Source organism: Balaenoptera musculus, chromosome 2 (assembly GCF_009873245.2).
Source record: "Balaenoptera musculus isolate JJ_BM4_2016_0621 chromosome 2, mBalMus1.pri.v3, whole genome shotgun sequence".
In the NCBI taxonomy this organism is placed as follows: Eukaryota; Metazoa; Chordata; class Mammalia; order Artiodactyla; family Balaenopteridae; genus Balaenoptera; species Balaenoptera musculus.
Window position 1 is genome coordinate 18,346,552 of NC_045786.1, and position 127,921 is coordinate 18,474,472.

General features: G+C 38.4%; 1 protein-coding gene across 6 annotated transcripts; it reads right to left on the reverse strand.

Moving 5' to 3' along the window:
- Window positions 1-13,542: 13,542 nt before the first annotated feature.
- Window positions 13,543-96,083, reverse strand: CUL2 (cullin 2). Of its 6 annotated transcripts, none has more exons than XM_036843708.1 (22): window positions 95,958-96,066; window positions 83,146-83,213; window positions 78,813-78,953; window positions 71,139-71,241; window positions 63,417-63,511; window positions 57,226-57,331; window positions 52,899-52,981; window positions 42,108-42,204; window positions 41,901-42,011; window positions 38,953-39,115; window positions 34,363-34,487; window positions 32,330-32,437; window positions 31,541-31,600; window positions 30,349-30,477; window positions 30,161-30,247; window positions 29,010-29,162; window positions 28,649-28,726; window positions 23,750-23,816; window positions 19,691-19,893; window positions 17,292-17,393; window positions 14,896-15,012; window positions 13,543-14,128 (listed from the first exon to the last, which is right to left on the reverse strand). In XM_036843708.1, exons 3-22 carry the CDS (start codon window positions 78,929-78,931, stop codon window positions 13,997-13,999), a joined length of 2,238 nt encoding a protein of 745 aa, XP_036699603.1. In that variant the 5' UTR covers window positions 78,932-78,953; window positions 83,146-83,213; window positions 95,958-96,066; the 3' UTR covers window positions 13,543-13,996. The 6 variants fall into 6 exon arrangements, with proteins under 6 accessions (XP_036699603.1, XP_036699600.1, XP_036699601.1 ...); XM_036843705.1 differs by lacking the exon at window positions 95,958-96,066 and adding an exon at window positions 95,742-95,880; XM_036843706.1 differs by lacking the exon at window positions 95,958-96,066 and adding an exon at window positions 95,687-95,732.
- Window positions 96,084-127,921: the final 31,838 nt, after the last annotated feature.

The window sequence follows — 127,921 nt, forward strand, 5'->3', positions numbered from 1 at the left end:
AGTGCTTAGTTAAGATGGAAAAGGCATTAAATTTGTACAGTAAGGCATTTTGAGAATGAGGGACCACATTTACGTAACTTTTATTATAGTATATTGTTATAATTTTTCTATTTCACTACTGGTTATTGTTATTAATCTCTTACTGTGTCTAATTTATAAATTAAACTTTATCATAGGTATGTATGTATGTATAGGAGAAAACATAGCATATATAGGGTTTGGCACTGTCCGTGGTTTCAGGCATCCACTGGGAGTCTTGGAATGTATCCCTCACAGATAAAGGGGGACTAGTGTATTTCTTGAATGCAAAGTTCTCTGTATATAAAACTGCATATCTATTAAACTGTATTCTTTGATTATCTTGTTCAATTTCTCCGTTTTTACATGCCTTTTATCTAATAGGTTGGCCATTCTGAGATTGATACATTAAAATCTCCTATCATAATTGGCACCATGTTGATAATTTTTGAAGCTGGGTGATGAAAACACAGGAGTCATAACACTTTTATAACATAGTGTAATTCTTTCCTCTTCTATGTATGTTTGGAAATTTCCTTTAAAAGAAGTTTATTTCTTAAATCTTCAACTACAATCACACTTTTACGACATTCTCTTTGCATTCCTAATCATTTTTGCTTTATACATTTAGCTGCTATGTTGTTTGGTGAATACAGATTTATACAGATTATATTCTTTTCATAAAGTCTGCCTTTATTATAAGGCCTCTTTCTATTTTGTTTTGTATTAGTAATCTTAAACACTACTTTGTCTAGGGTTAATATTGCCACTTCTGGGTTTTCTCCTCCCTGTATTTGCCTGGATCACTTTGCCTATGCCTTCATTTTCATCCTATCTTGATTGGTTTAAGTGTGCTTCTTATAAACAACATATAGATTATGATTTCTGTCTTTTAGGGAATTCAGCCTATGCACACTTAGTGTAACAAAGATTATAGATTTTAAACCTTACATACTACTTTGCTTACTATTTACTTTATACTGTTGTTTCTTCTCTTTTCCTTGAGTTTGCCGATGTGATCACATTCTCCTTCCCGTCTCCCTTTTCCTTCTTGTTAGTTAGGAGATTTACAGGCAAGCTGCTTTCCTACTGGAAAGATGGATGCCGAGGGGCCACTCAGGGTGCCTACACACTGACTCTGACTCCCACTCCAGCTCCAGAGACGAGGCCTTGATGGCTCTGAATTGGGCTCAAGAACCAGCAGATCTGCATGTTTGTGTTCACTCCTGAAATGGAAGTATTAGGGTTGTTTGTATAAATTCTCCCTGAACAGAATTGCAAGTCCTAAAAATATAGGACTGTGAAGCAAAGCAGAATTAAGCCTCTCAGATCCAGGATTCCAGCTACACCAAAACACACTTTTCTGCTTCTGTGTGGTCTCTTCAAGTTTCTGTATCCTTAGCCAAGGAAATGGAGACCTTCCAGGATGTGGGGCTGGGGAGTGGGGATGAGGCAAGGAGCAGGTGTGGATTTCTGTCAGTCCTTAGCTGACTTGGGAAATGCAAAGTTCTACCATAATTTTCCATTTTCCTAGTGGATACCATCCTACACCTGGCACATAGGGACAAATATTTCTCTACCACTGTATGTAAAAACAAAACACAGAGCAAACGATGTCTCTCCACTATGGCACTCCATTACCTCATTAATAAGAAGGAAGCTTGAGAACGTTACAACTACCCTGCGGGTTCCTGGACCCAGATGGAACACACAGGCCACTGCACAATCAGGTAGTTCAGTGCTTTTAGTTCCCGGCTATTATTACAGTTTTGCTTGTAGAATCGTTTCTATTCCAAGATCCTTATCTAGCACTTATGTTACACATTCCTGACCACGCTATCATTTTACATATATCACAACACACACACTGCAAAGCTCATTGCCCATCACTCCAATCTTCAGGTCTTTTTTTCTGCTTTATTTGTTGTTTGATTAGAGTCCTCAAGTATAATATTTTCATCAAATGGAAGTAGATTATGATTTATTCTCTGAATCTTTGCATAATGTTGAATATTTGTCTTTTACCCTAATAGTTGTACAGTAATCTTGGCTGCTTTTCTCTCAGTAGTTTTAAATGTTATTCCACCATTTCTAGCTTTCAGTGTTCTAGAAGACAAATCCAGTGCCACACTGATTCTTTTCCTTTTAGTCCAGAGTATGAAAGATTTTTCTCTTTTCTCTTGGAATTCAGAAATTTTATTAGGATATTCCTTAAGTGGCTGTTTTATTAATCAAGCCTGGGATCTGGTAAATTTATTCACTTTGAGCACTCAAGTCTTTTTTTAGCACACAGGAGTTTTTTATTATTATTATTATTATTATTTTAATTATTGTTTCTCCTCTACCTGGTTCTTTTACCTTTCTGGGAATTTTACTATCTACACATAAGGTCTTCTGGATCTAACTTTCAAGTATGTTATCTGTTCCTTTAATATTTCCATCTGTTTGTAATTTTGTTCTACATTTTTTTGGCTGTGTTGGGTCTTTGTTGCTGCGCGTGGGCTTTCCCTAGTTGCGGCGAGCGGGGGCTACTCTTAGTTGCAGTGCGCAGGCTTCTCACTGCGGTGGCTTCTCTTGTTGCAGAGCACGGGCTCTAGGCGTGCGGGCTTCAGTAGTTTTGGCTCGCGGGCTCTAGAGCGCAGGCTCAGTAGTTGTGGTGCACAAGCTTAGTTGCTCCGAGTCATGTAGGATCTTCCCAGACCAGGGCTCGAAACCCGTGTCCCCTGCATTGGCAGGTAGATTCTTAACCACTGTGCCACCAGGGAAGGCCTGTTCTACATTTTGAGACTTTTCTTTTCACTCAATCTTCTGGGCCACTAATTCAGATCTCAACCATCCTCTACTTTAATTCATCAATTGAAATTTTAAATGCAAGAGTCATGTTTCTTGTTTCCACAAAGTATTTTTATGCCATAATTCTCTTCAATTTTACTTTTTATTACTTTTGGTTCAAGTGGTGGAATGTCTCTGCTGATTCTTGCTTTTCCACAGGCCAGATCCCTTCTGGTGGGCTGTTCCTTTCCTTTGCTCACTCATGACTCTATATACTCTTGGGGTCCAGACCCACTCAGGGGACACTTTTGCAATCCCAACAGTAGTGTAAGGTCCACCGTTGGCTGCCCTGTGGCAGGTGCTACGGCAGCCGCAGGCTGACAGGGAACAGGGCACTCTGCTCTCTGGGCTCCCCCGCTGCAGAATGAACCCTCCGCAGACTCAGGGCTGGCGGACCACTGCCTGGGAGACAGGTTAAGCGAACGGGTCTTCCCCAGCTCCTCTCTCTCTCCAGATGCGGAGCTCTGGTCATGGCCAAGGGCTCCCTCCTGCTGGTCCCACTCCCCTTCTGCCCAGGAAAGGAAGCTGGGGCAAAGCAGGAGGCCTGCCAGCTTCGCCTGCCTGCTGGCCTCAGCTCCTGCTGCATCTGAAAGGGAGTTGGTGGCTGAAAGGGGTTAGGAAAGAAAGCCTGCCATGAGCTCGCTGTTGTCATCCAGGGGCAAGCAGCCATGATGACGCCCATGAAAGAACTTATTCTTTGGCTGCAGAAAGAAGAGAGAAACATTTAGAGTACTGGTTCTTACTGGTGCTGGTGGCAGGCACATAGTATTTATCAAACACTTAAAATAATGTCAGGCCCAGTGAATGGCACTCAGAGAAGCTGTCTCATTTCATCCTCACAACAATGCTCCAGTTATTTTTCAGCAAGAGATCCTACGTAACCTGGTCAGGGTCATTTCAGGCAGCTAGCAAAATTATTATTTTTTTAGATGTCTGCAGTTCAGCTTGGGCTGGAGGCAGAGCAGCCTCCTGACAAGTGAGGGCCCAGAGCTTCAGCTCCTGCAGCCTGCGGTGCACGTGCAGGCATGCACACACACACACGTGCACACACATACACATGCACAACACCCACGTACACACGCACACGCACAATACACATACGCACGTACGTGTGCAGGAACACGTGTGTACACATGCAGACATGCACACGTCTATACGCGTGTATGCACTCATACACACGTACATACATATACACATGCACACACGTGTGCACACGCACCAGTTGTCACAACATGACAAAGTGTTGCCATCCATGTTACTTCCTAGGAAACCCTCTATCTGCCAGGACTCACACCACCAGAGGGGGAGAGAGATCTCCAGGAAGGCACAGTGGGAAACATTTGTTTTCCAAATCCCACTTCCTCCCCGTGGCGCTGCCTTTCCCAGTCTCCTGGGCTGATCCTCCCACTTCCAGGGCCCTTCCGACTGTCTCCTTCCAACCAGAGCTCGAGACCTGTGACCCAACCCCTTTGCACAGAAAGGCCTCTTGCTGGTGTGTCTGGTGGAAAAGCAGAGGCGTTCGAAACCTGTGAGCCCGCCCAGAACACCAGTTTGCACAACCAAACCCAAAGGAGCCCCAAATAGAGGAATTTTAGCCACTGAGGTCAGGGTCATGTTTGGAAGGAGGTTTGGCCTGAGATGTTCGCAGACCTCTCAGCGCACAGAAGCACAGCGGCCTGTAGGCAGCTTGCCTTCGCAGAGCACATTTTTGTTGCCCCAGCAACTGCAGCCTAGGGTCGGGGAAGATGCCCTCAGTACTCTTCCTTCCAGAAAAAGAGCAGGTAGCCTTTCTTGTCCCTCCAGAGAGCCTGGAGGATCCCCTCACTTGGTCCATGGGAGCACCTAGAACATGGACTCGAGCTGAGAATCGAGGGGCCTCCCTGGGTATTGCCACTGAGCGTGAAGGAATTTCATTTACACCAAAAACATAACTAGGGACTGGACTCAAAAGCAAACCTTTGTCTTACATAGACTCCTCCTTTGCCCAGAGTCCTTAGAGGCAGGTCGTGAGCCTCAGCTCTGAGCACTTGAACACTTAGTCTGGTCCCCACGGGTGGTGCCTCCCAGCAAAGTGCACGCCATCGTGGAGCTCGGTATGGAAACCAGCATAAGTGAGGGTGCTCAGCTTGCAGGAGGGAAGTTGTGAAGAGTTCCCGCGCAGCAGGGGATTACTTGTGTCCTCTGCTGCTCCAGAGAACCAAGCTGGAACCAAGAGGGGGGAACTTGGGCACGAGGCACAAAGAAGCAAGCTCGATAGGGGAGAAGCCTGTGGAGAGTGGTGAGCCAGGGAACAGAAAACTGACACGGCAAAGGCTTCCAGGGACCCCAAGCCCAGGGCGAGAGAACGCAGGGGACTCGGCATCCTCCGGGCAGTCCCAGGACCAGGCGCTACGGCCCGGCGGGAGAGGCCCCACAGCCAGGGGTGCGAGACAGCATCTCGAAGGTCCTTCCTCCAAGGACTGTACCAGCTCTTGGGGTGGGAGTGGGGGGCAGCAGGGCCGCATTAGCACCCAGGTTCTGGACGAGGCCCAGTCTTAGGAGCAGCTCAGGGGAGGGGAGCAGACCCACCCTTGGTTAAAGCCCAGCCCGAAGGCCTTGGCCAGTGGAATGAGATGCGAGGGTAGAAAGGAGAAGCAAAAGGAGCCATGGTCTGAGGCTGCTCCGTGGGGCCCATGGCCAGCTGGCCCCGGGAGGGTCTGGCAGCGCGTGCGGCCTGGGGATGGAGTGCAGTGTGTGCAGTTGGGGAGACTTGGGAAGCCGGGGAGACAGGAAAGCAGGGGCTGATGGGAGAGGCCACCTGAGGACATGGTGATGCCGTTCACGCTTACAGGGTGAGAAGTTTACCCACTTGACCCTTAGAGCCTAATCCAACTCCAACCGTGGATCCTACTGAGGCCCCTAAGACACAAGGCCTGGAAGCTGCTGTCCCTGGCCCTCACCATGCACACTGTCTGGCCTCCTTGCTGGAATCGAATGTTTCAGAAACGGGCCCCCATGGCAACCTCTTCCTCCACCCGCTCTCTCAAAGTCTCTCCAAACCGGGGCCTCTTGACCTCCTTTGCAGGCGCAGCCTCATTCCAGCCTCCAGAGCAGCCCCTGCGGTAGTAGAAGAGGGATCTGGTCCATACTGCTGGCTCGGGCCTGTCTGGTGTCCACGTCTGCTGCGTGAACGTCCTCCTGTTTCTGAGACTCCTGGGTTAAGGAAGGAAGTTGTAAAGAATTACCTCTCGGCAGGGGGTGACATGGGTTCTCCGCCTGCCCCGTGCTCAGATCCCTGTTACGGAAACCCTGTCCTCGGCTTGCACGGTCCAGGCTCGGTGGCCGGGCCCTGATGTCCACCGACTCCTTTCCTGAGGGCAGCGTTTGCTCACCCTCAGCCTGCAGCCATCTCGGGGTGCGGACTGCAGCTACTGCCTGCTGCGTCTCTGCCGCATCCCGTCCTTGTCTCAGGCAACCCGCCTGCCAGACTCTGAATAGGTTCTGAAAGCAGAGCCAACATATGGGCTGTGAAAGAAGAGGTGAGTAAAGAAACCTCCAAGGTTTTGGCCTGAGAAACTGGAAGGAAGGAGTTGCCATCAACTAAGCCAGGCGAGGTTGTAAGTAGCACACGTGCGGGGCAGCTGGAGGAGGCCTGGGAATCCAGCTGTGGAAGTGCTCAGTCAGAGACGCCCAGTGGCCATCCAGGTATGGAGACTGAGCTGGCCATTGGAGTGTGGGAGAGAGGTCTGGACTCGATGTTATGATTCTGGATGCTGTTGGCATTTAAGCCATTGCACTGGATGAGATCACCAGCGTTGACAGAGAAAAGAAAGTCTGAGACACCTGTACATTAAGAGATTGGGGAGAAGAGGAAGAACAGCAAGAAGACTGTTTACTGGAAAACTGCTTGCTTTTCTCAGCAGATAACTAGTAATCTGCTGATCCAGATGCTGGGATCTGACCAGAGCTTTTCTTCTTTGTGAGTTTCCTTATCATGCGTTTCGTACTTTACATGCAGACAAGGCGCTACATACTCACCATTTGCACAGGTCTTCTTGAATAGTTCTGACCGCAGACTTGGGTTGCTCCGAGCCTTCCCCATGTTCTCCTGGTACGTGCGGGATTGGTGGTGAGCACTTGCAGGAAGATGCAGCAGAAATAGAAGCAAAAGCTCTGTCCAGGGAGCAGAGCAGTTTCTGGTGGATTGAATAAGATTTAAGGACAATCGTCTCTCTCCAAATACGCTAACCAATCATACATGCAAGGTGGGCATTTGACTTTTTTGTTCGTGTATATATTCTTCATCTGGTAAACGGTGATTCTTTGGGAGCTATTTCTCAATGTCTTTTTAAGGAAAAATCAGAAAAATTTATATTTAGTTGATTTTTATACCAAAGTGTAATCTCCTAATTAAAGTATAAAATACTTAAAATATAAAACCCCACGAAGAAATTGAAGCACACCCATTTTAAAAACGTATAAAGGGAACTGTATACGTTTTCTAGGACTGCCATAACAAAGTACCATAAACCTGGAGGCTTAAAATAGCAAAATTTATTCTCTCACAGTTCTGGAGGCTAATAGCCCAAAACCAAGGTGTCGGCAGGGTTGGCCTCTCTCTGAAGGCTCCAGAGGACCCTTTCTTGCCTCTTCCCAGTCTCTACTGGTTATTTCTGATGCTTGTGGCGACATCACTCCAATCTCTGCCTCCATCTTCACGTGGCTGTCTCTCCTGTGTGTCTGTGTCCAAATCTCCCTTTTCTTATAAGGACCCCATCATTGTATCAGGGCCCACACTAACCCAGTGTGACCTCACCTTAACTTGATTACAACTGCAAAGACCCTATTTCCCAATAAGGTCACATTCACAGGTTCTGGGCGGACATGCAGTTTCGGGGGAACACTATCCAACCTGGGGCAGTAATTGAGAGCAAACCACAATCAATATGTAACTAAATACAGGCTCTTAGACGAGTCTCATTAAAATGAACATACACACCCACTGCGAAACGGTAAAGGAAGTAAGCCCTTCAGGCAGAAGAGGACTGACCCTAATCCTGTGAGTTCACATCACACCTCGCGTCTCTCAGAAACCACAGCACAGTGCTTCACTGAGCCCCCTAAGCTCCCTGAGTTTGCCCCATCCTTGCCCCTTTATGAGTCACCCCTGGGGGGACTGATGGTCTGGCAGGGGCAAAGATGCATTAGCTAGCTGCCTGGTCCTTTAGCTCTGCTTCCCGGAGAATCCCAGATTGGTCACTTCTGGGAACTCCAACTGGTGCCAGAGCTTTTGGATTGAGTCAGCTGGGATTCAAATGACTGGGTCAGGGGCTTCTCTGGTGGCGCAGTGGTTGAGAATCTGCCTGCCAATGCAGAGGACACGGGTTCGAGCCCTGGTCTGGGAAGATCCCACATGCTGCGGAGCCACTAGGCCCGTGAGCCACAACTACTGAGCCTGCGCACCTGGAGCCTGTGCTCCGCAACAAGAGAGGCCGCGACAGTGAAAGGCCCGCGCACCGTGATGAAGAGTGGCCCCCGCTTGCCGCAACTGGAGAAAACCCTCGCACAGAAACGAAGACCCAACACAGCCACAAAAAAACCCCAAAAAACCTTCAATGTTTAAAATAAGTAAATAAATAAATAAATAAAAATAAATGACTGGGTCAGCAGTGAGCCTGATTGACTTTTCCAGATCAAGGCTGGCCTCATGAAGGAATGCAAACCGGCTCTCTCTGTTTGGACACAGGCCGATGCCAGCGTGGAAGAGGGCAGAGGCGGCGGGGTCAGGCTGTGGACACCTCTTCCTCAGCCTGAGTGCCTCTGGCCCTGCTTCGTGGAGCAGGGCTGGGGTGGCCCCAACCCAGGCGGAGCAGGTGGTGTACAAGCAGAGACGGCATCCCCCCTCCTTCCCCGCCCCCCTTCCCCGTCCCTTCCTACACCATGCATTTCCAGTTTACCGTTTCTCCAGGTGGCTGGAGAGCCACATCTTCCTTGGCTGCCAACCTCGAGAGGTAGTTATTTTTAAACGTACTGTCTAAACAAGGCGTCTCAGAAATTTCCTCCATGCACGGCACTGATTTGAATTTAGTCACCTCAGCAGTGTATGACTAAAATGCTAAAACAGCTTTTTTTTTTTTTTTCTATTCAGCATTCAGCTTTTCCTTTGTCAGAGTACTTCCGTTGCATCAGCGACCTCCTTGAGCCACATGTTAGGTACAGTTTATGTTCAACCAGCTTATTTCTGCCAAAAGTAGATCTTTGCTTCTCGGTGTCTATCCTTTCTTCCCCAGAAGACAAACTAATGAAACCCACCCACTCTGAGAAGGTCAGGCTCTCAGCACAGGATGAAGTGCTGTGCTGGGGCAGTACCGCCCTGTAATGATACCTAAACAGGGCGGTTATAAAAGTCACAGAACATTTCCATCGTTTTCCTGCAACACCAAAGTTCTTCCAAGGAAAATACTGATCTGGCCACAGAGGATAAAATTAGCAACCCACTCACCTTACCCCTCTCCCCAGGGCTGTGAACCTCAACACAGGCTGCAATTCTTCAATTATTGTAACTATAAATAGTAAACAATGGAGAAAAAGAAAACAATAAACGAAAACTAAAAAAACCCTGCCTTTCTTATTCAAGTTCTTTTCCACAAGCCGGTTCTCAAAGGTTTCTTCCTTTTGCTGAAAAACAGTACCGTTAAAGTTGTCGGAAGAACGCAAAACACGGGTATATTCCTAACACAAACAAAGATTGTGAACATAAGAAATAATCATATGGCACTTTGACTTACGGCTCAATGTTGCTACTGCTACAAACGTGTCCTCGCCTCCAAGCAGGGTGACAAAGACCACCGTCTGAAGTTCTAGGAAGACAAACCCTAGAATGTGTATAAACAACTAGATATTCTCATCCCTGTTCATCCTTGTTTTCATGATTTAAGACGTATGTACTATATTCGTGTGGCAGTAAATGTGTTACTCTCTAGTTGCATTTATCCTGGACGTTAATTCAAGGGCTAAAGAGTCAGGGGAGTGAGAATGCATTAAGAAGCCTCTAGGATTGGATTCTGAGGTTCAGGATCAGAGCATCTACAAGGTGGAGCACCAGGCCCGTATGAACAACCGCCAGCTCCACTGGGTTACCTCACAGGCACGACAGGCACGTCACGTGCGAGGTGTCTGCAACCAAGCTCATCCCGCTCCTTCTCCACCCTGACCCCGTCCAGGTCCCCCATCTCACTGGATGGCATCGCCGTGACAGCCAAGAGTCTGGGGTCACCTCACTCACCCCTCTCCTCACTCACCCAATTCACTGGGAAGTGGTGTCAACTTTATCCACTGCCCCCTCTAGAGGGCGCCACTGCTCCTCTCCAGGCCTCCTGCGTTCACACGACTTCTGCCCTCTCCAGGGTCCATTCTGCACACGAAAGCAGCGTAGCCATTTCCCACTGAACTTTGCAAATACTCTGAAATAGTTCACGAACACCAAAAATAGAAATATATACACTGCACACCATAATTAAAGGAATATTCATGCACCCACCACCTAAGAAAACATGACCATCATCTTTTTTCTTTTCACGCAAATGGAGTTCACCCATGTAAACACCAGCCGCTCAGGCACACAGGTATTCTGGATCCGCTCGGGATCCATGCTGTTGCCCCTGCAACTCTCCTGCCTTTTTCTGCCTTTCAACTTCTCTTACAAGACCTCCTCCGAGAGCCAGGAGTTCCCTTCGCGAGCACTTACACTTGGAATGGCATGTTCACGTCCGACTGTCACAAGTCTAAACGCTCCACGTGGGCACAGACCATATCTTGGCTGCTGATGGTCGCAGCAATGGTACCCACACAAAAGCCGGCCCCAGGGCATGGCTGGTAGGTGACAAAGGAAGGGGGACTGCCTGAACACTGGATGAAAGCTGGGGAGGAAAACCTTTTATTTCCCAGGGGGCACAGTCACAGCAGATGAAAATCATTCCTGCCCATCAGTGAAGTCCACCTTTAACGAACTCCAACCAATGGGGCTTACGTCTCACCTAGGATTGCCTGATTTAATTGCTTCAGCCTAAAGTATGCTACATGAACATACCAATCCTCAACCAGTGAGCCTTTCCGTATTAATTTCCACTCATTTAGCTACGGCGCATTTACAACTGCCCTTAGGACTAGTATTTTAAAAGCTCACATCTTTACTCTGACCTTGCTCAACCAAGAATCTGTCCTAGGGACCAAAAATTAAGAGCTCAATAAATTACCCATTGCTACCATAGAGCTCAAAAACTTCTAATTGAAAACAGGCTTGCATTTAATATATGCACTTGAAATAAATGTTCTATACTTGTGCATGTGAATGTAAAATATTACATTCACAAATACTCTCTGCCATGAATCAGTTTTGAGCCAAGTCACTTAACCATGTATATTTACAGCTTAAATAAGTACCTTAAGAAACTAAAATAGAAAGTGTTTATTAAATCACAAATTAACTAGACACAAACTTTTATTCTGAAAAGTCAGGAAAAACTATTCTTCATGTACAACATGAAGTTATTTCTATCTAATTCACAGGCTACTCTATATAAATAGACTGTATTTATTAGGTCCACAGTCTTGCCTGGGTTTTAAATTCAGGTTCTGCAGTTTCTGGCAATGATTCCTGGAAAACACTCTACATTTAGTTTCCTCACCTGTGAAAAGAGAGGAACGCTGCCTATTTAACAGGATTGTCTGAAGATCGAACAAATAAGATGTGGAAGCACCAGCCATAGTCTGCCTTCAATAAAGATTTAAAAACAATTAACAGGAATGTTATAGCATTGTAGCATACACAGGTTATAAAATCCTATCAAGATCGTAAGTTATAAAGTAAAACACAAACCCCAGAGTGTCTATTCTTCTGTTTATATTAAAGCAATTGTCGTAAAGTATTGGAGCAAACCCTAGAATAAACCTGCACCTCCAGCAGCAAAGTATCTGGTTTCGAAGGGAAAGAGCAAAGTGTTGGCAAGAGCTGCACACTGTTTGGTTGTAAAATACATCCCTGGCTCACATGTTAACCACCTCAGTATTCAGGATTTCTTTTTTAGCTCCTGAAAGTTGTGATCATATTCCTTTCGTTTTCTAAGGTACAGCGTTGAGAGCCGTTCCTCTCCTCCCTCGCCTTGCCCTTCTGTCGCTCCGACCCCTCCTGCCCACAGCACTGGGCACCATGCACAGAGCTGTGTGCCAAGGTCTGGTGCCATGACGTCCACTGCCTGACGCCACCCGACAGCCTCAGCTCTTCCCCAAGCTCCTGCTCCTCCGCAGAAAGTGCGCTAAACCCATTCTACTCACCGCCCCGTCTCGGGAGGGGACTCGGTTAAGGGCATGACAAGCGTGTCTCCAATATGTTTCCTTTCAGGTGAAATGGGGAAAAGGGTGGGACAACAACTCCTGTCAGTCATTTCCGTCGACCTCAGCACAAGTATTTTGTCCATTTTTCAATATATTTTCTTGACAATTAGATATTAGGATAAGACTTAATTTAACATTTATAAATATTTAAGAAAAAAAGGAATCAATGTGGAAAACTTTATCAACAAGTTATCAAAACAAAGATTTGTTTTTTGACAGTGGATGTACAATATTATATGGTTTGCCGTTATTTTCTCTCTGGGGGAAAAAAGGGAAAATGAGAAACACAGTATAGAAGTCATTAAAAGCTCAGTAGATTTTTTAAACACTTAAGAGACATGAGTTAGAAAAAGTGAAATCAAACTAACTGAAAAAGCCATTTTTGCAACAATAAGAGAAATATGAATATGGACCATATATTAAATGATATGAAGTTATTGTTTATTTGTTAAGTGTAATAAAGTAACTGTGGTTGTGTTTTTTTTTTTAAAGGCCTTTTCTGTTAGAGATATAAACTGAAGTATTGTAAATGAAATGATTCATGTAGGATATGCTTTAAAATATCTCCGCTTAAAAAAATTGTATGTGTGTTGTGGTGGGGGAAGGGTAGATAGATAATAAATATGAAAATAGACCAGAGCATTCTAATGGTGCTGTTGATATATATAATACACAAAATAATGGACTTTCATGTCTATGCAAGTGGCAGCTGGTGTAACGCATCACACAGATTAAAAAACAAAAAAAAAGAAAGGTATTTAGATATGCACTGCTAAGAACACCTGTGACGTTGGAGAGTGACCCTAGTGTGAACGTGGTAGGGCGTGGAAGGGTAACAGGCAGGCAGGAGTATGGGAGGAATACACCGGGGCCACAAGATCACCTACAACCCAGAGGAAGGGAGAAGGGAAAGCAGCAGAGGTGGGGCATTAGTCTACATTAGAAATGACATACTGTGGAAACAAAAGTAAGACAACCTTTGAATGACAGCTCTTTCTGAGCCAGATGTGAGGTCACACACATTCCCCTCACTTTTGGTTCTGAGCTGCAGCAGGACACCACCAGAAACTCTTGATGGAATTAAATCCTCACTATTCAAAACGCTCAAATCCAATGTAGTTCTAATCCATAAAAATAAAACATTCTTTATGCTGAATGCATCTTTATGCATTCAAAAACAACAATCTAGACGTTTTTCATGTAGGAGTATAAGTGAATTACACTGTTCAGATACAAATGCAACTAAAGCTGCATGAGCTGCTTTGAAAACTCACAGACATTTATATGTATTATTTTGTGATACTCCATCCACATAAAAAAGGCATTCTATTTCTTTATTTTTTTATTTGACAAGCAGCAATATCATGTTTGTCATTTTAATGTAGATACAATTATTAGGTTATCTGTCATATTACAATATTTAAGTTTTTTATCTTATGTCCTTTAAGATACATTTAAAAAAAAAAAAAAAACATCAACTGCAAACGTGAAGGGGAGAAAAAGCATGGTACCCAGCCAAATTTCCACATTTCAGCAATACTTCACTCATTCTTTTTTAATAAAGTTTTAAGAAATGTCATAATGACATGAGCTTGAAATATCTCTAGGCATTTTCTCTGACGCTCATGACGTGGCACTGGTGATGTTGTAAACAGCAGAGAAACAGGGGCTGCCAAATGGCCAAATTATGGAGGCACAGGCCTGCTTTCTCCCACAGGACACACCGGATGGCGACGGCAATGACCTTCTCACATCCACACTGGGGGAGCGCGCGTCACGCTACGTAGCTGTACTCATCTGCTGACGCCTGGCTGCGTTCGATGTACTGTTTGTCTATCAGAACTTCAATACACTTCTTAATCATGCTGATACTAGGGTTAAACCGAGCTCTTGACTGGCTAATCACCTGTGGGAGAGACATGGATGTTAAAGTGCTCTTGTCACCAGGAGGGCACTGGAGCAAATAACTTTTTATGCAAACGAAGGAAAAAGCCCAACCTTTATGTTGTGAAGGGATAAAAACTGTGAAGAACACGGATACAGCAAAATCTAATACTAGTCATATATAACTAAATTAAACCATAAACTAATTCATCTATCTAACTACTCATATACACCCCTCAAGCTTCCACTTAACCTCTACTCAACTTTCAGCTCTTAGCTGAAGTAACACCTGCTCAGGAAAGCTTTCAGCCACATCCCCAAGTCAAGACCTTTATACACATTCTCATGCTACTGTATACCTTTTCTTTGTTGCCTGTGAGTGTAATTTTATATTTACTCCCATATTATTTCAATAACGTGTTTCTTCCCTACTAGACTGAACTCCAAAACAGCAGGAGCCACCTCCTGAGCTGCTCTGCACCCCATGGTGACCAGCACAGGGCTCCACACATGGTAGATGCTCGTGTGTTCATGGAATGAGTGAGTGTGTGATGTGGTCCACGTCCTTCAATAACTGGACACAAGACTGAATCGGTGAGGCTTAGACCTCTAAATTCAAACACGAATTTAATACTGAAATTTTAAGTGAGTACTGTTCTCTTTAAGTAATGAAGCATTTTTTTATGTTATTTGGGAGTCGTATTATTTCTGTAACATCTTCACAAAGAAACATTCCTAATCCTAATACCCTCTGCCCCAAGAAGTCTTGAGGACTTTTCCCCCTTTTACCTCCTGAATAAGGGCATTATGCCGAAGTACTTTCCGTGCTTTCATGATACGAACTATAGCAGCTTGGAGGTACATTTTTCGATCTTCATCTACAGCACTTCTCGTCTGCTCCATTTCCTGTTTTACAAGGACAAAAAAAGCCAATGAGACATGAAGTCACTGCACTTGTTTTTAACTCATTTTATTTGTGAGCTTAAATAAATCTCCAATCAATACTGAGAATCAAATTATACGATTATGTGCCCAATATAACATAACCATTACCAAAAGAATATTTACAGTGAGTTATGTATAATTTCTTAACTTAAAGTTGGAAGGTTATTTTTTAAAAAATGAACACTACTGTACATTGTACTCAGTGTAAGTAGTCAATAAAGGAGAACTTCAGTGACACAGAGTAATAGTTTTCAAGACTGCTGTCCTATCAATGAGTAAAAACTTATACCACAAAGCTTGTAGACTTTAGTAACTGGCTCCAAGGGCACACTGGAGCAGGCTTCAAGGGCAAGAGCTGTGAAGGGCTCCATTTGACTCCAGCAGAGAAGCCAGCAAGGATGGGCCACAAGGGCCTCTCTGCATGGAGCTCAAGGAAAGACAGTGGAGGAGAGGCACAAGCAGGCAATGCCACATCAGTAGGGATCTCATAACAGCTTTTAAAAGAGAAAATACAATCCATATTACAAATTATTATCATTAGCCTGCAGGAAAATGAGATCTTGAACATTTTAGGGTTCAAATTTAACAGCAATTGATTAACATTTGTCTCCCATGGGGGAGTAAGTCCCTGGAGCGGCCTGGCATCTCTGATACCTTCACATCCTGCCCCGAGCCCAAGGTCAGGGTGGCACATAGGAGGCAATCAGGAAACTTCAGTGATATGAATAGGCTTCCCCAGAACAACAACTGCTGCTGAGGTGAAACAAGCAACAGCAGATGTTCACTGTGCAAACTGGCTCACCCGGGGTCGGACCCCACTCCAGACCAACAAGCTCACAATTTGAATTTTAACACCATCCCCACGTGGTTCATTTGCACAGGAAAGTTTGAGAAGCATTTTCCACAACTTTTCTTTGAAAAATGTGTTGTAAAACCTTCCATTATTTTACAAATGAAAAATATGAGATTATATTACTATTCAAGGTAGAAATTTTTGGAAAGAATACAAAACAAATCCATATATTTTAATACAGTTTAAGAGCAAATATGACTATGTTCATTGTGGCATTATTTACAATGGCAAAGATATGGAAGCAACCTAAGGCCCATCAATAGATGAATGGATAAAGAAGACGTGATATATATACACAATGGTATATTATTCAGCCATAAAAAAAGAATGAAATCTTGCCATTTGCGACAACATAGATGGGCCTGGAGGGTATTATGCTAAGTGAAATAAGTCACACAAAGACATATACTGTATGATTTCACATATATGTGAAATCTAAAAAACAAAACAAATGAACGAACACAGCAAAACAGAAACAGAATTACAGATACAGAGAATAAACAGGTGGTTGCCAGAAGGAAGGGAGATGAGGGGAAGAGAAAAATAGGTGAGGGAGATTAAGAGGTATAATCTTCCAGTGGCAAAATAAATGAGTCATGGGTATGAAATGTACAGTGTGGGGTAATTTATGTAATATCTTTGTATGGTGACACATTGTAACTAGACCAGTCATGGCGATCATTTTGAAATGTACAGAAATATTGAATCACTATGTTGTGTAACAGGAACTAACACAGTGTCAATTATACTTCAAAAACAAACAAACTCACAGAAAAAGAGATCAGATTTGTGGTTACCAGAGGCAGGGGGTGGGGGTGGGGAGAGGGAAAATTGGATGAAGGGGGTCAGAAGGTACAAACTCCCAATTATAAGATAAATGATGATTAGAGATAGAATGTAAACATGATAAATACAATTAACGCTGCTCTGTGTTACCTATGAAAGCTGTTAAGAGAGGAAATCCTACAAGTTCTCATCACAAGGAAAAGTTTTTTTTCCTATTTATTTAATTTTGCATCTCTATGAGATGATGGTCGCTCACTAAACTTACTGTGATCATCATTTCATGATGTAGGTAAGTCAAATCATTATGCTGTACTGCTTAAACTTATACTGTGCTGTGTGGCAATTATTAAAACTGGGAGAAAAAAACAAAAACAAAAGAGCAAATATGACTAAACTATGACAGCTTTTTCCTAAGATACTCATTATACTACTGTTTTTAAAATCTAAAATACTGTTTATAAGGTTAGTCAATGCAAAAAATAAACCAGAGAAGATGTATCATAATTTTGATATGAAAAGTTTTGCATTGGTCTCAATGTTACCACTTGTAAAGTCCAATGCTTAAATATTTCCAAAAGAAATGACATTAGAAAGCACTTACCTGTGGTGTGTCTTTCTGCATTGATGTAGTAATTTTAAATTTTGTTCTTTTACTGCTAAAGTTCATATTTAATGAAAATGAAGATTCTGCATCAATGTCTTCCTACAATTAAAAATAATTCATTTACATTTATAAAAATAAAATCACTAAATAACAATTGCTGCAAATAATACGCCATGAAATTAAATAATGACCAAGGAAAAAAGACTCAACTCTCATAATCTTTTACATTATAAATATTATTTAAGAGAAAAATAATTGTCTTCTGTCAAATAATGAAGGAAAAAACAATTCTTTCCTAATTTTATGCTTGATAGAATTTTAATCAGCTTAGATTTAGAATAAAGCTATTTTCTGGCCCAACTGTTTAATACATTACCACCAGATAAATCTGACGAGAGTCAAGCTCAGTGGCTTAAACAGAATTTTAACATTTTAATTTTTATGAAATAGCGAGGCTCATAATTTTTCCATCAAATTTTGAAAAACCAAACAACCAAATTTTTTTTTTTTTGAATGCTGCAGTAACAAAATACCAATTAAAAATAACCTAACTAGAGAAGCCAGCTGGTTCCAATGGCACACAAGCATCACTTCCTCAGGACCCCGGTGTGATTCTGACATCACCCCTCAACGCCCGTTTTATTCACTCTGCCAGAAGCGAGTGGACTTTTCTCAAGTGGAAGTTGTTAAGCCAATTTTTAGCTCTTAAACTCTATTGGGCTTAAGAAACCCACTCATGTCATATGGTGGAATCTGTCCGCCAGCAGGACCACGAAGCACTTGGCAGATGGCACTTTCTCAATAATAACCAAAGAAACTCTATTAAAGAATGCCAGCTTCATAATTAAAATTTAATGTGCAAACAACCTATCAATATTTATTTTGTACATTTCTGGGCAGTAAAAATAACATGCTTTAGAAAAATACTTAACTTTTTAGGCACTTAAGCTTAAAAATTTAAACTTAAAATTTTAAACTTAAAACCTTTTACTTATAATTAATTGCCTTAATTAAAACCTTAATATTAAGAACTTAATATTTTAAGTTTCTGAAGTCAGAAAAATTAATCATTTCTCAAAATTAAGAAAAGCTTGATTTGAATTTTAGCATATATGCCATTTAGAGCTGTTCAATTATAGGCTACAAAAGTCATCATTAGCAAAATGAACTCATGAGAGAAATAAGTCGTAGGCCATGAACCAAAATTAAAACAAGCATCATTTACCAGACTTTTTTCTTATGGGCACAATAATCTGAAGCAGGAGATTTAACCCATATCTGTTGCTTTTTTAACCATTTAAATATCCAAGACATACTTTAAAAACAAAAACATGTTACTAGAAAAAAAAAGTTATAAAGAAAAAAGGAATGTACTATCAGCTTGCTAATTCTCATGACAGATATTAAAAACATATGGGGGAAAAAAAAAAAAAAAACATATGGGGGTTGGACTTCCCTGGTGGTGCAGTGGTTAAGAATCCGCCTGCCAATGCAGGGGACACGCGTTCGAGCCCTGGTCCGGGAAGATCCCACATGCCGCAGAGCAACTAAGCCCGTGCACCACAACTACTGAGCCTGTGCCCTAGAGCCCGTGAGCCACAACTACTGAGCCCGCGTGCCACGACTATTGAAGCCCGCACACCTAGAGCCCATGCTCCGCAACAAAAGAAGCCACCGCAATGAGAGGCCCCCCGCACCTCAATGAAGAGTAGCCCCTGCTCACCACAACTACAGAAAGCCCACACGCAGCAATGAAGACCCAATGCAGCCAAAAATAAACACATTAATTAAAAATATATATATACACATATATATACATATATATGTATATATATGTGTGTGTGTATATATATATATATATATATATATATATATATATGTGTGTGTGTGTGTGTGTATATATAGGGGTTAGTTGAGTCCTGAAATTCAGGGACATGAGAGTGACAGCACCTGAAATGGAGTTACACATACTAAATATGTGTATAAATAGACATCAACAGGCTGTCATTTCCTATCACAGAACCATGTAATTAAATATTAACTAAACATATGGGGGAAAAAACCCCAGCAAGATTTAGGACAGACTACAGTTTTAAAACCTCAATTAACCAGAATCCTTCTGCTGTCAACTCTTTAATAATTTTTCAGTAAACTGTCACAGTATAGGACAAATAAAATCAATCTATAAAGGGCACACGAGTACCAACTTAGACAGCCTTCTCTGTGACGCCTCAAGTTCTTGGCCGTAAGGAGCCTGAAGTAATGTAGCTGATTCGAGTGCTTCTCAAAGAACAAAGGGCATTAACAATTATAACCTTACTTTTAAAACTGCAAACATCCCATGAAAAAGCTTTAATATTTATAATGCTTAAATTCCTTGAACTATTACCCCATACCTTTTCTGAATCATGGTTAATCATTTTCACATCGAGTAATGATTTGATTGTTTTTGTCAGTTCCTTTTCGTTCATCTGAGTGCTGTCTTGAAGTTCTTTATAGCTGACGGTTTCACTGTTGTTAAAGGCAAGAAGAACCGCCATTTGGTATGTTGTGACCATAGCTACGTATGGTTTGCCCAAATAGTTCATTTTAACTTCACCTACAATTAAAACAAAATTGTGACAATAAACTCATCATTCAAAGAAGCATTCCAAAATTACCTCAGTAATAACTGTTTATTTCAGATATTTTCTACTGAAAGAGTGAACCAAGAACTCTTGGTTAAACTGTTGCAAAGCTATTCCTGCTAGCAATGTAATCATCTGTTTGCGGGGGGGGGGGGGGGGGGGATGGAGGGGACAGCTCTTAGTTTTGAGTATGTAGTATAAATCATGGTTAAGCTATCATAACATTACCAGTAAGCTCAAACAATGTCTTTAAATAGTAATAGGAAGGCTAAGACTTGGGCAGAAAAAAAGTAAGAGGAGGTGGAGGTAGGAGGAGAAACAGACAGACAAAGGGAGAGCATGAAAGCCTGCTACCAGCAACGGCCTCCTATGTGTGCATCTGGTCTACCCCAGGGAAGGTTCAAGCATACAGGAGGACACCTGTACTAAAGTGTCTAAACCATAATTTCTGCCGAAATATAACAATGCTATTTTGTTTCATAAATAATGTTTTTCTCCCCAGTAATTTTCTAGGAACAAACACAAATGGGAGGAGAGACAAACAGGCAGATGCATTATTTTGTTGAAATAGTTGATGGAATAACAATGTTCTGGACCCTACACTACCCTGAGAGCTAGAAAGATACATCAGGCTTAGGCCAACTACAGTTCTACCCATCCCAGGGGGCGGCACACTGAAGAGCTTGTTAACAAACAGTGTGTCGAACAGTTATGCACTTGTAACATGTAAAAACAGTTAATGCAAGTCAAAAAACTGCTTCCTAAAGAATAAAGTTGTGGTTTAGTGATTGTATTTCTCTTTCTCTCTCTTACACAAGCACACACACACATCCTGCATTATTTGACTGTTAATGAATTATAAACTATATCAGCATGAGGTTTGGTTTTAGGGCTCTATATTTTAACTCAAGGAAGCTGTATTTTACATGAACTTACCCCAGAGGCTGCATTCTCCCTGTTAGTGGTAATTAGCAACTCTGATCAAGATTGTGTGCTTCTTTTATTATTTAATAATATATATTTAATTCATTATGTAATTAAAGACTTTAAAGGATATAAGTCAATTCTCCAGCTTACTATGACCACACAGATGCTTATTCTAACTTGCACTATGCCTCGACTTATTTTTTTAAAAACTGATATTCAGAAATATTTTTCAAAATTATTTGGATAGGAACACCTAAAGAAAAAATTCCTAATCTCTGAATTTTCATGAAAGGAAGTTTAGTTAATTGGAATATCCAATTCATGTAGAGTTTAAGTAGACTACAGTCATTAGGACTGTCCTACTAACAATTAGTATAAAGAGCACTTTAAGAGCCTCATCTCAACATTAAAGTTTAGGAAACGTGGTGAGAGGCAAAAAAAAAAAAAAATCATGTAAACTGCATTACACCATTTGTGCAACGACTGCTTAATCATATCCCAGAAACAAGTATAAAATAATGCCTCAAGCACCTAGATGATTAAGCTAGGACCATCACCTAGCTGTCACAGATGTTGCAATGTACTACCATGGGTTTGGAAACAGAATGAGTCTTTTGCCACAAGAACCCAAAGAGCATTAGGAGACAATGCAAGTAAGGGGTCTAAGTATCATTTACTGATATCAAATCCACTCTGCAACCCTTAAAAACAGGAAAACTTGTTAGTTTTGTTTTATGACTTTTTCTTGCTATTTTTCAATAAATTATTGGTGTCAGGGTACATGGACCTCTTTCCACTTTTTTTCAGCACCATTCTCTTATTACTCAGCTCATGGCTGGAAAGACTGGGGAAAGGGTGGAGGAACATGTGGGGCAAGGAAGGAAATCCCAAATCTGGATGATTCACTTAATTACTGCTGTGTAAACAGAAAAGGAAAATGACAAAGAGGTCATTTAACCTTCAGAATAGGTTGACAAACTTTAAGAAACTCCAAACTAGAATAAAACATTCTAATACATACATTGAAAAATCAGACCACCATAATTGAAGTGGTAATTAACAATTACCAGAAATAAAGAGTAGGCAGAACTCTCACACTACTTTCATCCAAGTTACTCCTCTACTACCTATCAGCAACCGAGTCTCTAAGGGAAAGTTGTTCTTACAGAAGAATGCCAGCTACTAAATGCTGAGTGCATGACAGAGTATCACTGATCTGCAACCAGGAAGAAGATAACTGATTCAAGCAGTGATCACCAGTGGATGCTACAACCATCAGATACAGTTGTTCCTGGAAGACGGTATTCATTTGGGCCCTAAGTGTCACCCCTCAGATCACCTGCTAATTGAAAAGGGGAAACAGTCTCCTCACAACGGAAATATCACCTCAACCAAGTGGCCACTTTACTGTCTCTCACAGTGGGACAGTCTGACACCACGTGCCTTCTGATGTAACGCAACACGAGCACACAGGACCACCGAAGAAGCATTCTCACCAATAATATCTTAATCTGAATATATAACTAGTTGCCAAACACCAAAATAGTAAATCCCTCATTAAAACTACTTTAGGAGACAGACTAATTATTGCTGAGGTAATGCAAAGGAGTTTAAACTCCCCAAGATAGATATTTAGGGGAAGTAAAAGTAAACTTAATCCACATACATTAAAACACTGGTCCAGCAATGTTTTTTTCCTTAAAATCAATTATATTTACTAAATGAGAATATAAAAAATTCACAATAGATGTAAAATTAAAGGCCACCTACTAAGTGACCACTTACTAAGAATATCAATGAACATCTCTTTATTTCACAAACTACTGAAAAAATTAAAATGCCCAATTTGTTCAATAAAGATAAACTTGTAAAGATATGTATTACTATGTACTAATTATTATGTACTAATATGTATTACTAACAAAATGAGACATCATATTCCAAATATAAAGTAGTCAAATAAATGGTACTTACGAGAAACTACTTAGATGAAATTTCTCTTAGGTGAGTGAATTTCCTAAATAAAGGTATGGCAACTAATCAGATTTTCTTGTACCATTTCTAAGAGACATTAACATACATGGCCATCCTTTCCCTCTTATACAAAGAGAAAGTTGATTCAATGTACTTTTCAAAGCATAGCTTTAGCAAAAGTAGAGAAATTCTGAGTGTTTGCTTTGGCTAACATCTTCAGGCAGCTTAGAGAAACTGAATACAGGCTCCAATCACTCAAAGTATTAATCCTACTTTCCAATTAGTAGACCCCACTGCTCCAGGAAGAAGCTAAGGAAATGATTAGATTTTGATTAAACTTTTCTAAGACTGGAAAGTACTGGAAGTTAATTGGGACATTCTGGAAAAAGCGTTTACTACTGCCGTTCACTACAGTACTACAAATAAAAATCATATGTTTAGGTCTCCTTGTGATGCTATAATAGTTAATGAAATTTTTGAGGATATCTGCCATATCTAGAGAGAAGAGGTTTTTAAGATATCTGTTTCATCAAGTCTGGGTTTCTAAATAAAATTCCTAATATCTATAAAAAGTGGTCTGTTACAGAAATGTAGGAAACCATTATAAAATTCAGAAACTCTTTATAAGTAGCATAATTATAAAACACTATTAAAAATGCTGCACTTACTTTAACCATATAAAAACGTGCTCAACTTTACTCATAATAAAAGGAATGCAAATTAAAAAAAAAAAAGTGCTTCACTTGAACTTCATTATTAGTTGCTTTAATGGTAACCAGAAAGGTAGATGAAGAAGAAAACGTTAAAAACTAAAATTAGGAAAAAAACAACAACTATAATTAGGGCCTATGAAATCGCTTTCCAAATTTTTAACATAATTATATCAGGTAAATTTCATTAAACTAGATATAATTGAATGCATTTTACCTGTACAAAGATAATGTAACCATGTAAGTTTCCTTCCACTGAAATGCTGGCTGTAAAATAATTCAAACTGTAAAAAAGAAAAAGGGAATCAAATTATTTTCAGCTACTACAACCTAACTTACTTGGCTATCACTACACTAAAAAAGTAAAAAAATTCATGTTAGAGAAGACATTAGAGCCCATCTGGTATATTTACTCGTTTTACAGATGAGAAAACACATCTATGCAAGTTCCTGACAAAGATCATATAAGTATCAGGCCAGCTCTTCTCACTTAAAACCCTGTCTGTGGTTCTTTCCACCAAACCACAGCCCTGCAAATTTAACTTTTTGTATAAATTCAGAAATTATCATTTTGAATGATATCAATTTGGACTTTATAAATAAAATCCCTGACCAAAACCACTACCATATACATTTCAACATGAAAATATAAATCAAAACTTCATTTCTAGTCTCCTATTTGCCAACATATACCCTTGCTGAACGGACGGGTTGAATAATATCAGTGGTCACTCCAAAAGTGACATTCCACGATTTAACTTCCACATGCAGTCAAACACTAATACAAGCAAAGCTTCAGAGGCCTGTCTTTGTATCTTTTGTTGACATTATTGTGAAAAATTAAATTTAACATTCTATTAACGTAGCTTTAAAATTTTTTAAATTCCTCCCTCAGATTGAATGTAGGACATCAGTCCAAAAAATAGAGAGTTCATATCTTCTAAAGAGCTAGTACATAATCTACAGCGAGAAAATGATACTGGAATGTAAAAAAGGTAAAAACTCAACTTCCATATAAAACTGAAAAATAAATATATTCATCACATCACAATTCAGAATTGTGGACATACTTTTAGCATGACGAGCCATATGTAACATACCTAAAGCTTTTATCTGTACTTCAAACTTTACTTTCTGTACTTTCAAAATGAAGTTTAAATAAAGCAGTCAGCAACACTTGACCTGTAAGCTGCACTATGCCCACTCCTTACAACAAAAGTTCACAGCTGCCAGCCAGGAGAATTAGTGAATTCTTTTAGCAATTTATTCCAAGATAGTCCTGGGAAGCTGAAACTTGAGCATTTTTTCCCTCCAATGGTGCAGCATTCTCCTCTATGAGCAAATTCACCAGCCCCTTGGCAGGATAAGTAGGAAATGACTGGCACCTGGAATACTTATGATTTTCTGCCTGGTCCTAATCTAGACAAAGAAAAAATCAAAGTATGTCATAAAAGGATCCCAGAGGTATGCTCTGACTAATAATCTCCCTGGGTATCAATAAAATTCAATTACTACTATACAATTTGTAATTATGAAACATTTATAAGGAATCTATGGACAAAAGCAAAATAAAACATTTTTGAAACTGAGAAAACCAAACTTTAAAATGCTCTTTATAAAATATGTAAGTGCAAAACTAGCTTTAGGATGTATATTCCAAGCTCTGAAAGCACATGCTTTACCTCTTTATAGCCCTAGCAACTAGTACTATCATTAAAGTTTTACTGACGATGATATCAATATGCCAAAGAAAGCATTCCTTTATCCTTAAATTTAAAATCTGATTATAAAGATTCTCATATCCATAGCTAGTCAAGAGCAAAAAGATTCAGTTCCAAATGAGACTAGTATCAATTCATCTGGTATTAAAAGACAAAAGTTATAACATCTTGCTTAATGATATCATTAAATAACTGTGTTATCCAAGTTTATTAGTAATAAATATACCTTGACTAAACTTCTCATTTTAAAGTCAGGCTTAATAGTTATAATAGTCAGGCTAACAGAGAGCATCTTTCAAATACCATTTGAGGGCATTAATTGAAACTCAAGGGGCCTTAAAAATGAACGTTTCATATTTGATGAGCTTATTCACTTCAAACAGAGAGCTGCACTAATATACACTACCTTATGTTTCTTTAGTTATTATTCAGGTTTGTGGACCAGGTACAAAAGTAGATTTAAGATACACTGGTCTAATGTGCAAAATAAATTACTTTTTTTAAGATTTTCTGATGTGGACCATTTTTAAAGTCTTTACTGAACTTGTTACACTATTGCTTCTGTTTTATGTTCTGGTTTTTTTGCCCCAAGGCATGTGGGATCCTAGCTCCCCACCCAGGGATCGACCCGCGTCCCCAGCTGCCCCGACTGGAAGGCAAAGTCTCAACCACTGGACCGCCAGGGAAGTCCCCAAAATAAATTGCTTTTAATTAAAGCTTAATTTCCATAGTTTTAAGATACCTGTAAAATGGATGTGATTTCTGATAAACAGCTATATTTAAGGGAAAGATGGGAAATATATAGATGATCATTAAAGCAAGAGGAATTAATTTACATGTGAAAAAATGTACACTATTAAATACACAGATGGATTTTCATTCTTATGTGACTGAAAACTTGGATTTACTAGGAGAAATGTAAGGACAAACTCCCTCTACTGGTAATTAGAGAAAGTCCAAACTGAGAGAATGATATGCTTGGAATCATAATTTATAGTCAGAAAGGAACCCACTTCCTGTTTGTAAATGAGGACACTGGAACCTGGGGGAAGGTCATATGTTAATAAATGAAGTTTAAGGGGTTGATTCCAGTATTCCAATAATTACTGGAAAATAATTATTTCAAGGAGAAAGAGAAGAATAACAAACTTAAAGGAGATTTTAGTTCTGCCAGCCCCCACCCTGTCCCTTAATTTCGATTGGAAAAGCAGGCTCTTAAGAAGAAATAAGGTTTAAGACTGTCAAAGGTGAGGGGTCAGTTTTCTTTCTCTTGCCTGGTCACAAATACATCAAAGTGCTTTACACCTGGTTACCCCATCCCCTGCCCTGGGATCATATTCTGCCCATCCAAACAAATGCTCTTCTTCATGAAGTTTCTAAGATGGTTTGCACTATCATGCCTTTTCAAGGACGCAGAAAGTCCTAAATCAGACTCCTATTCGGAAAGTCCACCTTATGTATGGTATCTTGAAATCTACCTGGCTACTCTGCTATTACCACTACTATCACTATTAACTATTACTTCTACTTTCAGCATTTACTGAGTACTTCTTATATACCAGACTAAGCGCTTTACATATTTCATCTTCATATTAACACTCTGAGTAGCAGTATTATCAGTTAACAAAAAATTCGGAAGTTATTTGCCCAAAGTCACAGAGCACAGTAAACGGAAGAACAGACATTTAAAATCAGGAGTTATGATTCCGGAGCTTACACTGTGTTACTTGATTTATAATCCTTATTTTGAAAGAAGCAAAAATAACATACATAGATAATGTGATGATTCAAACTACACACTGTGAACATCTCTAGTAAATAGTGTAATGAAATACCATTTTCATTTTAAACTTCATAAACATATGCATAACTCACTGAGTTCACAACCTCAAGTTACTGCCCAAGTAAAAGACTATTAAAAGATAAGCCTCCTTTGGTGAGATAATCAAAAAGGGTCAGTTTCAAGAGAAACGAAAACATGTTCATCCACTCAGAAACTTGTACATGATGTTCATAGCAGCATTACTTACACACCCAAAAGTCAAAACAGCCCAAACGTCCAACAGCTGATGAGTGGATAAATAAAATGTGGTGTCTCCATACAATGGAATATTATTTGGCAATAAAAAGGAATGAACTACTGGCACAGACTCAAACATGGATGGACCTTGACATTCTTCTGCAAAGTGAATGAAGGCCGTCACAAAAGACCACGTGTGACACAGCTCTACATGAGATGTCCAGAACAGGCAAATCTACAGAGAAAGAAAGCAGACTGCCTAGGGCTAGGGAGAGGGGAGGGAATTGGGGAAGGTGAGGAGTGACTACTGATGCGTAGGGGGTTTCTTTTAGGGTAATTAAAATGTTCTAAAATGGTGCTGGTGGTTGCAAAGCTCTGTGAATATACTGAAAACCACTGAAAGTGTACACTTTGAGTGAACTGTATAGTGCTGTGACCTGAATGTTTGTGTCTCCCGTAATTCATGTTGAAATCCTGACGCCCAATGTGATGGTTTTAGAAGGTGGGGCCTTTGGGAAGTGCTTAGATCATGAAGATGGAGCCCTCATCTATGGCATTAGTGCTCTTATAAAAGAGACCCCACAGAGCTCCCTAGCCCCTTCCACCATGTGAGGACACAGCAAGAAGTCTGTCACCTTAGGCCCTCATCCCACCGTGCTGGCACCCTGGCCTCAGACTTCCAGCCTCCAGAACCATAAGAAATCAATCTCTGTCATTCATAAGCCATCCAGGCTGTGGTGTTTGGTTACGGCAGCCTGATACAATGACTACAGGACTACATGACTAAGCCGTATGGTACAAGTTACATCTCAACAGCTGTTAAAGATGTAGTCTCCCCAGTCTCTTTAAAAGCTTTGGGTAAGAAGTCTATGGTTTCTATTCAGTCACACTTTAAAGCCATTTTTACTTGAATTTTCCAGCTTCAATCTATTTTTTCTAAAATATTTCACATTCTACATATATTTACCTAAATTACAGCCCAGAATAAAAATAACTATTATAAGGGATAAATGAATTATAAAGATGGCTCAATATTCAAATGAAAAATTAGAAAATGATTGTTTTAAGTACTGGATTCTAAACTTTCTTATAATATCAAAATTTTTGTAATTTAGAACTACTTAAGACAGATAACAGGTTTACTAAGAATAAGAGACATGCTCTGACAAAGAACTGACACCCTTAGCATTTTAGTTTTAATATTAGAAACTACAATAATTTACAGTCTTCCTACAAGGCAGAATAACCATAATTTGTGAATATATTTTTATATCACGTGAGCCCTCAAGACTTTGGAGAAATATTTGAAGCGATATAACGTGAAGATAATTATGAAAATTCCTTAGGTCTTCCAATATATTTTCTGCCAACTTGCCATCTGTACACTTTTTTCCAATTCCTGGGGAATCGCAAATGTAGATGAAGGAGCCTGAGTAAGAGGCCATGCACCAGCCTAGAAGGAGAAAAGTCAAATAGTTAAACATCTCACTTGAAAGTAAATGTTTATAAAATGATTTAAGCAACTAAAGCACCTTTTTCTCCTTCCTCAAAATGTTGATAAAACCCACCAGCATTACTATCAAGGCACGGTTCATTCCAGATCAATATAACATATAACTTTAGAAGCTATAATATTCTGATTGAAAGAAAGGTAATCAGGCATCAATCTATTAATCCTTCGTATCAGACTATTTGAAATGATTAGTAAATGCTCATAATGAAACACATATTCATACCTGTAGAACATATATTTGAAAACTAATTCCCAAATCTATTACTGTGTCTTGATTTTTGATAAAATTGTTGAACTTATTGTTGAGATCCGCACTGACACTCATATCTGTGTACATCCGATGTAGCTTGCTGGTAAATTCATAACCACAGGCTTGCTGTAAAAGAAAGTTTTAAAAAACATATGACTTAAAAACAAAAATAATAAACCATACTGATTATTAAGAATGTTTTGCTACTGCTAGGTCTATGGTCAAAGGTCCTGCTTGTACACTTACACCAAAGGCCTGTATTATTCATGACCCAAAGCAGCTATTCAAAACCTTTCAAAAATTCCTTTTTTTTTTAAATGCAGATTAAATAAGTGAATGAAAACAAATACTTATGAAACAAATTTCCCTTTAAATCAAGAACTTTTCTATAAATCTGTATATCATTTCAACACTACAAAATGCTCCATTACTAAATGTAAGATACCTTATAAGGTTCACAGATAGTATCAAATATACATGAAAGATAACTGGGAATATTTGTTAAAAAGGAGGGTACTGAGGCAGATTTTTAACACCATCAACTGAGTAATAAAGAAATCTATTTCTTTGAAATTATTCAAAACTCTGTCATCACCAGGTCAGAAAATTTGGATCTCTAATCTTGGGATATAAAAAGCTTTGTTAACATTACCTCTAAAAATTAAAGGGTAAGTTATTTTTGGTATATTTAAAAAGGACAACATATTCAATGTATACCATACAGGAAAATTATCAACTACTGAATAACCCAGGATAAAAAAAATTAGCAACTGCTTATCTCATCAGTGTGTAAGCTAAAATGACATAAAAGTGAACTGAAATTCAAATGCACTCCACAAAACTTGTATTTAACGGAATATTTTAGGTGTGTTCATTTATAAGTAATACAAGTCTTTTGTAAAGTTAACACTTTATCTTGTGGATGATTCTATATCAACATATAGAGAGACTTTGTCCTTTAATACAGCATTTGCATATCCCACCATGAGACTACACCACTTTACATTTAACCAGTCAACTGTTGATGAATTATTTCCTGTTATTACTCATATTGCTACAATGAACATCTTTGTGTGCTAGTGGAATAATTTCTAGGACATTATCATATCAAAGGCCTACAGTACCTTTAATTTATTGATCATGGCTTCTTCAGAATCCATAGACATGGATAACCCATGAATTAAACGTTTCGCCAGCATTCTTGCGTAGAACTACATTAAAAAATATTTTAAAAGATTACTTCCTTTCTGATGATTTAAAGTTCAAAAATAAATCAAAGCTGACACATAAAACCTCTCGATTCACAACTTACCTTTTGAAAAACATCCTTATCGTCGATATATTTGAAGACAGTAATAAAGCTCGTGAGCTTGTCCTCTACTTCATTCTCTGTCATCCCCTTGGCTGATTTCTTCAGCAAGTTGTCACAGTACTTAGCGAGCTCAAATAGAAATTGACAGTAACGCTTACAGAGGGCCCTTCTCAAAGGAGGCACAGTGGCAACAACACAAAATAAGATCACAGTCTTTGCCATCCTCAAACTTATGTTTTAAATATCATGGACATGCACTAAAGAACTTGAAATATATGTCATCAGGGAAATTTTTAAAAAACCATAAACAGTAAAAAATCTAGGACTTCCCTGGTGGCGCAGTGGTTAAGAATCCGTCTGCCAATGCAGGGCACATGGGTTTGAGCCCTGGTCCGGGAAGATCCCACATGCGGCTGAGCAACTAAGCCTGTGCGCCACAACTACTGAGCCTGCGCTCTAGAGCCCGCGAGCCACAACTAATGAGCCCATGTGCCACAACTACTGAAGCCCGTGTGCCTAGAGCCTGTGCTCTGCAACAAGTGAAACCACTGCAACGAGAAGCCCGCGCACCACAACAAAGAGTAGCCCCCACTCGCCACAACTGGAGAAAGCCCATGCACAGCAACAAAGACCCAACGCAGCCAAAAATAAATAAATAAATAATAAAATAAATTTATAAAAAAAAAAATCTAATCAACGCTGAATGATCAATACAGCAATGATATAAGTAATTAAGTTTAGATGGAACACCTAGGTGAGTTTTGAGCAGTTCTGTCATTTCTGACATTACATAAGTACTTTTTAAAAATCTCACAACAACCTTTTAAGCAAGTTTCCTTTAAAGGTTATCAAACATTTTTCATCAAATTCCCTTTAGATCTCAGATAAAATAAAATCTCCATGAAAAGTAATGCAAATTATTTTAAGCAGTCATACTTTCAAACCCAAACATTGTAAAATGGAATATTTTCTCCTTCAATTATTTAAGAAAAGGCTACAGAGATGACCTATTGCATTCCTTAAATAAAAGCCAAATGATATACAGTGTTGACACGTTTTTATTTTTAATAATTAATTTCAACTACTTTTTAAAAAAATGCTACAAAAACAAATTAATTTGACATTCACCTCAGTTTGCATTTTCTAATGCTGACTTTTCATATGTTTACATTTATGCAACCATCAAACTTACCAACTCAGGTGCTTTGCAAACAGACTTGGGTTCTCTGTAATTTACAACTGATGTAAGGGCCTATATAGAAGACAGACCAGGAATTAGCCACCATTAATAGGGTAAAAACACAGCTGGCTCAATATATGCTATAATCTGTACGTCCAAAAATTACTACCCTACATAAAACATGGCATTTTGGGGGTAGTTTGTTAATACTGTTGTCATATCTAACAAAGGGTAAACTCCTCTCGCTGTGTCCCTCATGGTAATTATATAATGATTATATATAATCCTGTTCCTACTGAAAGATACTCTTTATAACTCATTACTGATATTTGAACACACATAAAATAAGGCTATATTTTTAAAAATCTTACGACAACCATGTAGGCAAATTTAAATTCAAAAATTTGTAAAATATAATATTTACTTTTCTTTCAAATATTATTCATTATAGCCTAAGTATTATATTCAAAGGAAAAATGAGCACTAAAGAATATTAAAATTATACATGTATTTTTCAGAACATACTAGTGTATTAACAAGTCTCCTTTTATAGCATAATCATGGGAAATTCAATTCCCATATAATTCAAGCATTCAATTCAATCATTCAATTACTCACTTAAAAGTTATGTTACACACTTCTATTTTGACTTTCACTATGAAATTGGTTGGTTAAGGTCAATCTCCATCTCCAGATTAGAAATCTCACAATTAGAAGCCCTAATTCTGAAACTACCTTAAAGAATAATGATTAAATGAAGAAAATTATATATAGATAAGGATATATGTATTAAAAAGTTACCTTATCCAACGCACTCATAAAGTGCTGATCACCATTCAAAACAGTGTTGATAAGCTGAACAAATTTACCATGTACTTCCAGAACTGACTCCACAAATAGTGTTGGCATCTAAAAATATGAAATACAAAGTACAAAACCACATTTTAAGAAGTTCAAGGGTATAATTTGGCTTAGTGAAGAGTCGTTTAAGAGTAAAGCTTTCCCTAAGCAAATAATGTTACACACGACACACACCCTCAAAAAATGTTTTTAGCTAAGACGGTCTTAAAAATCTACAACTTTGATGTTGAAATTAGCTGTCATTCAACACTGGAAATGCAGGACTGTAGTTCCTCTGCCAGAAGAACGCATGGAAAAAACATTTCTCTCTGGTGCTGGAATTCTGTATCTTAAGTGTAACAAGATACAATCTCAGAACTACCAGGCCTATCACTTTCATAGAGGATTATGTAAATAAAAACGGCCTTCAAAGCCACTGAAGGCTGAGAGAGAGAGGAGAAGTTAAAAAGCCATTATCTGTGAAAACTGAGACCCCTAGAGTTGGGCAGTACAGTTCCCCACATCTCAGAGAGAAGAAATACCTAGTAGTGCAAAAGTTAGTTTTCATTCTTAATGGAGATAACTATGAAGTTAGACCTAAGACTTCTAAGTCAGCTAAAATTATCTGAGTCTCCTACAAACGCATTCTCTTGTATTTGCATCTCCTAGGCCTTGACACCAAACTCTATGCCTCTATGCCCAATGTCATTCCACACCCTGAATCTGTAAAACTAATATAAACTAAGAAACCTAATAAATAATACAGGCTATTAGATCTAAGCAACATAAATTAATAGTTTTACAAAAAATGGGAAAGTTTATGCATTACTGTGGCAGGACATAACATCTAAGAATTATCTGCCAAAGACAGACAAATCTACAACTAAGGAGATCAGCATTTAATAAATGCTCCTGAACAATGAGGTCTATACACAGATCACTGCATTACAGGAGGAGCAAACAGCTCTACATAGGAAAGAGAAGTGACATGTGATGTCATGTCTATCTTATTTGTCAACCATCACTAGTATAAACAAAGAAGGTGGTCCAACAAAATTTGACAATAGGAGCGCACTTTGATAGGAGACACCTTATTGAAAACAGTAATTTAAATGGCAGGGAACTCTTGAGAAAGATGGGGATTAGGGATATGAAGGTCACTGCTGGGTATTTTGGGTAGGAAGCATATATTTAGGGAAGATAGTTTTAATCCAAATTTGCTTCCCGGGCTATCAAATCCAGGGCATGTAAAAGGAAATCAAATTGTAAGTTGTCAATATTATCACTGATTAATACCATTACCACTACAACTAACTAAACATTAATGCCAGTTACACAGAAACAAGACTATTTAGAAACAGCAAACAGGGACTTCCATGGCGGCACAGTGGTTAAGAATCTGCCTGCTAATGCAGGGGACATGGGTTTGAGCCCTGGTCCAGGAAGATCCCACATGCCGCGGAGCAACTAAGCCCGTGGGCCACAACTACTGAGCCTGCGCTCTAGAGCCCGCGAGCCACAACTACTGAGCCCATGCGCTGCAACTACTGAAGCCTGTACGCCTAGAGCCCGTGTTCTGCAACAAGAGAAGCCACTGCAATGAGAAGCTGGCGCACCACAACGAAGAGTAGCCCCCGCTCACCGCAACTAGAGAAAGCCCGCGCGCAGCAATGAAGACCCAACACAGCCAAAAATTAATTATTAATTAAAAAAAAAAGAAACAGCAAACATACTTTTCTGTGAGAAATTAATTAACAATTGCTAAATGAACACGACAGTGTGTAGGAAGAAGTTTATCTTATTCATTGATTTTCTAATAATTGATAATTCCAAAATGTGTCCGACAACTTCTAGGTTTGAACATTTTAATAAAGACGTTTCATTTATTGGCATGGTAGGACTTTTCTTTCATGCTTTTAAACAGTAAAGTCAAAAGAAAAACTCCATGATAATCTGATTAAGAGAAAAATTTCCCAGTTCCTTATGTAACTCACATTTTCCTGAGTAAGATTACTGGTTGCTCTAAGGCCCTCATCATGGATATGATTTTGCAGCTCCTGAATCATATGAGGTAAACCAGTGGACACAGCACGGAGTAAGACATACATATTTGCCATGTCTGAGGGGAAAAAGAAATTTATTATTAAATTTCCAAATAGTTTAAAAATGTTTTTAATATAATAGGTAATATATGGTTCCAAATGCAGAATTACAGAAGAGTTTGCAGAGCCAGATCCCCACACCTTTCTCCCAATCACCCCATCCTCTTCCCCTGGGAAAGCAATGTTGTGGTTGTTTAGTATCTTCTCAAAGCTGTTTCCTACCCATTCAAGCAAATACACTATTCTTCCCTCTGCCCCTTTTTATACAAATAGTGTAGCGTATTTCATGTACTATAAACAACATCTTGACTTAGAGATCTTTTTACATCAGTACACAAAGCATTTCCTCATATTTTACAACTGCTTAGCACTCCATTTTATGGCTACATTACAACAATTACTTAACAGTTGATGGGAATTTGGTTGTTTCCAATCTCTTGATATTACAATGTTACAATTAATAATCCTGCATATGGGCAAGAATATCTGCAGTATAAATCCCTAGAAGTGGGACTGCCATGCAAAGCTTAGTCTTGTAGAAGGACCTTCTAGACAGAGCTCCCAGTGGCCAGGAGCTCCCTTGCCAACAAATGTTTTGATCTTTGCACTGAGAGGTGGAAAATGATATCTCAGTGTAGTGGTTTTTATTTTAAACTTTTTACTGAAGTATAACACACATACAGAAAAATGTACAAACCATAAGTGTATATCTCAATGAATTATCATGAGTGAACCCCCCTCCCAAAGTTATCACCACCCACAGTAAGAAACAGACATGACCTCCACTCAGAAGTCCCCTTCATACCTCTTCCCAATCACTACCCCTCCTGTTCTTCTGCAACGGTAATCACTGTCGTGACAGATTAGTTACTTACTAAACTAAACCAAACCACAGGTTCAGTTTGCCTGTTTTGAACCATTTATACAAATGAAATCATACAATTCTTTCATGTTTGGTTTCTTTGGTTCAACATGTTCATAAGGTTCACCTGTGTTGTATGCAGCTATAACGTGTTCCTTTTCACTCTCCTATAATATTTCATTGTGTGAATATGCAGTACTTTAATTCATTCTGCTGTTACTGGACATTTGAGCTGTTTCCAGTTTGGAGCTATTACAAACAATGCTGCTGTGAGCATGCTTGTGCATGTCTTTTTGTGCATGTGTGCATGCATTTTGGGTGGGGGGGTTGAACACCTATGAGAGCAACAGCTGGACCGTAAGAGATGTGTTTGTTCAGCATTAGCAGTCACTCACTGGCAGTGTTTCAAGGTGGTTGCGTTGATTTATACTCTAGGTCCAACGTATAACAGGTTCCTGTTACTCTACACATTTGCACACACTTATTATTTTCAGTCTTTTTCATTTTATATCAAAATGTGATTAAGTACTGATACCTTAGTTTGGTTTTAATTTGCATTCCTCTGTTTTAGTGAGATTGAGAGCCTTTTTATATGTTTATTGGCCATTTGGATATCCTCCATTCTGCAGTGCCTGTTCAAACTTCTTGACTATTTTATATTTTGGACATAAACCTTTTTCAGGGATTGCAAATATATAACCCTATGACTGCCTTTTTTTTTTCTTTTTGAGGTATAATTGACATATATTAGTTTCAGGTTTATAACATAATGATATTGGTATATATTGCAGACTGATCACCACAATCAGTCAAGTTAACATCTGTCACCATACATATTTACAACTTTTTTCTTGTGATGAGAATTTTTTAATTTTTATTCTATTTTTTTATTAATTTTTATTGGAGTATGGTTGCTTTACAATGTTGTGTTAGCTTCCACTGCACAAGAAAATGAATCAGCCACACACATACAGATATCCCCTCCCTTTTGGACTTCCCTCCCATTTAGGTTACCACAGTGCATTAGGTAGAGTTCCCTGTGCTATACAGTATGTTCTCATTAGTTGTCTATTTTATACATAGTATCAATAATGTATATGTGTCAATCCCAGTCTCCCAGTTCCTCCCACCACACCCCTTTCTCCCTTGGTATCCATACCTCTGTGCCTCTATTTCTGCTTTGTAAATAAAATCATCTATACCATTCTTCTAGATTACACATGTAAGTGTCATTATACGATATCTGCGAGAACTTTTAAAATCTACTCTTAGCAACTTTCAAATATGCAACATGGTATTATTACCTATAGTCATCATGCTATACATTATTACATCCCCATGACTTATTTTTTTAATAACTAGAAGTTATTAAACCTTTTGACTCCCTTCACCCATCCCCCCTGACTTTGGCAACCACCAAGCTCTTCTCCGTATCCATGAGTTCGTGTGTTTTGTTTTTTAGATTCCATGTATAAGTGAGATCACATGATATTTGTCTTTCTCTGTCTGACTTATTTCACTTAGCACAATGCTCTCGAGGTCGGTCCATGTTGTTGCAAAATAGCAGATTTCATTTTTTTTTTAATGGCTGATATTTCTCTGTGTGTGTTTATTTTCATCCATTCACCTATCAATGGACACTTAGGTTGTTTCCTTATCTTGGTTATTGTAAATAATGCTGCAATGAACATATATGAACAGGGTTCATGTATTTTTTGGGGTTAGTGTTTTTGTTTTCTTTGGATAAATGCCCGGAAGTAGAATTGCGAGATCACATGATAGTTTTATTTTTAATTTTTATCCCACCAACTGTACACGATGGTTCCCTTTTCTTCACATCCTCGTCAACATTTGTTATTTCTAGTCTTTTTGATAACAGCCATGCTAACAGGTGTGAGGTGGTATCTCACCGGGGTTTGGATTTGCATTTCCCTGATGATTAATAATGTTGAGCACCTTTTCATGTACCTGCTGGTCATCTGAAAGTCTTCTTTAGAAAAATGTCTGTTCAGATCTTCTCATTTTTTAATCAGTCTTTTTGCTATTGAGTTGTATGAGTCTTTTATATATTTTGGATATTAACCCCTCATCAGATAAATGATTTGCAAATATTTTCTCCCATTCAGTAGGTCACCTTTTCATTTTGCTGATGGTTTCTTTTGCTGTGCAGAAGCTTTTTAGTTTGATGGAGTCCCACTTGTTTATTTTTGCTTTTGTTGCCTTTGCTTTTGGTGTCAGGTTCAAAAAATCCTCACCAAGACGGATGTCAAGGAGTTTATCGCCTTTTTTTCTAGGAGTTTTATGGCTTCAGGTCTTAGGTTCAGGTGTTCAATTCATTTTGAGTTAATTTTTATGTATGATGTAAGACAGTGGTCCAGTTTCATTCTTTTGCATGTGGCTGTCCAGTTTTTTCAAAAACATTCATTAACATGATTCATTAATCATTGTCCTTTCCCCATTGTGTATTCTTGGCTCCTTTGTCCTATGACTGTCATTGTGATGCTATTTTGATGATCCAATGGTCTTAATGGTTTTTTAATGATCCAAAGTTTTTAATGATAAAGTAGTCAACTTGATCAATCTTTCCTTGTGGTTAGTGCTTTCTGTGTCTTATTTAAAATATTCTTCTCTACCTCCAAGGTCATGAAGTTATTCTCCTATATTATCTTCTGGAAGTGTTACTGCTTTACATTGAGATCAAAAGCCCAAAATGAATTGATTGAATTTGTATATGGTGTTTGAGGTAGAGATCAAATTTCGTTTTTTTCCCACATGTATATCCAACGGACCTGGCGCTGTGTGTTCAAAACACTATCCTTCACCCACTGCTCTGCAGGACTGCCTTAGTCTTAAATGAAGTATCTACATATGCATAGGTTATTTCTCGGCTTTTTATTTTATTCCATTGGTCTCTTTGCTTATCCTTGCACCAATGCCTCATATTCCTAATTACTGTGGTTTTTACAAGTCATGTTATCCCGCAAAGTTTTCGCATCATGCTCTTCAAAATTGTCTTGAAGAGTAAGTATAACTTTCAGAGTTTAAAAAAAAATCTTGGGTTTTGAGAAGATTGCCCTGGATCTATAAATCAATGTTGCTTTCAACAATGTTTAGTTTTCTGTGTAGGTCTGACACATATCTTGTTACATTTATTCCCTGCTATTTAAAAATCCTTATTGCTTTTTTCTAAAAAATTCCATTTTATTCACTGCTTATTGTTAACATTTCATTGTATTTTCATTTTGTATTTCCCCTATTTTGAGTGAGACTGAGCATCTTCATATATTTAAAATCTATTTATATTTCCTTTTCATGTTCTTTGTCTTTTCTCCTCTTATTTACTAGAAACTCTTAATGTATTCAGGAAATTAGCGCCTGTGATTTTTAAAAATGTGGAAACACATTTTCCCAGTTTTTCTTTTGACTTTAGAATACAGTTTGAAAATATACTTTTCCAAAACAATCTTTTAAAATAGATTATTAATATCTGTAAAAAGGCATATCGAATATTTTAGAGACTATTACTTAAATATGTTTGAAGTCTAAGGTAGCTGGAAGATGATGTAAAAAGTGGGTTTATAATTTAATTTCTATTCACATTGATGTTTGGTATCACTTACCATTTTTTTTCTCTTGTCGGATGATATTATGACATTCTGCATGTAAGAACTGTAAGTGGTCTGCTACCATTCGTTGCTGACATTCATGAATTACTTTAGTATATGAACTTGGATGTAAGTATTTTCGACATCGAATTTCTTCATCTTTTAATCTACCTAGAACCTTTAGAAATATATTCTTACAGTCAGAAACTACTATGAGAAAACACCTGTAATATCAATAAGTAACTTACAGGGCAAAGTAACTTACAAATAAGAATTATATGACTAATTTAAACTCACATTCCATAAGTCATTTCAAAATTTTATTAAGCTACTAGATGTCACATACATTTCAGCACTGTCTTATGAACAGCACGGTCTTATGAAAAGTTAAATGGTCTGCATTTTGTCCTCATTTATTGACCCCAATCATCCTACATATAGACAACCTATATGCAATAGGAAACATGGGTAAAGATCATTAAAAAACAGAATAGGTGGTCACTTCATGAACATTTAACTCTCAAACTAAAAAGTAATTTACATCAACTGCATCATGTAGATTAAGCTAATTACTTTATGTTGATTCATCTTACAAACATAAACAGTATGTACATGATAGTAAACTATCACATTAAAGATTCCATTACATTTTTTTAAAGTAAAAAAAATTTAGTCATAGTCAAATATTTCAATCAAGACCTTTATTAAAGCTTATCCTATAAAAAAGCACTGAGGTACAAACAATACACTGGTTAACATCAACAAGAACCAGATAATAAAGATAATAGCCAGAGAATCTGGCTAATTTCTACCTCAGAAGAAAAACAGACCTAGCCATGTTTAGTATATAAACATGACTTTAACCTGCTTATGGATTAACTAAATAAAAAACGAAAACGAATTAGAATGTGGGTCTGAGGGAGGCAAGGGAGGATGAGAAAAGGAAAAAAATAAAATAATGAAAACGGGGGGCAGTGTGCATATCAATAAAAAGTAGATTAAGTTTGGAGTGCCTCAATGCAGGGCTTCAAATAAACCACCTGTAGCTGGCAGAAAAAGCCAGAACAAGAGGAAAGATACAGAAAGGGAAGTAGGAAGGCCACATGAATTGTCTGTTAATTAAATGACCTATTCTTATAAATGTTATTTTCCAAACATAATCTCCAGTGGCCTTCCTTTTAATAGTTTGAGATCTAGTTTACATATCATATGATTCACCCATTTAAAGTATACAATTCAGTGGTTTTTGGTATATTACATTATTAGTTTTTTAAAATTGTGGTAAAATATATGTAACATAAAATTTGTCATTTTAACCATTTCTAAGTGTGCAATTCAGTAGCATTAATTACATTCACAATGTTGTGCAACTGTCTATTTCCAAAACTTTTTCATTACACCAAACAGAAACTGTGTAACCACTAAGCTATAACTCCCTATCCTCCCCTCCCAATAACTTCTAATCTATAATACTTTCTGTCTCTATGACTTTGTCTATTCTAGATATTTTATATAAGTGGACCCATACGATGTTTGTCCTTTTGTGTCTGGCTTATTTCACTCAACATAATATTCTCAAAGTTAATCCATGTTGTAGCGTGTGTCAGAACTTTATTCCTTTTTAAGGCTGAATGACATTCCATTGTATGTATACATATTTTGCCTGTCTTTTCAACTCCTGAAAGGCATTTGGGTTGTTTCCATTGTTTGCCAACAGCCTGTTTTTGAGAGCCAGATATAACGATGAGAGTATGTACCCCTGATATTCTGTGTGCACTTCTCAGGATTGGATCTAGAATCTTTAACAAGAGTCTAAGATGTAAAAAGGGCTAAGTGCTAAGACCCACTGACTTAGTGTAGCCTGCACTTAACGGAGGAAAATATCCTAGATAACTTCCTCAAGATCCCAGAGCTAAAGAGTGACAAAGCATGAAAAGAATTAAACAACTCAGACTTCTGGACCTGGGCTCTGTGGAATATGCACCATTGTATCATATCAGTAAGTACTGATATTTCCTGACCTATGGCCTATGGAAGCCTCACTACAGCTATTCCACTTGAAACATTTTACCTTTCTTTCTTTTTAATATTTATTTATTTATTTAATTTATTTATTTGGTTGCACTGGGTCGTAGTCGCGGCAGGTGGGCTCCTTAGTTGTGGCATGCGAACTCTTAGTTGCAGCATGCATGTGGGATCTAGTTCCCCGACCAGGGATCGAACCCAGGCCCCCTACATTGGGAGTGTGGAGTCTTAACCACTGCGCCACCAGGGAAGTCCCCATTTTACCTTTCTTAAAGGTAAACAAACTAACAAAAATCATCTGATAATAAAATGCTTGAAATCCAACACTGCCGATGAAAAAACCTAGTTAAAATTTCTAACATATCTTATCTGATGACTGAATTTATAATCTCACTATTCTTTCACTGAGAAAATATACATGGAATTATAAATATGGTTATCAATGTGTTGGTTTAATGAGTAAAATTTCTCGTGGGGGTTTTTCTCAGCCTTCCACAAACTTAACAGACCAAAAAGACCCAGTATCTAGAATTATTATATATTTACTATTTTTTTCCTTCCATTTTAGAGGAAGATAAAAACCCCAACCCCTAGCTTTTGTACTTATCCTATTCCCTTATCTACTAAGCACAAAATATAGTTTATTTTGCCAAGAATATGAATATATATTAATTTTAAAGACAAGCAAATCCAGCAATCAGGATTTATCAGAAATCATCAACCACAATGAAAACTGGAATAGCACCTTTTCTATGGAAAATGCCATAGCAGGAACAATGATTTATCAATAGGTGTTGTACATTAACTATAACTCAGTGTAATGATCAAAAAAACAGAACTTTTTCCACCAAAAAAATATATTAACTAAGATAACTAATATTAAATAAAACCAGGCCTGATATATACTAGATGATGTAGTTAACATAATGTTTTCTTACCTTTTCCATATACTGTGAGCAGTTTGATTCTTGTAATAAATTTGAAGCTTCTTGTTTGTAATACTCTCCTGTTTCAGTCAGGAAGGGAGACTCAAAGATTTCCTGATAAAACTAAATAAATCAATTAAATCATATTTAAAAAATTAGAACAGGCAACTTAAGAAATTAAAGGTCTAATTATTTATGTTTTTAAAGGAAGCTTTTTACCTTTAAGGGGAATTTTTTCTTATACTGTTCAACATGAACAAAGGAGTTAATAACCCCATGGATTACTTTCTGGTTTGGGTCTTCTCCACCACGATCACTAAAACAAGGTATAACACAAAACATTCTTGAGAATACAAATATCTATGGAAATATACCAAAGTATGCCACAATATGGCTGCTTATTCTATTGGTCTAATCACATTATGTATAAAGCATTTTAAAGGTCAATGCACATGATGCTTAAAAATGATTTTTCATATTGCAGCTGAATTAATATTTATGATAGTTTATGTACACATTAGATGTCATTTCAATAAACAACAGAAAAGCTTAATTGTAAAATTAAAGATACTATGTTGACACTAAGATGATACTTCTTCAATTTTAATAGAGTAGCTATGAGCCCATCAATTCAAGACTTTAAATACCAGTGGTTAAGAATATTTGAATTTCACTCACCACGAACTCTACTACTAGAGGATGTGGTCTGAGAATGCAGTCTTTGAACCATCACAAGTACGCCTACAGTAATCTGATGAGACTCATTCCTCAAAGGTACACTCTAATACAATATATCGCTCATTGAAATGACTAATAACTGTTGTTCTCTCTCTAAGAGGTCTGCTAGAGCCACTGAGTTGCTTTCATTTAAGCACAAAGGTATTTCTCTACTTAGAAATTTAGTGAGATATGTTTTAATATTTCTATATTCTATTACAGTTACAAAGGGATCTAAAATCATCTCAATTATTCATGTGACATTTTGATAAGTTCCTACTTAGTCAAGGGTACTACTGTGATGCAAGTTTTAATCACAATAAGAAATATAGGTGAATTTTGGCTTTTATAATTACAGAAATAGGAAAATGAAATAGGAAAAAAATAAGAGTGGGCCTAAAGTCACAGTAAAACGGTCTGGCTCTATGTTGGAAGTTTCTGACTCCAGTACTAATGCTCAAATCAAACCATTATACAGTCAAAGGTTTACCTTTCCATGGTAATCTTCCACCTCACTTTAAAAGATTTTTTCTTTGAAGTAATAATTATTTTACAAAGAAAGCAACAGAAAAATATATTATCATCATTTCCTAGTAAAATCTTCTGGTTTTCATACTGGGATATAAAGATTTTCTAACATTTAAGAAAAGTATTGTGGCAATTACCTTTATATATCAGTGTCCTTCCCTGCCTCTGCCTCCCTCTAACCCTCTTTCTGTCTCCCATTAATTATCTGGAAATTCTGGGAGAAGTTTGTTGTGCTTGAATTAATATGGCTACAGTCCTTCTGACAGTCACAGAAATGTAGTTACAAAGTCTACATTTTGATATAAGAACTAATAAGAACGATGAGTTCATACAAGGTGACACATGGTGAGCTCCTTTCCTCTGCTGACCTTCCCTCTTAAGCCCAAATTAAATCTGCTGAAATAATGATATAACCTATTCCATTGATTTGGAGCACATCACTTTTTGCCTTTTAACTTTGTCTGGGACCAAATGAAAATCAGTCAAAAGTGAGAAATATCTAAATATTTGGAAAATCAGGTTACCTAAAATTATTTTCATGACCAAATCCTACTGTCCCTGCTCAGCACCAGGAAAACGTCCACTGCTGCTATTCTCAGCACTCCTGCCATTTGTTTCTGACCCCAAAAGGCCCAGAGAAGCTGGAATCAGGTAAGGTAGTGCCTAGAAAGAACATCGACATTCCTACTGCTTAATAACTAAATTGTCCTCTCCTGTAAGAAGAACATCTGAACTCAGAAACTCTTAGGCATAATTATTCAATTCACCATACACTTTGATAACTGCACAAAAGGTACTATAGAAAATCAGTGTAATTTATTTCTATTAGGCTGACAGATAATGAAAATAAACTGAAATGATGCTAAGTTAGTACTATATAAAAGCAATGACTAAGCTGGTTATCTGAATAAGCTCTGGTCTCACCTAAGAACAGTGATCCCAAGAGACGAGCTTTGAGAAAAGAATATGAAGAATTTTTAGAATATGGCTCATTATTTGATCTTGACAGAACTAAGTGGAAAATGCCTACAACAATCATAATGAAATCACTCAGCTGGGAGGATGGGAACGAATAGGAAGAGTTTATTGTAGCCCCTAAGACCAGGATTTTGGAGTCAGACTACCTAGGTTCAAGTTCTGGCTGCAGAATATGTCACCTTGTGCAGGTGCTTATTAACCTTTAGTACTCAGAGATGTCCCCTTCTGTAAAGTGGGGGTAAGAAATGTACCTACTCTCACGAGGATATGGTAAAGATTATGCATAATCCAAGAAAGTATGTAGCACACTGCCTGGTACATGAGTAAACCATCAATAAGCTAGTATTTTAAGTACAGATAGGCGCAAAATGGAAGCATTTTCAATAAATTAGAGAGGAGAAGAAAGCTAAGAGACCAAAAAAAGCACTAACTGTGATTTTAAAACCAAGGCATTTTAGAGGGCAGACCAGGTTTGTGATGGTCATTAAAAGTTAGGCTGGAACTCTCAAAAGTCCTGATTCTGATATGTGACAATGGGCAAATTAATCTCTTGGTGAAACTCCCATTCACCCCCTATGATTAAAAGGAGAATATGGTTCCAACAAATTAAACACAGCCTCCTGCTCTCACTCCAAATCTGAGAAGTGACAGGAAGGATACTTTTTAACGCTCCATTGTTGGCTGTAGCCCTTGGACCTGTAGAAATTGAAAAAACAGAATGAAGACTAGATAGCACAGAAAAACAAAATTACGGACCAAAATGCACAAGAGAAAGAACCGCTAAAAGGAGGGGGTGGAAGATAGTGAAGGAGGACAGGCAAGAAGTGGTGTTACTGAAAGCGGGTTAGCACAAAACCAGCGAGGTCATCAGCAGACTAGCTGCTCTGCGTATCCCTGCAGGAGCAGTGAGTGTGGTGCTACGAGGAAGGGAAGCGCCTGCGCCCAGACTGCGCCCAGACTGCGCCAGACTGCGCCAGACTGCGCCCAGACTGCAGCCAGACTGCACCCTGACTGCTTCCAGACTGCGCCAGACTGCACCCAGACTGCACCCAGACTGCGCCAGACAGCTCCTGACTGCGCCAAACTGCCCCCAGACTGCGCCAGACTGCACCCTGACTGCTTCCAGACTGCGCCAGACTGCACCCAGACTGCACCCAGACTGCGCCAGACAGCTCCTGACTGCGCCAAACTGCCCCCAGACTGCGCCAGACTGCACCCTGACTGCTTCCAGACTGCGCCAGACTGCACCCAGACTGCACCCAGACTGCGCCAGACAGCTCCTGACTGCGCCAAACTGCCCCCAGACTGCGCCAGACTGCACCCTGACTGCTTCCAGACTGCGCCAGACTGCACCCAGACTGCACCCAGACTGCGCCAGACAGCTCCTGACTGCGCCAAACTGCCCCCAGACTGCGCCAGACTGCACCCTGACTGCTTCCAGACTGCGCCAGACTGCACCCAGACTGCGCCAGACAGCTCCTGACTGCGCCAAACTGCCCCCAGACTGCGCCAGATTGCTCCAGACTGCGCCAGACTGCTGCAGACTGTGCCCAGACTGCGCCAGACTGCTCCAGACTGCGCCAGACTGCACCCTGACTGCTCCCAGACTGCCCCCAGGCTGTGCCAGACTGCTCCAGACTGCCCCCAGACTGCGCCCAGACTGAGCCCAGACTGCTCCAGACTGCGCCCAAACTGCACCAAACTGCCCCCAGACTGCGCCCAACTGCCCCCAGACTGCTCCAGACTGCGCCCAGACTGCGCCCAGACTGCGCCCAGACTGCTCCCAGACTGCGCCCAAACTGCACCAAACTGCCCCCAGATTGCGCCCAACTGCCCCCAGACTGCTCCAGACTGCGCCCAGACTGCGCCCAGACTGCACCCAGACTGCGCCAAACTGCCCCCAAACTGCGCCAGACTGCTCCAGACTGCACCCAGGCTGCACCCAGACTGCACCCAGACTGCGCCAGACTGTGCCCAGATTGCTTGGCCCCAACCCCAGAGCACCTCAGGAGGCACTGGGAAATCAAGGAAACAGTTCACCTTCAGACTGGCAAGACTTGATGAGTAGTAGAGAAACGGGTTCCCGTACTCTGCCTTTGGAAGAACAGGTACTTTACAGAGGGCAACATTAATTCTAAATGCACATACTCTATGGCTCCAAACATCTGCACCTGTGCATGACAGAACCAAGAGTTGTAGTAATGGAAAAACTGGAAACAACCTAATAGACATTACTAGGAGAAGAGTTTAAAAATTGAGGTAGAGCCATACCAAATATTCTATAGAGTTTAGGAAGAATGAGGAAGATCTCTATGTACAAACATAGAAAAATTATCAAGATATAAAATTGAATTTTAAAAGAAGTACGTCATAAATGATTTTCAGAAGTTAGAAAAAAAGAAAAATTTCTATACTTAAAAAAAGAAAAAACAATATTCTGTATTGTATTCTGTATCATATTTATTTCTCTACATAGATATAAAAATTCACAGGAAAAGGTGTGAAAAGACAGCTAACCAGATGATCACAGGGATTACCTCTGTGGAGAGGAAGATTGAGGAAAGGATCTGGAACACTCAAAGTTTTTCAAGAATGCATTTACATATCATTTGTGTATTTGGAACTAAGTTTTTCACTGAGTAGCTGGTACCAGGTCTGGGGAAGAAAATGTACAAGATAAGCCTGGAATATCCTGACATACTACTAGATAGCAAGAAAGTTATCAATGATGACTAGGGTCACCTCAAAAAGACTCTGGCACCAACTAACCAAAGAGGCTATTTAAACTTTAATAAAGTTAGACAATGAATAGGAACAAATCAAATATATTTAAGTCTATAAGTTTCATCACGGTATGTTGAAAAAAAAAAAGCTAATTGGCCACTTTTTGAACATGACAGCAAACCAACTCATTATCCTGACAACTGGGTAAAGAAAAGAAAAGAAACAAGAAGTTATTTCGCCTTTCCTATATGATAACCAAATAGTTTAGATAAGGGTAAGAATATTTTTGTAAAATGTTTCAAGTTAAAAAATGAAAACCGAATGACAGAATTAAAGTGGTATCGTTTTACAAACCCCAATATACTAAAAGATGTCAGCATTTAGCATCAGTGGCTGCTTACATCAAAAAAAGAGTGAAAAATCAGACATTACCAAAGAATAAAATATCTGTGGTTTTGCCTGCAAGAACCAACCTGAGTCTGAGTAAAACACTGAACTGCCAATTTACAGGAAACAGAGGACAAAGAAACACGTATAAATGGGCCTCATGCATGCAATCAGCAAAATCCAGACGGTGGTAAAGTCTAAAGATCAAATGGCCAGGATTCATGAACAAATAAGTTACAAGTTAAAAAAAAAAAAAAAGGATGGAGGAGAAACCTATTGATTAAAAGATTTAAAAGATGTATGAAGGTTTTTTTTAGGATAGACAAGACTAAACTACAGAGTCTAGGAATGCACACATGGGTGAAAAAACCATAAGGAAATAGAAGAAAGTGATTGCCTCAAAAGTTGGGTAGTGGTTACTATGGGAGAAAGGGAGGGGATGGGACACACACAAGGGTCTCAGGGGAGGCTGGCCTGGTTCTAGTCCTTAACCTGTGCAGCAGTAACAAGCACATTCACCTTATAATAATTCATTAAGCTGTACATTTGTGTTGTATGGCCTCCTGTATCTATATTTAATTTTACACGCACACAGCAAAATACCTAAAAGTCCAAAAGAAAACTGTTATAACAATATTAATATGTGACAGAATATGGAAAAAGAGCACAAGATAAAGTTACTACATAACAATAAAAACAATTAACCATGAACAGAATAATCCTGATATTTATTTAACTAACAACAGAGCCTCAAAATTCATAAAACAAAAACTAACAACTAAACGGATGAAAATCCATAAATCTAAAATGAGCTGGGATGGGCTTCCCTGGTGGCGCAGTGGTTGAGAATCTGCCTGCCAATGCAGGGGACACGGGTTCGAGTCCTGGTCTGGGAGGATCCCACATGCCGCGGAGCAACTGGGCCCGTGCGCCACAACTACTGAGCCTGCGCGTGGGGAGCCTGTGCTCCCAACAAGAGAGGCCACGACAGTGAGAGGCCCGCACACCGCGATGAGGAGTGGCCCCCACTTGCCACAACTAGAGAAAGCCCTCGCACATAAACGAAGACCCAACACAGCCAAAAATAAATATAAAAAAATTTTAAAATAAATAAATAAATAAATAAAAATGCAATAAAATTTAAAAAAAATAAAATAAAATAAAATGAGCTGGGAAATTTAAAACATCTCTCAGAAACTGAGATACAAAAGAATAAAAACTACTACATTAAATTTTATTTTTATCCAAGATATTTTTCCTCAATGAAATCTATAATTTCTTAACAGTTGAGAAATAGAATAACAAACATATGAACATGCCAGAGAAAACACAAATCAGCCATAGCAGCCTATGTTATAAATTTTCCTAATTCAAAGGGGAAGAAAGAATTTTATTTAAAGTTTTAAAGTTTTTTTTTTTAAACATCTTTATTGAAGTATAATTGCTTTACAATGGTGTGTTAGTTTCTGCTTTATAACAAAGTGAATCAGTTATACATATCCATATGTTCCCATATCTCTTCCCTCTTGCTAAAGTTTTTATTTTGGGGTTTCCCTGGTGGCGCAATGGTTGAGAATCCACCTGCCAATGCAGGGGACATGGGTTCCAGCCCTGGTCGGGGAAAATCCCTCAGGCCGTGGAGCAGCTAAGCCCGTGCGCCACAACTACTGAGCCCACGCACCACAACTACTGAAGCCCGCACGCCTAGAGCCTGTGCTCCGCAATAAGAGAAGCCACTGCAATGAGAAGCTCGCCCACCGTAACGAAGAGTAGACCCCATTCGCTGCAACTAGAGAGAAAGCCCGCGCACAGCAACTAAGATCCAACACAGCCAAAAATAAATAAATAACATATATATTTTTAAAAATTTCAAAAATTAAAAAATTAAAGTTTCTATTTTTGTTCAAAGACTACTTGACACTAGAAAGTTAACTGCAGAGCTACTGGAAAAAAGGAAAGCAATTCTGAATCCATTTAGCATTAAAAAGTCTGTGTTTTTAACAGTATCTTTAAGCATCTAATCAATTCCTTTTACCTGCATTTAAAAATGTATCTACTTTCTTCTCTCTAATTTCATATTTACACTGTAACATTTAGATCCACAAAGTTACAGCATTTTATTTATTAAAATTAAAAACAATGTTAGGTTGTTACTATGCTGAAAGTCCCAATTGGCAATTCTATTTTATTATAAAAGACAAGTTATTATATGAATAGAATTACTTTTATCTTTCCTTAGTGAAGCAGACACTGTGAAAACATGCAAATACACAACCTATGATTACATCACTTGTTTCTTTCTTCCTAATATAGGAGGAGCACTTTTACTTTTGGATTATCAATTAAATTTTATGTGTACAGATTTCATGATACCATGAAAAAAAAATTAAACTAACAATTGTTTCATTGACTCTCTTAAGCAAACAAAAAAATTCTGCAACCTACATTCCACTTTTAAATCTAGTACTTCACTGAAACAGTTTCTCTAAAATGCACGAAGCTGGGATTATTCCTGTAGCGTTTATATACCTCAAAAGAAGCCACCTTTATAGGATACAATTAATCAAAAAAAGAGCCTGGACCTAGTCTGTACCTTAAAAGCAGAGGATACATGGTTGTTTAGCCTTTTACGTCACTTTATATTGCTGTCTTGTTTTCCTGCCTGTGACCTTTTTAGACCGTCTTTTTTGATCTACAGAAACCCCACTCCACCCAATTACAACTTTCTTCAAAAGTCATGAAATTGTATTACAGTTTACTGAGCATTTCAGCATTCATGCCTAGTAAGAATTTTCACTTAGCAGAACATTTTGATTTCACAAGAAAAAATCCTCCATTAGCTTGACAGATAACTTTACCTCTTTCAAGGCTGAGATGGCCCTCAACCTTCTGAAATCTTCCAAGAAGATCAACACACTACCTGTGAGTTGGGGAATTTTTATGATCTGTATATTTCTCTTACAATAAGAAAATGAAGGACAGTTCTGTGTGTGAGTCTATACAAAAACTCCTAGAGATGCAGGTGATGGTGCAGCATAAAATATACCTCTGCACAACCAAAGTTACATTAGGAAGTACTCTTTTCCTAAAGGTGCTAACCAAATTAATTCATCTACTGATGAAGCTAAAAGCACACAGCGAAAAGATGGAGAAAGTATATCACTTGGGTAAAATAAAGAACAATTAACTGAGGTAGGGATTATCTAACCCAAGTTGTAGGAAAAGAGCTGTTATCCTTAGTATCAGATAAGCACCTGAGTGGTGGAAGCAAGCATTTTAGCTAAAGGACAAGTGCTTAAGAATCACAGGGCTAAACAAACTGTAAAACCCTGGGAACAGTTTTAAAGCAGCAGTATCTAATAAATGTTGATGTCCAAGTGTAAACAGTGTACCAAGTACTAAATGTATTTAAGAACTAGGAAAGACACATGTCTTTTCTTTTAGCAACTCTTGGCTATTATGATAAAAAAATAACCTCTCAGACTACATTAAATAATGTTAGCACTAAGGGAGACCTATCTAGGCAGGAATAAAACCAGGTCTATCTATCAGGGATTGCCGGCATGTCATTTGTCCTTGCTCTGAAATCTTTTCACTGTATAATCCTCTCCACTTCATCTCACCTTTTTCAATCTACTTTTCCCAGTGCTCTGGGCAATTTACCACTCTCTCACCATGCTTTATTGTCACCCTATCTGTCCATGATATCTCACATGACAATGGGTAAATAGATGTTAAAGCAATGTAGCAGAAAGACCCAAACTGGAAGCTTAAAGACATGGAGTCTCTTTCCTACCTACATCAAGTTCAATAAGTCATTTTTCCTTATTGAAGTTCAATCTGCTTACTTATAAATAAAACCTGCCTGGCCTCCTTGAGATCAAATAAAGAAAATATGTGTGAAAACACTAGAATACTCAAAGCATTATAAAACCAAAATATATTCATCATTAAGCTAAAGTACTGGAGCTAGGAGTGGAAGAAACATTCTGTGGATTGAAATGACAGGCATAATGGATTTAGAGTTAAAAATTCCAGATTTGAATCTCTGGAATTAAGAAGATGGGAGCTGAATAGAGCAACACAACTGTAAAATGGTAAACTGTACCAATCACCTAGGGTGAAGATTAAATGGGATTCACACGTAAAGTTTTTAGATCACTGCTTGGTACACCGTTTCCATATTTTATTATTATTATTAAGCCTTAGTACCCTTAGCTGTAAAATGTAAGATAATACCTACCTAATAGAGTAGACATAAAAAATAAATGAGATATTAGTAAAGCATGTTGAATAATACTTTAATGGAAACTGATTTTAACAACAAAACCAAAACAAGTTGCCCTAATGTCTCTAAACATATAGTCTCTATGTCTTTTCCAGAATTAGTATCCTACTGTTGTATTATTTTTCTCACAGTTATATTTTCTTTAATTTTTCATAAAATTCATTTTTAACAAGCTAACAATCACACTTAAGGAAAATTTACTAGGTTGGATCAAAATTATATTAAAGAGACATTTCATTAAAAGTGCATTTAGAAAATTATAACAATATTTTCATTATACTTTTAATGTAAAATAGCTGAATTCCAAGTCAAGAAGAAAGCTAACATTTCTTAGCAAAGGAAATTATCCTAGAGCCTGTAGCCTGTAACTCTTGTTGGAAGTGTTCTTTTAGTCAGTCATAGTTCAGTGGAGAAAGAGGAAGGAAGAAAACTGTTCCACCCTACTGCTTCACTACTGCCTTTCCTCTCTCTCATCACCTTTGGAAACACTGGAATCATGAAAAGCGTGAGTGACAATTTTTAAAAACCAAGTTACTAACTCCTACCACATATTTTCTATTTGGTGTTAACATTAAATATTAAAATAGTCTCTCCTTTTGTGGCTTTTTTTCTTAACCTCTTATTTCTTATTAGGAGCCCCATAGTAAGAACAATGCTCTGCTTTTTTCCTCACATAAAAAACTCCATATTTGGGTCTTCTTAATGAAAGCAGTTTCAGAGGGAGTGGCCATTATCACACAGCAATTCATTGGTCTACAGAATTCCTTTCACAGTAGTTCCAGTCACCTAAAATTTATCTGTGTGAGCGATTTCAGTTTCTGATTCCCCAGAGCTGAGGTCTAGTAAGAATCTTCTAGGCCAGAGCTGACCAAGAATGTTCTACTCTGGACTCCACAGGATAACTTACTTGGTGCCAAACCTTATTCACACAGCAGTTAGGTAAAGAGTCAACCATTCTGGGCCATGAGGACAGTGGGAAGCCCTTTTCTAATAAATTTACCTCACAAGTTAACTGATTATTAAGGTGACCAACAACTGGAAGAATCTGTTTTCCTGAGTAGGTTATTGTCATCAGGGTTTCAGCTGAGAATACGTTCAAACAACTCAGCACTGCCTACAAGATCCACGACGTTTCAGGATTACAAAACAAGTCACTTCCTTCAGGGACTTATTTATTTACTAAGCATATTAGGTCACAGTGAAATCTGCCCCCCAAAACCAAAAGATCATAAAACGATTTTAAAATATTGGCATTAGAATGGAAAATGAGGCTTGTTACAGTAAAATGAGGCCTACGTGCAGTTGACAGCCATGCAACTGTTCACTATTTTAGACCATTTCAAACAGCAAATTAGAACTGACTCAAGAAGATCAATGTCAGTACTCACTTTTTGATTTCTCGGAGCAGCATTCGGATGAGGATGGTCTGAAGTGGTTCAACCATCAATTTCCTCCACATATCCAATGCTAGCTGCCAGGAAAAATGAAAATCATCAAGGCTGAATTACTTAGTATTTGATTTAAACATTTGTTCAAGACTTCTTTTAAAAGTAAAAACACCCATCAAATGAAGTATTTATAACTATACTTCAAAATTCAAATAAAAATTGAATATAAGGAAAATAAATTTCTAATTTAAAATGACAATGACTATCATATCAGACTTGTACAAAGAACAGAATTAAGCTTTTATCATTAATTGAAAATCTTACAGAAATAACTGATTTTTATAAAACCTTAATTTATTGATTGTTAAATGCCCAATATTAGGAAAGGGCTATAGACGCCAAAACTATAATGGAAACAAAGGAGTTATGTTAAATAAAATAATGTGATTTGGCTGTTGGCTGGTTTTTGAAATTATAACACCTCTCATACAAACATAAAAGAATAAGTCAATTTAAAGAATAATAAAATAAACATCCTTGTATTCAACACCCAATTTAAGAAATATGACTTCACCATTACTGTTGCCCCAAATGTCCTCCTCCTTTCTTTCCCCTCAGAGATTATCACTATCCTGCGTTTTGTGTTAAATCATTCCCTTCCTTACAGCTCTACCAAGTGTGTAACCATCCCATATGATATTTTTGAAGTTGACTATTTCTTTTTTTTTTGGCCACACCACGTGGCATGTGGGATCTTAGTTCCCCGACCAAGTATCAAACCCTTGCCCCCTGCAATGGAAGCGCGGAGTCCTAACCACTGGACCGCCAGGGAAGTCCTGAAGTTGACTGTTTCTGACCTTGATAACAAAATCACATTGTATGCTCTTCCATGTATGATTTTTGTTTTGGTTTGTTTTGTTTGTTGTTATTTTTTAATTTTATTTATTTTTTTTGTTATTTTTTAATCTTATTTCTTATGTATAATCTTTTAACCGTAACTTTGTTACTGAAATCCAACCAAATTGATAAAGAGTTTATAGTTCAATCGTTGGCATTGCTATATAGTATCCTCTTGTATGAAGACACTATGATCAACTTTTACTTTCTACTGCTGATGACACTGTTTGTGATCCCAGCTTTTGCCACTGAGAACACTGCGGCTGTTCCTGCATTCACCTTCTGGTGGTCATAGGCAAGTGGTTCCCTGACACACACCTACGAGTGGAGACGCTGGCCGACAGGAGCAGGCATGCGTGCAGCTTTACTAAATAAAGCCAAGTGGTTTTCCACTTTACACTTGAAGCCAACATCCTGACAACAACTGCTACTGCCAGGCTCCGGTCAGACTTTGCCAATGTGATGAACATAAAGTGGACCTCCTTCAGGTTTTAACTGGCAATTTCCTGAATAAGGCTGGGCATCTTTTTATGATTTTTGTGCATTTCACTTTTCTTTTTTCTCTGTAAACTGTCCATTCATCTCTTTTGCCCATTATTCCATTAATGTTTGTCTTGTTCTCAATGCGACCTAGTAGTTCTTTATATATCGTGGAAATTAATCCCTTGACAGTTTTACATATCGCACTTTGTCATAGTTTGTGACTTGACTTTTGAATTTCTTTACAGCATTTTTTTAAGTAAAAATATATTCTATTTTAATGTGCTCAAATTTATCAATCTTTTCCTTTATTGTTTGCATTCTTGTGTCTTTTAAGAACTCTTTCGCTCCCTAAGGTCAACCTTAAGGAGATATGTGTGCTCCTATGCTGCCTTCCAAAGTTTTCAAGTTTTGCCTTCACATGAAAGCCTTTAAACTCCAATATGTTTTTCTCATACAGAGTACAAGTTATTCCAGTATCAAAAACTGATTGCTCCTAAAAAAAAAAAAATTGATTTCTCCTGTTTCCAACGTAGCTGCATCCACACAGGTATGATTCTGTTTTTAGCCTCTCTACTGTTTCCCTAGGATAACTTTATTCTGATCCACTGGTAATTTTATAAAAATAAGTAAAAGCATCTGTTTTCCCACAAGGAACATTCTTCAGGTTTTGCCTTCTTTTTCTTTTTAATTAGCACAAAGAAGATAATACATAAGAAAATGGGATTTTATAGCTGTAGTAGGAGGGCAAACTGGTAAAGCCTTTGAAAGGCAAGGTGGCAGGGCTATCAAAGTTCAGGCTGTGCTTTGACCCAGAAAATCCACTTCCCGGTACTCACTCCATGAAAATTTCTGCTCATGTACAAGCAGATATATACACAAATGTAACTCCATGATTGTAAGATTTCTGTTTACTTTACTCATTACCATATTCCCAGCATATAGTACAGTGTCTAGCACACAGAGGGATTCAAAAATATTTAATAAGTGAACAAATGAACAATGATGTTCACACAGTATTGTTTGTGACAACAAAAAAATGAAAACTAAGGGGAATAGTTTAATAAATAATTAATAATTATTTGATATCCCTACTTTTTAAACAAAAGGCAAGAAATACAAGTTGCAGAATTTTATGTATGCTCTGATGTCAAAACTATTATGTGTGTATATATATATTTATATGTAAATGCGCAGGTAAAATTCAGAAAAGACATAAATCTAATTGTTTATAGTGATTTCCTCTGGGAAGAGGAGTGGGCATGATGGTGTTAGTGATAAGGAACAATTATAAAATAAAACATTCACTTATCACCCTACAAACTAAAGCAACTGCTATTAAGATTCTGGTATTTCCCACTGATCTGTTTCTCTACATCCTTTCCCCTCTACAGCTTTATTCCTATTAAACATATAATGTTGTGTCCAAATGTTTTCAAAAACCATCTTCCCCTTTATTAATGTTTCTATGAACTGTTTTCTACTAATTTATCCCTTTGCCTACTTTTAAAACAAAATCATATTGTATATAGTCTTCTATGTGTGATTTTTATTGGATATTGGAAATTTAGACTGTTAGCCCATTAGTCACCCTTATTAATGACTGCAAGGAATACTTTTAAACATGTAAACCTTTTTTTCCATATTAGTTTTGCAGTACAAATTACCAGACGTGGGATTACCTGGTCAACAGGTATTGAACATTTTAAAGTCTACTGAAAGACACGGATAAATTTCTTTCTAAAAGGGTTATTCTAATTTAAATTTCTACTAATGCTGCATCTTAGTTGTTTATTTCCTTCACTGACACCCATCAAAATTTAACATTAATTTCTTTACTTAGTTGGCATCTGCTTCCCCATGAGGAGAGCAGACCTTCTGTCTGTTCACCATTGTATCCCGAATGTCCAGCTACTCGATAAATATGTACGACATGAATAAAAAAACACTGCACTAGGGCTTCCCTGGTGGCGCAGTGGTTGAGAATCTACCTGCTAATGCAGGGGACACGGGTTTGAGCCTTGGTCTGGGAAGATCCCACATGCCGCGGAGCAACTAGGCCCGTCAGCCACAACTACTGAGCCTGCGCGTCTGGAGCCTGTGTTCCGCAACAAGAGAGGCCACGGTAGTGAGAGGCCCGTGCACCGCGATGAAGAGTGGCCCCCGCTTGCCGCAATTAGAGAGAGCCCTCGCACAGAAACGAAGACCCAACACAGCCGTAAATTAATTAATTAATTAATTAATAATAATTTTAAAAACCACTGCACTAGAGTATTTCTTGCATAGTCAGTATATGTTTTATATATTATTATAATTTTCCACATTTAAATCTGAACTGTACCTCAAAAATTTGAGTGAATTGGTTGAACTGCACACTTTATTGTTTTACGCTGAATTTCTTTAATTACATTTTAAAGTTAAAATAAATTTGTTGCATCCACAAATTTGTATTTCCTCTCTTTTAGGTTCTCTTTTTAAGTCCATGTCCTTCACACTTTTCAACCATAAGAGTCTCAACATTTTCTAAATACTTTTTATGAGATTTTTCATACAGCAGAACTATTAACCTTCTGTCATTCATCCATCATTAATTTAACTATTAAAATAATACTCATCACATCTTTTCTGTTCTTCTCATCTATCTGAAGATTCTTAGGAAATCATGACACTATTTCATTTACTTAACATTCAGGATTCTTTTTTTTTCCCCCTTTAGCCACGCAGCTTTCAGGAACTTAGTTCCCTGACAAGGGATCGAACCTGCATCCCCTGCATTGGAAGCACAGAGTCTTAACCACTGGACCACCAGGGAATTATTCCCTAGGATGTTTTAAATCTTGAAAATTTTAAGATAGTCCACTCAGTGTCCTTAAGAAAAGGACAGTGAATCAAATTTCCTCAGTATATAAAAACACTCTTATGTTTGCCAGTCATTTAAAGAATGTCCTACCTCTCCTATTTCCATAAGTGGTTCATTCATATCTACACCACCATAACCATACTGAAGGTCAGCTTCTGTCAATTTATTCTTTTTAATAAACTGGGTGTTGAGATACCTGAAAAACAAATGTAATATCAATAGACACTATGTCAAAATCAGTAGGAAAACAAGTAACGTGCAACTTTAGAGCAATAATTTTAGGGTTATAATCAACTGCAGAATAGTTCAGTAATACATCCAAAAGAAACTAATTATATATAAATTAGAAATATAATTTTTAAAAAAGATAAAAATTACCAGCCCAACTCCCTTTGCTAGGCCCGAAGAGACAAAGAGTAAGACCTCCAGAGTAGCAAAAAAAAACCTATTACCACAGTCTCACTTAAAAAAACTCAGGGGTATTGTTCTAAAACTTTCCAATACTCTTATAGCCCAACAGCTCCTATCCAAGGGTCAACCCTCTACAGTCTAATTTGCTCATTCCCGGATTCTTCTTGTTAAATAAGCGAAGTTCACTTTGCAAAGAATTTAACAGAAAATGGTTAAAAGATCAAAGTCAAGAAAGTTCTCTATATTTTATCACCATTAAATACGTAACTTTTCACTTTTAAACAAACAAAAAAATCACAATCAGTAGGTGAGAAAACGCAATCGATTGTTACAGACAGTAAGAAGTATGGGCAAAACTGACAGATTCAAGATCACTTTGTCTACCAGGGGTAAACAGCTTTATAAAGAAAGACTAATAACTGTGATGAACTCTAAGAACTACTAAGATGAATAAAGAGTTCTAAGATTAAATAAAATGTGTACAAAGCCGTGTAATATTCAAGCATCACTTTTCATCATCCCAGATTTCACCACAAGGCCTTTAATGCTCAACACCTAAAACTATTCGTTTGACGGCTTCTGCCAAGGTGAAAATAGCTATTGACAATACAAGTATTTAGGCAACAACCACAAAATCTCTGTATTAAAACACACACTTTCCCACGTTCACTGAATCAAAATGAAAGGTCTGCTGAATGTTCAGACAACTGAAACTGCTAGCAAAGAAAACAAAAATTTCAACTGCATAACTCCACTGACAATCCTAGCAGACGATGAAAAATAATAAAGCGCTACGGCTACCACCACTTACACAAGTTCCCTCCCACATTCACTCACTTCAAGCTCTGGACTCCAGGGCTTACAACCTTGGTGCTCCATGTGACATTTTAGTCTCTTCTGTCCACTGGTTACAAAGTCGTTTCCTTCAAAATACCATTTAGCTTTCCCTTCCATTCTCACTGTAACCCTCATAATTTCCTGCTGTGCTTCCACCACGCCTTCCAACTGAGAAAAGGGGAACAGGATTGGGAGACGGAAGCAAGAGCTGGAGAGAAACGGCTGCTTCACCTGAAACAGACTCCCTGGGGTAGGGCGTTTCACCTCTGGCCTCTGTCACTCTGGTCTCAGCTCAAACACACCTCTCTCAGGCCTGACCTGACCCCAAACCAAACTAACCTTCACTTTCCACTCCCAATGAAGTAACTATCTAATACATAACTGTTTTCTTCACAGCACTTGCTACTATGTAAAATAATCCTGTTCTTTTCTTTGTCTACTGGTTTTGTACATCCACCTCCTCTCTAGAATGTGAGGTCTGGCAGACAGTGTCCAGAACAGTGGCAGGCAGATAGGCAGTCCTCGAAAAATACTTCTCCAAATTACGAAATGAATAAATGGGTAACGTTCCAGCAGCACGGATGGCAAAAGCTAACATTAGAACACAAACTTGGAAAAGCAGCCTGGAGCCAGATCATAAAAGCATGAATGTCAGGAAATAAAAGTAATCACTGACACTTATGCAGCACCTATCGTGTGTCAGAGACAGGCATAAACACTGCAGCTGGCTGAATACTAGGAGGTAGATATATGTGGTACTATTAGGATCCTCATTTTACGTGTAAGAAAATTGCAGCTTAGACAGCTTAAAGAACTCGGCAAAGGTCCATCAGCTACTAAGTGGCAGAGCTGGGCCAGAAAACTCACGAGGTCTCCCACTCTCATTCAGCAAGTACTGACCAAGTGCGTACTGCATGCCAGGTACAACAAGGCACTGAGGATAGAAAAACGAAAAACAAAAATGTAGTCTCTGCCCAGAGAGCTTACCCATCTGGTAGGACATAAAAACACAAACAAATGTAACATTTCAACAGTGAAAAGTGCTGAGTAGGGGGAACTTAGTCATATCTGCACCATTACATGTGCCTTTCTATAAGACCCTTTGCTCCAAACCATTCCTTTTCTGGTCACTGTACCATGGCCATCCCAGTAATCCTACCTAAAACATTAGCATCACTTATCTCATCCTTCCGTTTACCTCCTTTAATCAGCTGGTCCTCCTGTCCTCCTACACTATTCCTCACCTCCTCCCATTATTTTCCTTTTCACTTTCAATGCCATTCGTTGACTCTCTGCTTGGATCATGTGCAACACTCTCATGACTGATCTCTATTTCCCATTTCTGGCATATCCAATTTACCTAAAAATTCTGCTTTCAGGATATCAACTCCCTATTCAGAAGCCTACAGCAGCCCCCCTTATTCCCAGTAAGTGTAAACTTCTCAGCGTAGGAGTTTGCTGACTCTGAAGAGTAGCTGCTAGATCTGCAGAAGTCTGGATTCACTAGAGATCTGTGTGTATATTCCGCAGCCAGTACGCTGTTTTAGTGGAGCTTTATACGTTTTATATCTGATAGGACAAGTCACTATTCTCTTTCCCGCATGGAATAAATTTTAAACTAACTTTCATTATCTATATTCTTCTCATTACAGATTTCTACTCTTGACAGTTTAAGCTTGATAGAGAAGCTTTTAAAATAATTTATAGATATAATTTAAAATGTAAGTAGCATAATTTTTCATTTTGATTCAGACACCATTCTTAATTTCTAAGTCACTGTAGTATTTTACAATCAGATTTATTAACCAAACATTTGTTTTTAAATCAAGATATATATTCTAGGAAATCGTAAAGTAAAATAGCTTTCAATAATTTCTTTAAATAGTCGATACTCTACCACACAGTCAATACCTGACTGTTCTGCTCAGGTCTAACTCATGCAGTAGTACATGTTTTTATAATTTATTCTGGCCACAAAGTGATTGATAAGTATCCTTTGCTTTTCTGGAGTATTAGCAGTAACACAACAGTATTAACTAACAAGAACTAATAGCCTAAGGTAACTGTGAAGTCTCTAAGAAATCAGGCATTTCAATCTATCTTTAAAAAAATCCATTATAAGAACTGTTCCCATGCTAATACCTACTGGATTTCAAGAGTCGTTAGTCCTCAAGCTAATACTTTAAGTACCCCACTTCAAGGGCCCACAGGGCCTAAACAGATATGTAGGGGCAGGAAAGGTGGGGTAGGAGCACCATTATTTTTCTTTAAAATTGGAACCCTTAAGTCACCTATGCGAATGCATATCCATCTTATAAATCAATCAGAGTAAAGAAAAGGCTAGAAATTACTTCAAAACAATAATACTGAAAAATGCTTTTGAAATAAAACTGATTTTTTTCCTTTACATTTCTTCACACAGATTTCCTTATAGACTAAGATTAATAACAAGAGATAGCTTGGATAAGCTACTACCCAACCAGTAAAGACTATCAAGCAGTTTTTTTCTAATTACTAACAAATGTGCCCTCTATGAGAAGGATCCCACCACCCAGTCTACCAACATAATTAAATAAATCAGTCACATGAAGCCAACCCCACAGAGGTCAAACAAAACACTCTGTAAGTGAATCCCATGAGCCATTGGTTCTAAGTCTTTACTACAGACAGTGGAAAGTTACTAAATGATTTCAGACGGTGATCAAATTTGCACTTGAGAAGTTTACTAAATAGAATAAATTAGAAATCAAAGGCTGGGAGACTGGTTACAGGGATGTTATCAATAATAGTCCAGGTCAGAAACAATAAAAAGCTTGAACTACAATACTATAATAGCACTGCAAAGGAAATAATAAATTTAAGAGACATTTGGAGGATTTGACCAAGAGGGGTCAGGTAGAGAGGATAACCCTAGGTGAAGGATAACTGAGACTTCCGGCATATACATCTGGATGTCCAGGACTACCATTAACCAAAATGAGTATTACTGGGGCAGCGTGTGTGTAAAAGATAACAAGCTCAGTTGTGAACATCTGCAGTAGTAGGATGTACCCACAGAACATCCTGGAGGTACAGGCAGCTAGGTAAGAATATTCCTCTGAAACTTAGACCACCTGCAATAAACATTTATTTTGGTGGTTATCAATATATAGGTTGTAGCTAAAACCAGGAGTAATAGAGATCATCCTAGAAAGAATGCAGAGCGTAGCTAAAGGATGAGAATAGAACCTACGTAAGTGACTACAATGACTCTCTAGAATGAGGCTAGGTAGAATGAAGAAGTTAAATGGATTTATTCAGACTGATCTGGGTTTAAATTCTGCCCTTGTAATTTTTCCAGCTCAGGGACCTTGACCTCTCTGACCCTTAGTTTTCCTCCATTGTAAAAAACCAACTACCTGTTATGGCTTTATATGTATGCACACATATGTGTATATATCATATATATTGCAAAATCTAATAAAAGCTCATCAACAGTACCAATTTAATAGTACTACTTTCAATAATACCAAACTGATTTTGGTAAAGAGAGGTGCAGGAGAACCAAGAGAACGGTGCCCCAGAAAACTAAGGAAGAATAGAAAAACAACTTGAATCTTTACTGAAGTATCTCAGCTAACGAGGGATCCCACTGCATGGCACACAGTCGAAGCACTCTGTTTTGTCATCCATATACCAGTGGCCCCAGCTTCTCAGCAGTGACAAAGACACGCGTGTGCTCTCACTCTGATCCTTAAAACTCCCCCCGCTCTCCCCCACGGTTTAGCTAAGGAATTCTTAAGTTCTATTTATGATTAGGCCACTTTGGTGGATGGAGGGGGGAAATCAAATGTCAGGATGTTTAATGGATGGCAAACATGTTCTGTAAAAGCCAAAGCCACAGTAAACCTTGCCCTTGTTAGCAATTGCTGGTTTCTGGTTTTATTATATTTTGCTCTTCTAAGAGGAAACAGAGGTACCGGCCATTTAGAAGTGAGTTCCAGTTTCTAACCTAGGCAGCTTACATCTAGTGAAGTCCAGTGTTGTTATAAAAACCAAAGGGAATACGAACCAGTAAAGCAAAGAAGGACAGACACACCAAGGTGACCATACCTTGGCCCCATGTACCTGTGCAGGAAACGCTTTGAGACCTAGCTCTACTTCTCTTCTCCAGCAAGAAACTGAGGCAGGGGTTCATCTGTGGCCCAAGCCACAATGCACAGGGCAAAATTATCACTGCAACCATCACAGGCCAAAAGGCCCAGGTGCTTAACAGCACTATTCCCTATTTATCCAGTGTCCTTCAACAAATGGGTCTCTGCCTGTGTACCTAGGTACTGTACTTATTTCCACTGTCTACGTGAATGAGTTAGAGAGGACCAGCCCAGGGTGCCACAGGAACATGCATGAGTGGCAGTTAACACCAAAGATCTAGGCAGGAGACTGAGGCAAGGAGAGGGGAGTTCAGAGCGGGGAATGGGAACTAGTCATTCAGGGAAAGGAAGAAAAGCAATCCAGACAGACAGAATAGCACAAGGAAAGGCGGGATGATATGAGACCACAAGGTATCACAACACTGCCGGTAATTCAGTACGTCTAGAGGAGAGGGCGGGAGAACGTCAAGTGAAAACTGCCAGGTACTTCCATGAAACATAAAATGCTGAATCCTAGAGTCAAACAAGAGCATGCTGGAGGGGGGCACGAGCTTAGATTCACTAGAAGTTTCATCCAAGCTGAAGTTTCACTTCGGATCTGTCAAGATTTAATGTGTGTTACACAGTCCCAGACAACTGAAGAAACAGAGCTATGCCATCAAATACAGTTTTAGTTTTCACAGAATAAGTTTCCATACACTGCCTGGCTCCCAAATACCCACGTGACCCACACTACAGACCTTTCCCCATAGCAGAGAAAAGTCCGTACATCAGGTGATGCTTTAGTTCTGCTCATTTTCATGGGTAGTAGGTAGTAAAAACAAACCAACCAAAAACTCCTGCAATTACCAAATGCAGGCAATACTGTTTAGACCGTCCAGAGTCTAAACGTGTACTTACCTATACAAGCAGTCCATATAGTCTGCACCCTTGCTGTATTCCTCCCAGTACCTATGATACATAACAAGTACTTGCTCTTCAGATTCCAGAACTCTCTAGAAAAAGAAGAAAAATATTTTTTACTCAGAAAGCACTAATCATTTTCATTTGTAAGCTATGAAATTTATCAAAAACTAATGTTCTTAAATAAGTGACATAATTCAAGCACTATATATTACATTTACAAATTACATTCTTATTTTTAACTACCTTTAGTAACAATGAAAGAGCTAGAAAAAAAATGTGAATCTTAGATATGAAAGTGCAGCATCCATACTAGAGAGTAAATGTTTCATTCTCAAAGATAAAAAAACAAAATGTAATGGTTTGATGCTGTTCTTTGGGCTAGAATATTAGATCAGATTAAAACAGAATGTAATTCTATTGTATTTCCTCACGTCCATCACTTTTGATCAGCCTGTAGTTATGTCATCACCTCATATTATTCACTTTTGTGAATAAGACTACTTATGAAAATTGGCACATTTTCCATATTCCCCAAATAAGTTATTTTATATTTATTTAATAAAAACCTACTATTTTTTGAAAAATGACAATCAAACTGAAATCTGAGGGCTGATGTTTAAAAAGTTAATTTTAATGGAAATCTAGTCTAACAATAAAAATCCACTGGACAGGACAGACATTCCCGAGGCCACCGCTGCTCTTACTTCGGCTCTTCCATCAGCCGTCCGTGTGACCTTAGGCAAGACATGACCTCAACACTCATCCAATTAACTCTTGAGAAAGCTATGCTTTTAAACTTGTAATTTTACCAATTAAGTCTCAGGATGATAGGAATAGCCTATAAATAGTATTTTTTTGCCTATCATATGGTAAATAAATTAAAAATCGCAACCACTATTAATAATGCTGGGGAATAGGGCCCACTTAGGAACTACTGCTGCTGGTTGGATAGAATATAAATCTAGGAACAATTTCTTACTACGGTTGTTCCTCAACATCAGTGGGGATTGTTTCCAGGACCCCACCATGGATACCAAAATCCGCAGATGCTCAAGTCCCTACAGCCGGGCCTCCATATCCACCAATTCGGAACACACAGATATGGAGGGAAATGTTCATGACTTATGACCCAGTAATTCCACGTCTAGGGACTTATCCTATAAAAAAAACTTGGTAACACAAGAATAACTTAGCTACAAGGATGTTCATGGAAGTATTGTTTATAATCACAACTTTATGAACTGGAAATAATCTATATGCCCAGCAATACAGGAATATTTAAACAAATCACAGTATCTCCACAAAATGAAAAATTTTACAATCATTGCCAGAATTACAAAAGTCTATTTAATGACAAAGAAAGAGACCTACAATATTATTAAAAGCAAAAAGCAGGGCTTCCCTGGTGGCGCAGTGGTTGAGAATCTGCCTGCCAATGCAGGGGACACGGGTTCGAGCCCTGGTCTGGGAAGATCCCACATGCTGCGGAGCGACTAGGCCCGTGAGCCACAGTTGCTGAGCCTGCGCGTCTGGAGCCTGTGCTCCGCAACGAGAGAGGCCAATAGTGAAAGGCCCGCGCACCGCGATGAAGAGTGGCCCCCACTTGCCACAACTAGAGAAGGCCCTCGCACAGAAACGAAGACCCAACACAGCCATAAATAAATAAATAAATAAAATTTAAAAAAAAAAAAAAAAGCAAAAAGCACATTATAAAGTATACAACATAACTTCATTTTCTAATAAAAATGGAAGTCTACACAAAACAAAAATATGCAAAAGACATGTATCAAATTATATTTTTAATATGTATCAAAAAAAGATATATTTAAAAATAGATATATCAAAAATATTAACAGTGGTTAATTCTGGAGGTATGTTATGGGTTATGTTTATTTTCTTTTTGCTCATCAGTGTGTTCTAAATTATCTACAACATAATGCAATAACTTTAGTAATTTAAAAAGTTCTCAGGTGAAACTGTTTCAGTTCTGTTGGCTATATTAACAATTTACTTTGTCATCTACATATTAGCCAACTTCTTTTTTTGTCACTGGACTTGAGAGAAAATATGGTATACAATTATATAAGTATTCTAAATTTTCATAAAACTGCTTCACAATTGTAAGTTTTCAATCACACAATTATACCAATGTTAATTTTTTGGTTTTAATAATTGTACCACTGTTATGCAAGATGTTAATATTAAGAAGCTGGGTAAAAAGTATTTGAGAAGTCTTTGTATTATTTTTGCAACTTTCCTATAAGCTTAAAATTATTTCAAAATAAAAAGTTTTTAAAAATCACACTTTCAACCTATGCTAAAATATAAAATTGCAAAATTTATAAATGCCTCACACAGTTATGTACTATATTATAACCAAAGCTAACCAGCTCACAACAGCAGAACTTTAACTTCAAAACTAACATATGAAAAATGTTAAGACTAAGTTAAATTACTTGTCATTAAAACCACTTTCATAAGCTGATAAATGCACATACTAGAACGCTAAAATGTATCTGCCATATATAATAAAAAGTAGAGCATTTCCTGCAAATCAAAACCAGAATGAGCTATAACCTCACACCTGTCAGAATGGCTACCATCAAAAGTCAAGAAATAGGACTTCCCTGGTGGCGCAGTGGTTAAGAATCCGCCTGACAATGCAGGGGACACATGTTCGAGTCCTGGTCCGGGAAGATCCCACTTGCCGTGGAGCAACTAAACCCGTGTGCCACAACTACTGAGCCCACGTGCCACAAATACTGAAGCCCATGCGCCTAGAGCCCGTGCTCCGCAACAAGAGAAGCCACCACAATGAGAAGCCCGCGCACCGCAACGAAGAGTAGCCCCTGCTCGCCACAACTAGAGAAAGCCCGTGTGCAGCAACGAAGACCCAACGCAGCCATAAATAAATAAATAAATAAATAAAGTCAAGAAATAGCAAGTGCTGGCAAGGATCTATAGAAAAGGGAACCCTCACGCACTACTGATGGGACTGTAAACTGGTGCAGCCACTATGGAAAACAGGGTGTTCCTCAAAAAATTAAAAACAAAACTACCATATAAGCCAGCAATTCCACTCCTGGGTATTTACCTGAAGAAAAAGAAAACACTAATTCAAAAAGATACATGCACCCCAATGTTCATAGCAGTTCATAGCAGCATTACTTACAATAGCCAAGATACATAAGCAACCTAAGTGTCCAACAATAGACAAATGGATAAAGAAGATGTGGTATATATATACACAATGGGATATTACTCAGCCATATAAAGAATGAAATCTCGCCATTTGCAACAACATGGATGAACCCAGAGGGCATCATGCTAAGTGAAATAAGTCACACAGAGAAAGATAAATACCGCATGATTTCACTCGTATGTGTAATCTGAAAAACAAATGAACTAGCAAAACAAAACAGAAACAGACTCAGAGATACAGAGAACAAACAGGTGGCTGCCAGAGGGGAGAACGCTGGAGTAGGGGGCCAAAAAGGTGAAAGGGATTAAGAGGTACAAACTTCCAGTTAGAAAATAAATAAGTCATGGGGATGTAACATAGAGCGCAAGGAATATGGTCAATAATATTGTAATAACTTTGTATAAGGACAGATGGTTACTAGACTTAATTTGGTGATCATTTCATAATGTATGTAAATGTTGAATCACTATGTAGTTCACCTGAAACTAACAAAATATTGTATGTCAACTATATTTCAATGAAAATAAAATAAACAGATAAAATCGGCTCTGAAAAACTGAGCTTACAAAATATTGTATGTCAACTATATTTCAATGAAAACAAAATAAAATAAAATAGATAGATAAAATAGGCTTTGAAGAACTGAGCTTTTCTTCAAATGTTATAAGGGAAATATCACAGGATCAATTGTGCTCTACTTATGGGTTATTACCATTTGAAAAAGATTTACTCCTAGTCATGTACAGGGTTAGACATATTATTACACAGACTGTGTTACTTTATCTCCATTTTACAGATAAAGGAACAAGAAGTTCAATCTACAAGGTAGGTTAGGTGAGTTGCCCAGGGTCACAGGGCTAACAAAAGGTAGTCAAGTTTCCACAGACTTAGAGAAAGAACTTATGGTTACCAGGGGGGAAGGACTGGAGGAAGGGATAGTTAGGGAGTATGGGATAGACATGTACACACTGATATAATTAAAATGGATAACCTTTGGCTATTCGGGTTCTTTTGTGTTTCCATACAAATTGTAAAATTCTTTGTTCTAATTCTGTGAAGAATGTCATTGGTAGTTTGACAGGGATTGCATTGAATCTGTAGATTGCTTTGGGTCATTTTCACAATACTGATTCTTCCAATCCAAGAATATGGTATACTTTTCCATCTGTTTATGTCATCTTTGATTTCTTTCATCAGTGTTTTATAGTTTTCTGAGTACAAGTCTTTTGCCTCCTTAAGTAGGTTTATTCCTAGGTATTTTATTCTTTTTGTTGCAATGGTAAATGGGATTGTTTCCTTAATTTATCTTTCTGATTTTTTGTTGTTAGTATATAGGAATGCCAGAGATTTCTGTGCATTCATTTTGTATCCTGCAACCTTACCAAATTCACTGATTAGTTCTAGTAGTTTTCTGGTGGCATCTTTAGGATTTTTTATGTATAGCATCATGTCATCTGCAAACAGTGACAGTTTTTTACTTCTTCTTTTCCAATTTGTATTCCTTTTCTTTTTCTTCTCTGAGTGCCGTGGCTAGGACTTCCAAAACTATGTTGAATAAGAGTGGCAAGAGTGGACATCCTTGTCTTGTTCCTGATCTTAGTGGAAATGCTTTCAGTTTTTCACCATTGAGCATGATGTTTACTGTGGGTTTGCCATATATGGCCTTTATTATGTTGAGGTAGCTTCCCTCTATGCCCATTTTCTGGAGAGTTTTTATCATAAATGGGTATTGAATTTTGTCAAAAGCTTTTCCTGCATCTATTGAGATGATCGTATGGTTTTTATTCCTTAATTTGTTAATATGGTGTATCATATTGATTGATTTGCATAAACTGAAGAATCCTTGCACTCCTGGGATAAATTCCACTTGATCATGGTGTATGATCCTTTTAATATGTTGTTGGATTCTGTTTGCTAGCATTTTGTTCAGGATTTTTGCATCTATGTTCATCAGTGATATTGGTCTATAATTTTCTTTTTTTGTGATATCTTTTTCTGGTTTTGGTATCAGGGTGATGGTGGCTTCGTATAGCCAAAGCAATCTTGAGAAAGAAAAATGGAGCTGGAAGAATCAGGCTCCCCGACTTCAAACTATACTACAAAGCTACAGTAATCAAGACAGTATGGTACTGGCACAAAAACAGAAATATAGATCAATGGAACAGGATAGAAAGCCCAGAGATGAACACATGCACGTATGGTCACCTAATTTACAACAAAGAAGGCAAGACCATACAATGGAGAAAAGACAGCCTCTTCAATAAGTGGTGCTGGGAAAACTGGACAGCTACATGTAAAAGAATGAAATTAGAATACTACCTAACACCATACACAAAAATAAACTCCAAATGGGTTAAAGACCTAAATGTAAGACCGGATACTATAAAACTCTTAGAGGAAAATACAGGAAAAACACTCTTTGACATAAACCACAGCAAGATCTTTTTTTGACCCACCTCCTAGAGTAATGAAAAAACAAAAATAAACAAATGGGACCTAATTAAAAGCTTTTGCACAGCAAAGGAAACCCTAAACAGGACGAAAAGACAACCCTCAGAATGGGAGAAAATATTTGCAAATGAAACAACGGACAAAGGATTAGTCTCCAAACTATACAAAGAGCTCATGAAGCTCAATATCAAAAGAGCAAACAACCCAATTAAGAAATGGGCAGAAGACCTAAATAGACATTTCACCAAAGAAGACATACAGATGGCCAAAAGGCACATGAAAAGATGCCCAACGTCACTAACTATTAGAGAAATGCAAATCAAAACTACAATGAGGTATCACCTCACACCGGTCAGAATGGCCCTTAACAAAAAATCTAGAAACCATAAATGCTGGAGAGGGTGTGGAGAGAAGGGAACCCTCTTGCACTGTTGGTGGGAATGTAAATTGATACAGCCACTATGGAGAACAGTATGGAGGTTCCTTAAAAAACTAAAAATGAACAACCATATGACCCAGCAATCCCACTACTGGGCATATACCCTGAGAAAACCATAATTCAAAAAGAGACATGTACCCCAATGTTCACCGCAGCACTATTTACAACAGCCAGGACATGAAAGCAACTAAGTGTCCATCGACAGATGAATGGATAAAGAAGATGTGGCACATATATACAATGGAATACTACTCAGCCATAAAAAGAAATGAAATTGAGTTATTTGTAGTGAGGTGGATGAACCTAGAGTCTGTCATTCAGAGTGAAGTCAGTCAGGAAGAGAAAAACAAATACCGTATGTTAACGCATATATATGGAATTTTTTTAAAAAATGGTACTGATGAACCTAGTGGCAGGGCAGGAATAAAGACACAAACATAGAGAATGGACTTGAGGACACACCATTGGGGGAGGGAGAAGCTGGGGTGAAGCAAGAGTAGCATCAACATATATATACACTACCAAATGTAAAACAGATAGCTAGCGGGAAGCAGCAGCATAGCACAGGGAGATCAGCTCGGCACTTTGCAATGACCTAGAGGGGTGGGATAGGGAGGGTGGGAGGGAGACACAAGAGGGAGGGCATATGGGGATATACGTATGCATATGGCTGATTCACTTTGTTGTACAACAGTAACTAACACAGCATTGTGAAGCAATTATACTCAAATAAAGATGTATAAAAAAAATAAATAAATGGATAACCAACAAGGACCTACTGTATAGTGCAGGGTACTCTACTCAATGTTATATGGCAGCCTGGATGGGAGGGGAGTTTGGGAGAGAATGGATACACGTATATGTATGGCTGAGTCACTTTGCTGTCACCTGAAACTATCACAACATTGTTAATTGGCTATACTCCAATATAAAATAAAAAGTTTAAAAAAATAAAATAAAATACTGGGGGGAAAAGAGAAGGTAGTCACGTTTCTAGTTCAAAGAATAAATGATCTCATCCAATTCCTGATAAGATCAGTAATCCAAAATAAGTTAGAAATGCTGTGTATAGCCAAATACTACAAAATTCATTCACTGCTTATACACAGATCAAGTCGGTGATGTTGCCCTCATGCACATGGCACACTGACCAAAATAACCGGTCACAGAGACTTTCTATCATACTTTTTAATTTACCATTCTCCTTTTTAATTCTAGGTTTTTAAAGACCTTATATAGGATATGAAGAGGCAGCTAAAATGTTGAATATAAAGACAGAGATTCACCAAGAGGTGGGAAGCAACATTAAAAGAAAACTTGGTTCTATAAACACCATCCAGAGGATATGTAAGCACTTGATTTCAAGTTGAACACATCTTGATTTGAAACCCTACTCTTTAACTTACTAGTTGTATGATCTGGAGCAACTAAACTGACTTCCCTTGGAGAACCTAACAACACAGAGCTTGACCCATAGCTCTTATATACATATTAGAAAAATGCTAATTAGGAAACAAAACAAATAACCTTAACCTGATACAAGTTCTGCACTGGAAAACAGTGAACTAGTCAAATAACTATGTAGCCATAAACACATTTACATCATGTATGTATCAATCCTTACCTTGTGCAAATGCCGTACGTGATTTTCCAAAAAAATCTTAGTTTCTGTATAAAGTCTTTCTCCAAGGGGTTCAGGATAGGCCACACATAAAGCATAGATATCTCTAGTTAAATTGTTAAGGTTTTCATATTCATTGAAGATACTACTTTAAAACAAATGAGATTTAACTCAAGTCTGGCATTAAAAAATGAAAAATCCTTATTTCATTTTAGCAGTTTAGGATTATATAGATACATATACAGAATGAAAGACACTTACCCAACACGTTGGTGGTAGAAGGGAGGTGGGGAATCAACCTCACATGCTCTGACTCTTTACCTTGTATCCTCACCCCAAAAAGAGCAAGCAGCCCTCTTCACATGATGTCATTGTCTGGGAGGCCTCAGTCAGACTTTCCTATGTTCCCTCCAAATTCTTTCGTTGTTTATTTTTAATTGTAATTAGTAACCAATAAAATATCTCCATGTATCCATGTATATATATTTGTTTGATTACTATTATATTAAATATTTAAAATTTTATTTACATATTTAAAAAACAAACATGGTGAAGCAAAAATATCATCCAAATAGTGTAATATCACTGTGCCAGGTTTCTTTATAGAAAAAAAAGTTACAATAAGAAACTATTAAGTTATTTTAGGGATCGGGAGGGTGGGAGGGAGACACAAGAGGGAGGAGATATGGCGATATATGTATATGTACAGCTGATTCACTTTGTTATAAAGCAGAAACTAACACACCATTGTAAAGCAATTATACTCCAATAAAGATGTTAAAAAAAAAGAAACTATTAAGTTATTTTAAATCAACTTAGATATCATAACGAACCTTTATAGACTGGAAGATTAAATAAAATAGTATAGATATAAGAACTATTTTTCAGCAATAACATAAAAAATATTCACCTATATTACAAAGAAAGTAGAGACTTGAATATACACTACCTAAGAAAGAAAAAATTTTTAATTTATCTGGACACAAATTCTATAGAGAATTGACATGGTTTGGTGGAGGGGAGAGGGAACAAGGCATCAATGGAGAAGGAGCTTCAAAGTAAGGTATTACATGAGCTCCCGGATCAGCCTGGGGTCCCTCTAGGTTTCAGCTAAAAATGCCTTTAAAAAAAAAGTCCTAGTTCATGACATAATTTAAATCTTAACTGATCACAAACCTGTCCTAGTAAAACTAGATGTAAAAGGGTTGTCAGAATTAGGTGTTCTAGAAGCCAGGACAGCAGTTAACTTCAGTGACTGGGGAACAGAGGTCCCTGGTTGTTAGGAGCACTCGATTTACTGGGTACACAGGTGTGCTCACTTTGTGAGAATTCACCTCTACATTCACCAGTCAGTATGTATATCATACTTAAATTTAAATTAAATTAAATTTTTTTTAATTCCTTAGCAGTCCAGTGGTTAAGACTCGGAGTTTTCACTGCCGTGGGCCTGGGTTCAATCCCTGGTCAGGGAACTAAGATCCCACAAGCCACACAGCACTGCCAAAAAAAAAAAAAAGAAAAAACAAAAATTTTTTAAATGACTAAATTTGGCCAGGCTCTAGATCAACAATCAGAAGTGTGATACATGTGTTATCTTTAAGTTCTGAATACCTACTTCCAGAACTTCCATCCAACATGATGATGATATTTGCTCCTCTTATCTTCACTTAAGCCATATACACACATTTCTAGAATACACAACTTACTTGATACTGAAAAATCAGCAATTCGTATCATAATTTCAAGATGATATGCTAATTATGTGCTCAAATGTTTTACATCAACAAAGTTAATGTCTCAATATAGCCACTGCATGTATATGTAAACAAAAATGACCAGCAAAATTCACCTAATAGGGCTTCCCTTCTCTCTGCTGAGGGAAAGGGATCTGTGCAAGGTAGGAATCCAGGGAGACTTTCCCATTTCACTCCACATACAGGACTTATATATTGTTTGACGCTTCCTCAGTGAGAATGTACTCATGTATTGTTTTTAATGGAGTCCACCTTAATAAATATTTTAAATGAATATTTTAACTCAGCATAGTTTGGAGTCTCACCGCATAATTTCACTCAACCGCCTAAAAGATATACCTAAATATGTTCTTTTTCTTTAACCTGTTCAAATACCCAAGCACTCTGGAAATGGTTAGGCCTTGGGAAGGGCACCCAAGAGGAGCACTTTTCAACCCTCTAGCATTCAATTATTATTTGGTTATAGACAAGATACTTTAAAAGACCAAAAATGGGAAATAATGTAGGTGGTCAGATTTAGATTTAAACACTCTCTTCTCCAAGTCATCTTTTCTGGGAGCCGGAATAGAAAGATACCTGTATGTACGAACTTTCCACTTACAAATTCTCAAATTCAGAAACACAATGTGTTCAGGAGCAAGAGCTCTGAACTGTGTTACAACCAAAAGACAGTGCTGGTCAGCAGCAAAATTACTTATTTTAGTTCATTTTCTCTATTAAAAGATGCTTCCTATGCTTGGGCTTAATTTTTAGTTTTAACACTATTAACTCTACTGCATAGTGGGTCAAAAACAGTGTTTTGCAATGGGAATAAAAGGAAAGATTACCTTAAAATTGAACATGGTAAAATAATGATCAAAAAAGAACTGACAATACAAAATAAAACTATAAAAAATGAAAAATTTTATTGACATTTCTTAAGAGAAAAAATTAAAATGTGACATGTAAAAAATGCAGTATCTATAAAATCATCAATTAGCAAGCAAGGATAAAAAAATGACTGATTAAATAAAAGAACTCTGACTTAATTTAGAAGAAGGGAGTGAAACTGTTACTGATGCACCAACCAGGGATGACTACAGATACAACCTTTTCCAATCCACACAATCTAAGAAAGACTGATGGGCTGCTAAGTGTAGATGCCAAGGTTACTAAGAGGTCCTCCTTCTAACACTTGTGAAGATCATCAAGGATGGAGATTTCCCACCTCAACATTTTTCAATGCAGTCAAAATTGTTCTATGTTTGAAAAAGACTCCTCATAGAATATGTATTTGAAATAAGGACAATAGTTTTAGAGCCAGGTTTTCCTATCTGGGAGAATTACATTCAGGGAAGCAATCTTAAATAACCCCTCACTGAGTCACTATGGACTTATACATAAAACCATTTATTCACTAGAATCTATCTTGTCCTTAAGTAGGAGACCATCTATATTACACTGCTGGGGTTCGGGAATTGTCCTAACAGCTACCAAAAGGCAGAAAACCATGAATACAAGTACACTTGTCCCTCAGTATCCACAGAGGATTGGTTCCAGTACCCCCCTGTGGATACCAAAACCCGAGGATGCTCAACCCCCTTACAGTCAGCCCTCCACATCCGTAGTTACAGGACCGACAGTATACTTATTGAAAAAAATCTGAGTATGGGCAGACCTGTGCAGTTCAAACCTGTGTTGTTCAAGGGTCAACCGCAAACCAAAAGAACCAAAGAACTCCAACCCAGGGAAGCAAATAGTAAATGTACATCTACACCTAGCCTCTATCATATCATAAGCATTTGATATACCTCTTAAAGGGTAAGTCCCAAACGACCCTAGACTGCACCTAAGCTGTCACAGAGCTTCTGTTATAGAGCATCATTATTACTTGTGTTAGGCAGAATTCTAAAAGTGGCCTCTCAAGACTTCCCTCGCTAACCCCTGGGACTGTGAATATAAGAAAGCACACCCAGTTACTTTACATGGCAAGGGGACTTGGCAGCTGCAGTTATGATTACTAATCAGTTGGCTCTAAAATAGGAAGATTATCCTGGACTTTCCTGATGGGCCTAACCTGATCGCATGAGCCCTTCAAAGGCAGATCCCTACCAGCCCCTGCCCCCTGCACCAGCTGCAGAAGGGGAAAGGCTTGACACGCCGCTGCTGGCTGTGAAGATGGAAGGGGGTCACATGCAACAACTGAAGAGTGACCATAAGTCAATGAGAGCAGCTCCCAGCCAAAAGTCAAGTAGGAAAACAGGACCTCAGTCCTATAGCTGCAAGGAATTGAATTCTGCCAAATAACAGGAATGAGCTTAGAAGTGGATCCTGAGCTCTAGGTGAGAACACAGCCAGCCAACCCCGATTTCAGCCTTGTGAGATCCTGCGGAGGGAACCTAGTCACACCATGGACTCTGACCTACAGAACTGGGAGATAATAAAAGAGTGAAACACTAAATTTAAGCCACTACATTTGTAGTAATTTGTTATGCATCAAAAGAAAACACTGATGTCTTCTATTTACATTACCTATCAACCAGAATGCCTTGCCTACGTAACTGGACCCAGTACATTTATGAAGGATGAGGATTAAGAGCCCTCTTATCAACACAATAAGAGAACTAGCTAAATATTAATGCTACTTCTTTCATCTGTACAGTATGCTTCATGGCATTCAGTTGACAGTAGCTATTCACTCACCAAATATTTGCTAGGTGTCTATATGTACCAGATACTGGGAATACAGCAGTGAACAGGACAGGTATCTGTGCCCTTACAGAGGTTATATTTAGTAAAAATGTTGTAGACAGGGGTTCACTAAGTTCCATACTTACACATGTTAAACACTTTGGCTGGCAGACCAGGCTTCTTTGATACCCACTTCAAGGGTGTAAGGAGACTTGAGCATTTTTATCCCAGCATCTAGCCTACAATATCAGGAAGTCATCTTAACCCTCTTGGGCCACTATATTCTCAACTGTAAAATGGGCTAATAATATTAGACAAAATTATGACACAAAAGAATGTACACAGTATGATTCCATTTATACAAAGTTCAAAACATAATTAACCAATATTGTTTAAGGCTGTATATTTAAGCAATTATGCTGTTCTTTAAAAAACAAGAGAATAATATGATAGTAGCTACCTCCAAGGGAAAGGAGCAGGCTTGTGAACTGAGAGGGGCAGCTGGTGGGGGAAGGTTGGTGGATGCCAGCAGTGTTCTAGTTCTTAACCTGTGTGGTGATAATGCAGGTGTCTGCCTTATAATTATTTGCTCAACTCTACATGTATATCTTACTTACGTATGTATTATATTTCATACACCTCAAAAAATGCTTTGTAAAAGATCAAGTACTAATATATGGTGGTGAACAATTTGTAGGGAGGGCTTTTTTCCAGTTTCAAAATATTAAAGATTTATAGCCTCTAAAATTTCTACCTAAATCTGAGTATCAGATGTCAACCTTATATTCTAGGGCAAAATAAGAGGGAAAAGGAGGGAATCTGGCTTTAGAACAATTAGGAACATTATTTTACATAATAAATAAATTCATAATAAAATGCTACGTCTTTCACAATAAAATTTAAAATGATATTCCATTCCTTTATTTTTCATAATAAAATTTAAAATGATATTCCACTCCTCAGTTTACTGTTTTTGTAGATACTTTTTATTTCAGGGGAGGAGGAGAAAACTCATGATCAGATCAAGAGTAACTGGACCATCTTAGATGGATCAAACAATAAACATCTTAGAAATATCAGTAACTGAAGGGGCACTTTCAAAGGAAGTCAGCTATCTCAAAACCATTTATAAACCAGCAATTAACTGTATATTCTGTAGAAGAATAAGAACACATTTAATGACTCCATTTTCTTTACGTTATGCTCATTTTCTCTTTTCTTGTAATCTTCTATGACCAATTCCTTCTCTCCTCTCTCTGCTCATTATTTTAGTTAAAACAGTGTTAAAAGTACCTAAGCACTTGCCTAGCCCAACCTCATTAACACACAAGTAACCTTTAACGTTTTCTCAGTTTTTATTGATTCCCACCAAAAACAATTCATGATGTTCCACAAAAAAAATTTAAGAGACTAATTCAAAAATAAGCTCTTCAAAGGCAGACTCCATAACAATTATCATCTAGATACAATGGAAAGTACAGGAAATTAGATGTTAGACATCTTGTATGCAAGTCTGGGCTCCTTGAATGACTACCTGCATAACCCGGGGCAAGTCCCTTCACCTCTGAGTATCAGTTTCCTCATCTATTATATCTGCCCCACTGATCTTATAGGCTTGTTTTTATATTAAAAATATAAAAGATCTTTGCAAACTCTGAAGCCTTCTAGAAATGTTACCATCATTTTCTGTATCTGTAGTGCCTAGAACATAGGTACCCTAACAAATGTTTCTTGCTGACAACTGCAACTGTAATGAATTCAAAGAACTTCACTGTTCTTGCATCAACATTCAGTTTAATATTGACAATTAGGTTAGGCATTGAGAACAAGTTGAATCACTGTCTTATGAAATCCAAGCTTTTCTAGAGAACACACTCCTCGCACAGCGAGGGCAGCCATCCTTCAGCCCCAGGACACTGCTGGGGAGGGCGGCACTGCGCGTGACAGGACTCGGAACCTCCACGCGCACTCTGGTAATAATACCGTCACGTCTCACCTTCCCCTTGGGGGGAAAGGATCTCTGGTTCCTACAGTGTCCACCCAGTCCGCAAGGCCTCCTTCAGGGCCCTGGGGCACTGCCATGGCACTTAGACCCAGAGACCAGGCCTCGACCCTATGCCCTTTCTTTGCCCTGGAATGTGGCGTGTGTGGTGGTCCCTGTGGTGGAAGACGGAGGCGGGTCAGGAGTGTGCCAGGGCACAGGCCGTCCCCAGGCCCTCCCAGCCGTGGCCCCTGGCAAACACTGGGCAGAGTTGATGATGCTGCCACCCACCACTCTGCTCCAGCTACCTGTGGCTGAGGGTTCCTAGAGACCCTTTTAACCTCCCCAATACTAAGAAACTACAGTATTGTAATACTGTGGTTTTTTCCTTTGGTGCCAGAGTATATATCCTGGGTGCTGGAGGTTGCACTGTGTTTTTTACATATATAATATATATATATAATAATATTATTAATAACGTTATAATAATATACATACATTATATATATCATGTACAGTGTACAGTGTGTGTATGTGTGTGTGTATATATATATATATATATGTATTTTTTTTAAAAAAGATTGCTGTCATGTAGGAATGCAGGACAGCAGGTCTCAGACTATCCTAGGGAAACCACAAATTTATATTTTCATATAAAACCCCTTATTCACAAATGTAGAAAACCCAATTAAGAAACGTTTCCATCTCACAGCCACTGAATTGGCTGTTTGCTCTCTGCTTGGAACACTCCCCCCCAGGTTTCGGTCTGACCTGCTCCCTCCCTGTTCCAGTCTCTGCTCAAGTATCGCCATCCTCAAGGAGGCCTTCCTTGACCACCATCTAGAGAGCCGCGCACACACGCACTCCAACCACGCTCATGCCCTTGCTTTGCTTTACTTCCCCCCATGGGATGTAACCTGTTATTAGAAGCACTGGCATCAGGTTTGTTTTACATCCATTTAATATCTATTTCCTTTAGTAGAATGAAGGGAAAGTAGTTTGTTTTGTTCACAAATGTACTCCCAAAGCCTAAAGTAGTGCCTGACATATACTAAGTGCTCAGTAAAGTATCTGTTGAGCAAAAGGTTATCAAAGATTGTTGACTGCCACATACAGGCAATGAACTTGGAAATGTGAACAATAATATATTTGAAAACAGTCACACTGGCATGTTCTTCCACTTAGGAAAGCTTAAACCTGTCGTCCCTTTTCAACAAGCTTATGAACCTAGCATGTTGATCAGTGCAGGCATCCATGCCACTGGAAGGATACGAGAAGCGGTCGTTCCATGTTGCTCTCTCCACGTACTCCAACATGACCACGGCTTTGATTGTCGTGAGGAGTTTGTTCCAGGTTTCATCAAAATCCACTACTCTTGGTTTCAGAGACATTGTGCAAGTTTAGTGTTGAAATCTGTTAATTAAAAACAACGGTAACGTTAGCATGAATTCTACAAGGTCAGTTACTTGTTTCTAAAGCACCACATAACTGGACAGCATGCTGCACGGAAGGGGTGAGACCAGAACCTGGCACGTGGTGAGAACAATAAATGCTGGCTGCCATCTTTTCATGACTGTCCAGACAAGGAATTCCACAGAATACCTGCATTCACTGCAAACTCTAGGAAATAAAAAGCTTTTAGCACAAATTATTTATAACCCAGGGTGGTCCAAAGATTGAGAAGCCTCATTTAATTTGCTGAGAGAAAGAAGCTGGGACCTAATGAGCCAAAAAGTTAACTTCTATCATGAGAAATGCACAAGAGATACTCAATAAAAAGGTTTTGGCCCCAAATCCTTGTGGTTTGCACTCCTTAAACTGGAGACTGAGGCCATATATGAGAAAACACAAGACAATTAAAGGGTTTATTTTCCTGGAGCATCAGTTTAACTAGATTCCAAATCCTTTTCAATATCACACCAGAAGAACAGAATTAAAAGAGAAATGTCTTAAAGTTAAATTTAATTGCACAAGGGAGCACTTTTCCGGCACATGCCTTCACATCCTCCCCAAAGTTTTCCCTCGTTACTAGGACTGTGAAGCACCAAGCTAGTCTGTAGCCAGGGCCAAACAAGGAGGAAACATTCTTCCTCCTGTGTCCTGCTGTGGTAAAAAAGGAGGTAGGGAGACAGTGGGGAGAAGGGGGGAATGCATAGAGAGAGGAAAAAAGAGACAAGAGGAGGAGACCAGCTGCACGGTCCCGGCCCACAAACTGGAGGTGGTCCTGGGCCCTTCTTACGTTTCTGTCCTGTGAAGAAAAGAACTCAAGAGGAGTCCAAGGAGGGGAAGAAAAAGAATCAGAGAAGCCAAACAAAAACCCAAAAGAGGGTGTGCCACACTAAATCACCTCTCTTTCTTCAACACACCAGGGACTCCACCTAAAAGCCTTAAACTTCCTCTAACTACCGAGAATGGATTAGCAGTAGTTCCTGTGTGTGTGTGTGTGTGTACTGGGGGAAGGGGGAAACCTAAAGCTCTAGCTCTAGATCAGAAAATTAACCTTAACTCCGTCTCACCCTTATTCACACATCCTATCTAACTGTGTTACTCAATATTTCTTAAATCCATCCATTCCTGTGCAACGCTATGAATGCTCTGAGATCAGGCCCTCAGCAGTTCCAGTTTGTATTAATCTTTATCAAGGAAATGCTAACAATTGTTAATATTTACACAGTACTTACTATAAGCCAAACACAAATCTAAGTGCTTTATATAAATTCACTTAATCCTCCCAACAAACTGATTAAGTAGGGCCCAATGTTCTCCCCGTTTTCTAGATAAGAAAACTGATCACAGAGTGATTAAGAAACTTGCTTAAGGTCATGGAGCTATTCAGACCCGCGCTGTAACCCCTGCCCTCAACTGCCATATACAACTATACTGCCTTACTAACATCCTTAGTGGATACTTAGATACATGCCAGGCGTTGTACTAGTCTGAGGATACAGTGGTCAATAGACAAAGTTCTTGACTTTCAAGAAGGTTACACTCCTGGATCTGGCACTCAGAAACAAAAATAACCTACGTAAACCACAGAGCTGACCATGTCACGCTGGTACTGAAAGCTGTTTGTGATTGTCCACTATAGACAGCATCCGGTTTAAGCTCACTGGCAACATGGCCCACCAAGCTTCCATGGTTTGACCTTGGACTAAAGCACCTCTCCACCTTGCTCTTCTCATGGGACTCCCTTCCTTGACATCATAATCTGGTAACTTCTCTGCTTAGAGGTCACTGAACACAACAGGCTGATTCACACACCCTGCCTTTTATCCTCATTGTTTTCTGTACCTAAAATTCTTCCCTTCTCCTTGCCTCCCCCTTTCCACCCATTCCCCTAACTCCTACTGATAGTTCAGCCTTGGCCCAGAATATCTGTTTTCAAAAAATTTTCTGGGCCCACTTAAGCTAGGTAAGGTGCCCTCTTAAGAGTTACTTGAGAACTCTATGTTTAACCTCTATTAGAGGATTAAACCATGCTCAACTGTGATTATCTGAGTGTTTCTTCAAGGTAGGGACTATTCTGTAACTGTCTATCAAAAAGCTGTCACTGTCCGCTTCACATTCGTTTCCTCCCCTTATAAAAATGGAATCATACTACACACCCTGGTTATAAATTATTTTAATGGTTGCACAGATCACCTTTTAGCTTTATTGAAGTTTTAGCAGAATCAGACTGGCATTGACTTCTCTGCTGAGACCAACAGATTTCTGATAGAATGGGTTTATGTGCAGTGATAATCCATTCTTAGATGGGTGGAAAATGTGGACACCAAGGCGAGAGAAGCCTTCATTTTATTTCAATTGTTTAAATGAGCATTTACTCATGGAGAATTTATGTAAGGATGTGAAAGAGAGAGGGCAAAGAAAGAAACAAGACCACGACCACCCCACTGTTCTTCTCCACTTCCCAAACTGTCAGACAACTCACAAGAATACATATGAGTCTTGTTTTCATTCCTGTGCCACATCATGTCCTACACCTGGTGTCCTGCCAGGACCACTTCCATCCCCAGTCAGTGAGACTATGTCCTACTGAGCACCTGCAAAGTTCAAATCTCACATTACTACAGTTTCCTCTAGCTTTCTTCTGGGCTCATTCATGCAATGTTAGGGTTTTTAACACTTTGGCACACAGGTACTGTGCCTATGGCCCCTAAAAATAAATCATAGGCTCCAAATAAAAAAAAAAAATTGAAAAGTAAAAATTCATGTTTACTTATGTTTCCAGATAACATTATGACAATATTTTATGAAAATAACATTTACAAAATTTTCATTACATTTGAAAATGATTCATAGATTAGATTTTCTCACTTAGAGCACCATTTCTAAGTATGTATGGCTGTCAATAATAGTAAGTTAAATAATTACAAAAGTGATTTATATAAACATAGAGTTACCATATGACCCAGCAATTCCACTCTATGCAAGAGAAGACATGTCCACACAAAAACCTGGATGCAAATGTTCAGAGCAGCATTATTCATAAAGGTCAAAAAAGTGGAAATAACTCAAATGTCTATCAAGCAATAAATGGATAAATAAAATGTAGTACATCCATACAACAGATTAATATTCTGTAATACAAGAGAATGGAGTACTGATAGATATTACAATACAGATGAACCTTGAAAACACACTATGTGAATAAAGTTGGTCACAAAAGACCACATATTTTAGAATTCCACTTACATATATGAAATATCCAGAATAGGCAAATCCATAGACATAGGAAGTATTTTAGTGGTTGCATAGGGCTAGAGGACTTGGAGAAAAACGGGAAGTGACTGCTAATTAGGTGATGAAAATGTTCTAGTATTGATTGTCATCATGTTTGTACAACCCTGTGAATGCGCTAAAAACCACTGAATTGTACAGTTCAAGAGTACACTGAATGGTATGTTAAGCATAACTCAATAAAGCTGTTAGACATTTAAGGTGAAATAATCGTATCAAAAACTTTGGAGCAATGTAACGGGGAGGGGAGGGGAGAAAAGGTATATTTACATGGTTGCAAATTCTGAAATCTCAGTCTCCCTCTCACTCCCATGCTCTAGTCACCAGCTCCCATCACCAGAGGCATATATTATATGTGTCTGGGGGTATTTTATACATATATATTGTTATTCCCCTTTTTTAACATAAATGAATATAGAGATGGTCTTTTTCCACTTGTTTTACATAAATGGTATTACACTGCTTACTTAACAATATATTCACTTAGTATATTTGGGAAAGTATTCCATTTTAATACACAAGGGTTTCTTTAATCTTAATAGCATTTCATTGTTTGGCTGTATCGGGATTCATTCTACTAAGTTTGATATGATATGTGATGAGTCCTCCAAAATTGAAGTGCCTAGTTTAATATCAGTAATTTTAAGTTAAATAGTTTTTTTTAATGAATTAGTAAGCTCTTTTTACATTGACATTAACAAGGTTTTCTTCTAAAGATACTAATAACACAATTTAAGTTACAACTGCTATACTAGTTGATAAGAGAAGAAAATTACACTATTATCATGATCTTTAACTACTGTTTATTAAATACCTTCTGAATTCCTCCTATGCTATACATATTATATATATAAGCATTACTAACCATCAACCTGCAATTCAGCAAAATCCAGACTGCAGGAAACGACTGGATAATCAGATTTCTTCAATAAACTATGCACACACATAAGAGAAAAAGAGAGAAAAGAAAATGAGAGTGGGAGAGAGATATATGTGGAGTGGAAATTGAACTAAAATAGACTAAAAAGGCACATTCATCTACCACAGTGTGACTGATCTTATTTGGATCTAGATTTAAGCTCTTTTTAAAAATTATATTTATGATAACCCTGGAAATTTATAAACTGATGGGATATTTGATGACTTTAAAAAATAATTTTTATAACAATAATTATGAGAGCTTTAAAACTGAGAGTACTTATCTGTCAGACACATGCCAAAATATTTATGGATGTAATAAATGCTGTCTGAGATCTGCTTCAAAATTAAACAGCTTGTTTATGAATTGATAATTGTTGAGAATGAGTGATAAGTACATGAGGGATTATTATAATATGCATTTTCTGTATATGTTTGCAATTTTCCAAAGTAAAGGGTAAAAAAAAATATCTTCACCATCATCATCATTAACAGTTCCACAAATATGGGGGGGAGGGGGAAGCACATAAAAGAAATTAGAAAGCTTAAAAAAAAACATAGTATTAATCCAAAAGGTCTAACATTCAATTAATATGCATTCTAGAAAATTAGAATGAGAGGTAATTATCAAAGAAAAAATATCCCAGAACTAATGAACATTAGTTTTCCAACTTAAAAAGGCATACTGAATACCCAGAATATTTGATTTTAAAAATAAATAACAAGGCACCTCTTTTTGACATATTAAAACACTGGGGGTAAAGCAAAGATTCTATAAGTTTTCAGAAAAGAAAAAACGACTATATAAATTATAAAGTCTTTAGATTTACAAGAGCAACACCGGAAGCTGGAAGGTAATATAAAGCAATGCCTTCAAAATTCTCAGGGAAAATGACTAATTACCTAGAATTCTCTATCAAGAGTGGTATAAAATAATTTACTTCCCATGAAGTCATTTTATTCAGGAATCTATTGGAAGATACCCTCTATCAGGAGGAAATGGAACAAACTAAGAAAGACTTGGGATCCCAGAAACAGAGGGACCTAACACAGGAGAGAGGAACAGGAATTTTTCAGGACAGCAGCTTTACAGATTTTAAAAACAACCTGTCTACACAGACACAGAACAAAGGGCTCCAGGATGGTTCTCTCCAAGAGAAAAAAAGGGTGGGGATACTCTCAAACTCATTTTACAAGACCAGCATTATCAAGATTACCAAAATCAGACAAGGACACCCACAAGAAAAGAAAATTACAGGCCAATATTCCTGATGAACACAGATGCAAAAGTCTTCAAAAAAAATTTAGCAAGCCAAATTCAATGATACACCAGGATCATAAAAGGATCATACACCATGATCAACTGGGATTTATTCCAGGGATGCAAGGTTCACAAATCAATCGACCACATTAATAAAATGAAGAATGAAAATCATATGATCATCTCAACAAATGCAGAAAAAGCATTTGACAAAATTCACCATTCATTTATGACAAAAACTCTCCGCAAAGTGGGCATAGAGGGAATGCACCTCAACATAATAAAGGTCATATGTGACAAGCCCACAGCTAACTGCCTCAACAGTGGAAGCTGAAAGCTTTTCTTCTACGATCAGGAACAAGACAAGGATGCCCACTCTTGCCACACAGTATTTATTCAATATAGTACTGGAAGTCCTAGCTAGGGCAATTAGGCAAGAAAAAGCAATAAAAGGCATCCAAATTGGAAAGAAAGAAGTAAAGCTGGTAACATGATATTATATAAAGAGAGCCCTAGTTTTTTAACCATAAAACTGTAAAAACTATAATCAAATTCAGTAAAGTTGCAGATACAAAAAATCAATATACAAAAATCTGCTTCATTTCTATACACTAATAACAAACTATCAGAAAGAGAAATTGAGAAAACAATCCCATTTACAACTGCATCAAAAAGAATATGATATCCAGGAATAAATTTAACCAAGGAGGTGAAAGACCTGTACACTGAAAACCATAAGACATTAATGAAGAAAACCGAAGACAACACAAATAAAAGAAAAAAGGAAAGATATCTGTGCTCATGGATTGGAAGAACTATTTTTGTTAAAACGCCCATATTGCCCAAAACAACCTACAGATTCAGTGCAATCCCTATCAAAATTCAAATGGCATTTTTCACAGAAACAGAAAAAACAATGATAAAACTTGCATGGAACAAAACAAAAACCTGAACTCGTAAGTACAGAGAACAGACTGATGAATGCCAGAAGGGAGGGAGTCTGGGGGTGTGTGAAAGGGGTGAAAGAGGTCAAAAGGTATAAACTTCTAGTTATAAAATAAGTCATGGGGATGTAACGTATACAACATGGTGACTACTGTTAATAATACCAAATTGCATATTTGAGCTTGTTAAAAGAGTAAATCTTAAAAGTTTTCATCACAAGAAAAAAAATTTGTAACTATGTATGGTGACAGATATTAACTACATTTACTATAGGCATCATTTGTAATATATACAAATATCGAATCATTACGTTGTCCACCTGAAACTAATATAATGCTATATATCAACTATACCTCAATAAAAAAATTTTAAAAAGAAAAGCCACAGTGTAGGAGAAAATATTTGTAAAATATTTATCTGATACAGGACACACACACACACACACACACACACACACACACACAAAGGACTGGTACTTAGAATATATAAAGAACTCTCAAAGCTCAATCAAAAGAAAACATACAACTCAACTAATAAATGGCCAAAAGACCCAAATGGAAAGTTCAGAAATACTGATAACAAGTAAGCACATAAAAAGATGCTCAACATCATTAGTCATTAGGGAAAGGCATATTAAAACTTCAACAAGATACCACTATACACTTATTAGAATGGCTCAAAAATTCTGACAGTATCAAATGCAGATGAGGACATGGAGCAACTGAAACTCTCATTTGCTGCAGGTGGGAATTTAAAATGAAATAACCACTTGGGCAGTTTCTATTAAAATTAAGCATACACTTCTCATGTGACCCAGCAATCCCATTCCTGGCTATTTATAGATGAGAAATGAAGACAGACATTTACAGAAAAACCTAAACACAAAATTTTAGAGCACCTTTATTCATAACTACCAAAACCCAGAAACTCAAATGTGCCATCAACTAGTGAATGGAAAACAAAATGTGGTGCTTTCACACAATGGTGTACTATTCAGCATTAAAATGGAACAAATCACTGATATGTGGACAACAATGGATGATTCTCAAAAGCATTATGCTAAGTGAAAGCAGACAGACTCATTAGGCTACGTATTGTATGGTTGCTGAAAAAGGCAAAAATATAAGGACATACACCAGATCACTGGTTGTCAGAGACTCAGGATGGACTACAAAGGAGCAAACAGGAAACTTATGGGGTGATAAAATATTCTATACCTTGATTGTGGTGGTGGTTACGTGACCATATAAATTTGTCAAAATTCGAAGAACTGTGTATCTTTTTAGGGTGAATTTTACTATGTGTAAGTTATACCTCAATAAACCTGACCCCTCAAACTCAACATGTCCATCCATTTCCAGTATTTCACATCTTAATAAATATTATCATACATCTAGCTCATTGTAGAAATTTTATTAATCATTCTTGATTTCTCTCTTACTCTCCTCTTCAAATCAATCAATAAGTCCTGTCAACCCTATCTTCTAACCATTTCTTGAATCCAACCACTACTTCCCATTCCCACTGACATCACCCTAATCCAGACCACCACCTCTCACCCAACTACTGCCTCCTAAATGAGCCACCTCTATCCTCTTTTGCCACCTTGTTACATTCCAAATACTGTGGCCAATGTAAGCTTTCCAAAAATGCAAGTCTGATAATATCATACCCTCTGCTTACAATTCTTCAAAGACTTTTAACTTACAATCCTTATTATCTATCAATTATCATTTAAGAAAAAATAAAACTTCTCTGTGCTTTCTTACTTTATCACTGACTACCCATGAAAGTCAATAAATACTTTATTACTAATATTCTGACAACAAAGACTTTTAAATCGGTTACCAGTTCTAAGAGAATAGCTAGGTAACCCAAGGTAAAGATGAAAATAAAGAAGCAATCAGGAAAATCAAATTGATAAGCTACCTAGATTTCTGATAGCAATGTTCTAAAATCTCTTTTGCTTTTTAAGTTTTTCTCCTCACACACATACCTCACTCCTCAGAACACTGAAAGGTGATCTGTCACTAACCTTTCCTTTCTCCTGAAAATCTTAACTTTCCAGTGAGTTTTAGGTACCGAGGTTGAAAGAGCTCCAAAATAACATGGTACTGCCCCAAAGTATGATGTGTTAACACAGCCTAACAAAATTCCCACCCCAAAAATGTTTAAAAAACAAAGTTACTAGTAATAGCAGAAATACAAAAGATATAACTTTGCAAAGATCAGAAGGATTTTAATTTGGAGTGATACTGTGTAGTTCTTCACTTAGACATTTTTCATACAAAGAAGTGACTTGGATAATTACATTTCAGCAGGTAAAGCAGTAACAGAATCTCAAAACATTCCATTTTAAGTTTAGAGCTGACATTGGTGCATAATTAGATATTTTATTTGAAGTATAAATTTTAGTAAAATGTATAACCATGTTTAACATACTGATCAGTATGACTACAGCTTAACTACTGATAAACATTTCAGTTGCCTTCCAAAAGTATAATTATCAATAATGTAAATGGCTAAACGCTTCAAGTTGTGAGTCTCTTTTTAGTTAAAAAAACAAAACACAACCAAAAAACTACCAAATGATAATTTTTTATTTCAGTATTGATCAGTACCAGCAATAAAAATTTGGCATTCCAAAAATTACCAAAAAGATATAATACTGGGGCCTAAAAAAATTTCAGGTAAGTCAACATACCATAGTTAGTTTTCAAAATGACATTCAGGGGGCTTATTGAGCAGGTTATATTCTAAATACACAAAATAAGGAAAATACTTAAGACCCAATCAAAGAGCATTATTAACTTTGCAATATTTTCCATTTCAAGGGCTGTCTCTAGTGTACACTGACCAAAAATGCTACCATGATTGCATATGAAAATAAGCTCCAAGAATGCAGCTAAACACTTTCATCTTACTGCACTGAATGTGTGACCCATTAGCTATAGCCAAGAGGTACCTTTGTTAGTTGGAGGCTCAGGGTACAAAGCTTACTGTTGCAATGAGGTTTGACACACACAGCTCCACAGCACAAATGTCATCTCCATCACATGACTTTCCTACTTAAGAATTTCTAGTAGTATGCTTTAAAAAAAAAAAAAAAAAAAAAAAAAAAAAAAAGGAGGGGGCTTCCCTGGTGGCGCAGTGGTTGAGAATCTGCCTGCCAATGCAGGGGACACGGGTTCAAGCCCTGGTCTGGGAAGATCCCACATGCCGCGGAGCGACTAGGCCCGTGAGCCACAATTGCTGAGCCTGCGCGTCTGGAGCCTGAGCTATGCAACAAGAGAGGCCGCGACAGCGAGAGGCCCGTGCGCTGCGATGAAGAGTGGCCCCCACTTGCCGCAACTAGAGAAAGCCCTCGCACAGAAACGAAGACCCAACACAGCCATACATAAATAAATAAAATTAAAAAGAAAAAAAAGGATACCTCTTGACAACTTGGTAAAAAAGAAAAAAAAAAAAGGAGGAAATTGGTGTAAAAAACATTGGTGTAAAGAGAAATACAGCAGTCTGTCATCCCAGTTGGCAAAATGTACAGTGCAGGATGAAAACCTCAGTCTCAAAAAAAGGGAAGGGGGACAGTGGTAAGTAGGGAATGTATTTATAATACAACAAAGAAGTTACAGAAGACATTTGCTTCCAAAATAAAGCTAATTTGACCAGAATTAAAGACCCTTCTCTCCTCAATGAACTTGAGACTCTCCCACACAGACAGTATTTCTTTCCAAGTTTTCACATCGCTCCCATCAGCATGAAGTTTAAAGTCTTCTTCACTTGCTTTCTCACTTTTTTCCATTTTTAACAATCTAGGCAAGGAATCTAAGATACCAACTAGCCTTAAAAAAAAAATTCTTATATATGTATCAGGGATGAGTTAGAGAACCTGAATTTGTCTGAGTCTCTCATGGGTAGGCAAGCCCAGTTTGGCATGCAGGCTAGACAAGGCTATGACCAATAAGCGTTTTCACAAATAATCCAAACATTAAGAGTGCATTTTTTTTCTAGGCCTGACCTTCTATCCAAATATTAAAAAGGGTTACTCTAATTATCCTCTCTTTGCACAATCCAATGACTTGCAATATTTGTTATCCTATTCTGAGAGCTAAATTAAGTCACATATATCTAAAAACCTTGGATTCATTATTTTGGTAACTTTATACTACATACATTATTATGACTATTAGAAAAGTATGCTCTATTTCTGTCAGAAAATAGTAGTCATAAATAAAAGGGGACAGCTAGTGTAAATGCTATAGTGCTTGACTGGAATCAGAGTTATCAGTATGAACTCATGGTTTTTCACACACACACAAATATAAAAAGATATAGAAATAAACATAGATGTTTGTGTATGCATGGATTAGTATACATATATAGTTCTAGCTCTGCTCATTGAGCGGGCCTAGGAACAATGACACCCCAGTGGCAATGAACACACAGAGCATCCAGATCTTGGTTTCTAGATACCATTCTCCAATAGAAGGAGCCAGAGCTTGGAGAAGTGATTGGTTCCAGGGCTGCAGCAAGGAAAATATGAGCCTGGACATCTTATGATGCCAGAAAATAGGAAGTGCTTTCCTAAAGAGGATGGGGGATGTCCAAAAGACAAAGAGCCAACCTGAAAGCCACAGTGGAACAATTTGAGCGATAAAATAAATAATGATAGAATTAGATTATAAACCATAGAGTAAAACAAATATCTATGACTCAACACTGATACAAACAAATTACTGAATAAACAAATATGGAGAAGGGACAGTTCTCCCTTATAGAAGAATTCCAATTAATAAGTGTAGAAGGAAATGAGAAAAATATAAAATTGTCATCAGGTGAACACTACTATAATAATTATTACAAGCAAGAACTACCAAAGGATGCTGCAATGAATGGGCAAAAATTTGAGAACAGGATTTCTGCACAGTTTCAATCTCCCCCAAGATATCCAGTAATTACAAAGAGAAAAACAGTAACTTTACAAGCAGAGAAATTTAACAGACATGACCTTAATGAGAGTCAATATCACCTCTAATAGGATATACTGACACCCTGTATCCTGTGATGTGACGCACTGAGTAGGACTCAGTATCACTTCTCTAGTATTCCTGCCAAAAATGTACAACCTCAATCTAACTATGAGAAAACATAAGACAAACCAAAGTTGAGAGACATTCTACAAAATAACTGACCACACTCATCACAAGCATGAAGGTGATGGAAGATGAGAAAAGACTATCACAGATCAGAAGAGCCTAGGGAGACACATGCTAAAGGCTGTGTCTGATCCTGGATTGAATCTTGAAAGAGGTAAAGGACATTACAGGAAAAACTGGTGAGATTCAAATAAGGTCCGTAGTTTAATTAACAGTATTGTACCAATGTTAATTTTCCTCATTTTGATCATTGTGCTCTGGTTACGTAAGCTGTTAACATTACAAAAAGCTGGGGGAAAAGTATACTTGAGCTCTCTGTACTATTTGTGCAACTTCTCTGCAAGTCTAAAATTACTCCATTTAAAAAAATTGGGGGGACTTCCCTGGTGGTCCAGGGGTTAAGACTCCACACTTCCACTGCAGGGGGCACAGGTTCGAAAATTCCACATGCTGCACAGTGCAGTCAAAACTAAATAAATAAATAAATAAAATTTTAAGTATCCTCTACTTTTTTTCAACTGAAGTAAAACAAAGTTGAGAAATTCAAGAAATATCTATACAGGGTAAATCCAACATTTCACTATTTGAAAAGCAACCAACATTGGAACAGGACTTAAGTCATTGAGTTAATAGATATTTATTAAGTATTTAAAATATTCAGACCTCTCTCTACCAGGTACTAGAGATGCTGCCTTCAAGAAGCATACAGCTGATAAGAGAAACAAAAATGATAAACTATTAGCCTGATTGATGAAAAATTCTGACACATACACAATCAGGCTATAATCCAATGATTAAATAACAACAGTAACATCATTTACAATGTTAAAGTATATAAATGGAAATCCCTTGGATAACTAAAATCTTCAAATAGGACATTAACATCTATACATTTACAGAGTTTAAGCAAGCTTAATACGTTCACCACACGTTTCTTAGTAATTAGTGTCTAATGCTTCAAAAAGAAATATTAAATATTTTCTACCAAAGATTATATTTCTCCAACCTATAAAGTAGCTGCTTACTTATCTCAGACAAAAAAGAAAAAAAAGGACGTAACAGTAACAAAAATAACCACAAGAATCAAACTGAACAAAACAGTTCATGAATCAAGAACAATCTCAGAAAAAAAAGAGGTAGATCAGTTTACATAGGAAGTTATCTGGCTAAAGACAGCTAACTGAAAATCAAAATGCCAACCAATATAAAAAGTATTATAAATTCAGTAGAGAACACAATAAGTCTGGATTTTTTAATTCTTCAAAATAACAAAGCTTAAAGCAACTTACAGAATATTCCATCTCCCCTCCTCCAGGTCAATCAACAGGGTTTAACTGCACCCAAAAGTTGTTGCAGATGCTAATATCATGATCTTAACACTACTCATTGTCTCAAAATTTTTAAGAATCAAAGGAACTTCACTGTTCTAGTATCTCCAACAGGCCTTTCCAAATACACAGTAGTAACATAGTTTGAATCTATATACAGATCTTCTTCAACTTAAGATCAGGTTACATCCCACTAAACCCATCGGAAGTTAAAAATATCGTTAGGTTGAAATGCATTTAATATACCTAACCTACGAACATCATAGCTTAGCTTAGCCTACCTTAAACGTGCTCAGGACACTTACATGAGTCCACGGTTGGGCAAAATCATCTAACACAAAGCCTACTTTATAATAAAGTGTTGAATATCTCATGTAATTTTTTGACTACTGTACTGAAAGTGAAAAACAGAATGGTTGTATGGGCACAGAATGATTGTAAGTATATTGGTTGTTCACCCTCGTAATTGCTAGGCTGACTGGGATCTGAGGCTCACTGCCCAGCATCACGAGATTATCATACTCCATATTGCTAGCCCAAGAAAAGACCAAAATTCAAAATTCAAAGTATGGTTTCTACTGAATGCATATCACTTTTGTACCATGATAAAGTTGAAAAATTGTAAGTCAAACCATCGTAAATCAGGGAAGGTCTGTAATCTTTAAGATAATAACACAAGGATTATGCTAACATCTGCAATGCAATAGAAACATTACTGTTAAGATTCAAACCCAGGCAAAGAGCCAGATCACTCTGAACAGATAGCTTGATTATTAACTGGTTACTGAGAGAGAATTCAGTCATACATCTCAAGTATCAATAACTTATGTCTCATGATAACATTCCAAATTTCTGCTTGTTTTTCTAAGATTTAACATCAGCAAGACAAACTTCAAAATATTAACATTCAAGGGCTTGATCTTGTCATTAATTTACTTGAATTTAACTGACAGTACATATATGAAAACGCTGCTTTCAATCATAATCAAACTTTTTTTTAGCATATAAAGAAAACAGGCAGATAAGGTGAAACACACACACACACAAACAGCGCAAACTTCTATAAAAAGCCTTACAAAAATAACAGCTCTTTAAACAACTCCACATTTGCAGGTTCCAAACTCAAAGAGCGCCGGGACCAAATCATAAAATGTTGCAGTGCCCCATGATTGTCTCCTCTTCTTTCTACATTCTTTCTTTAGGTGGTCTCATACTGCTTCATAACTTTTAAATACTATTCACTACTCTTAAAAATACAAGGTGTCAAAGCAAGGAAAGTATGCTTCCACTTCTGCCGAGTGGGGAGAAGAATCTACACACATTTGCCTACATGTGCACAAAATATATCTTTGGAAAGATGAGTAAGAAACCACTAACATATTTGGCCTTGACAAAAACTGCAGGGACAAGAAATAAGGGAGATTTTCATTCTATATCCCATCAAACATTTCAAATTCTGAATCAGGTGAATGTAGTTTCTATGCAAACATAATTATAATAAACCAACAGATAAAGGCGGATGACTCCCCATCTCTTTCTCTCACGAGAATTTAAATTCGACGAAGGCAGAGATTTTTGTCTATTTTTTCACTACTATACATCCCCACTGCCTAGTCCACAGCTAGTACTTGAAAAATATTTGCTGAATGAACGAAGGACTCCCTAACCTCTCCACTAAATTCCAGACGTGTATATCCAATTGCCTGCTTCTCCCCTCCACATGAACATCTAACAGGTCCTATGTAACATGTCCCCTCCAACCCTATCCCCATATAACAACCTGCCTCCCTCACTTCTTCCCCATCTCAATACGTGGCATCACCATGCTCCAGGTAAAGCCCCAAACCCAGGAGTCACCCATGTCCCAACCAACCGCATTCCCATCCAACCATGCCAAATCACTACTTTTAACTATAAAATATATCTCAAAATCTTTTTTACTTGACACCAGTCACTACTCAAATCTGCCACAGCCTTCTCACTGGTATCCCTGCTATTCTCTTATCCAGTCTCCTTCACAGTCAGATTGTAAACCAGGACATATCCCTCCCAGCTTCACAAAAAGGGAATAGCTTTTCAATGTACTTTAAGAATAAAAGCCAAACAAACTCCTTTGGATAACAGACCTCACATGACCTGACCTCTGGCTACCACCTAACCTCTTCTCTCTCATGAGGGTCCCAGCCCACCTTCACTGAGTTTCTTTCAATTTGCCGAACCCAAGCTTGAAACCACCTCTAGGGATTTCCATTTACTGTTCCCTCAGACAGGAACACTCTTCCCTCAGACTTCCAAAGGCTAAATCCTTCCCACTTTTCAGATATCAGGTCAAAAGTCACCTCAGACAGGTCTTTCCTGACCACAGCATCTGAAGCAGTCTGTCCCGGTCACTACCACAACTCCCTATTTTACTTCCTTTACAGCACTTATGATTCTCTGAAATTGCTTTTATTTCTTAATTACTTTCTGACTTTCCCTTACCTCCCAGAATTGAAGCTCCGGGAAAGCAGAAATTTCACATGTCTTGTTTATGGTTGTATCCCTAATGCTTCCAGTAATGCTTGGCATACGAATCAGGTGCTTAATAAATACTGAACTGTTAGACAAGGCAAAACTGACTTTAAAGAAGGTCCACAGCATTTAATTTAGTGACAGACTGGTGAAGGTAAAAAACATGAATAAACTACCTTTCCACATAAAACACTGAAAAAATCACCAAAGGGTGGAGAGTGAAGTAAGAGTATTTCAGATGCATGTGAACATTCAAAGACACACATACTTCGTGCATGCACACTATAGAGATGTTCCCCCAACTTATAAACAGCATCGGGGGGGGGGGGAAGATTAACTCAAAACACTGTGTACGTCTGCTATTTCATCTCTGACTCTTTTGGAAGGGTCTTCCAAACACTATATTTGGGCAAAAGAGGCAAAATATAAACAATTTGTTCAACTGTCTGTCTTGGAAAGAACTGTGAGATTGTAAAAAGGAGGGAGCAGTCTTTTGAGTGTTTTTAAATGCCTATTACGTAGTCGGAAGTAAATGAGAACTAAGTGATTATTTCCCATACCTTACTATGAGTGTAGATTTGGGACAGGTCTAGCTCAAAGATGCTTACACTGTAAAGTCAAACAGTCTGTAGCGAATATTAATAGTTCTTATCTTATTATCAAAATTTTAACTTCCAAGGTACTGTCCTTCAACTGGTAATAGTAATCCCTGGGGAAAGGAGAGGATTTAACTGTAACAACAGCCAGCAACTCGCAAATGTTTTATGTACATGCACGTATTTGCGGGGTGATGGGGAATGGTGCAGACTCCCTGGTGTGTTAACTAAGTGCTCTTAGGAGAGTCTAAGGATCTAATTTCACCAAACCCTAAGTGGTGAGACAGGTCTAGCATGCACATAGGACACTACTCCCCAGAGCTATCAATCTTCGCTGTCTGCGGAAACAAAAGTGAAAACACTCGTAGTAAGGATATAAGAGACTGATGCCGCCCCCCCACCCCGGCCCCAGCAAACACACAGAGCTCAGTGCCCGCGTGAGGACGTAAATAAGCAGAGAACACGCACTCGCACCTTCCCTCCCTAGGAGGAAAATGAGGCCGAGGGAGGGGCGGCCAAGGCCGGCTTGGGAGGCCCGGGATGCAGTCCGGGGGCGGCCGGGCTCCGGGGCTGGCGCTCCTGGAGCCGGGGTCACCCACAGGACACCCGGTCCCCAGCCGCCCCTCCATCCCTCCCCTCCCCCTCCGTGCCCCCAACTCCTCTCCGCGCCCCAGCCCCGCCACCCACTAACCGGGAAGGGAAGTTTCCCGGTGCCCGCAGCCGGCTCCGGGCCTTCAGCGGGTTACCTGCTGCAGAGGCGGGACGCGGGGCAGGGGCCAGGGGTGGGAGACAGCCCGAGGGCGCGCAGGACGAAGCCCGGCGAGGAGGGTGGGCGGCGGCGGCTGTCAGCTCCGTCCCTGCTCACCGCGCTGCCATTACTGCGCGCAGGCGCCTCCCCGCCGGCCGCCGCCACCGCCGAGAAGGGGGGGGGGCCCGGGCCGGGGCCGCGGCCGGGCGCTCACCTGCCGCCGCGGGAACACTGCAGAGCTCCCGGATGGGACGGCGCGGTGGGAAGCGGAGAGGGGAGAAGGGCGGGCGGGCTATGCGAGCTGTGAAACAACTGTCCTCCGCTGCCTGGCTTTCCCGACACGCCCTCGGGGCTCCTCTTCCGCGGCCTCCGACCCCCCCTGTGCCGGCGATGGTAGAGTCCGCATACGGCGAGTGCCGAGGGCCGCTCTTGTGCGATCGCGGAAGGCCGCGGGACCCGTGCTCCGAGCGGCTGCGAGCGGCGCCCGCTGCCCACGAGCCCTCGCTGTTCGCTGAGCTGGGGACCGGGGACCCCCAAGTTAGGGACTGCTGATAACAGTGTGTCAGAAAAGTGGTCTCAGCACAAGGATTTATCCCTTGAGTTCTTTCAGAACTATGTGAACATTCTGATACACCACCATCTCCTTGCCACCTACTTCTATGGGCTTTTCAAAAGATCAATATGTATTAGCAAAATTAGTTTCCTCGGACATATTCTTTTTGTAGTAAGTTTTTATCTGTAGCCATTCTGAGACATAAATGTGTATTTTCAGTAGAGGCCCGTCTCTTCACAGCCGTGACCCCAACTCCCCGCCTCCCCGCACCTGTCAGTCCAAGGGTTTCCTCGCATACAATTTCTAAGGGTGATGTTGACAAAAGTGCAGACGCACCCATCACCTCCTAGTACACACAACACCGCAGGGAACAAAAGCCTGGCTTTATTCCTTATCAGCCTTTCGTATCTACAAGATCTCAGAAGTCAGAGTCTAGTCTTCTTTGTGCGTTCTGAGCAAGCCTTTCCCTTCCAACACTCTTTTCTTCAAACTATTTGGACCAGTCCTTTAAGGCCCACTTAAAATTCTGTCTCCCGACCTGATAAGTCCCACCGGTCTTTCTCCTCTTCTAATCTGCCTCTCGCTGCACTTGAAGTCCGCAGCCCTTCTTTTAAGAAAGTTATTATTATATGCTAAATTCAATTCCATTATATGACCTGTTTTCTCACATGTTCTCCTTCTAATTCAGCAATTCTAAGTGTGATCCCCAGACCTCTGGAAATCTCCAAGAGCTTTTTAGGGGTCCCAATGTTAAAAACAATCTTCGTTGTAAATGACATGTTCTTTGTCTTTTTTTCTGGGTTCACATAACACAGCTGACATCGCCTCAGCAGGGGTCAAGAGGGTGGCACAGGGAATTCCCTGGCGGTCCCATGGTTAGGACTCGGCGCTTTCACTACCGTGGGCCTGCGTTCGATTCCCGGTGGGGGAAGTAAGATTCCCCCCAAGCCCGGCGGCGGGACGAGAAAAAAAAAAAAGAGGGTAGTACAAAACTATCCCTCTGGTCGTTGCATTGCTCCCACACTCTCCCAGTCTGTTTTTGTTTTTTTAATTTAGGAATATCCTGGATGAAGTAGTAAAAAATATGAGTTTTTTAAAGTTCAATCCTGAGTACACGTCTTTCTAACATTGTGAGGGAAAAAACGTGAAGCACACATGCACTCTTACTGTATACCAAAGTAGCAATGGTCGTCTTGAAGAAAAACACTTGAGCGGCTGACTTGGGAGCTGAACTAGCTGTTTTTCATGGAGTGCCATTTTTCCTTGAAAGAACAGTTGACAGAAAAACTAATGTTACTCTGACTTGGGCATTGACACATTTCTCCAAAATGAATAAAGTGAGCCTAACACTTCAAGCAAAACAACTGACAGTATTTGTTGCCAATGATAAAATGTAGCTTCCCAGTGAAATTTGGAAAATTTATTTCAACACTGTCAATGGAAATAATCAATAAACAATCTATAATCGGAATAGAAAAGAGTTTTCTTCCAGCCAAACTGAGAACTATAGTCCGGGAGAAACAGCTTCCAGAAGCACCTGAATTGTGTTCCTCCAGGCTCAAAAATGGGGGAAGCTGATATGGGCAAAACCCACAAAGTTACCTAAGTTGTTTGTGAAGACTTAGGATTGGAACTAGCAAAAAATAAGGATGCTTGTTAGGTAAGAATTGGTTGGGGTCCAAAACGGTTGCAGAGTTCAAACGGGAGACCTTGAGACCATAAGGTTGCAGCTGTCAGCTGCTAGAAGATATTGTTTTGAGAACTGCTGGTGTTGTCCTTGATTCAGAAAATTCAAGTTCTCAGTGCTGCAATAATATGTCTGAAACCATATCCACAATGGCAACCTGGCTCCATTTTGAATGCCTGAACCACAATTACTCCATTTTGATTTTTTTAATGCATTCTTTTCTTTAATGGTTAAAGCAGATGTACAATGTATGTTTGACTGGTCATAAGACAGGCTGTTCCTTTTTTTTTTTTTTTAAGATTGAAATCTGAGTTTATTTTTTTAAAATATGCATGGCAAAAATACCATAAAAGTAGAAATGACAAACTGTACATATACATTTCTTTTTTTCTTTTGAATTTTTGAATTTTATTTTATTTATTTTTTTATACAGCAGGTTCTTATTAGTTATCCATTTTATACATATTAGTCTATACATGTCAATCGCAGTCTCCCAATTCATCCCACCACCACCCCACCCCTATCCCCCCCAGTGTCCATATGTTTGTTCTCTACATCTGTGTCTCTATTTCTGCCCTGCAAACTGGTTCATCTGTACCATTTTTCTAGGTTCCACATACATGCATTAATGTACGATATTTGTTTTTCTCTTTCTGACTTACTTCACTCTGTATGACAGTCTCTAGATCCATCCACATCTCTACAAATGACCCAATTTCGTTCCTTTTTATGGCTGAGTAATATTCCATTGTATATATGTAGCACATCTTCTCTATCCATTTGTCTGTCGATGGGCATTTAGGTTGCTTCCATGACCAGGCTATTGTAAATACTGCTACAATGAACATTGGGGTGCATGTGTCTTTTTGAATTATGGTTTTCTCTGGGTATATGCCCACTAGTGGGATTGCTGGATCATATGGTAATTCTATTTTTAGTTTTTTAAGGAACCTCCATACTGTTCTCCATAGTGGCTGTATCAATTCACATTCCCACCAACAGTGCAAGAGGGTTCCCTTTTCTCCACACCCTCTCCAGCATTTGTTGTTTGTAGATTTTCTGATGATGCCCATTCTAACTGGTGTGAGGTGATACCTCATTGTAGTTTTGATTTGCCTTTCTCTAATAATTAGTGATGTTGAGCAACTTTTCACGTGCTTCTTGGCCATCTGTATGTCTTCTTTGGAGAAATGTCTGTTTAGGTTTTCTGCCCATTTTTGGATTGGGTTGTTTGTTTTTTTAATATTGAGCTGCATGAGCTGTTTATATATTTTGGAGATTAATCCTTTGTCCGTTGACTCATTTGCAAATATTTTCTCCCATTCTGAGGGTTGTCTTTTTGTCTTGTTTATGGTTTCTCTTGCTGTGTAAAAGCTTTGAAGTTTCATTAGGTCCCATTTGTTTATTTTTGTTTTTATTTCCATTACTCTAGGAGGTGGATCAAAAAAGATCTTGCTGTGATTTATGTCAAAGAGTGTTCTTCCTATGTTTTCCTCTAAGAGTTTTATAGTGTCCGGTCTTACATTTAGGTCTCTAATCCATTTTGAGTTTATTTTTGTGTATGGTGTTAGGGAGTGTTCTAATTTCATTCTTTTACATGTAGCTGTCCAGTTTTCCCAGCACCACTTATTGAAGAGACTGTCTTTTCTCCATTGTATATCTTTGCCTCCTTTGTCATAGATTAGTTGACCACAGGTGCGTGGGTTTATCTCTGAGCTTTCTATCCTGTTCCATTGATCTAGATTTCTGTTTTTGTGCCAGTACCATATTGTCTTGATTACTGTAGCTTTGCAGTATAGTCTAAAGTCAGGGAGTCTGATTCCTCCAGCTCCATTTTTTTCCCTCAAGACTGCTTTGGCTATTTGGGGTCCTTTGTGTCTCCATACAAATTTTAAGATTTTTTTGTTCTAGTCCCATAAAAAATGCCATTGGTAAATTGATAAGGATTGCATTGAATCTGTAGATTGCTTTGGGCAGTATAGTCATTTTCACAATATTGATTCTTCCAATCCAAGAACATGGTATATCTTTCCATGTGTTTGTATCATCTTTAATTTCTTTCATCAGTGTCTTATAGTTTTCTGCATACAGGTCTTTTGTCTCCCTAGGTAGGTTTATTCCTAGGTATTTTATTCTTTTTCTTGCAATGGTAAATGGGATTGTTTCCTTAATTTCTGTTTCTGATCTTTCATCGTTAGTGTATAGGAATGCAAGAGATTTCTGTGCATTAATTTTGTATCCTGCAACTTTACCAAATTCAATGTTTAGCTCTAGTAGTTTTCTGGTGGCATCTTTAGGATTCTCTACGTATAGTATCATGTCATCTGCAAACAGTGACAGCTTTACTTCTTCTTTTCCGATTTGGATTCCTTTTATTTCTTTTTCTTCTCTGACTGCTGTGGCTAGGACTTCCAAAACTATGTTGAATAATAGTGGTGAGAGTGGACATCCTTGTCTTGTTCCTGATCTTAGAGGAAATGCTTTCAGTTTTTCACCATTTCATTGAGATGATGTTTGCTGTGTGTTTGTCATATATGGGCTTTATTATGTTAAAGTAGGTTCCCTCTATGCCCACTTTCTGGAGAGGTTTTATCATAAACGTGTGTTGAATTTTGTCAAAAGCTTTTTCTGCATCTATTGAGATGATCATATGGTTTTTCTTCTTCAATTTGTTAATATGGTGTATCACATAGATTGATTTGTGTATATTGAAGAATCCTTGCATCCCTGGGATAAATCCTGCTTGATCATGGTGTATGAACCTTTTAATGTGTTGTTGGATTCTGTTTCCTAGTATTTTGTTGAGGATTTTTGCATCTATATTCATCAGTGATATTGGTCTCTAATTTTCTTTTTTTGTAGTATCTTTGTCTGGTTTTGGTATCAGGGTGATGGTGGCCTCATAGAATGAGTTTGGAAGTGTTCCTTCCTCTGTAATCTTTTGGAAGAGTTTGAGAAGGATGGGTGTTAGCGCTTCTCTAAATGTTTGATAGAATTCACCTGTGAAGCCATCTGGTCCTGGACTTTTGTTGGAAGATTTTTTATCACAGTTTCAATTTCATTACTTGTGATTGGTCTGTTCATATTTTCTATTTCTTCCTGGTTCAGTCTTGGAAGGTTACACCTTTCTAAGAATTTGTCAATTTCTTCCAGGTTGTCTATTTTATTGGCATAGAGTTGCTTGTAGTAGTCTCTTAGGATGCTTTGTATTTCTGTGGTGTCTGTTGTAACTTCTCCTTTTTCACTTCTAATTTTATTGATTTGAGTCCTCTCGCTCTTTTTCTTGATGAGTCTGGCTAATGGTTTATCAATTTTGTTTCTCTTCTCAAAGAACAAGCTTTTAGTTTTATTGATCTTTGCTATTGTTTTCTTTGTTTCTATTTCATTTATTTCTGCTCTGATCTTTATGATTTCTTTCCTTCTGCTAACTTTGGGTTTTGTTTGTTCTTCTTTCTCTAGTTTCTTTAGGTGTAAGGTTAGATTGTTTATTTGAGATGTTTGTTGTTTCTTGACGTAGGCTTGTATTGCTATAAACTTCCCTCTTAGAACTGCTTTTGTTGCATCCCGTAAGTTTTGGATCGTCGTGTTTTCTTTGTCATTTGTCTCTAGGTATTTTTTGATCTCCTCTTTGATTTCTTCAGTGATCTCTTGGTTATTTAGTAACGTATTGTTTAGCCTCCATGTGTTTGTCTTTTTTTTTTTTTTCATGTGTTTGTCTTTTTTACGGCTTTTTCTCTGTAACTGATTTCTAATCTCACAGCGTTGTGGTCAGAAAAGATGCTTAATATGATTTCAATTTTCTTAAATTTACTGAGGCTTGATTTGTGACCCAAAATGTGATCTATCCTGGAGAATGTTCTGTGTGCACTTGAGAAGAAAGTGTAATCTTCTGTTTTTGAACGGAATGTCCTATAAATATCAATTAAATCTATCTGGTCTCTTGTGTCATTTAAAGCTTGTGTTTCCTTATTAATTTTCTGTTTGGATGATCTGTCCATTGGTGTAAGTGAGGTGTTAACGTCCCCCAGTATTACTGTGTTACTGTTGATTTCCTCTTTTAGAGCTGTTAGCAGTTGCCTTATGTATTGAGGTGCTCCTATGTTCGGTGCATATATATTTATAATTGTTATATCTTCTTCTTGGATTGATCCCTTGATCATTATGTAGTGTCCTTCCTTGTCTCTTGTAACATTCTTTATTTTAAAGTCTATTTTAGGGGCTTCCCTGGTTGTGCAGTGGTAAAGAATCTGCCTGCCAATGCAGGGGACACGGGTTCAAGCCCTGGTGTGGGATGATCCCACATGCCGCGGAGCAACTAAGCCCGTGCACCACAACTACTGAGCCTGCACTCTAGAGCCTGTGAGCCACAACTACTGAGCCCACGTGCCACAACTACTGAAGCCCGCATACCCAGGGCCCGTGCTCTGCAACAAGAGAATCCACTGCAATGAGAAGCCCACGCACTGCAGTGAAGAGTAGCCCCACTTTCCGCAACTAGAAAAAGCCCATGCACAGCAACAAAGACCAAACACAGCCATAAATAAATAAATAAATAAATAAATAAAATAATAAAAATAAAGTCTATTTTATCAGATATGAGTATTGCTATTCCAGTTTTCTTTTGATTTCCATTTGCATGGAATATCTTTTTCCATCCCCTCACTTTCAGTCTGTATGTGTCCCTAGGTCTGAAGTGGGTCTCTTGTAGACAGCATATATATGGGTCTTGTTTTTGTATCCATTCAGCGAGCCTGTGTCTTTTGGTTGGAGCATTTAATCCATTCACGTTTAAGGTAATTATCGATATGTATGTTCCTATTACCATTTTCTTAATTGTTTTGGATTTGTTTTTGTAGGTCCTTTTCTTCTCTTGTGTTTCGCACTTAGAGAAGTTCCTTTAGCATTTGTTGTAGAACTGGTTTAGTGGTGCTGAATTCTCTTAGCTTTTGCTTGTCTGTAAAGCTTTTGATTTCTCCATCGAATCTAAATGAGATCCTTGCCGGGTAGAGTAATCTTGGTTGTAGGTTCTTCCCTTTCATCACTTCAAGTATATCATGCCACTCCCTTCTGGCTTGGAGAGTTTCTGCTGAGAAATCAGCTGTTAACCTTATGGGAGTTCCCTTGTATGTTTTTTGTCATTTTTCCCTTGCTGCTTTCAATAATTTTTCTTTGTCTTTAATTTTTGCCAATTTGATTACTATGTGTCTCGGCATGTTTCTCCTTGGGTTTATCCTGTATGGGACTCTCTGCGCTTCCTGGACTTGGGTGGCTATTTCCTTTCCCATGTTAGGGAAGTTTTCGACTATAATCTCTTCAAATATTTTCTCTGGTCCTTTTTCTCCCTCTTCTCCTTCTGGGACCCCTATAATGTGAATGTTGTTGTGTTTAATGTTGTCCCAGAGGTCTCTTAGGTTGTCTTCATTTCTTTTCATTCTTTTTTCTTTATTCTATTCCGCGGCAGTGAATTCCACCATTCTGTCTTCCAGGTCACTTATCCGTTCTTCTGCCTCAGTTATTCTGTTATTGATTCCTTCTAGTGTATTTTTCATTTCAGTTATTGTGTTGTTCATCTCTGTTTGTTTGTTCTTTAATTCTTCTAGGTCTTTGTTAAATATTTCTTGCATCTTCTTGATCTTTGCCTCCATTCTTTTTCTGAGGTCCTGGATCATCTTCACTATCATTATTCTGAATTCTTTTTCTGGAAGGTTGCCTATCTCCACTTCATTTAGTTGTTTTTCTGGGGTTTTATCTTGTTCCTTCATCCGGTACATAGCCCTCTGCCTTTTCATCTTGTCTATCTTTCTGTGAATGTGGTTTTTGTTCCACAGGCTGCAGGATTGTAGTTCTTCTTGCTTCTGCTGTCTGCCCTCTGGTGGATGAGGCTATCTAAGAGGCTTGTGCAAGTTTCCTGATGGGAGGGACTGGTGGTGGGTAGAGCTGGGTGTTGCTCTGGTGGGCAGAGCTCAGTAAAACTTTAATCTGCTTGTCTGCTGATGGGTGGGGCTGGGTTCCCTCCCTGTTGGTTGTTTGGCCTGAAGCAACCCAACACTGGAGCCTATGCAGCTCTTTGGTGAGGCTAATGGCGGACTCTGGGAGGGCTCACACCAAGGAGTACTTCCCAGAACTTCTGCTGCCAGTGTCCTTGTCCCCACGGTGAGATACAACCACCCCCCGCCTCCACAGGAGACCCTCCAACACTAGCAGGTAGGTCTGGTTCAGTCTCCTATGCCGTCACTGCTCCTTCCCCCTGCATCCTGATGCGCACACTACTTTGTGTGTCCCATCAAAGAGTGGAGTCTCTGTTTCCCCCAGTCCTGTCAAAGTCCTGCAATCAAATCCTGCTAGCCTTCAAAGTCTGATTCTCTAGGAATTCCTCCTCCCGTTGCCGGACCCGCAGGTTGGGAAGCCTGACGTGGGGCTCAGAACCTTCACTCCAGTGGGTGGACTTCTGTGGTATAAGTGTTCTCCAGTTTGTGAGTCACCCACCTAGCAGTTATGGGATTTGATTTTATTGTGGTTGCACCCCTCCCACCGTCTCACTGTGGCTTCTCCTTTGTCTTTGGATGTGGGGTATCTTTTTTGGTGAGTTCCAGTGTCTTTCTGTCGATGATTGTTCAGCAGTTAGTTGTGATTCCCAGTGCTCTCGCAATAGGGAGTGAGAGCACGTCCTTCTACTCCGCCATCTTGAACCAATCTCCAAGACAGCCTGTTCTAGTTAGCCTAAAGTTCAAGCCAAATCATGTATAAGCCGGAATGTTTTCACCATACCTCAATATGTGAAAATGTCTTCTATCACTGCTATGAGCTTGACATCTTAAAGACTTTTCTGGGGGCTTCCCTGGTGGCACAGTGGTTGAGAGTCTGCCTGCTAATGCAGGGGACACGGGTTCGAGACCTGGTCTGGGAGGATCCCACATGCCGCGGAGCAACTGGGCCCGTGAGCCACAACTGCTGAGCCTGCGCATCTGGAGCCTGTGCCCCGCAACGGGAGGGGCCGCGATAGTGAGAGGCCCGCGCACCACGATGAGGAGTGGCCCCCGCTTGCCGCAACTGGAGAAAGCCCTCGCATGAAGCGAAGACCCAACACTGCTAAAAATAAATAAATAAATAAATAAATAAATAAATAAATAAATAGAGTAGCTATTAATTTAAAAAAAAGACTTTTCTGATGAGACTGCAGCACTATTAATGGTCGTGATTTTTTGATACTGTATGATGAGATATCTCAACGTATGGAAGATGTACATGACACAGTGAACCAATATTTTCCAAATGACCAATGCAGGACATTTCAAAATCATGCATGGTTAAAAGATTGATTCAAAGTGAAAGGTAGACCAATGGATAGATAGGGGTGTGTGTGTCTGTGTTTACACATATATAAAAAACAGAGTACAAAACATTACCTGATATGGTTTCAGATTTTCATTGCAACTAACCTTTAAGAAACGTCCACCTGTCAAATTTTCTATAGTATCAGAGAAGAATATCCACAATTACCCAAAAAGACTATTAAATTCTTCTCCTAAGACCACCTATTTTCTTCATATACCTCAATCATAGGGAATCTAGCTATCTTTTATTAAGCCAGATTTAAAGAGAAACACAAAAACAGAAAGCAATACAATTCTTCTCACTAAAAGAATGAAAACTCAAAGAATTTCTTTTATTTTGGAAAAGGTGATTATTTTTCATAAAGACATGCAGTTTATGTTAAAATGTGTTGGTTTTTTAAAATTAATAATTAAGTGTTTTTAATTTCTGTTTTGAATTCTAATATGGGAACTAGTGCTAGATATCACCCACATAAACATAGCTCTTTGAGTTCCTCAATAATATTTAAGAGTGTAAAGTGGTCCAGGGACCAGAATTTTGAGAACAGTTGCCCTGAACTCATGAAGCACCTCTGCTCTCACCATTTTCCTTGCAAACTCTAGCTGGAGGTGTGGATTAACACAGAGAGTGCCAAATATGAATCACTGTAACACTCCTCCATTCTAAATGCTAGAGACCTTTCTAGAATTTATATCTTACCCAACCTGGGTAATAGGGAAATTACATTTCTAAAAAAGTTATAGCATATAAAGCCCTAATATTAAGTTGAGATTACTTCGTCATTCCAGAAAAAAAAAAAAAAAGTATCCTTTCTAGTCAACCCTTCAAGACACTGCTTTAAGCAATACTTGGCCTTTACCTCCAAACCAAACCTCAAACCCTAGTTCATCTCTGAGTCCTCTCCTTTTACTTTTTAGCAAAAGCTACATATATTACTTTAAAAATGTATTTTGGCTTTCTGTAATGTTTATTGAATTCCTTTATTTTTTTTCCAATTTCAAAAGTAATAAATGCTTTTTTGTAAAAAAAAAAAAAACCTACCAGTATTACAGAAATAGATAACCATGTTTAGGTTGATAAATATTCCTCAAGATTTTTTAATGAATATGATTAAATATGTTTACACAAATCAGATCATATAACAATAGATATGTTACTTTGTAGCCAGCTCTCTTCACTTCAAAATCTTTCTGATTTTGGTCCTTTTGAGAACACTTAAATAATCCTTAGACAGGTAAAGTAACTTATAAATTAATATTTAAAGAGGTAAATTAATGAAAAACATTTTAAGTAGAATACCTTAAAATGTCATTACATAACTCAGTAAACAAAGTATGTCTATTTCTATTCATTTTCCAATTGTGAGTGGACATAGTTTCCTCTTTCAAAATTTTCCAAGTTCATTTCATAATCTGCAAATAGTACCTACTATTTGAGGTGCCCAACCAGAATCATTTTCTGTCCTTCTAAGCTTCCTTTATAGACATGAAACCCAAAGACCCCTGGTTTCTCTGGGACTTATGATTTCAAATAATTTGTCTCATTTTTATAATCTACATACTAAATCTGAATCATTTTTTCTTAAACCTTTACTGGAAATTTGCATTTCATGCTACATCATTTATTAAAACATTTTTCAATCTTTTGTTCCTAGTAAACTAAAAAAGAAAAAGAGATTGAAGAACAGTTTTTATGTTTGGAATAGCTAATTAAGGAGCTGTTTTGTGCTTATAAAAGTGCAAGGTTCCTCTCTGGAGAAACATCTGACTTAGGGCTAGGGCAGGAAATGTATAAGATGAGCCTGGAACATCTTGTAGTGTAGTGTAAGAAAGTAAGGAAGTGCTCAAAAATAAAAACATCCACACTGATAGGAATATGTCAAAGGGCACAGGAGCCGACCGAAAGAGCTCCCATCAGCCAAAGCTAGAACAATGTGAGCAAGAAAATAAAGGAGTCAAAGATTATAATCCACAGGATACAGTAAATATCCATGGGTCCATACTAATATAAATGAATGACTGAATAAAGTATTACGTGAGAGGGAAGAAACAATCTCGTGCAGGAGAATTCCAAATAAATTATGTAGGTATTCCATCTAAAGAAAGGGGAGCATAAGTCCCCACTGCTTAAGTATAGACCAGGAAAAGTGACTCCCTTCCAAAGAATACAGTACAAAAAGGGAATTTAAAAGAGTAACTTTACAGTGGAGAATCCTGACAAATGTCACATCAGGCAGATGATTAAGGTCAACATTAAAAATGGTAACTCACTGCTGACAGTATGTCCCCTTGATGTGATGTGATGAGGCTGGTACTTTACACCTGTGATCTTCCTGCCCAAAACTTAAAGTTCCAGTCTAATCATGAGAAAAATTCCAATAGAGGGGCATTCTACAAAATACCTGACCAGAAGTCCTCAAAACTGTCAAGGTCATCAAAAACAAGGTAAGTCCTATCTCAATAAATCTGAAAGAAAAAAACAAACAGAAAAACAAAAACAAACAAGCAAAAACAAGGTGAGTCTGAGAAACTGTCACAGCCAAGAGGAAACATGACTGCTGAATGTAATATGGGGTTTCTGGAGGTGATCCTGGAACAGAAAAAGGACATTAGGGGGACTTCCCTGGCAGTCCAGTGGTTAAGACTCCACGCTTTCAGTGCAGAGGACGCGGGTTCAATCCCTGGTCTGGGAACTAGGATCCAACATGCCACGCGGTGCAGCCAAAAAAAAAGAAAAAGGACATCAGGTAAAAACTAAGGAAATTTGAAACATATGGATTATATGGATATATAATAATGTATCAAAATACATTCATTAATTGTAACAAATGTGCCCTCTCAATGTAAGATGTTAATAGGGAAAACTGGGGGTGAAGGGAGAGAGGATGAAGGAACTCTATTACCTGCTCAATTTCTGTGTAAATCTAAAACTATTCTAAAAAATAAAGTCTGTTAATTTTAAAAAACGTCATTTAACTGTACACTTAAAAAAAGAAAAAGTCCAGGGTCTCTAATCAGAAAAGCTGAGAGCCCATAAGAGTTTTCCATGTGGGAAGGTGGAACCAGATGCAAAGTTTACATCTATGCCTCTCCTACACAATTCTGGTTGAAAGCTATTTAAAAAGAAAAGGAAAAGTATCCTCTTTTATTTATTTATTTTATATAAATATATTTATTTACTTATTTATTTTTCACTGCGTTGGGTCTTCGTTGTTGTGCGCAGGCTTTCTCTAGTCGCAGTGAGCAGGGGCTACTCTTCCTTGCGGTGCGCGGGCTTCGCATTGCGGTGGCTTCTCTTGTTGGGGAGCACGGGCTCTAGGGCACTCAGGCTCAGTAGTTGTGGCGCACAGGCTTAGCTTCTCCGTGGCATGTGGGATCTCCCTGGACTAGGGCTCGAACCCATGTCCCCTTCTTTGGCAGGCGGATTCTGAACCACTGTGCCCCCAGGGAAGTCCTCCTCTTTTCAATTAAAAAAAAAAAATTACCTATGAATCTTTTATATTTCTTTGCAGTCACATTCAGACAGGTAATTTAAGAAGATCAAAGCTGTGTCGAAAGAGAGCTCATTTCAAAGAAACACCCCACAACATTGTAAATCAACTATACTTCAATTAAAAAAAAAAAAAAAAAAAAGAAATACCCATAAAGTTCACTATCTGAGACAGTGCATTTAGAAGGTGATTTCCCAGAGTTGGGAAGAGAGAGTGAATCTGAGTAATGGCTTACAATAAATAATATGTGATATATGAAAGAAGGAGAGATGACATTTTTCTCAACCGTCATATATATTAAAAATATGTGTCCATGAAAGGATGTTCAACATCACTAATCATTAGAGAAATGCAAATCAAAACTACAAATGAGGTATCACCTCATACCAGTCAGAATGGCCATCATCAAAAAATCTACAAACAATAAATGCTGGAGAAGGTGTGGAGAAAAGGGAACCCTCTTGCACTGTTGGTGGGAATGTAAACTGATACAGCTATTATGGAGAACAGTATGGAGGTTCCTTAAAAAACAAAAAATAGAACTACCATATGACCCAGCAATCCCACTACTGGGCATATACCCTGAGAAAACCATAATTCAAAAAGAGTCATGTACCACAATGTTCACTGCAGCTCTATTTATAATAGCCAGGACATGGAAGCAACCTAAGTGTCCATCGACAGATGACTGGATAAAGAAGATGTGGCACATATATACAATGGAATATTACTCCGCCATAAAAAGAAACAAAATTGAGTTATTTGTAGTGAGGTGGATGGACCTAGAGTCTGTCATACAGAGTGAAGTAAGTCAGAAAGAGGAAAACAAATACCATATGCTAACACATATATATGGAATCTAAAAAAAAAAAAAAAGGTTCTGAAAAACCTAGGGGCAGGACAGGAATAAAGATACAGACGTAGAGAATGGACTTGAAGACATGGGGAGGGGGAAGGGTAAGCTGGGATGAAGTGAGAGAGTGACATGGACATATATACACTGCCAAATGTAAAATAGATAGCTAGTGGGAAGCAGCTGCATCGCACAGGGAGATCAGCTCGGTGCTCTGTGACCACCTAGAGGGGTGGGATGGGGAGGGTGGGAGGGAGGGAGACACAAGAGGGAGGAGATATGGAGATATATGTATATGTATGGCTGATTTACTTTGTTATAAAGCAGAAACTAACACACCACTGTAAAGCAATTATACTCCAATAAAGATGTTTAAAAATCTAATTAATAAAATTTTAATACAAAAAAAATGTTTGTCACTAGAGTAGAACATGAATCATGATCCACCTAAATAAGTGTGATAACAGAGAAGATGGGAAAACTTGTAACTTAATAAAGATAAGAAATGTGGACCATCCCATTCTAGGAGAAAGGGGTAAAGAGCACAGAGCAAATCAAATGTGGCAAGTCTGGAAGGAAGCTAATTTAGTGAAAGGGTAACTGGCAAAGTCACAGTCTCTGGGCAAAGGAAAGAGGTTAATCAATAGAGTTAACTTGTGCCCAGTGGGTCCTAAGTGCTTAGTCTGCTCAGCACCAATGTTGGAGATAGGAACTATGCAAGGTTATGCAATGGGATTTCTAAGATAGCATATTTAGGTATGGCAAGGTTAAGAGCCAGTAAATAGAATACGAGTCCAGTAAGAAAAAAAAAAACACTGACCCTTTTAACCTTATGGTTTGCTTATCTAGATCCCTACAGGTCAGCAAATAAGACTAATAATATACTGAAAATTGCACAATGGTTTATCATTTAATAAAAATATTCACATATCACACGTATCCAAAAAGAAAGTTAGCAACCTCTTGCTTCCAAAAAGATGTATTTTGCTGGTAAAAAAAAGAGAAAAAGTGAAACATTCACATATTCATACAATATGTATGTAGTCTTAGAAATCAGCCCATGTGTAAGTGTGGTGGGTCTTTTTACCTATACTATTGAATATTTCTAACAAGTAGCCACTTTGTAGCCTAGATCCTCATCACATTTCCCTTATGACTGTTTAGGAAGATAGGAAAGACGAGAAGTCTGACCTCCTTGCACTGTTTCACACTTCGTTTTTATTTATTTTTATTTTAAGTTATCATGCAGTAAAATTGATTGGGGGAGAGATGTACATTTCTATCAGTTTTAACAATGTTCAGAACAGTGTAGCCAGCCCCACCATCAGGATTCAGAAGAGCTCCATCACCCCGACAAGCTCTCTCATACTACTCCTTTATATCACTCTGCTTCTTTCCATGTCACCATGGGTTCTTGTCCAAGTTCTTTCTCATTTAAGTTTTCCTCCAGTTTACCCAGTCATTTCTGACCAATCTGCCCCAGAAAAGAACAGGAGAGAAGGGCAATGCCTATCTGTGTGGATGGGTACCTGGTAGTGAGAAGAAGGAGAAAGAGGAAATGGGAGAAGAGGATTTCTGGGTAGTGGGAAAGCAGGGAATGTATTCAGAACACAGTTTTCAGTCTTCCATCTGAGCAGCTCTCATAACCCTCAAGGAAGTCTTGTGTTCCTCATCCATGAAAGTCAGGAGTTGTAGAAGTTAAAGTTGTGAAAGAGATACAGCACCTGGAAGTCAAGATATTCCTAAAATGATTACTTTTTACAATTTTAACAGCTGATATGTAGTTTTATCCTAATTCAGATGTTATCTTATGTAGATTCTATTTTAAAAAAAATTTTTGCATATTTTTCTTATATTACTTTTTTCAGCTTTATTGAGATATAACCGACACATAACCTTGTAAGAGTTTAAGGTGTACAATGTGTTAATTTGATACACTTACATACTGTGAAATGATTATCACCATAGCTTAGCTAACATGTCCATCACCTCATAATTAACATTTCCTTTTTGTAGTGGGAACATTTAAGATCTACTGTCTTAGCAGCTTTCAAGTATATAGGCAGTACTGTTAACTATAATCACTGCGCTGTACGTTAGACCCCCAGAACATATGCATCTTATAACTGGAAGTTTGTACCCTTTGACCAACATTTCCCCATTTCCCCTTCCCCCAGCCCCTGGTAACCACCACGCTACTCTCTGTTTCTATGAGTTCAGACATTTTAGATTCCACATATAAGTGAGATCACACAGTATTTCTTTCTGTGTCTCACTTATTTCACTTAGCATAAGGCCCTCAAGTTTCATCCAGGTCATCGCAAATGGCAGGATTTCCTTCTTTCCCACGAAGACTCGGCAACGTTCTCAGTTCCTCCAGAAGCCTCCCCTTCTAGGTCTATTGAATCTCCTCACCTTTGATCTTTCATAGCTTTTTTAGATTGTGATGTGCAATGCAACACAAACATTTCTATTGGTCTCTACCAATTTTGTCAGCTTTCTTCTGCAACTAGATTACAAGCACCCTCAGGAGAATGATGATGGATATTTACAGACCCACCATAGTGCCAGGACAATTCTGAGCCCATTATGGAAATTTGTAAATACTTATTGATTTACTGCTACATGTAATCACTTTTTTCTTCTTACTCTGCATTATTTATTCCTCACTTGTTCCTCATCATAAGCGAAGGTGCAGGAAGGGTAGAAAACCACTCTAAAAATATTTTCTTCAATTTCCATAAACTCTACAGTGAATTTCAGAACCAAGTGAGGAGTAGGATACTCACACGTTCCATGGCCCAGATGGCAAAAAGTATAGAAACAAGTGTCCCAAGTGTGCAAGTGTATTGTGAGTATCTACCCTCATCTCTCCCACTGAACCTCTTCATCATTGGTCATCGGTGAGTCCCAGTTTTTTCAGAAACGTGTGGAATACATACCATGAGTTGTATGCTAAGTAAGTTTAAAAGCACATGGACAAGACATTAAGTGATATTGAATCATATAGTGGCAATGTTATTCTCTATTCAATTATCTTACTGTCTTCTAATTAAGTCATGGCAAAGTCCTAATTTAGTGCTAATATGTTTATTTTTGTATTGAGTTGTAATTGACATATAACATTATATTAGTTTCAGGTGTACAACATAATGATTTGATATTTGTATACACTGTGAAATGATCACCACAATAAATGTAGTTACCATCTGTCACCATACAAAGTTACAAATTTTTTTCTCTTGGCAACATTCAAATATGCAATACAATATTATTGACTATAGTCATCATGCTGTATATTACATCCCCATGACTTATTTATTTTATAACTGGAAGTTTGTACCTCTTGACCTCCTTCTTTTTGCCCACACTCACCACCCTCCTCTATGGCAACCACCAATCTCTTCCCTGTATCTATGAGTTTTGTTTGTTCATTTGTTTTGTTTTTAGATTCCACATGTAAGTGAAGTCATTCAGTTTCTGTCATTCTCCATTTGATTTATTTCACCTAGCATATTACCCTCAAGGTCCATCACCGTTGTCACAAATGGCAAAAATTCATTCTTTTTTATGGCTGAATTATATTCCATTGTGTATATATCCACATCTTCTTTATCCATTCATCCATTGATGGACACTTAGGTTGTTACCGTATCTTGGCTATTGTAAATAATGCTGCAATGAACATAGGTGTGCATACATCCTTTTGAATTAGAGCTTTCATTTTCTTCAGATTCATACCCAGAAGTGGAATTACTAGATCATATGCTAGTTTTATTTTTAATTTTTTTAGGAAACTCCATACTGTTTTCTACAGTGGCTGTACCATTTCACATTCCCACCGACAGTGCACGAGCATTCCCTTTTCTTCACATCTTTACCAACACTTGTTATTTCTTGTTTTTTTGATACTAGCCATGACAGCAGGTGTGAGGTGATATCTCTTTGTGGTTTGGTTTTTTATTTCTCTGATGAGTAGTGATGTTGAGCATCCTTTCATGTGCCTGTTGGCCATCTGTATCTCTTCTTTGGAAAAATGTCTATTCAGATTCTCTGCCCATTTTAAATTGGATTTTTTTTTTCTTATTGAGTTGTATGAGTTCTTTATATATTTTGGATATTAACCCCTTATCAGATATGTGATTTGCAAATATCTTCTCCCATTCAGTAGGTTGCCTTTTCCTTTGCTGTGCAGGAGCTTTTTAGTTTGATGAAGTCCCACTTGTTTATTTTTGCTTTTGTTGCCCTTGCTGTTGAAGTCAGATCCAAAAAAAACATTGCCAAGATGGATGTCAAGGAGCTTACAGCTTATACTTCCTTCTTTCTTTCTTTATTTTTGGCCGCACTGCAGCATGTGCGATCCTAGTTCCCCGACCAGGGATCGAACCCGTGCCCCCTGTATTGGAAGGGCAGAGTCTTAACCACTAGACCACCAGGGAAGCCCTGGCTTATGCTTTCTTCTAGGAGTTCTATGGTTTCAGGTCTTACATTCAAGTCTTTAATCCACTTTGAGTTAATTTTTCTGTGTGCTGTGAGATAGTAGTCTAATTTCATCCTTTTGCATGTAGGCTTCCAGTTTTCCCAACCCCATTTTTTTAAACTTTATTGAAGAATAGTTGATTTACAATGTTGTGTTAATTTCTTCTGTACAGCAAAGTGACTCAGTTTTATATATATGTGTGTGTATATATATATATATTCTTTTCCATTATGGTTTGTCACAGAATATTGAATATAGTTCCCTGTGCTATACAGTATGACCTTGTTGTTTATCCCCAACACCATTTATAGAAAGGCTGTCCTTTCCCCATTGTATATTCTTGTTTCCTTTGTTGTTTATTTCTGGCCTCTCTAATCTGTTCCATTGATCTATGTGTCTGTTTTTATGCCAATACCATACCATTTTGATTCATGTAGCTTTGTAACATAGTTTGAAATCACAACACATGATGCCCCCAGCTTTCTTCTTCTTTCTCAAGATTGCTTTGGCTATTTGGGATCTTTGTCAGTTCCACAGAAATTTTAGGATTATTTGTGCTGTTCCTGTGAAAAATGCCATTGGAATTTTGACAGGGATTGCATTAAATCTATGGATTGCTTTGGGTAGTATGAACATTTTAACAATATTAATTCTTCCAATCCATGAGCATAGATTGAATCTTATTTTGCACCTTAGGCTGACTGGAAGTCACCCTCTGGCAGCATCTTTTAAAGTATGAAAATATATACAGTCCTGTGGGACTGCAATTGTAAACCCTGCTGGCCTCCAGACAAGGTGATATTGAGGTGTCATCTTGGCAAAGTTGCAAAATCTGGGACTCCAGATGAATGGATAAGCTTCTTTCTGGGAGGTACTGGTGAGCTGTAGCAAGGCCAGGGAAGAGCACAAAGATGGCCTCTGTTCTTTGACAGCACCCCTGTAGCCTCTAGATGTGTGGTAAACCTGCCCATCAGGCTGAGGCTCCAGGACAAGTAAATAGGCCTTTTTCACAGGAAGACTGAGGGTGTGTTTCAGTCTGCTATCTGCTATCTGTGCCATGCCCTGGGGGTGGTAGCATGCCAATAATTGTCTCTCTGATTGTTTTAGTCCCATGGGGTCCATAAATGCAAGCCCCTCCCACCAACACCAGAGCCAGTCACTCAAGGGGCATCCCCTGGGTGGACTCCGTGCACCACACCAGCTTTAGAGGTGCCGCAGTAAAGCACCAAGGTGGGGCACATTGCTGGCACTAGCAAGGTAGAGCAAGAGTGCAAAAATGGCACCCACCAGTGCCTCTGTCCCCAGAGAGAGTCCCAACAGGCCCTTGCCCCAGTGACAGACGATTTATGACAAGCAAATGAATCTCCTTCACATATGGTCTAGGTGCTTTTCAAATCACTGCTTTTGCACTGGGTCCCGAGGTGAGTGAGTTTGCACTTGAACCCTTTAGGAGCAGAGTCTCAACTCCCTACAGCCTTTTGGGCCTCCTGGAGGTAAGCCCCATTGGTTTTCAAAGCCAGATGTTCTGGTGGCTCATCTCTCTGATACTGGTCCCAAGGGCTGTGGTGCCTGATGTGGGGTGTGAACCCCTTGCTCCTTAGGGAGAAGCTCCATCCTTGTGAGATCCTTCCCGACTGTGGGTCACCACACTGTGGGTGGAGTATTTGCCTCTCCTGCCCATCTCAGTGTGGTCCTTTTATCCTTTGTTGTGCAGGAGCTATGCAGCTAGTTTTCAGATCTTTTTCAGAGGGGTTCCATGTAGCTGGGGATTTGGTGTGTCCGTGGGAGGAGGTGAGTTCAGGATCTTCCTACGCCGCTGTGTTGAACTGCCTCCTCAATTCCATTTTTAAAAACAGAAAGCACAAATTGTGTAAAAATTTGTGGGAAGAAAAACAGAAAATTGAAATATTATGTCTCCTAGTGTAATGCTTTTCATTAATTAAGAAAATTATTTTTCACCTTTAGTGGTAGAATAATTAAATCCAGCATACAGAGAGTACTAGACTAGAAGAGTCCTAAGTTTACTTTCAGATTCCACATTTCACAATTCTATGTATAGCCTTTACCTATCTGTGCTAGGAAAGAATATATAAATTATAAAGGTGACGATTGATATTTGAAAAGAAAAACAACTTAAGCTATAGCACTTGATCTTAGAATAGACATTTTTCAAACATTTTGAAATGTGTTAGAAGTATATATATACATTATGAACAGTAAATTTAATGTAAGAAGAGACATAAACAGAAGTCCAAAAATCCAATATTTATTTGTTTAATGTGTTTTACAAGGTTTTTAAAAAGCAAGCATATTTATACATTTAACAGTCTCATTTATTAGAAAAGATTAACACTATCTGAATTTGAAACTAGTCCAGAACAGTCAAAGTTTGCTCAGAGATGCAAGTTTACCTCCCTGAGTGCAAATTTGATTTTGAAAATAAGGTCAGAAAACAGTGCAATTACAACATATTTGATAGTTTTGGAATACCTGCTTTTAATGGGCTAATACTTTCCAATATTATCTCCTGCTACTGACCCAATTTATCCTGTTACTAAACTTTTAACTATTTCTAGACACATCAGGCCCTTTAATGACTCTTTGCATTTGGGAATAAAGATATTCCCTCTCTCAGGAATATCTTTACTCTTCTCTAGGAGTGAAAGTTTTATTCATCCTACAAGACTGTATCCTCCCAACCTCCTACCACTACCATCAAGCTGAACTAGTATTGTTATTCATACTTCTATATGAACACCTTCCCTTTCATACTGTAACATACCTATTCACATGTAGGTCATCCTTACCATATGTCAGGCACTGTGAAGGATCTGAGAATTTATACTAGGAAGCAAATAAGTTGCCACAGTTTCATGGATGTCAGAAGACACAAAATCTCCTGGGTCAGAGACAAAGGACTTTGTTATGTACATCATCACAGCAGGAAGCATGAGCTTCATGTTCACACTAGTTTCCCATGTCCCTCCCAACAAGTGCCACAGGGGCGACATGAAGCAGCCCAGGTCATCGTTGAGCGCATAGTGGGTTTGTGTTATATCTCAGGAACCCTGAGATTAGGAATCTCAAATCTTCAATAAGCAGGGGCTTTATAATGGACTGTTTGCTATACAACATCCTTGATAACATAGTCTGCAGCAAAAGTAGTCAGTGCCTCTGTCTGCAAGATGAGCAGAAATGTGAGAGACCCATGGGGAAAATCTGCCAACACTAAATTGAAAAGCTATTGAACAACTATTCTATGCAAAACACTAGAGAATATATAAGAAGGCAGAAACATGTCTAATGGGACACTCAGTAAATGTTAATTGCATGAATGAATGATTTGAATAAATGGGAAATTACTGGGCCATATGGATCTATGTATTTCCAGAGCAGATGTTTGTCTCTCTAATTCTATATTCTTATTTAGCAATCTAATGTTCTTGATTTCGGAAGTAAGCTTTGGAATCAATTATTAAATTAATTTTCTGATTGGAAATGGGCCTCATGTGAATCTGGTTAGCACGAGCCAGTTAACCTGAGGAACTTATAATTCCTAGACAGTAGTTAAAAAGAGACTTTGTGCTCTGGCGCCTGCCTCATTTTCTAGCCTTGGTTGCTCTCTCCCTGTGTGTACTCCATGCTCTGGCCACATTGGTGCTCTTACACTTCCTCAGATGCCAAACTCCTACGTAATGCAGAGCCTTTCCACAAGCATCCCTTGCCCAGAACAATTCTGTACTGACTCTTCTCCAAGATAACTTCTACCATCCTTCAAGATTTAGCTTAAAAGTTTCTTGTTCAGGAGAGCCAACCTGCTCCTTAGACTTGATCGGGTTCCTGTTTCACATCCTTATAATTTTTTGTACTTTTCTTTATAACCCTTATCACAAGTGTAATCAAGTAATTACTTGCATGATTGTTTATTTAATGTCTGTCTCCCCCAACTGACAATTGGTAGTGTCTTTAGCATTTTCTATGTATAGTGTCATGTCATCTGCAAACAGTGACAGTTTTTCTTCTTCTTTCCTAATTTGGATTCTTTTTATTTCTTTTTCTTCTCTGATTGCCGTGGCTGGGACTTCCAAAACTATGTTGAATAAAAGAGGCAAGAGTGGGCATTCTTGTCTTGTTCCTGATCTTAGAGGAAATGCTTTCAGCTTTTCACTGTTGAGTATGATGTTAGCTGTGGGTTTGTCATATATGGCCTTTATTATGTTGAGGTAAGTTCCCTCTATGCCCAATTTCTGGAGAGTTTTTATCATAAATGGATGTTGAATAGAGCAGCTGCTTCTGACATTGGTAGTAGCACAGCTAGAGTTCAGCTTATTGTTCTCATTTTAGCACACCAAAGGGAATAGTTTCTAATTAGAGGGAGTAGACATAACAGAGCACAAGAAACAGGAGATCTGTTTTGTAGCTGTAACATCACACAAGTCATTTAAATGTCTGTGCCTCAGTAATAAAATAAGAAACTTGAACTAGGTGACATTCAACGTTATTTCCAGTCCAAATTGTTGAAATTCCATAAAACCTAAAGTGAATAATGCTATCTATTATAGGAAAGAACTAGTTGTAAAACCAGTATGAAAAGCTCTCTAATCAGTATGAAAACCTCTCTTGATATTTTTTCATTCAGTGTCTAACCTGTTGGATTTTTGCAAATGATCTAAGCCAGAAACCAATGAGCTTTCCGGGTAGTCCCACCCAAAATCTACTTGACTCAAAACCTTTTCATTCAGCCTGTCTGAACTAACATTGACCTCATATTCTGTCCCCCATTCATCCTTCCTCCTCTATTTATTCTAAAACTTCACGGTGAAATGTAACCTCACCAGATCTGGGATTGGAAGGGTCCTCTTTAAGAAAAAGAATATAAAATTACAAATTAAAAAAATGTTAGAGCCCCACAGAGGGCCTTGGAAAGGAAATTCAAGATTCATTAATGTTATGGTAAATCATTTCTGTCTCTGACATCTGGAAGAGGTTAAATACAGTCTATTAGCTGTACAAAAACAATGTTACTATGACACAAACATACATACACATTTACGAAACACACACAGCCCAGAAGGTGGTGCAAGACATTTCTTTACTTTTCCCATTGAGCTTAGCCTCTTGACTTTCTGGTCTCCTTCTCTTTTCTTTCCTGCCCTTTTTGCTTTCTCAGTCTTTTTGACTCCTCATTTTTCTCGGTTGCCTAGAACCTTGGTGTGGTGGGGAAGAAGGGATTGCTGGCCTTCTTTTCTAGTTCTTAGTTGTGCTAAAGATAGGTGAAATTTTAGGAAAGCATAGTAATGTGCAAATACTAGGCACTCAATAAATCAATGTCAAATTAATTCAATTTGTAGGTCATTGCAGAATCAAGATTCTTAAAGATATACTCAGGTTCCAGAAATGAAACAAACAGCATGACATTTAACAAGGGTTAAATGTGATGGCCTGGATTTAGGTTACAAAAAAATTAAATAATTATATCCAATAAAGGGAGTACAATTAATGTTAGTCACAAGCTTTATGAAAAGCCATGAACCTGGATCCTAAAAGAAGCAGCCTCCTTAAATTAAATTAAAAAAAAAAACACTATAAGAAAAAAAAATTTCACACACAAAGTGAGATGTTGGCATGAGACAATGTATTTTATATGTAGAGAGTTATGAAAGATGAGAAAAAAAACATATCCTCAACAATTATTGAAACAAAGAATTAAAGGCTTAGAGGGCTGGAGGCTAAATCAAAATGTGTGGGTTTGCTCTTATCATTATAACTCCTTCTGGCAATAAAGAAAAGGATAAAATATATCTGCATTGCCTTTACATGGTTTTGAAAGCAGAGTGGTTATGAACTGAAAAGGAATTTATAGGAAATGGGTTTGAAAGCAGGCTGAAGGTCAAGATTTTAGAGACAAGGGTAGGTTACTTCAAGCACTTCCCATAATTGCCAATAGATATTTATAAAGTACATCTAGAAAGATATATTCAAAAACTACATAAGTGTAGCCTCTGGAGAGAACTGGGGGCATAGAGACAGGAGAGAGTTGTACTTTTCATGGTATGCCCTCTGGTGTCATCAAAATTATGTACCATGTTCATATATTATCTATTGAAAAATTATTAATAAAAAAGTAGGAGACCTGATTCCTACTCGCAATAAGTTTGTTGCTCCTTTTTGTGTACTTGTAATCTCTGAGATTACCTTGAATTTAGCACTTATCATAGGTCATTGTAACTATTTAGGGGGAAGTGAGGAGTTCATGAGATTTGTGTGTTTGGAAGAGAACACTTTAGCCTCCGTATGGAGAACTAAAGGGAGGCCAAAACGGATGCAGTCTGAACAGTTTAAAAATGATTGCACTTGCCTAAGAGAGAACTGACTAGGATAGTGGAGGGAAAGACAGGGAGAAGTGGAAGATTTGGGAGATGGGTAGATGGCTTTGACATTGGAGTTGAAGGAGAAGAAAGTTACCAAGGACGAATCCTAGATTCCAGGTTTGTGAATTTATCAGTTATCCGTTGCTGTGCAACAAATTATCCCCAAACTCACTGGCTTAAAAGGATAAATATTTACTTTCTCCCAGGTTCTGTGGGTCAGGCATTTCAGAGGGGCTTGGCTGAATGGTTCCTGCTTGGGGTTTCTCACGAGATTTCAGTCAAGATACTGGCCTGGGCTCCAGTCACTGAAGGACTGACTGGCTGGAGGATCTGTTTCTGGGCTCACCCGCGTTGCTGTTGGCAGAAGGCCTCAGTCCCTCCATGACTGCTGGGAGGAGGCCTTGTCTCCATGTGGTCCATGTGGTCTCTCCATAGGACTGCCTGAGTCTCCTTAGGACTTGTCAGTTGTCACAAAGGTGGTCAATATTTATTGAATTAATTTAAAAAAAAACAAAAACCTAAACACTTCAACCAGGCCGAATTATACACGTATTTACACATCCTTCTTTCATTCACTGATTCACCGTGTTGTTATTGCATACCTACTATGTGTCATGTAATGTTCTCGGTGCCAGGCACAGCATTCATAGGGTCCTGGCCTCAATGAACTTACATTCTAGTGAGGAGAGGCAGGTAATAACCAGGTAAACAAATGAAAAAGATCATTTAAATCTAGCAATTAATAAAGAAAATTAAACACAGTAATGGAATAAAATGATGGGGGTAATGTGTTAACCTAAGACAATTAGCAAAGGCCTCTCTGAACAGAGAAGGTGCCAGTCACACAATGATCTACAGAACAAGATTTCCAGGCAGAGGAAACAGCAAATGAAAAAAGCCTGAAGAAGAGATGAGTTTGGTGTGTTTGTGGACTAGAAAGACAGCCAGGATGATCAGAGCACAGCGAGCAAAGAGGAAAGTATTACAGCATGAAATTGAAAAGGAAGACAAAGACCAGGTCTTGTAGGACCTTGTACACTACGGTAAGAAGTTTAGATTTCATTTTAACCACATTGGGAAATCTTCGGAGGCTTTTAAGCATGGGTAACAATATGATTTGGTTTACCATATTTTGAAAATTCGCTAGGTTATAGAAGGGTGTATTGGATTTCTAGGGCTGCCTCAACAAAAATACAATGAACTGGGTTGCCTTAAACAACAGAAATTTGTTTTCTCACAGTTTTGGAGGCCGGAAATCCAAGATCAAGGAGCTGGTGGGTTGGTTTCCTCTGAGGGCCATAAAGGGAGCATCTGTTCCAGGCCCCTCTCCTTGGCTTGCAGAAGGCTTCCTGTCTCTTCGCACGTTCACCCCTCTGTGCACACACTCCTGGGATCTCTCCCTCTTCTTACGAGAATACCAGTCATATAGGATTAGGTCCCCATGCTAAGGGCCTCATTTTAATTTAATCACCTCTTTAAAGACCTTATCTGCAAACATGATTACATTCAGAGGTAATGGGGGTTGGAACATCAACATATGAATTTGAGTGGGGAGACGCAATTCAGTCCGTAACAGGGGGCAAGAATGGAAACAGAGAGACCAGTTAGGATATTATCGCAATGTCTCAGCAAGAGATGCTAGTGTCTTGGATTAGGGCTTTTAGCACAGAAGATAGTGAGAAGTGGATGGATTAGGGAATTATTTTAGAGGTAGCATGAATGGGTTTGCCACTTCTAAGTGAGAGAAAGAAAAACCTCAGGGATTATAATCAGATTTTTGGCCTAAGCAATGAGTTTGCCATGTGCTGAGATAAAGAAGACTTTTCCTTAGACTTTATTGCTCTCCTGGGCAAGTCTGAGATGATTCTGTTTACTCTTCATATTAAAATGGGTATTAATGTAAAGAGTATTACCTTTGGATATTGCCTTTTCAGAACATGGCAAAAAAGACTTTGGCCCATGATTTCTTTTTCACAGCCTCCTAACCATAAATAAAGGAAATTTTAAAAACCTGGTCAGTAAAACCTGACATTATTATTCTTCCAGAAGAAAACATACAAGAAAAATCTTTGTTCTTTAGGCAAAGATTTCTTAGGTACGACACTGAAGGCTTGATCCATAAAATAACAAATTAATAGACTGGATTTCATCAAAGTTAAAAACTTCTCTTCAAAATCCATTATTAGGATAATAAAGATACAAGCTGAGACAGGGAGGAAGTACTTGCAAAACACACATATAATAAGGACTTTCATCCAGAATGTGTAAATAATTCTCAAAGGTCAATAGTAAGAAAATTTAAAAACCAATTAAAAAATGAGCAAAGACACTTCACCAAAGATATAGAGAGGGAAAATGAGCACATGAAACATTACTCAACTTAACATCCTTAGTCACTGGGGAAATGCAAATAAAAATGACAGTGAGATACCTCAGTGCACCTACAGAATGGCTAATTGTAACATAATAAGAAATATTATATGGTCACTGCCCCTGGTTCCTGACACAGAGCTCCTAAGTCCCTTGGAATTTCCTGAGTGATAGAAGCATCTTTTTTTAAAAATTAATTTTCATCAGAGTATAGTTGCTTTACAATGTTGTGTTAGTTTCTGCTGTACAGCAAAGTGAGTCAGCTATACATATACATATATCCCCTCTTTTTTGGATTTCCTTCCCACGTAGGTCACCACAGAGCACGGAGTAGAGTTCCCTGTGCTATACAGTAGGTTCTCATTAGTTATCTATTTTATACATAGTATCAATAGTGTATATATGTCAATAGCTAGGACATGGAAGCAACCTAAATGTCCATCAACAGAGGAATGGATAAAGAAGATGTGGTACATATATACTGGGCTGGCCAAAAGTTCATTCGGGTTTTTCAGTAAGGTGGCACGGAAAAACCTGAACGAACTTTTTGGCCAACCCAATACAATGGACTATTACTCGGCCATAAAAAGTAGAAGCATCTTTTGTTCTAATGAAGTAACTCTCGGTGGCCTCCTGGAGAGCTTCAGGATGGGGGCTGGTCACCCGGAAGACCACGCCCTGACTTGAAGCTTGGGACTTTCAGCTTCCCGGGAGGAAAGGGAGCTGGTGTTCACCTGCATGATGCAGCCTCCTTAAAACCTCTAAGCACGGGATTCTGAGAGCTTCCAGGTTGGTGAACACATCCATGCGCGGGGGGTGGCACACCCCAACCCCAAGGGACAGAAGCGCCTGCACTTGGGACCCTTCCACACCTATGTATCTCTTCATCTAGCTTCATCTAGCTATTCATCTGTATCCTTTACAATAAACCAATAAACATAAGTTAAAAAAAAAAAAACCCCGACCATCCATAGGGACTGCACGAATCTTCAAGCTATTGTATTTGTAAGGTTTCTTTTTTTCTTTCTTTTTTTTTTTTTAACATCTTTATTGGAGTATAATTGCTTTACAATGTTGTGTTACTTTCTGCTGTATAACAAAGTGAATCAGCTATATGCATACGTATATCCCAATATCCCCTCCCTCTTGCGTCTCCCTCCCACCCTCCCTATCCCACCCCTGTAGGTGGTCACAAAGCACCGAGCTGATCTCCCTGTGCTATGCGGCTGCTTCCCACTAGCTATCTATTTTACATTTGCTAGTGTATATATGTCAGTGTTACTCTCTCACTTTGTCCCAGCTTACCCTTCCCCCTCCCCGTGTCCTCAAGTCCATTCTCTACGTCTGCATCTTTATTCCTGTCCTGCCCCTAGGTTCATCAGAACCTTTTTTTTTTTTTTAGATTCTATATATATGTGTTAGCATACGGTATTTGTTTTTCTCTAACTTACTTCACTCTGTATGACAGACTCTAGGTCCATCCACCTCACTACAAATAACTCAATTTCGTTTCTTTTTATGGCTAATATTCCATTGTATATATGTGCCACATCTTCTTGTAAGGTTTCTTTTACCATTTAAATGAATGCTTCCAAATTCTGCATGCCTACAACTCAGATTCAGAAGTCCCCAAGTGAATCTATACACAGCCAGCCTTAGGAACCAGTACTGAATTAAGTTGTCGTGCCTGGGTGTGGGAATGGCTGGGTTTCCCAATCACAGTTTTCTAGTCTCTGTTACAAAAATGTTGCATTTTATTTTAGGAAAATGAAGTATCCACATGATGGCACTATAACCTACAAAATAAGAGGCTGTCAATTTATGAAGAGCAAGAACTTGGTAAATTCTAGTTAAAGTACTTATTATTGATGGAGCATGCATAAAAATAAGGCATTTTAAATACAAAATAATGTGGATATCATTTCCCTTGTGTTTTACAGAGACACACTGGCTAATCTCTCAGTTCAAGTGCATTTTTTAACATTTTTTCCTGTTCATTGGATAACAGGATCTTAGTCCTCATCTTTTTAGAAAAGTTATTAATCATCGCTAGCACATGGCCCTCAACTTGAATAAGCAGAACAAAAGCAAACAAACAGGTATTTAAGAGCCTAATATGCAACTGTGTTGGGAGCTACTTAATGCATCACCCATAATATCATTTCTTCCTATTTTTGAGTCTGAGGAATAATTCAGAAGTTATTAGGGAAACAGTGTTGAATAAGATAGACGTCATCATGGAGTTTATATTCTGGCAGGGGAGATAGGCTTTAAATACACGTTGAGGGGCTTCCCTGGTGGCGCAGTGGTTGAGAATCTGCCTGCCAACGCAGGGGACACGTGTTCGAGCCCTGGTCTGGGAAGATCCCACATGCCGTGGAGCAGCTAAGCCCGTGAGCCACAACTACTGAGCCTGTGCGTCTGGAGCCTGTGCTCCGCAACGGGAGAGGCTGCGACAGTGAGAGGCCCGCACACTGCGATGAAGAGTGGCCCCCGCTTGCCACAACTAGAGAAAGCCCTCGCACAGAAACGAAGACCCAACACAGCCAAAAATAAATATAAATAAATAAATAAATAAATTTATAAATACACGTTGACATAATTACTTAATTAAAATTATAAGTGCTACCAAAGAGAAGTCTAAGTAAAATGAAAGCATATAAATGGTTAAAGGAGCTGAATCCAGTGTGCCAAGTAAAGGGAAGCTTCACTGAAGAAGATACAATGGGCTAAGCCCTGAAGGATGAATAGAAATTAACTAGGCAAAAGAAAGGGAAAAGCATTACAGTCAGAGGGAATGGCACGGGCATGTGCAAAGGGCCTGCAGTGGCTCGTCCAGGAACTAAGAGCATGAAAAATCCATCCTATCTTGATTTTCACGAGTCAAGAGTTAGTTCAGGACATTTTATTACCAATTCATTAATCTCTGAATTTGAACATTATATCGAATTTATAGATGGACTATATTCTAAAAGTTTGATGAAAAATTAACTGTTTAGAAGGAAAAATATTTTTCCATGACAAAAATAGTAGAAATAATAGTACCATGAAGCCTATTTAAGCCATAATGTAATCACTGTTGACTGTTCTCCTTGAATGAAGTCTCCATAGTTTTTTTTTTTTTAATCGGCCTTTTATAAAATAACTAGCTTATTCCCTTCAAAATATCAAGGTTAAGAAAGAAAAGTTTGGGAACTTCCCTGGTGGTGCAGTGGTTAAGAATCCCCCTGACAATGCAGGGCACATGGGTTCGAGCCCTGGTCTGGGAAGATCCCACATGCCGTGGAGCAACTAAGCCCGTGGGCCACAACTACTGAGCCTGCACTCTAGAGCAAGTAAGCCACAATACTGAGCCCACGCGCCTAGAGCCTGTGCTCCCCAACGAGAAGCCACCGCAATGAGAAGCCTGCGCACCGCAACGAAGAGTAGCCTCCACTAGCCACAACTAGAGAAAGCCTGCGCATAGCAACGAAGAGTCAACACAGCCAAAAATAAATAACTAAAATTAATTTAAAAAAAAAGAAAGAAAGAAAAGGTTGAGGAACAGTTCCAGAATAAGGAGACATAAACAGAGAAGTGCAATGCATGAATCCATATGGGATCATGGATGGGAGAAGATGGCTATTGAGAATAATGTTGGGAAAATTGATAAGATTTTAATATGAGCTGCAGATCAAGACTGGGATACTGTGATAGGAGCGAGCCACCCATCTTGGGCACAGAATTTATGATGGCACAAAAACTCAGTAATCAAAATAAATAACATTTGAATATAATATTTAAAAAATAAAATTTAATGCAAAAATCCAAGATGAAGTATCAAAATTTTAAATTACAAAATTTTTTCTGATTTTTCCTTTTGCCATAGGCTCCAATATGACTTAGGTAAACACTGATGATATCAATGTTAAATTACCTGATTTTGCCAACTGTTCCACGTTTAAGAGAATATACTTTTAGAAAATATATAATGAAAAAAATTGACATAAAGGGTCATGATATCTCTTCTTGTGGAAGGATTCAAAATGACCCTCAAAGATGTATTAAATTGCTAATCTCTAGAACATTTGAATATTACCTTCTATGGTTAAAGATGTGATTACGTTAAAGATCTAGAGAGAAGGAGGACATCCTGGGTTCTAAATGCAATCACGTGTATCCTTATAAGAGAGAGCCAGATAGAGCTTTAGTAAAGAAGCAGCAGCAGCAATGTGACTAAGGTGGCAGAAACTGGAATGATGCCACCACAAGGCAAGGAATGCTGGTGCCACCGAAAACTACAAGAGGCAATGGGTTCTCCTCTAGAACCTCTGCAGGGAACACAATACTGCCGAGACCTTCATTTTGGATGGATTTCTACCCTCCAGAACTGTGACAGAATAAATTTCTATTATTTTAAACTATCAAGTTGAGTTTTGGTTTCTTTAAAATTTATTTATTTTTTATTTTATTTATTTTCGGCTGCGTTGGGTCTTCCTTGCTGCGTGCGGGCTTCCTCTAGTTGTGGCGAGCAGGGGCTACTCTTCGTTGCGGTGTGCGGGCTTTTCATTGCCGTGGCTTCTCTTGCTGCAGAGCACAGGCTCTAGGCATGCAGGCTTCAATACTTGTGACTCGCGGGCTCTAGAGCACAGGCTCAGTAGTTATGACGCACAGGCTTAGTTGCTCTGTGGCATGTGGGATCTTCCCCAACCAGGGCTCGAACCCGTGTGCCCTGCATTGTCAGGGGGATTCTTAACCACTGCGCCACCAGGGAAGTCCCTCAAGTTGAATTTTAAACCACTAAATGGTAATTTGGTATGGCAACTCAAGAAACTAATACACTTAATCTTAAATGGCATTGGGGGTGGTGATCAATAGATGATAGACAGATAGATAGATAGATAGATCATTGATAGATAAATAATAGGAGAAGGAGCGGAGGAAAATGAAGAGAGAGAATAAAACTGAAATGGGGCACAATGTAAACACCTGTTGAGCCTGGGTAGACAGGATATGAAATTTCCTTGAACTATTTGTACCATGTCTGTATGTTTGATATA

Excerpts from the sequence above, each read along its gene's own strand:
- CUL2 (XM_036843709.1), bottom strand. The coding sequence starts at position 78,931 with ATGTCTCTGAAACCAAGAGTAGTGGATTTTGATGAAACCTGGAACAAA. Across the intron at positions 71,242-78,812 it reads ACATGGAACGACCGCTTCTC|AGATATCTATGCTTTATGTG; the intron begins GTATCCTTCCAG and ends CAATTTAACTAG. Across the intron at positions 63,512-71,138 it reads ACGTACGGCATTTGCACAAG|AGAGTTCTGGAATCTGAAGA; the intron begins GTAAGGATTGAT and ends TTCTTTTTCTAG.